General features: G+C 44.9%; 1 protein-coding gene across 2 annotated transcripts; it reads left to right on the top strand.

Annotated features, from left to right (window-relative positions):
• Positions 1-69,939: 69,939 nt before the first annotated feature.
• On the top strand, positions 69,940-142,032 carry GOLM1 (golgi membrane protein 1). Of its 2 annotated transcripts, none has more exons than XM_030919294.1 (10): positions 69,940-70,116; positions 91,104-91,253; positions 92,817-92,996; positions 116,696-116,750; positions 122,517-122,619; positions 127,628-127,757; positions 131,846-132,005; positions 132,709-132,975; positions 134,915-135,028; positions 140,309-142,032. In XM_030919294.1, the coding sequence occupies exons 2-10, from the start codon at positions 91,125-91,127 to the stop codon at positions 140,383-140,385; spliced, it is 1,215 nt and encodes a 404-aa protein (XP_030775154.1). In that variant the 5' UTR covers positions 69,940-70,116; positions 91,104-91,124; the 3' UTR covers positions 140,386-142,032. The 2 variants fall into 2 exon arrangements, with proteins under 2 accessions (XP_030775154.1, XP_030775155.1); XM_030919295.1 differs by lacking the exon at positions 69,940-70,116 and adding an exon at positions 70,594-70,736.
• The last annotated feature ends 2,147 nt before the right edge of the window (positions 142,033-144,179 follow it).

Below are 144,179 nucleotides of genomic sequence, written 5' to 3'. Positions count from 1 at the left end.
GAATGAATGCTTGGTCTTCAGTAGCTTCCCAGTTACTCAGTCTACACTTTTTCTGGTTACGGCCCTGCTTTCCAGCTCTATGAGACACACCTATGTACGGGCCAAGGGTGAGCTGATGAATCAACTCACAAAAGGCAGATTAATTAGAGAAAAGGAATACAAATTTATTTAACATGTATTCCTTGGGAGCCTTCAGAATGAAGACCCAAACATACAGGGGAGGTCCGTGCACAGTGGCTCATGCCTGTAATCCCAGCACTTTGGGAGGCCGAGGTGGGTGGATCACCTGAGGTCAGTAGTTCGAGACCAGCCTGGCCAACATGGTGAAACCCTGTCTCTACTAAAAATGCAAAATATCAGCCAGGCATGGTGGCAGGAGCCTGTAATCCCAGCTACTCGGGGAGCTGAGGCAGGAGAATCACTTGAACCTGGGAGGCGAAGGCTGCAGCAAGCCGAGATCACGCCATTGTACTCCAGCCTGGCTAACAAGGCAACAAGAGCGAAACTCGGTCTCAAAAAAAGAAAAGAAAAAAAAGATACAGGAGAAATTGTCCATTTTTATGCTTGGGTTCAACAAAGTACGGACAGCTGTGTAGAAATGTGGTTGGACAAAATATGATCATATGCTAATAGCCAGAGGCAGGTAACCCTGCAAGGCCTGTCTGCCTGGATTCTTCTTGGCCTTTCTGAGCAGCATTCCTTCCTTCAGGGTGTGGGGCAGGGCCCTCTCTGGAATGGGGGTCTTATGACTTACAGTCAAACAAGGTTGGTCAGACAATTTCCTCACGGCTAGTTTTTGCACAGAAAGGCAGTGGGAAGGTTAGAGTAATATTTTTAGGTTTATGACTGGCTTTGGGAAAAAGGGATTCTGGTTTCTCTGACCCACCCTGGGGAAGGGGGATCCTAGTTTCTGTGGCTAGCATGGGGGAAAATGGGACCCAGAGACAGCAGGGCAGGAGGTTGGAGAAACACTTTTGCTTCTGAGGTCTTCATTTTGGGGTGCTGTTTTCTGAGCCTCAACACGTGAAATATTATCATAAACTCCCCTATTCTGATTTAAGCTGGATTGAGTTGGTAGCTGTTATTTGCCACCCAAAGAGTCTTAATTAAGATAATATCAAATAGGAGAAAAAAACCAAAGAGACTGAGGACAGTAGAGATGTTAGGAGAAATAAAATGCTTTGAAGGGTTCTGGAATAAAGGCATTGTTTACACTCTGTTTTTCCATAAAATAAATTCGGGTATTTGAAATAGACACATTTTACTTGTTCTTTTATTTGCTTTATAGTAATACAGAAATATGGAAATGAATCCCAACAAATCAAAGAGTAGTGATCACAACCATAATAGAATGCATGCTATTAATCTAATAAGAATTTTAACACTATTATTTTGTACATTTTTATATATCCCTAACAAGTGGTAAGTAAATGCAGTTTTGTAAAAAAAAAAAAAAAAAAAAAAAAAAAAAAGAATCTTTGTCTAACATACTCAAGTTTGCTTTTTAAATGAATCCATGATGCTGTGAACATCTCTGCCCCAAATAGAAGTTGATCTAACTTTAACATTTGAAGATTTTGAAGCTTACACATCTATAAAGGTAATCATATTAAGGTTCAAAGTTGAATAGCGTCCTCAGCATGCTATTGCCCCCTAGTGGTTAATAATAAGAACATGGATTTCAGTCAGGTGTTGGCCCCAGTATGCGGCTCAACTAGCTGTCCAGAACTACCCACGTCAGCTTAGCCATCTCACCCTGTGCTAATGAGATAAACTCGACCAACTGACTGTTGTTGGCTTCCATCCCCTAACCCCATCAGTAGTTTCTGAAGGGATTCCATCTTTCCCTAGAAAAATCTTGTTCCCAAAATTCTGACCTCTCAGTTTTCCACTGTGTCCGCCTCCCAGGATTGGGAGCTCTAAGTTGTGAGCAAGCCAGGGAAGCTTGGGAAATCTCTCAGAGAAAGCACCCCAGCAATAGCTTATCTGGCTGCCATGCCATGGGACACATCTTGAAAACAGAAAAAGCGAAACTAAATGCTTTCCACTCCACCTTGCAAAATGCTGCATGGAGTGAAAACTACTGAGATTCATGGATTCATGAATAAGGCCACAGGCAAGCTCTCACCTTGTTAAAAAGAGAGACTGTCCTGTGTGTGCAAAAATACCTGGTGTCCACACTTCTTGATGAGTTACCTTGGGAGGGTCCCTCAGTTTCTCTGGGTCGGGTATCACTTGTGAAATCCTACCCTGACAAAGTTGCCCCACCTGCCAAGGCACTTACCCTCTGTGCACCCAGAGCTCTCTGAGCCTTTTCTTTCTTTCCCTTTCTTTTTCTTTCTTTCTTTCTCTTTTTCTTTCTTTCTTTCTTTCTCTTTCTCTTTCTTTCTTTCTTTCTTTCTCTTTCTTTCTTTCTTTCCTTTCTTTCTTTCTCTTTCCTCTCTTTCTCTTTCTTTCTTCTTTCTTTCTTTCATCTTTCTTTTTTTTTCTTGCTCTGTCACCCAGGCTGGAGTGCAATGGCGCAGTCTCAGTTCACTGCAACCTCCGCCTCCCAGGTTCAAGTGATCCTCCTGCGTCAGCCTCCCGAATACCTGGGATTGCAGGCGCCTGCCACCACACCCGGCTAATTTTTGTATTTTTAGTAGAGATGAGGTTTGACCTGCCTTGGCCTCCCAAACTGTTGGGATTACAAGCGTGAGCCACCGCACCTGGTCTAAGCCATTTCTATTTGAGTTCTTGCACATTGTATGAATTCTGTTTCCTCCATCAGGCTGTAAGCTTTTGAGGGAAAAATATTGTGTCTCAACCACTTTGGTCACTTTGTGGGCAGTCCTTGTGCTTTATAAAAACTAAGGCTGTCATCCTTGTCTGAAATCTTTGGGCAGTTCCTTATCTATTTGCCCTCAAAAGAAAAGTGCCTAGGCAATGAGACTGTGTCCTATAGCCAGTGCAAAAGCAGCTGCTCTCAGAGCAAGTCTTTACTTTGCTGCTAACTAGCTCGAAGACCCTCAATAGCCCCTATTGAATCACAGTTTTCTCACCAGTTAAATAAACAAGTTGGGTGACGATGTGTGACAGGTTCTCCAAGATTACTTTCAGTTCTGTAATAAGGGAATATATTTTCCTGTAATTCTATATGACCTAATTCTGCACTGATCATTTCCTTTTCTCACTCTATCACTTCCGATCTTTCATTTCTGAAGAATCACGCTCATGAAGGCTAGAATGAATTAAGTGATATTGGAGTAGAGTCAGAGACATCATTATGAACTCACACACACACACACATATATATATAATACACACAAATAATTACAGATAAGGTGGGTTAGCATGCATACGTATGTTTCCTAGCTCTGTCCACTGAAAGGTTCTAGAAGCAATGACACCCCAGTAGCAACAACACACCCAGTGCACAAATCTTGATTTTTAATAAAATTCTCCAATCAAAAGAATCAGGTCTCCTTGAGAAGCTGATTATAGGGTTAGAGCAGTGTTTTAGTCCATTTTCTGCTGCTATAACATAATATCACAGACTGGGTTATTTATAAAGAACAAAAGCTCACAGTTCTGGGACATGGTGGCTCATGCCTATGATCCCAGCTACTTGGGAAGCTGAGACAGGAAGATCCTTTGAGTCATGAGTTCAAGACCAACCTGGGCAACATAGCAAGATTCTGTGTCAAAAGGAATAATAATCTCTCTTTTTTGTCATAAAAATAAATTTATTTTGTAGTAAAAATAAATAAATAAAGAAGATTTTGAAATGGCACAAGAAAAAAAACTCTCCAACATAATTTCATATTATATTCAGATATAAAATGAAACGTACAAGTATGTAGATGTACTAATATAGTCATAGAATATTAGTGCAGGTACATTGAAAAACTATATAGAATCTTGAGCTCCCCAAACCAAGTTCCAGAAAGGGCCCCTCACACTCCTCCTGTACCAGATCTCTTTTGTCAGTGGTAACACGTCTGAGCTGAAGAATGGCTGAGCAAGTGACAGGGAGAAAGAACCAATGGATGGAGAAAACCAGAGTCAAGCCTAGAAGACAACAGAGTTGTGTGTACCTCTACCAGGCAACTGGAGGGGCATCACCTTCTATCCCTAGGAAGGAGAATCCATATGAAGCTCTCAATCCTTGCCTCTTCTGAGCCTCCCTAGGCTAGTCAGTTCCATGACATTGAAGGAGACTCTAATCACTCCTCATTTAGGGAGCACCCTCTCATAGGTAGTCTCTCTTTGCTAGCCAGAGCAATTCATCCCCAAAAGCCCCGATAGCACTTAGCCTCCTAAGTGAAAAATAGAATTACTATTCATTGTAATGAAAAAAAAAAAAAAAAACAACATCCATTCATGCTAAAACAACATCAAATGCCATCAAAACGAATAATGTATCAATAGTGAACATCAGGTTATCACACAACAGAAAAGGCAGGTGTCCTGTTATCTACAACAAGCCTACAGGCTTGCTCAAAGTGCTTTCCAGTCGGTGGCATCATATAAAGAAAGACTATGGGCCCCAACACCACCAGGTATACATACAGTTATGCAACTAAACCCTCATGCCGGTTAGAAATGAACAAAAAAGAGAAGACTAAATAAATTGATGACAGACTGCAAGTGATGGGCAGCTGGATTGTCACTGCTAGACACTACTAATCTGGGGTGACCACTTGGGGAATCATCAAGTATGAAGCTGCCTCTGGGAGAAAGGTTTTATGTTTAAGGTTATTGGATTGGGGTAACAGAGGGACCAGCTTCTACAGGGAGTTAGCAAAATATTCTGAAATACTTGTCTAAGAATTAAGGGGTATTTGTTGTTGTTATTTAGACAGAGTTTTGCTCTTGTTGCCCAGGCTAGAGTGCAATGGCACGGTCTTGGCTTACTGCAACCTCCACCTCCCGGGTTTAAGTGATTCCCCTGCCTCAGCCGGCTCAGTAGCTGGGATTACAGGCGCCCACCACCATGCCCGGCTAATTTTCATATTTTTAGTAAAGATGGGGTTTCACCATCTTGGCCAGGCTGGTCTCGAACTCCTGACCTTAGGTGATCCACCTGCCTCGGCCTCCCAAAGTGCTGGAATTACAGGCATGAGCCACTGCACCTGGCTAGAATTAACTTTTTCAAGAGATTTACATAACCAAAGCAATAGAAAATTCTCCTTGATTACTTTACCAAAAAACAACAGTGAAATAAAAAGAGGATCTTCGTACATTCCAATTGGCCTGGGACAATCCCTGTTTATGCCTGTTGTCTAGACTTATTAATAATGTTTCCTTTTCTCTCCAAAGTGACCTGGTTTGCTAAGTTACATTATTAGTCTACCTAAAAAAATGATTCCTAGAGTTGTTTGAAGAATAATACAAAGCTTTCATTGTTTCTGTTTTGATCTTTTTTTGTTTGTTTTAGTATTATGGAACTTGGCATATGTAGGTTTGTGTTAGTCCATTTTGTGTTGCTATAAAGGAATACCTGAGCCTGGGTAATTTACAAAGAAAAGAGGTTGATTTGGGTCACTGTTCTGCGGCTGTACAGGAAGCACGGCACCAGCATCTCCTTCTGGTGATGCCTCAGGAAGCTTCCACTCATGGCAAAAGGTGAAGGGGGAGCAGGTGTGTCACATGGCAAGAGGCAGAGCAAGAGAGAGAGAAGGAAGTGCTAGATTCCTTTAAACAACCAGCTCTCTTGTGAACTAACAGAGTTAAGACTCACTTATCACCAAGGGGATGGCACTTAGCCATTTACAAGGGATCTGCCTCCAGGATCCAAACACCTCCCTCCAAGCCTCACCTCCAACTTTTGAGATCACATTTCAACATGAGATTTGGAGGAGACAAACATCCAAATCATATCAAGGTCCACTTCCTATCACGACCTCTCTCCAGCCTGTCCCGTCCTGGTAGTCTCCCTTGTCTTCCTGTGCCCCTGACTCCATCATTCATGCTTGGAGACCTGGATTCAGCTGTCATGCTCCCCTGTTACACAATTCCCCTTCCTACAGCCTTTAAACATGCCCAAATCCTGCCCCTCCATATTCTAGAGCCTATGTCTTCCCCTATCATCTAACCATCTTAAAACATTTTTTCCTTTTGTATCATCTTATCTTTTGCAAGTTCATCTTACCTATAGCTCTCCAAAGGGTAGTCCTCATTCACAGGCTCCAGGCCCTCTGCTCCCATTCACTTGTAACCCACTGAAATCTTCTCTGTCTGGCTGTTCTTTGGGCACTGCTGTCGCAGATATCCTCAGGGGGAAAAGATCCACACTTTTCACTCTGCACACTCACCTGGGTGATCACATCCCTCCTCATGGTTCCAGACATCACCAGTATTCTGCTGACTCTCAAATCCATGTCTGCAGCTGCTTCTGCTCACCTGCATTTCAGGCATGCAGACTCGGCTGCCTACTGAACATCTGCCACAGGCACTTCAGACTACACTCACGGCCTTCTCCTCTCCACCTGCAGTTCCTGCTCCATTCCCTAGCTCAGTTAATAGTCCCATCATCCAAAAAGAGAACCAGTAGGTGTGTGTGTGTGTGTGTGTGTGTGTAAAGTGGGCACGTTAAAAAGAATTGGCTCACATAACTATGGAGTCTGAGAAGCCGCAAGATCTGTAGTTGGCAAGCTGGAGACACAGGAGAGTAGATGAGTAGATGGTGTAGTTCCAGTCTGACGGCAAGAAATGACTGCTTGAACTAGCTCGATTAGTACCAGTCAGGCTAGAGGAGCTCCCCTCTTTTTGTCCTATTCCGGTCTTCAACTGATTGATTGGACAAGACCCACCCACACTAGAGAAGGCAATATGCCTTCCTCAGTTTACCAGTTGAAACTTTAATCTCATCCAGAAATACCCTCAGGGACACCCCCAGAATAATGTTTGGCCGAAAGTCTGCACCTCATGGCCCAGTGAAGTTAACACATAAAAGTAACCATCACATAAACCTAGACTACTGCTCTCCTACACCATCCACATCTATGTGACACAAAATCCAGTTGGTTTCATCTTCTAAATATTTCTCTTGTCTGTCATGTGTGCATGATCAATAACTGTGCCCAATTTAACCTCTCCCATAGTTCTTACATCCTTCCTAGTACTGCCTCCAAAGGACAGCCTTCCTGCCTCCAGTCTTGTCCACTTCAAATCCATACTACACAGGGTAAATAGGGAGTAGACTATCTAAAAGACAAACTTGGCTGGGTGTGGTGACACATACCTGTAATCTTAGCTACTCAGGAGGCTGAGGCATGAGAATTGCTTGAACCTGACAAGCAGAGGTTGCAGTGAGCCAAGATGGTACCACTGCACTCTGGCCTGGGCAACGCAGCGAGACTCTGTCTCAAAAAAAAAAAAAAAAAGAGGCAAACTTAATTGCCTCACTCAATACTAAAACCTACACCTACAGGAGAAAATACTAGTTCTTCACAGTAGAGCTTAAGGCCTCCCCTCCCTCCTATCTGCCATCCTGCCTCACACATTACCCCCTGCCATACTGGACCACTGGGAGCCTCCATCAGCTATATCTACCTTGGCCTGTGTTCACTGTCTGGAAGCTTCATTATGCGAACACTTAGCCTAGCTAATCCTACTCGTTAAATTCCTCCAGAAAACCTTTTCTCATCACTCTCCCACTCGCCTCCTGGGTTCAGACTGGGTTAGGACTCCCTCTTCCCTGCTTTCAGAATTCCCTAGCCATGTCTCCATCATGACAATTCACTCATTTATTTACTCACCCGACAAATACTTCATCTACAAGGTACAAGAGCGAAAACAGAAGCCAGACAGCAGAGTGAAGGTTGGGAGGCCCAGTGAAGAGAGTTGATGCCAACAGAGGCCATATGAAATGTGGACTCCATGAGTACCCGGCATATATCCAAAAGGAGGCCTTCTCTGTTTCCTGTCTGCTTCACCACTGGGCTGTGAGCCTTAAAGGTCAAAGTGTTCTTCTGACAATCTACCTTCCCAGCTTAGCACGGGATGTGGAGAAACGAACAAAGCAGGTACCTGGGGGACAACTAGACATAAAGACGTGTAGTCCAGTGTAAATGTAATCTTTGAGTTGGGGTTGGTGTAAATGCAGTCACTGAGGGAGGGGCCTGTATAAATACAATCATTGAGGTAGGAGCCCGTGCAAATGCAATCATTGAAGTTCTCTAGGTTTGGGTGGATCGAGAGAGGCTTTAAAAGGTGAACATGTTTAAGCTTCATCTCCAAAAACGAATGGGGGTTGTCTAAGTATTTGAGATCCCAGGAAAGAGGGTGTTCTTATCTGAAGTACAGTAGGTATGAGATAGGAACAGTCGATACTTTAGTCCTTACGTTGATGTTTGCTATGCTCTTTAGACTTAAAAAAAAAATCTATTTCTAACTGTGTTATTCCATTCTTGAATTGCTGTAAAGAAATACCTGGGGCTGAGTAATCTATAAAGAAAACAGACTTAATTGGCTAATGGTTCTGCAGGCTGTACAGGAAGCATGGCGCTAGCATCTGCTTGGCTTCTTGTGAGGCCTCAGGAAGCTTACAATCATGGCAGAAGGCAAAGCAAGAGACAACGTATCACACGGTGAGAGCAGCAGCAAGGAGAGAGGGAAACTTTTAAACTTTTTTTAAACTTTTAAACAACCAGATCTTATATGAACTCAGATGGTGACGGGGATTGTGCTAAGCCATTTATGAGGGATCTGCTCCCATGATCCAAATATCTCCTACCAGGCCCCACACCTCCAACACTGGGGATGACATTTCTACATGAGATTTGGAAGGGACAAATATCCAAACCATATAATTCTGTCCCCTGGTCCCCCAAATCTCATGTCTTTCTCATACTGCAAAACAGTTATCCCTTCCCAACAGTCTCCCTACATCTTAACTCATTTCAACTCGTTAATCAAGTCCAAAGTCCTAAGTCATCTGAGACTCATCTCCTTCCACCTATGAGCCTGTAAAATCAAAACAGTTATTTATTTCCAAGATACAATGGTAGAATAGGCATTATTTAAACATTACCATTCCAAAAGAAATAAATTGAACAAAAGAAAATGGCTACAGGCCCCATGCAAGCGTGAAACCCAGCAGGGTAAATATTAAATCTTTAACCTCTAAAATAATCCTTGATCCATGTCCTTCATCCTGGGCGCACTGAAGTAAAGGTTGAGCTCTTTGGGCAGTCATGCCCCTGTGGCTTTGCAGGGAGCTGCTCTCACAGGTTAGAGTTCAGTGCTTGCAACTTTTTCAGGTGCAGGATTCAAGCTACTGTGGATCTACCATTCTGGGATCTGGAAGGCAGTTGCCCCATTCCACAGCTCCACTAGGCTGTACCCTGGTGGGGACTCTGTATGGGGGCTTCAACCCTGCATTTCACCTTAGCACTGGCCTAGTAGAGGCTCTCTGCATGGGATCCACCCCTGTGTCAGGGTTCTGCCTGAGCACCCTGGCTTTCTTATACATCATCTAAAATCTAGATGGAAGTTGCCAAGCCTCCTTTACTCTTGCATTGTGAGCACCTGCAGGCTTAACATCACATGGAAGCCACCAAGGCTTATGGCTTGCACCCTCTGGAGCTGTGGTCTGGGCTGTATCTGGGCCGTTTGGAGCCAGTGTTGGAGCTAGAGTAGCCAGGATGCAGGGAACAACTTCCCAGGGTGGTGCAGGGCATTGGCACCCTGGACCTGGTTGATAAAACCATTCTTTCCTCCTAGGCCTCTGAGCCTGTGATAAGAAGGGCTACCTCAGAGATATCTGAAATGCCTTTGAGGCCTTTCTCCCAATATCTTGGATATTGGCACTTGGCTCCCTTATAGTCATGCTAATCTCTCCAGCAAGGGTTGTTCTGCAGCCTGCTTGGATTCTTCCCCTGAAAATGGGCTTTTCTTTTCTATCACATGGCTAGACTGCAAATTTTCCAAATTTTTATGCTCTGATTCCCTTTTAAATATAAGCTCCAACTTTAAGTCATTTATTTACTTCCAAATTTAAGAATAGGCTCTTAGAAGCAGCCAGGCCACATCTTGAATGCTTTGTTGCTTAGAAATTTCTTATGCCATGTACCATAAGTCATCACTGCTAAATTCAAACTTCTACATATCACTAGGGTACAATGCAGCCAAGTTCTTTGCTAAACAATAACCAAGGTGACCTTTGCTCCAGTTTCCAATAAGTTCCTCATTTCCCTTTGAGATCTCATCAGCCTCGACTTCACTGTCCACATCACTATCAGCATTTTTGTTACAGCCATTAACCAGTCTCTAAGAAGTTCCAAACTTTCCCTCATCTTCCAGCTTTCTTCTGCAGTCTCCAAATTCTGCCCATTACCCAATTCCAAGTGGCTTCCACATCTTCAGGTATCTTTGTAGCAATGCCCCACTCCCAGTACCAATTTTCTGTGTTAGGACATTCTTGCTTCACTATAGAGGAATATCTGAGGCTGGGTACGTTTTTTTGGTTGGAGGGGAGATGGAGTCTCACACTGTCACCGAGGCTGGAGTGCAGTGGCACAATCTCAGCTCATTGCAACCTCCACCTCCCAGGTTCAAGCAATTATCCTGCCTCAGCCTCCCAAGTAGCTGGGACTACAGGTGCACACCACTATGCCCGGCTATTTTTTGTATTTTTAGTAGAGAAGGGGTTTCACCATGTTGGCCAGGATGGTCTCAATCTCTTGACCTTATGATCCACCCACCTCAGCCTCCCAAAGTGTTGGGATTACAGACATGAGCCACCGTGGCTGAATAAAGAAAAAGAGGTTTAATTGACTCACAGTTCTGCAGACTTTACAGGATGCATCAGGCTGATATAGGCTTAGCTTCTGTTGAGGCCTCAGGAAGCTATCAATAACGGTGGAAGGTAAAGGGGGAGCCAGAGTATCACATGATGAGAATGGGAGCAAAGGAGGAGAGGCCACACACTTTTCAACAGCCAGATTTCAGATGAATTCATAGTGAGAACTCACTCATTACCAAGAGGGTGAAGCTAAGCCATTCATGAGAGATCCACTTCCACAATCCAAACATCTCTCACAAGGCCCCACCCCCAACACTGGGGATGACATTTCAACATGAGATTTAGAGGGGACACACATCCAACCCATATCGCTAACTTACTCCGTTCATCAGTTCTTACCCCACATATCATATTCTGCTAACTGCTTATGCTTTTATCAATCTGCTTTCAAGAAAAGATAATCAATTTCACTCCTCCAATATTGAATCTACACTATGGTACAAATGAGCTACAAGATTTTAAATCGTACATGCCATGGTCACCTGCATACCATCTCATTCCACAGATCTGTATATAATTTCCTCTTTTTTCTTTTTTTGATAGGGAGTCTTGCTCTGTCGCCCAGTCTGGAGTGCAGTGACGTGATCTCGGCTCACTGCAACCTCCACCCCCCCAGGTTCAAGCAATTCTTCTGCCTCAGCCTCCTGACAGCTGGGGGATTACAGGAACGCACCACCACACCTGGCTAACTTTTTTGTATTTTTAGTAGAGATAGGGTTTCAAAATGTTGGCCAGGCTGGTCTTGAACTCCTGACCTCAAGTGATCTGCCCACGTTGGCCTCCCAAAGTGCTGGGATTACAGGCATGAGCCACCGTGCCCAGCTACACAGATCTGTATTGACTACCATGTGCCAAGCACTGAGGTAGATGCTGATACAGAATCCAAGATAAAGACAAGCGTGCAGAGAATGCACGGGGAGGGGACTGACCTGGTGAAGATGTGATATCATCACTTACTCCCAACAAAAGCCCCTAAGAAGACTAATTATCACCAAGTCCTGCTCATTTGACTCCATACATGTTTTTCAAATCTTTCCATCTCTCTTTATCTTTATCATTATCTCCATATTACAAGCCTCCATCATCTCTGCTGGATTGCTGCAATTGGCCTCCTCGCATCATTTCTAATCCTTCTCCAATCCCCTCTCATCCCTTCTCTGCATGTCAGCCAGAGTAATCTTTGCAAAATGCAAGCCTAATCATATTCAGCCATTACCCATGGTTAAAATCATTCAGTGCCTTCCAACTGTTCCTGATACAAGGCTCATGACTCCTCCAGTAGGAGCAGAGGCACTGAAACAAGGCTTTTATAACCCTGGTCTTCATTCTTAGCAGTATGGTGAAGGAAGAGAGCCTAATATATCATCTGATGCCTCAAACGATTAGTCTTCTACAAATACTTCACATATCATTCATTTAGCATCTGGAGACCTTCCATATTGATGAATAGAGAGCTATTTCTTTCTTCTTAATGTTTGCTTGCTATTTCCTTGTGAGGATGTTTAATCATTTATTTAATCAGCTTCAATCCCACTTACGATTTTTCTAATGTTATCAGTAGTACACAGTCTTATACATATACCTTAGGTTACCTGTAATCCCAGCCTGTAATCCCAGCACTTTGGGAGGCCAAGATCACGCCAATGCACTCCAGCCTGGCAACAGAGCGAGACCCTGCCTGGAAAAAAAAAAAATCAGCAGAAAAATGCAGCAGACCCTGGGTGAAGGAGAAATGACCACGCAGGTGGCCCATGTGAGTGGAGCCGCTGAACCATGCCACGGGTTCTCCAGCTCCATTCCTGTATGGCCAGCGCTGCTGGGTTTCCCTCTTGGATGTCTGAGCGACTGCACGGTGCATTCTCTCCATGAATCCCTTCTGACCCGAGCTAGTTCCAAAGGGTTTCTGTTGCTAACCCCCTAACAATTCCTAATACACGCATCGTTTCTGTCCTTGATTCTGCCTGGCCACCTGCAGTTCACGTTGCCCTTCATGCCAGGGGAGGTCAAGGCTCTTGGATTCAGGTTTTAGCCTAGTAGAGAAACAGCCAAGTGTCCTCGCCATCCCAGACCTAGAGTGGATTTGTTCTCAAGGTTCACGTTTACGATCAACATATTCATGCAGGAGAGACATGGCTGAGTCTGAAAGGATATTGTTAAATCTTTCCTGAAGATCAACAGCTTTCAAAAAGACCAATGTTCACTTGACCACTTTCCTACATCCACTGGGTAAAGACGATTTGGTGCTAAAGGTCCCTGATAAGTTTTGCCTTGAAATCCATGTCTTCCCCTTTTGGTATTAGGTCCTACCTGTATATTATTTGATTAATGTTCCTCTGATTTCCTGCTGCACAGCAAGACCCACTTGAATACGAATCTGTAATATTGTTGCACAACATTCTTTAAAACTAATTTAAAATGTTGGGCTTTCAGAAGTAACCTTCACCGTCAGTCAGACAAATCATGAAAAATTCCCCATTTCCTGGAGACCCTTTTGTTGAACTCATTTAATTCAGCACGTCTTTTGTGCTTGGGAGAAAATTGGTTTTCTGTTAAGAACAAATCATTCTGTACATTTTGCCTTGATTGTAGGAGACAGTGCCTAGCTCCTCTTGGACTTATTTTATTCAAACATCTGCAATTTAATAAAAATATAAATTCATAGCATCAGGAAAAAAAACCTGTAGCTTCTTTTGCTTTTATTTTTCTTTTATGTGAGGAACTAATTGTTCCAAATCTTACTAATTTGAATATGTGTTGTGTGAAACAAAAATAAAACCCTAAGCCCCCTGACTGACGGAATCAACCTTTCCCAGAAAAACCTTAGCGCTAAGCTTCCTAGCCATGATGAGACAGGAGGTCGGTCACGTTTCAGTCCCCCTCTACCGCACTGACCACCACTAGACACTTTCCTAAGAGAGAAACAGAGGCTGGGTGCGGTGGCTCACACCTGTAATCCCAGGACTTTGGGAGGCTGAGGTGTGTGGATCACCTGAGGTCGGGAATTCGAGACCAGCCTGGCCAACATGGTGAAACTCTGTCTCTCCTGAAAACACAAAAAGCTGGGTGTGGTGGTGCGTGCCTGTAATCTCAGCCACTTGGGAGGCTGAGGCAGGAAAATTGCTTGAACCCCGGAGTCGGAGGTTGCATTGAGCTGAGACTGTACCATTGCACTCCAACCTGGGCAACAGAGCAAGACTCTCTCTCAAAAAAAAATAAAATAAAATAAACAATAATAATAATAAATTTAAAAAAAGAGAGAGAAACAGAAACCAGCCCTCTAAAACAAAGAACAGAAGACTCCCCCGCTGACCAGCCTGTTGCCATGGCCAGACGCCCCTCCCTGTTCATGGTCTCAACATGACTGCTCACCTGCTTGCAGGGCGTTCCTTCCTGATGAATGCCCATCGAACAGGGGACTCGTCCTGGCTAGGGTATGGGGGCCATGCACAAGGCACCTTTGTGTCTTTGGTCTCACCTTTTGACACACAGATCCTAATTTTACTGCATTTTAATGTTAAATCTCCACCCCAAAGTGAACACGGGACATATGTAACAGGTATGCTTGCTTGTCATGCACGCTTGAGAACCTCTTTCTTTTTTTTCCCTGAGACGGAATTTTGCTCTGTCACCCAGGCTGGAGTGCAGTGGCATGATCTCGGCTCACTGCAACCTCCACTTCCCAGGTTCAAGCAATCCTCCTGCCTCAGCCTCCCAAGTAGCTGGGATTACAGGCGCCCGCCACTGCACCCGGCTAATTTTTGTATTTTTAGTAGAGACGGGGTTTCACCATGTTGGTCAGGCTGGGATAGCCTCTTTCATAAATATTCACAGGGTCTCCTGTAACCTGTTATGTTAGCCAACCTGTCTATCATAAAACGCTTGTCCCAACCTTCCTCTCTGAAAGTGCCTGCTTTTGATCTCAGCCAGAGGCTCCCTTTCCCAGCTTGCAGGTTGCAACCCTTCTCAGAAATAATGTTCTCTTTTTCAACTTTATAGATTTTGTGATTTTTAGCTGACAGTTGCCACAGAGGATATTTCTGAGTTCCTGGTAGGGACTGTTCTTCTCAATCCCTTCTCAATGGAAGGCCAGTGTTTATTTCTTCAGCCTGCCTGCACCTCTACCAATGTCCCTCTGCCTCCCTACGCTGTCCCCCCTTGTCCACTACCTACAGCATTCATCTCACGTCCTCTTAGACATCCCTGCTCCCCAGACTGAGTCAGATAATTCTGAAATCCCATACTAAAGCCTATGCAAATATCTCTTGGGTACTTATCATATTGTATCATAAATAATGCGAATGTGAACTCCCTGAGGGCAAACATTATCCCTTTCTCTTCTCTGTGCTCCTAATAATGGACATGGTTCCTAACACAGAGTAAGCATTCCATTCATGATTGGCCAATGAATAAATAAATGAATGACTGTAAAGATTTTCTTCTGCCACACCCCAAAAGACTTTCATTATAAACCTTCCAGACAATCTGTTTTCTGCCACTTACTATGTGCCCCACATGTTTGATGAAAATAGATAATATAGTCAGATGCAATGGCTCGCACCTATAATCTCAGTGCTTTGGGAGGCCAAGGCAGGAGGATCACTTGAGGTCAGGAGTTCAAGACCAGCCTAGGCAACGTAGTGAGGCCTTGTCTCTACAAAAAATTTAAAAGGTAGTTGGGTATGGTAGCACATGCCTATAGTCCCAGCTACTCAGGAGGCTGAGATGGCAGATCATGTAAGCCCAGGAGTTCAAAGCTGCAGTGAGCTGTGATCATACCACTGCATTCCAGCCTGGGTGTCAGAGTCCCCAAAGGCACCTTTTTGGTGCCTTGTCCCCAAAAAGAAAAAGAAAAAGAAAGCAAATATGTCCTTCATGATGAAGAGCACCGACTCCAAAAGAAAAATGCAGGTTCTAAAGCTGGTTTACAATAGATCATTTACCAGCCAGCTACACGATGAGAAAAGTTAGGACCTGTGTTGAGTTTTCATGGAGCTTGTTAAGTAGGAGGCCATTGTTCTGGACTGAGCTTGGACTGAGCTATTGCACTAGGCCCCAGTAGACCAAAACAAAATGGAGTCACTCTTGTTCAGTGCCACATAATCAAACTGAAACTTGAAGGAAGCAGGAAAATCCCAAAATAGACCATTTTTGCCTAAAAACAGGAGATTCACAGCAACCAATCAGAAAGGGCCCAGTTAACCTGAGCTGGCATGATGAGGAAGTCCCCTCTGCTTTAACTCTTACCAGGAAAGTAACCTAAGATAACCTGAGGTTACCAATCTACTTTTTTGTATTTTTCTGTTTTCTCATTCCTGCTCAAGCTGTTCCAGGACATCTGGAAGGTGTCCAGGTTCTTGGCATCTTGAATGAACAATTGGACAAAACACACAAATAGAGTAAGGAAAGAATGGAAAGAATGAAGCAACAAAAGCAGAAATTTATTGAAAATGAAAGCACTCTCCACAGGGTGGGAGCGGGCCTGAGCATAGGGTCTCAAGAGCCCCGTTACAGAATTTTCTGGGGATTAAATACTCTCTAAGGTTTCCATCAGTTACTTGGTACACACCCTATGTAAATGAAGAGGATGAAGTAAAGTTACAGTCATTTACTCGGTGTATGCCCTATGTAAATGAAGAGTATATTTCCTGTTATAGCTGAAGTGTTTCCATTTGATTTAATTCTAGGAAATCAGCATGAATCGGCCTTATGTTCCCTGCCTCCAGACTCTATTCTCCTGCCTCAAAGCCTTCTTGCATTGCTGTAAGTAGCTGAGACTGGGTACTTTATACGGAAAAGAGATTTAATTGGCTCACAGTTCTGCAGGCTGTACAGAAAGCAGGATGCTGGCATCTTGTTAGCATCTGGGGTGGCCTCAGGGAGCTTTTATTTATGGTGGAAGGTGAAGCGGGAACAGGTGCATCATATGGCAAAAACAGAAACAAGGGCAGGGAGGTGCTCTGCACTTTTAAATGACCAGATCTCATGAGAACCCATGTGTAGCCAGACATGGTGGCTCATGCCTGTAATCCCAGCACTTTGGGAGGCCAAGGCAGGTGGATCACAAAGTCAGGAGATTGAGACCATCCTGGCCAACATGGTGAAACCCCGTTTCTACTAAAATACAAAAAAATTAGCAGGTGTGCTGGTGTGCACCTGTCTCAGCTACTTGGGAGACTGAGGCAGGGGAATCACTTGAACCTGGGAGGCGGAGGTTGCAGTGAGCCGAGATCATGCCACCGCACTCCAGCCTGGGCAACAGAGCAAGACTCCGTCTTAAAAAAAAAAAGGGAGAACCCATTCGTTATGGTGAGGAAGGCACCAAGCCATGAGGGATCTGCCCCCATGGCCCAGACACCTCACTGCCAACATGGGCAATTACAATTCAATATGAGATTTGAGCAGGGACAAATATCCTAACTATATCACTACAGTATACAAACCAACTGTTCTTTCTCACCCAACTGAACTCCTTTTATTAGTAGAGAGGATGCTGCAATTCATGAATTATTAACGAAAATCAGTTTAATCTTTAAATTTGTCGAAATTTTTAACAGGCTAAATTGCCACTTTTGCTTCTGAGATAATTCCTTTCCTACTTTTTTGGAGGAAATTGAAATGGCTTTATTTAAATGCTTCTCTTTCAGGAACTGGTGATGTAACCAGAAGGTAAGGCACACACACATGTGCAATATAGGTAAGATGGATATATAACAGTACAGGGCATTGATATCTCTGCCATATATTAATATGTAATATAAATATGTACACTGATACTGATATACTGTATTGTTCAGAGTAATGGCCAACTGCTTTTTCAGCCAAGAGGTCCCCAGATTCAATGTCTTAAGAAAAGAAGGTTATTCCTCTCTTACATAATTATTCCACAAAGAGTAGACCAGGTTGGTGGGACAGCTCTTCTTCAAGCAGTTATTCAGGAACCCTGACTCCTTCCATCTTGTCTCATCCCCTCAAGCGAGATTGTCAGAGGCATTTGAACCAGAGCAACTCCAACTTGAATAGAGGCTGGGTAGAATGAGGCTGAGATGTACTTGGCTGCGTTCCCAGATGGTTAAAGCATTCTAAGTCACAGGATGAGATAGGAAGTCAGCATAAGATACAAGTTGTAGCGACTTTGCTGATCAAACAGGTTGTGGTAGGCCGGGTGAGGTGACTCACACCTGTAATCCCAGCACTTTGGGAAACTGAGGCAGGTGGATCACCTGAGGTCAGGGATTTGGGACCTGACCAGCCTGGCCAAGATGATGAAACTCTGTCTCTACTAAATGTACAAAAATTATCCAGGCACAGTGGCAGGCACCTGTAGTCCCAGCTACTTGGGAGGCTGAGACAGGAGAATCACTTGAACCCAGGAGGCAGGGGTTGCAGTGAGCTGAGATGGAGCCACGGCACTCCAGCCTGGGTGACAGAGCAATACTCTATCTCAAAAAATTAAAAAATTAAAACTTAAAAATACATAAAACAGGTTGCAGTAAAGAAGCTGCTAAAACCCACCAAAACCAAGATGGTGACAAGAGTGACCTCTGGTTGTCCTCACTGCTACACTCCCACTGGCGCCATGACAGTTTACCAACGCCATGGCAACATCAGAAGTCACCCTATATGGTCTAAAATGGGGAGGCAGGAATCATCCACCCCTTGTTTAGCATATGATCTAGAAATAACCATAAAAATATGCAACCAGCAGCCCTCAGGCTGCTCTGTCTATGGAGTAGCCATTCTTTATTCCTCTACTTTCTTAATAAACTTGCTTTCACTTTACGGACTCGCCCTGAATTCTTTCTTGTGCGAGATTCAAGAACCCTCTCTTGGGATCTGGATCAGGACCCTTTTCCATTAATAGGATGTCCTTGTCTGCACGGTCAAACCTGGGTCACAGACGCATGTGTTCATACATCCATGGGCAAGTCTACATGTGTGTTCGTGGGAAGGAGAAAAGAGAGAGCTCCAGGGAGTGAGTCTGTCCTTTGGGTTGGGGATGACGTAGAAGTGACACACTTATTTCTGCCCATGGTCCATCAGCCCGACCTTAGTAACAGAACCACATCCAGCTGCACAAGAGGCTGGAAAACGTGTTCCCTTACTCAGCAATTTTGCAACCAGCTTAAACAGAAAACAGATCATGGCTGACAATTTAGCAGTTTCCACTTGAAGGGTAAAGAGAAATCTAAAAAAATACGAATTTTCTCTGGTGCCAAAAAAGAAAGAAAAAAGGCTGAGCTCAGTGGCTCACACCTATAATCCCAGAATTTTGGGAGGTCGAGGCAGGAGGATTGTTTGAGCCCAGGAGTTCAAGACTAGCCTGAGCAACAAAGCAAGACCCAGTCTCTATTTTTAAATAAAATTTAAAAATTCACTGGGTGTGGTGGTCCATGCCTGTAGTCCCAGCTACTCAGGGGGCTGAGGTGGGAGGATTGCTTGAGCCCAAGAGTTCAAGGCTTCAGTGAACTATGATTGTACCACTGCACTCCAGCCTGGGCAACAGAGCAAGACCCTGTCTCTGTTTTAAAAAGAGAAAGACAAATAATGCACACACACATACTTTTTCTTAGAGGATTTTCCTCAGGAAAGTCTTAATTGTTGATAATTTCTTTGTTTTTTTGAGATGTACATACATCTTTTTTTTTTTTTTTTTTTTTTTTTTTTTGACAGAGTTTTGCTCTTGTTGCCCAGGCTGTAGTGCAATAGCGTGATCTCGGCTCACTGCAACTTCTGCCTCCTGGGTTCAAGCGATTCTTCCAGCCTCCTGAGTAGCTGGGATTACAGGCATGCGCCACCATGCCCAGCTAATTTTGTATTTTTAGTAGAGACGGGGTTTCTCCATGTTGGTGAGGCTGGTCTCGAACTCCCAACATCAGGTGATCTGCCCTCCTTGTACTCCCAAAGTGCTGGGATTATAGGCATGAGCCACCGCACCTGGTCCAAAAATCTTTTTAAAAGTGAAATAAGCCTCATGTCAGGTCTTGCATCCCACGAATGTTTTTCCTGGGGGTTTTGAAACCTCTTTGAAATGTAAATATCAAAAAGAAAGGAGCCTTGCCTCCTTGTCTCTGGGGGAGTTTAGCCTTGGTGCCTACCTTCAACTCCTAACTTCCTGCTTTGTTATAAGGATGTGAGAAGTTTTCTTTTTCCCTTCAGTTGCTTTAGGCCATCTGGATGTATAAGTGCAGGCTTGGGTTCAGAGGCCTGACATTCCTGTCTTCTTAAATTAATAAGAAAAACAAAACAAAATAGTGGTGAAGTGTTGGGGCGGTGAAAATTTTGGGGAATGGTATGGAGAGATAATGGATGATGTTTCTCAGGACTGCTTTGAGAGGGATTAGGGGTGGCGTGGGAACCTGTAGTGGGAGAGATTAAACTGAAGAAAGATTTTGGGGTAAGGGGTGATATTGTGGGATTTTTAGAAGGAGCATTTGTCATACAGAATAATTGGTGATGGCCTGGATGTGGTTTTGTATGAATTGAGAAACTGAACAGAAGACACAAGGTCCGAATAAGAGGAGAAAAACAGGTATTAAAGAAGTAAGAATTGGGAGGACCCAATTAGAGAGTGCCCAAGGGGGTTCAGTGAAATTATTTGCTTGGTTGGTGAGTTTTTGGGCTCTATCCTTGAGTTTTTTTATGTTGTCATACACCGGGCCAGATTGATTTAGGTAAAAACAACACTCTTCATTTAAAAATATACAGAGTCCTCCTTTTTCAGCAGCGAGTAAGTCAAGGCCTTGGCGGTTTTGGCGGACAACTGCAGCTAAAGAGTCAACCTGGGCCTGAAGAACTGATCGAGTTTGGGATATGCCTGTGATGCTAGCAGAGACGTCATTAGAGAGGCTACAGAAGGTTGTGACAGAGGTTGAAATGCCTGCTATTCCAGTTCTGAGATCAATAGTGGAGGCAGAAAGTCCTAAACCGACAAGCAAGGAATTAGTGGAATAACCCTTTTTTGTTGTGTCATTGTCATGAGGGGAACAGGAAGCTGTTCAGTCCCATTTGCAAACTGAATTTTTGGAGTAAGGAAAACTAATGTGCATGTGCCTGTCCAATTAGCAGGTAGACACATGTAGGTAGAGGATCCACAAAGGAAGAAGAGATCTTGTGCAAGGCAAAACTGGAAATGCAAAGCGAAAAGGTGAGAAGATGTACTAAAAGAGGTGTCTTGTACCCAGACTTTTAGGGATCTAGCGAGGGCAGCAGCCATTAGAGGTTGTAATGGGGATTGACGGGGCAACTGGGTAGAGAGGGAGGTTCAATTTTTATGGTGTATGAGAAAGCACACAGTGTCTACAAGCAACCTTTCATTGCTATTCATGGGGTTGGGTATAAGTAAACAAGAAGGGGGGCTGAGAGGAAAATCTGAATAACAAGGGGAAGGTAGCCAAGAATAGAGTGAAATGCAGGGCAAATGTCTTAAAGCATATGAGAGGTTCTAAGAGGTGGGCTAGTGGCTTGTAACCCCAATGGAAGAGTTATGAAAGGATGATAGAATGGAATGAACCTGTGAAGCTGGAAGGAGGAATTTTCCTTGGTCCAAGAACCATTTGTCTTGTGTGGGACGAGATTGGTAGGTGGAAGTTTCAGTGGGAGAGTAGGTGGGAGTGACCAATGAGAAGAAGAAAAACTGGCCATGAGGGACAGAAGTTGGAACACTGGCTGCTTCTTTAATTGTCTTATCAGCATAATTGTTGCCTTGAGCAATGGGGTCTGAGGCCCTTTGATCGCCTTTGCAGTGAATGACTCCAGCTTCCTTTGGAAGTAAAGCCGCCTTGAGAAGAGTTTTTATTAAAGAGGCATTAATGATGGAGGACCCTTTCATAGTGAGGAAACCTCTTTCAGCCCATATAACAGCATGGTGGTGCATGGAAGGCATTTTTAGACTCAGGGTAAATATTGACAAATAGTCCTTTTGCAAGAGTGAGGGCTCCAGTTAAATCCCTGCTGAGAGGCAGTATAGGGGAGCAGAGCGGTAGCCTCGAGGATAGATGTGGAAGATACTATAGCATAGCCTGCCTTTGCTGATGAGCGGCAATTAGGCCTGGTGGAACTGCCATCAATAAACCAAGTGTGATCAGGGTGAGGAACAGGAAAGAAGGAAATATGGGGAAATGGAGTGAATGCCAGGTGGATCAGAGACATACAGTCATGGGGGTCAGGTGTGGGATCAGGAATAATGTGAGAGGCCGGAATGAAGTCCGGGCCAGGAACAATGGTAATTGTCAGTGACTCAACAAAGAGTGAGTACAGCTGAAGGAGCCGGGGTGCGGAGGGTGAGGAGGGCAGGAAGTGTGTGCATCGGATGTGAGGAAGAGAATAGATTTTGGAAGTTATGAGAATTGTAGAGAGTGAGTTGAGCATAGTTTGTGATTTTGAGAGCCTTTAAAAGTATTAGAGCAGCGGCAGCCGCCGCACACAGACAAGAGGGCCAGCCTAAAAGAGTAAAGTCAAGTTGTTTGGACAAAAAGGCTAAGGGCGCAGTCCTGGTCCTTGTGTAAGAATTGCAACCGCACAGCCCTGTACTTTGGCCGTGTGTAATGAAAAGGGTTGGGATGAGTTAGGGAGAGCTAGTGTGGAAGCAGCTACTAGAGCTGTTTTTAAGGACTGGAAAGAGGAGTGGGAAAAGGATCTAGGATCCATGGGGTCAGCTAGGTTTCCTTTTGTGAGTTTATATAACAGTTTAGTCAGGATGGCAAAACCGGGTATTTAAAGGTGAAAGTACCTAACCATGCCTAGGAAGGAAAAGAGTTGTTGCTTTGTAGAAGGGATTGGGGTTTGGGAGATTAACCAGACACAATCAGCAGGGAGAGCACGTGTGTTTTTATGAAGAATCATGAGGAGATAGGTAATGGATGAGGAAGAAATTTGGGCTTTGGAGGATGATACACAATGTCATTTTGAGAATAGATGTTGGAGGAGCAGGAAGGTATCCTGCTGGAAAGATTTGTTGGGGGGTGGGTGGCTACAAAGTAGAAGATCATTAAAATATTGAATAAGGTGAGAAACAGATGGACGGAAAGAAAGTAAATCATGAGAAAGGGCTTGATTGAAGTAGTGGGGGCCGTCCCTGAAGCCTTGCAGCAGTACAGCCTAGGTAAGTTGCTGAGACTGATGGGTGTCTGGGTCAGTCCAAGTGAAAGTGAAGAGAGGCTGAGATAAAGGGTGCAAAGGAATAGTAAGGAAAGCATGTTTGAGATCTAGAACAGAATAATGGGTTGTGGAGGGAGGTATTGAGGATAGGAGAGTATAAGGGTTTGGCACCACAGGGTGGATAGGCAAGACAATTTGGTTGATAAGGCAATGATCCTGGACCAGCCTGTAAGACTTGTCTGGTTTTTGAACAGGTAGGATAGGAGAGTTTTCAGGCTTTAAGAGGCCATGTTGTAACAGGTGGGTGATAACAAGCTTTAACCTTTTTAAAGGCTGCTGTGGGATGGGATATTGGCGTTGAGTGCGGTAAGGGTGATTAGGTTTTAATGGGATGATAAGGGGTACACGATTGGTCACAAGGAGGGAGTAGAGGTATCCCATACTTGTGGATCAAGGCAGGGAGACACATGGGGAGGATACAAAGGAGGCTTTGAACTGGGGAAAATGGCAGCAATGAGGTGTGGCTGTAGCCCAGGAATAGTAAGGGAAGCAGATAATTTAGTTAAAATATCTAGACCTAATAAGGGAGCTGGGCAGGTGGGGATAACTAAAAAAGATTGCATAAAAGAATGTTGTCCAAGTTGGCACCAAAGTTAGGGAGTTTTAAGAGGTTTAGAAGCCTGGCTGTCAATACCCACAACAGTTATGGAGGCAAGGGAAACAGGTCCTTGAAAAGAAGGTAATGTGGAGTGAGTAGCCTCCATATTGATTAAGAAGGGGATGGACTTACCCTCCACTGTGAGAGCTACCTAAAACATCTGTGACGGTCCACAAGGCTTCTGCGGCGATCAGGCAGCATCAGTGTTCAGCCGCTAAGCCGAGAAGATCTGGGAAGGAGTCAGTCAGAGAGCCTTGGGCCAGAGTTCCAGGGATTCTGGGAGTGGCTGCCGGGTGAGCTGGACAGTCTGATTTCCAGTGGGGTCCTGCACAGATGGGACACGGCTTGGGAGGAATCCCGGGCTGGAGGAATTCCTTGGTCCAGTGGCCAGATTTCTGGTACTTGAAGCAAGATCCAGGGGGAGGACGTCCTGGAGGACTGCTGAGGTTTAGGCATTTTGAAGTTCTTGTGTGCTGGATATGTGGCTTGGGTTTCTCTCACAGTGCAGGCAAGTAATTGCAACTCAGAAATACACTGCCACTTGGCTGCCTCCTCTCTATTACTGTACACCTTGAAGGTGAGGTTAATTAAGTCCTGTTGTGGAGTTCGAGGGCCAGAATCTAATTTTTGGAGCTTTTTCTAATGTTGGGAGTGGATTGGGTAATAAAATGCATATCGAGAATAAGACGGCCTCCCAGCCCTTCTGGGTGTAGGGCGGTAAAGCGTCTCAGGGTTGCTGCCAAATGGGCCATGGACTGGGCTGGGTTTTCATATTTGATGAAAAAGAGCCTAAACGCTAACTGACTGGGGAGAGGTCAGATAAAGAAAAAGGAGCATTAACCTTGACTATGCCTTTAGCTCCAGCTACCTCTTTAAGAGGAAATTGTTGGGCAGGTAGGGGAGGGCTTGTCACAGAACGAAGCTGTAAGCCAGACCAGACTGGGTGTGAGGAGGGGAGGTGATAGAAGGATTATAGGGTAGGGGACCGGAGGCTGAGGAAGAATTGGGACCTGGCTTGGCCTGACTTGGGGAGGAGGGGAGAGGTCAGATGGGTCCTAGAAAAGGAGGATTCAAAGGACTCAGAGCTTGGGGTGGAGACTGAAGGAACAGACAGGAGAGAAAGAAGAAAGATTTGGGACAATTCGCATTGGGAGCAGAGGTTAGGGAGGGACCGATGTGTAAAAGAATGCCTGGACATCAGGCACCTCAGACCATTTGCCCATTTTCAACAAAAATTATCCAGGTATTGTAAGATGGAGACATCAAAAGTGCCATTTTTGGGCCATTTGGAACCATTGTCAAGTTTGTATTGGGGCCAAGTGGTTTCGCAGAAGAAAATAAGGCATTTAGGTTTTAAATCAGGTGTGAGTTGAAGAGGTTGTTAAGTTCTTGAGAACACATGCTAAGGGAGAAGAAGGGGGAATGGAGGGTGGAAGTTTGACCATAGTGAAGGAGGTAAGTTTAAGGAGAAAGGTAGAGACATGGAGAAGGGGGTGATGAGCAGCCCTGGGCTGTAATGTGAGTGAGCAGCCAAAGCAGGCATCACCGCAATTGATTTGCCACCAAGGGAATGTGGGTGAATGACCAAGGCAGGCGTCCTCGTGGTGATCAGACACCAATGGAATGTGGGTGAATCATCAGGCAGGCGTCCCCGCAGTGACTAAACACCAAGGAAAGACTGTCTTCTCGAGTCCGTGACCAGTGCTGGAGTTTTGGGTCCATGGATAAAATGTGTCTCCTTTGTCTCTGCTAGAGAGGAAAAAGAACTGGAATTGGAAGGACAGGGAGATTGAAGGGTAGCGAGAGAGGCTGGAGAAGAGAGTGAAAAGACTGCTTACCTGATTTGAAATTGGTGAGATGTTCCTTGGGCTGGTTGGTCTGAGGACCTGAAGTCGTAGGTGGATCTCCTCATGGAGTAAGGGCAAGGACAGGGGACCAGTCTCCCGAAGGAGTCCCGCTGTCCCGGGTCTTCGGCACCAAATGTCATTCGCGTCCATGTGAAGAGACCACCAAACAGGCTTTGTGTGAGCAATAAAGCTTTTTAATAACATGGATGCAGCTGGGCTGAGTCCGAAAAAGGAGTCAGCAAAAGGAGATGGGGGTGGGGCAGTTTTATAGGATTTGGGTGGGTAGTGGAAAATTACAGCCAAAGGGGGCTTTCTCTTGTAGGCAGGGGCGGTGGTTACAAGGTGCTCAGTGGGAAGCTTCTGATACTCATTGCCCAGGAGAAGGAATTTCATAAGGTCAGTTGATCAGTTAGGGTGGGGCAGGCACAAATCACAATGGTGGAATGTCATCAGTTAAGGCAGGAACTGACTATTTTCACTTCTTTTGTGGTTCTTCAGTTGCTTCAGGCCATCTGGATGTCTACGTGCAGGCTTGGGCTCAGGGGCCCTACAGTTTCACCATCTTGGCCAGGCTGGTCTTGAACTCCTGGCCTTATGATCCACCCTCCTTGGCCTCCCAAAGTGCTGGGATTGCAGGAGTGAGCCACCATGCCCAGCCCTTTCTATTCTTCAGCAGCTCCCACAGTCCCAGCTCTGGTCTCCGGGTCAATCCCTTAGTGTCTGTTCCATTTCTAGCTTCCATTCCTCCTGTTACTGAACTGAACCTGTGTCTGTTCATACATCACGGCAAAGCCACACACTGGTACTGAGGTTTGCAGTGAAAGAAAGAAATAAGTTTATTGCAGAGCACCAGGCAAGGAGAACAGGCAGCTAATGCTCAAGATCCGACCTCCCCTATGGCTTACAAGCAAGGGTTTATAAAGGCAGTGAAAATGCCTTTCCAAAACCATGACTGGGACAGTGAAAGAGATCCATCTTGCTTCTAATCTCCAAGCTGTCCTTGTTCATTCCTGGGCATAGGCTTGTTATGGGAAAGGGGCTTCAATCCAGACCCCAGGAGAGCATTCTTGGATCTCGTGCCAGAAAGAATTCAGGGTGAGTCCACAGCACAAACTGTAAGCAAGTTTATTAAGAAAGTAAAGGAATAGAAGAGGCCGGGTGCAGCGGCACATGCCTGTAATCCCAGCACTTTGGGAAGCCAAGGCAGGCAGATCACCTGATGTCGGGAGTTCGAGACCAGCCTGACCGACATGGAGAAACCCTGTCTCTACTAAAAATACAAAATTAGCTGGGCATGGGGGCACATGCCAGTAATTCCAGCTACTCAGGAGGCTGAGGCAGGAGAATCACTTGAATCTGGGAGGCGGAACTTGCAGTGAGCTGAGATCGAGCCATTGCACTCCAGCCTGGGCAACAAGAGCAAGACTCCGTCAAAAAAAAGAAAAAAGTAAAGGAATGAAACAATTACTACTCTATAGACAGAGCAGCCCCAAGGGCTGCTGGTTGCCCATTTTTATGGTCATTTCTTGATAATATACTAAACAAGGGGTGGTTTATCATACCTCCCTTCTTAGACCATAAACTCCTGACCGTAAATTCCTGATGTTGCCATGGCATTTGTAAACTATCCTGGCGCTGGTGGGAGTGTAGCAGTGAGGACGGCCAGAGGTCGCTCTTGATGCCATCATGGTTTTGGTGGGTTTGGCCGGGTCCTTTACTGCAACCTGTGAGTGAGGTACAGAAAACAGAAGTGAGGTACAGAAACAACTGGATTGGTTACAGCTCAGCGTTTGCCTTATTTGAACATGGTTTGAATGGTTGGCTACGTTTGATTGACCAAAACTCAGTGATTGGCACAGGTGTGGGCTGTGGTTGGTTTACACCTCCACTTGTTATAGTTCACAATGTACAGAAAACCTTTAGGCCGAGCTTAAATATGTAAGGAGGCAGCTTTAGGCTAAACTTGATTTAACACAGGCAAAATCATAAATCAATAAACGCAGGGCATCTCGAAGCAGGGGCTCACAGGTCATAGGAGGATTCAGAGATTTTTTGATTTGCAGTTGGTTAAGGGAGCAAGGCTTTGTCTAAAAACTTTAGGCCTGCAGGAAAGGAATGTAAAGGTTTGGCTTTAGCATGTTCGTTAGGATAAGAATCATCGTGCGTTGCTCTGCCATAGTCAGTGTATGAGAGCAAGCCATGGCATACTGTGTCAGAGTGACCAGTTAGCAAGATTGATGGTCTGCAGGCATGCTGTCTCCAGGCCCCATCGTAAAATTTTAAACAAAGAACAACAGTCAGAGTTCAGCCCTCGGTTTCCCCTTACCTGAAGTCTGCGTGACAGCGGTTGGCATTTTCCATCTGGTGGGGGTTCTGGTTTCTGAAAAACAACTTAAGATGTTACCTTTTGGCTGGGCGTGGTGGCTCACATCTGTAATTCCAGCACTTTGGGAGGCTGAGGTGGGTGGATCACCTGAGGTCAAGAGTTCAAGACCAGTCTGGCCAAAGTGATGAAACCTTGTCTTTACTAAAAATACAAAAATTAGCCGGGCATGGTGGCGCGTGCCTGTAGTTCCAGCTACTCAGGAGGCTGAGGCAGGAGAATCGCTCAAACACAGGAGGCGGAGGTTGCAGAGAGCCAAGATTGCGGCACTGCACTCCAGCCTGGGTGACAGAGCGAGACTCTGTCTCAAAAAAAAAGATGTAATCTTTTAGTTTAGAGAGCCAAACACTTTGTGACTCTGACTTACTGGGTGGCTATTGTTTAAGCTATTATTATCTTCTTGCTTCAAACGCTATTCATTTACTTCTCTAATTGCTGGTTGCAGGGCCAGCTAGGTGACTAGAATTTCCTTGGAAGAACTCAAAATTTTTCTTCATTTCCATGCTTGTGGGACCCAGCAAGCCCCTAAGAGGAGTCCCTGCTCCATCTCACCACCACCCCAGGGCCTTAGCTTTTGTAGCCTCAGCCCCCGAAATGCCAGGAGCATATCTGGTGTTGGCCTGGCCTGCTGCACGCTGGCCCCCAACCTTCAGGCCTTGTATGCAAGAAATACATGCTCATGAAGGCGGCCAGAGTATGCTACCTTAAAACATGCCAGTTTGGCATATGGATTGTTTTGAGTCGAACGTTATTGGGAATCAACAGATAGAGAAAGAAAACCTTCTTGTAGCTTCCTTTATCTGACTAAAAGCAGAAACTTCCAAGAAATTAGGTTGCCATAAATCCCTTCTCTCCCCAGGGGCGTTTTATGTCCATGAAAAAGATGGAAAGTTGACATTGAGATGAATCTGCACAAAGAAGCCTTCCTAAAATAACCCTGTCTTCCATTAGTTTCACCACATACTTACCTTTTGACAATTTACTGCCCCTAGGGGCCCAAGCCCCACCCTTCTTTGCTAGTCACTTGTCCACAATTTATTGCCCTTATTAAAATGGTACATAAGCCCCTGAGCTTAACCACCTCTTTGAGGTTTAACTTCTTTTCTGTGTAGCCCCCATGCACATAAAATTAAAACATCACCTTAACTTGTATATCTTTTTCTCCTATTAATGTCTTTTGTTATTTAATTTATACTGAGAATAAGAGGGTAGAGAAAAAGTTTTTCCTTCCCAATACTTGCATATAATGATGAAAACTCGGCCAGGCATGGTAGCTCATGCCTATAATCCCAGCATTTTGGGAGGCCGAGACAGGCAGATCACCTGAGGTCAGGAGTTTGAGATCAGCCTGGCCAACATGGTGAAATCCCATCTCTACTAAAAATACAAAGATTAGCTGGGCATGGTGGTGCACACCTGTAATCCCAGCTACTCGGAAGGCTGAGGCAGGAGAATTGCTTGTGACCAGGAAGCAGAGGCTGCAGTGGACTGAGAGCTTGCCACTGCACTCCAGCCTGTGTGGCAGAGCAAGACTCCATCTCAAAAAAAAAAAAAAGATAACTCTTTATCATACTGGTTGCAGTATTTTAATTGTATAACCTATGACAGATTCTAAAATATGGCACTGATGGTACAGCTAGAATATGAACCCATAACTACACATTATAACTAGGTGACATAGCTCCCCTAAGGGAATATTTGCAGCCATATAAATTAATTGTGTTAAAATTTCAGTTTCCTGGTGGAACAAGAGGTTGAAACTGCCCTTGGTCTGGCATTTCCTATGATCTGGGGTACTCTTCCCCGGACTTCCTAACCACTTGCTGCTACCACCTTGAACCTATCTCCCATAAGGAAACCCTGAAAACTTCCCTTATCCAGTGCTCCCTCCTTGCTGAAATCTGTGTCTTTAGGCTTGATGCAGGCAAATGTAATTTGCACACTATCTCTGTGCCTGAGGTTTTATTCTCAGGTTTTGGATTATCAGAGTGGACCCTAAATGAAGTCACTTATAGCCCTATTAAAAGGAGGCAAGAGGCCAGGCGAGGTGGCTCACACTTGTAATCCCAGCACTTTGGGAGGCCAAGGCGGGCAGATCACAAGGTCAGGAGATCGAGACCATCCTGGCTAACATGGTGAAACCCCGTCTCTACTAAAAATACAAAAAATTGGCCGGGCGTGGTGGTAGGTACCTGTAGTCCCAGCTACTCGGGAGGCTGAGGCAGGAGAATGGTGTGAACCCGGGAGGCGGAGCTTGCAGTGAGTTGAGATCGTGCCACTGCACTCCAGCCTGGGCGACAGACAGAGCGAGACTCTGTCTCAAAAAGAAAAAAAGAAAAAGAAAAAAAAAGGGAGGCAAGAGAGTTTTCTTTGTTTGTTTTTGTTTTTGTTTTGGAGACAGTGTCTCACTCTGTCACCCAGGCTAGAGTTCAGTAGCACAATCTCAGCTCACTGCAACTTCCACCTCCTGGGTTCAAGAGATTCTCCTGCCTCAGCCTCCCCATCAGCCACGGCGCCCAGCCTATTCAGATCTTTACAAGGTGCTAGACTTTTAGAATCTCTTCAGGACTGGGAGGGCCTGGAAGAAAAAGATCTAGCTATGTTAATGGAGACACTTTACAGATCTAGATTTTCCCCCACAGAGGATGACTTTGCAGGGCCATTTCGAGATATGGCAGAGAAACATGTTTTGGGGTAAAATATTTTGATTTTCTTCCTTGTCTTATAGTGTTATGCCAGAGTCAGATTGGAAAGTAAATCACAATATATAGGGTTAAATAAAATCCATCTGATGGGAATTTATGATTTGTGGGAGGTGACTCTCAGACCCCTTAGATAGGAATCTGGGCAAGATAAAAAAAAATCAGAGCTTAGTACCCGTTTGTTACAGTGGCTCCAGAAAAATAAATCAGATTGTCTAAATGATTCTTATATCCACACAATAAAATACTATGAGCCCATTGCCAATGATCATGAAGAAGTATACTTAGTGATATGGAAGATATATTGAGAGGACAGTGCCTGCTGCAAAACGACAGAACTGATTTGTCACAGATACAGTTGATTCTCATTATTCACACATTCCATATTTTGTGACTTTGCCTACTCACTAACATGTATTTGTAACCCTAAAATAAATATCCATGGTGCTTTTGTGGTCATTTGTGGACACCTACAGAGTGGTGAACATTTTGAGTTGACTTACAAGCACATTCTCAGCTGAGGTCAAACAGGTGATGTTCTCCCCTCTTACTGCAGCTCTCACATTATATCCAAATGTCCTTTTTGCTATTTATTTATTTATTATTACTATTATTTGAAACGGATTCTTGCTCTGTCACCCAGGCTGGAGTGCAGTGGCGGGATCTCTGATCACTGCAACTTCCACCTCCTGGGTTCAAGCGATTCTCCCACCTCAGACTCCTGAGGGGCTGGGACTACAGGGCCATGCCACCACACCCAGCTAATTTTTGTACTTTTTTTTTTTTTTTTTTTTTTGAGACGGAGTCTCGCTCTGTCGCCCAGGCTGGAGTGCAGTGGCCGGATCTCAGCTCACTGCAAGCTCCGCCTCCCGGGTTTACGCCATTCTCCTGCCTCAGCCTCCCGAGTAGCTGGGACTACAGGTGCCCGCCACCTCGCCCGGCTAGTTTTTTGTATTTTTTAGTAGAGACGGGGTTTCACCATGTTAGCCAGGATGGTCTCGATCTCCTGACCTCGTGATCCGCCCGTCTCGGCCTCCCAAAGTGCTGGGATTACAGGCTTGAGCCACCGCGCCCGGCCATGTACTTTTAATAGAGACAGGATTTCACCATATTGGTCAGGCTTGTCTCGAACTCCTGACCTCTCACATGCTCCACCTGCCTCGGCTTCCCAAAATGCTGGGATTACAGGCATGAACCATCGTGCCCAGCCCCTTTTTGCTGTTTATTTAGTGCCATGCTTTTCACATTTTTGTGAAAAATGTGTAATGTTAGTGAATCCATTGTTTAAAATGTCACCCAGTGTAGTACTTAAATGTCCAGTGTTTCTAAGTCCAAGAAGACTCGGATGTGCCTTACAGAGAAATCATCATCATGTATGTTGGATAATCTTTGTTTAGAAATGAATTAAAGTGCTCTTCATCTTAAGTTCAGTGTTCATGGATGAAAAATATATATTAAATAAGGTGGCTTTCAACAGAAACATGCATAAACCAAGACTATGTATTGCTCAGTTGCTGAAAATGTTGTGACAGAGGCTCGAAGGCACCTAACCCTGTATTCCCCTAGGAGTAACGTTTTAGTATTCACGAATTCAGTGTCGGTGGTGACTTTATAGAATATGATTGCTGTAAATAATGAGAATCAACTGTACAAATGTTAAGTGAATTTTTCTGATACATATGTACAAACGCATGACAAATCTGAAAGAATATGCACAAATCTAGGATCAGTGATTGTCTCAAGGTAATGAGTAGAATTCTGGTCTTTTACATTTTCCTCTTTCTGCCAATTTTCATTTTCTAGTTTTTTTTTTTTTTTTTTTTTGAGACAGAGTCTCACTCTGTCACCTAGGCTAGAGTGCAGTGGCGTGATCGTGGATCACTGCAACCCCTGCCTCATGGGTTCAAGAGATTCTTCTGCCTCAGCCTCCTGAGTAGCTGAAATTACAGGCATGTGACACCGCACCTGGCTAATTTTTGTACTTTTAGTAGAGATGGGGTTTCACCATCTTAGCCAGGCTGGTCTCAAACTCCTGACTTCAAGTGATCTGCCTGCCTCAGCCTCCAAAAGTGCTAGGATTACAGGCATGAGCCACCGTGCCCGGCTGAGATTACTTTTTTTTCTCATTTCTCTTCCTTGCCTAATTTTTCTGGCTAGAGCCTCAATTACAAGGCTGAAAAGCAGTAGCAATTGCAGATATCCTTGTCTTCAATTCCATCCAGCTTGCTGTGAATGCCATTATTTCATTCCTTTTTATGGCTGAATAGTATTCCATGGCATACATATACCATGATATCCACTCACTGATTGACAGGCATTTGGACTGGTTGCATATTTTCATAATTAAAATAAACATGGGTAAATTCACTATCAAAATAAAATAGAATAAAGATTAATGTACAAACTCAAAACCCACAGAAGGAAACAGATAAATCAAAATTTTAATTTATTTTTATTTATTTATTTATTTTTGAGACGGAGTTTCGTTCTTGTTGCCTAGGCTGGGGTGAAATGGCCTGATTTCAGCTCACTGTAACCTCCACCTCCCAGGGTCAAGCAATTCTTCTGCCTCAGTCTCCCGAGTAGCAGGGATTACAGGCATGTGCCACCATGCCCAGCTAATTTTGTATTTTTAGTAGAGAGGGGGTTTCACCATGTTGGTCAGGCTGGTCTCGAACTCCAGACCTCAGGTGATCCTCCCACCTTGGCCTCCCAAAGTGTTGGGATTACAGGCATGAGCCACTGCACCCAGCAATCAAAATTTTTAAAATATACAACCTTTCAACTTATTAAGAATATATTTTGTCTTTATAGGGATCAAATTTTGCCCTGATAAAAAGAAAAGAAACATTAAAATGTTGCCAATTGAATAAAAACCAACACTGATATGGTTAGAAACATTAGTTTTAGATTTAAAATCCTGGATTTAAGTCTTAGCTTCATCACTACAACTGTATGATGTTGGCCAAGTTATTAAATTTCTCTGAGCTACACGTCAAGTATAAGAAAATTTAAATAGCAAGAGAAGTCTAAACAAAAATGCTTGCTTTGTCATTTGCCTTTGTATGTCCTTGGACAAGTTACTAAATTTCCCCATGCCTCAGTTTCCTCCTCTGCAAAAAAATGGGGGTTGACAACCTTCTAGGTTTTTGTTCAGGATTAAATGAGTTAACACATGTGAAGCATTTAGAGCAATTCCAATCCCATGGTAAGCCCTTCCATAAGTGCTATTGTTCCCTCTTTACTAGGTAACTACCAAATCTTAAATGAGTTTATAAATAGCAAGTGCTTCACACAGTACCTAGCACACCAACTCATGATACCTTTCATGATTACCCATCAATCCAGGATTCAGTGCTGTTGGTTTTGGTGGTGGTGGTGGTGGTGGTGTTTTTGTGGCAGAGTTTCAGTCTGTCGTCCAGGCTGGAGTACAGTGGCATGATCTCTGCTCAATGAAGCTTCCACCTCCCGGGTTCAAGTGATTCTCTTGCCTCAGCCTCCCGAGTAGCTGCAATTACAGGCACACACCACCATGCCCAGTTAATTTTTTGTATTTTTAGTAGAGACGGGGTTTTGCCATGTTGGCCAGGCTGTTTTCAAACTCTTGACCTCAGGTGATCCACCCGCCTCGGCCTCCCAAAGAGTTGGGATTACAGGCATGAGCCACCACACCTGGCCCAGGATTCAGTTTTGATGTTGACGTTGTTGAAAGCTGAGCAACTCCTTCAACAGGTTGAAGGACCACCAATCTGCTGATCAAGCAAGACCATGGTGGCTACCAGCACAGTCATAGCAGTGTCTCAAGGGTAAGGTTTCTGAGGTTTCGTATAAGGTAGGTCCTTCAATGCGGGTGTGGGACCTGACCAAGCGTAGGCGAGATTTGTACTTTAGTAGGTGCAGAGAGGGCGGGGCGTGGTGTCTCATGCCTGTAATTCTAGCACGTTGGGAGACTGAGGCCCGTGGATCACCTGAGGTCGGGAGTTCGAGACCAGCCTGGCCAACATGGCGAAAACTTGTCTCTACTAAAAATGCAAAAATTAGCTGGGTGTGGTGGCGGGTGCCTGTAATCCCAGCTACTCGGGAGGCTGAGGCAGGGGAATCACTTGAAGCTGGGAGGTGGAGGTTGCAGTGAGCTGATACCATGCCACTGCACTGCAGCTTAGGCAGCAGAGTGAGACTCCTTCTCAAAAAAAAAAAAAATTTTTCAGAGATTTTGGTTTTGAACTGAGCCTTAAGGAACAAAGAGTTGTTTGATAAGCCCAGTTGATCAAACTGCTTTTCTTAAAGGGAGCTATTAACCCTGATGATAAGAGATAGTTGAGTACATAGTTCAGATAAATGGGTTTCCAGGAAGTTTTTGGCATAAACCATAAAGTCATTTGCAATGTTATCTTCCTGGGCAAGAATTTCCTGGAAGAATAAAGTCATGTTAATATTGACAGTCTCAGCCTGGCCCGGTGGCTCACATCTGTAATTCCAGCACTTTGGGAGGCCGAGGCGGGCGGATCCCTTGAGATCAGGAGTTTGAGATCAGCCTGGCCAACATGGTGAATCCGTCTCTACTAAAAATACCAAAAAAAAAATTAGCCAGGCATGGTGGCTGTGATCCCAGCTGCTACTTGGAAGGCTGAGGCACTACAGTCGCTTGAACCGAGGAAGGGGAGGTTGCAGTGAACCGAGATTGCTCCACTGCACTCCAGCCCGAGCAATAGAGCGAGACTCCATAATAAATAAATAAATATATATATATGTGTGTGTGTGTGTGTGTGTGTGTGTGTGTGTGTGTAAACAGTCTCTGTTCTTAATTAAGCTGTGTGACTGTGAATGGTTTCGGATTAGTGTCCTTTAGTGCCATTGTTCTTAATCAAACAAGCCTTTCTAGAGCTTATGAAAGCAGGAAAACCAATGAAATTGAACTTGCATACAGGGACAGGCATTTGGAGCTGATCTTGCCTTCAGAGACCAGACCTAAACAAAAAGAAGACAGATGAAAGTCTTCATATATCTCAAAGAAAACCTGTTCTATTTGTCCAGAAATGTGTCTGTGAGATTTAATAAAGCTAGCAGTTGAAGTGATAAAACATTGATTGTAGTTTATGACAGTGCAGATGCCAAGCACCATTGAGATAGATGTCCCTGGGACCTCTAGTTGCAAGTGAGCTCACGTACCTGGGTGTGAGAGCTGGCCCAGGAACCACGTGGCCACAACATGGTTGAGGCTTCAACAGAAGCTGCAGTGATACGCCTTTCTCACAGCTGTCGCTGTTGCCTCTTCCTCTTCCCACTCTGCCTAATCTAAAATACATTTTCTCCTTGAACCATCCTTGCTGCAGGGAAGCGTCTTGTCAACACTGCAGTTTGCCTTCATTTGTGAAATTCTAGTTGGTTTCTTTTTTTCCCCACTGCTCCTTCCATAGTGAGCTAAGTCAGTTCCTGATCATGCATTTCTCTTTTTTTATATATAAGTAAACATTTATTAGACAAAGCCATTAGCAAGCAGTGGAGAAACAGTTTATATAATCTGTCTGGTACACTCAGTGCACTTAGTTCTGTATTCCTCTAGACGCTGCAACCATACCTTGCAAAAATGGTTCTCTTTAGGGAGATGCAACAACATCCTAAAAGCATAATTGCATAATTGCTTACTTTATAGTCAGCATCAGGCAATTAAAAAATCTTCAAAATCAGTTCCAGACTTGCTAACTCTAAGAGCCATTCTGAAAGGTAGGAGGATTAATACGGAGTTTACCAGATTTGTTTTTTCTTTTTTCGTGTGTGACAGAGTCTTGCTGTCTCCCAGGCTAGAGTGCAGTGGCATGATCTTGGCTCACAGCAACCTCCACCTCCCGATTCAAGTGATTCTCCTGCCTCAGCCTCCCGAGTAGCTGGGATTATAGGTGTGTGCCAATTTTTAGTAGAGACGAGGTTTCACCATGTTGGCCAGGCTGGTCTCAAACTCCTGACCTCAGGTGATTCACCCACCTCGGCCTCCCAGAGTGCTAGGATTACAGGCATGAGCCACTGCACCCAGAGAGTTTACCACATATTATGCCCTGTTTATAAGGGAGGGAATATCCTCAAAATATTTAAAACAGTTCACATATTATATTGAATGCCGCTAATTTCAATGACAAGAGTCCATTTCTAATAGTCCTCATGTAAAGCCTTTAGGGCTAACAGGGATAGCTTCTCAAATACTTACAGTAACTGCTGTGGGAGTGTGGCCTTTCTGATTAAATACTAGCTGATCACCTCTAGAATGCAAATTCTTCTTAAATAAAATTTCGATTTAAATAACAAATGAGATTGTAAGCTCCACGAAGGCCAGAATTTTTGTCTGTTTTGTTCATTGTAGCATCTAAAATAATGCCTGGTGAATAGTGAGGGCACAAATATTTGTTGAATGAGTAAATATCACCCTGATTTTGCTGAAGTATTTAAGCAAGTTATAGACATTATAAAAATAAATGTTTTGGGATGAACGCGGTGGCTCAAGCCTGTAATCCCAGCACTTTGGGAGGCCGAGGCGGGCAGATCACGAGGTCAGGAGATGGAGACCACCGTGGCTAATACGGTGAAACGCTGTCTCTATTAAAAATGCAAAAAATTAGCCGGGCGTGGTGGTGGGTGCCTATACTCCCAGCTGCTCGGGAAGCTGAGGCAGGAGAATGGTGTGAACCTGGGAGGCAGAGCTTGCAGTGAGCCAAGATCGCACCACTGCACTCTAGCCTGGGCAACAGAGTGAGACTCTGTCTCAAAAATAATAAATAAAACAAAACAAAATAAATGTTTTGGCCACAAGCATACTTACTGTAACAGTAATAAAAAAATAGGTTTGAACTACATAATCCTTAATTTTAGGAGGCTCAAGAGTTTAAAAGAAAGGGGGACATATCCAAGTAAGAGAGCATGCTAGCTTTCCAATAGCTGGATGTTATCTACTTTTCCTAAGACTATATCAACCTGTTGACCATGAGCTGTCTTTTCATAAGAGTCCCACTTAATCCAAAAATTAGACTGGAACTTAGAGCCAATAAATACATTATAGGCCTGCATTTCCTGTACATCTTTTGTATATAGCCTCCATGCCTTCTAAGAACACTTTGTTCCTTCTCTCAAAATCCTTCCCCACTTTTAAATAATTTACTTTTGAATTCATAAAAACCTCACCTTATTAATCATCATATTATTGCATCATATTAAACCCTGATCAGCCCTTAAAATGCTAAAGAAAAGGCCGGACGCGGTGGCTCAAGCCTGTAATCCCAGCACTTTGGGAGGCCGAGACGGGCGGATCATGAGGTCAGGAGATAGAGACCATCCTGGCTAATACGGTGAAACCCCGTCTCTACTAAAAAATACAAAACACTAGCCGGGCGAGGTGGCGGGCGCCTGTAGTCCCACCTACTCGGGAGGCTGGGGCAGGAGAATGGCATAAACCCGGGAGGCAGAGCTTGCAGTGCGCTGAGATCCAGCCACTGCACTCCAGCCTGGGTGACAGAGCGAGACTCCGTCTCAAAAAAAAAAAAAAAAAAAAAAAGCTAAAGAAAAGACATTACTATGTTTCTTAATGAATACACAAAATCTTTCAGTACAAATACTTTTATATTCAGCCCCTGTAAAACCATCAGATGTTGGAAAAGTTTTTAAATATAAACCAACCAAAGGGTCTAGTTTTAACAACTTAGCTCTGAGTGGGTGAAATCCTACCCATTTCATAGAGTTCTCCAAATTAGTAACAACGTATATTAGTCTATTCTTACGCTGCTATAAAGAATTGCCTGAGACTGGGTAATTCATAAAGAAAAGAGATTTAATTGACTCACAATTTCGCAGGGCTGGGTGAGGCCTCAGGAAACTTACAATCATGGTGGAAGGGGAAGCAAACATGTCCTTGTTCACGTGGCAGCAGGAAGGAGAAGAATGAGAGACAAGCAAAGGGGGAAGCCCCCTATAAAACCATCAGATCTCATGAAACTCATTCACTATCATGAGAACAATTACCTCCACCTGGTCCCACCCTTAACACATGGAGATTATTACAATTCAAAATGAGATTTTGGATGGGGACACAGCCACACCATATCACAATGTAAAATAAAAGGAGGGTCATTTGGAGCTTTGAAATTCTTCTCCTGACAGTCCTATCTTCTTTACTCAAGAAGTATGTAGTCATTTTCAGAATTTGCTCCAGGGCCAACTTCTTAATTTAGATGTCAGCAAATCAGTGATGGCAAAAGCTACGCAAAGAAAAAAAACCACATCAAAAAGGATGCGGAGCCAGATGCTGCGGAAAGTCAGGGACCCCGAATGGAGGGATCGGCTGAAGCCATGGCAGAAGAACATAAATTGTGAAGATTTCATGGACATTTATCACTTCCCCAATCAATACTCTTATAATTTCCTATGCCTGTCTTTACCTTAATCTCTTAATCCCGTCGTCTTCGTAAACTGACGATGTGTGTTGCCTCACGACCCTGTGATGATTGCATTAACTGCACAAGTTGTGTATAAAACATGTGTGTCTGAACAACATAAAATCCAGGCACCCTGAAAAAGAACAGAATAACAGTGATATTCAGGGAACAAGGGAGATAACCATAAGGTCTGACTGCCTGTGGGGCTGGGCAGAACAGAGTCACATTTTTCTTGTTGCAGAAAACGAGTAGGAGAAATATCACTGAATTCTTTTGCCAGTAAGGAATGACCCTGGGAAGGGAATGCATTCCCAGGGGAGGCTTATGCACGGTCACTCTGTGGGTGTCTGTCTTATGTAGTTGAAGATAAGGGATGAAATACACCCCTTATCTTAAACCTCAGGCTTGCTAGGATTAGGAAATTCCAGCCTAGAATTTCAAGACCGGTTCTCTGCTCTTGAACCCTCTTTCCTGTTAAGATGTTAATGTCAATGCATGCATGGCGGGACATAGAACATCATCAGTAATTCTAATTTCGCCCTGGCCTTGTGACCTTGCCCTGCCCTTCTGTCCTTGTGATCTTTTATTGCCCCTAAAGCATGTGATCTCTGTGATCCACTCCCTATTCGTACACCCCTCCCCTTTTGAAATCCCTAGTAAAAACTTGCTGGTTTTGCGGCTCAGGGGTCATCACAGAACCTGCTGACATGTAACGTCACCTCCGGAGGCCCAGCTGTAAAATTTCTCTCTTTTGTACTCTTTCTCTTTATTTCCCAGACCAGCGGACACTTAGGGAAAATAGAAAAGAACCTACATTGAAATATTGGGGGCTGGTTCCCCCAATAGCCAGAGATCCAATCAGCGGGGGTGTTTGGGAAGCCCATTTGCCCCAGACTGAGGCTGCACATTGAGGTTCTGCTGCTATCTCCCAGGTTTGCTCAAGCCTTGCCACTTCCAGGGACCATCTCAACAATCTGCAACCAGTGCGGCCACCTTCATCTCACTCCTGCAGCTTCGTTGCAACCTTAGTCTCTCTCTTATTTTGATGAATGTCAGCATTTGCTGTTTTCTTCTCCATCCAAATACAAAGCCGTTCACTTCTTCTCCTGGTCTCATTTTCCATGCTTGCTCAGCTTTCTCCTTTGTTGGATTTTCCCTACTGCCCTCAATAACCATAGATGTATATACAACGGACATCTATGTATCTGATGGCTGGAAACTGCAGAGTACTAATATTTGTAAACATTGATAAAAGCTCACTTTATTTTGAGGGGAAAGTTTCCATCAGTTCAAGGAGGAATCACATTGGTGAGCCCTTTTTATAATGTGGATTTAAGTGAAGTTCCTACACAAAAGTAGGCGCTTCCTACTGAGACATTAAGCATGCAGTGTAATTGGTATATTTTGAAAGGCCATCTTTGTTATGGACAGGCATGGCTCTGCAGAGATTACTGGGTTGTTTAGCAATTTGGAGGGTGGGCCAGAGAGCAGCAGAATGAGAGAGGGGGACTCCTAAGGAAGAAGGAGAGGTGCTGGCCCCAGCATTGCAGTAGCAGGAAAAGGGGAAGAAGGGATAAGTACCCCTGAAGAGACATGGCCCATGGACTTCAAGAGCTAGGATATCTGATATCCGTGTCAAACTTTTCTATTTTTAGTTTGTGAGTGGAGTTGGTTATAGCTAACAATGTTGTATTCTCGGTGCCTTAGGGGAAAAAGAGAAATAAAGGCCTGTGCCCCTACTTTCGAAGGAAGCAAACGCATTGTATCAGCGAGACAGCCACAGTATCGGTAAGGATTAGGTTTACTTCCAGGTGAAAGGTAACGGAATATGAGAACATTTAAATAATGTAAACAAGGTCCAAAGTCAAGCAGCCAAGGACTGGTGTGGGGGCTCCATGACCATCAGGAACCTAGGGTCCTTTTATTCTGTTGCTCCCCCATCTTCAACATGTCACATCCACCTGTGGTCCAAAATGACTGCCTGACTGACAGCTGCCAGGTCACATTCTCAGGAAGGAGGAAGCTATCCCCCCATGTTTGAGGGATAGCTCCTCAAGCACCATGGGATATCTCCATATCTAATTGACTAGAACATACTCCCATGACCTCACCTAGCTGCAACAGAGACTGGGAGATGTAATTTTTGTTTTGGATGCCCACATGTTCAATTAAAAACCAGAAAAACCAGAAGTTCTATTAGTAAAGAAGGGAAGACTGATGTCAGCACTGTGGTATACATAGTAATCTCCCTCCCCCAGGATGTTCATGCCCTAATCCCAGGACCTGTGAATATGTTATTTTATATGGCAAAAGGGATGTTGCAGGAGTGATTAAAATACGTATCTTGAGATAGGGAGATTTTCTCATATTTTCTGGAGGACCCAATATCATCACATGAATCCTTAAAAGCAGAGAATGCTTCCTGGCTGTAGTCAGAGGGAGACATGATGACGGAAGGAAGGAACAAAAAAATGCAACACTGCTGGCTTTAGCAAATGGAAGGGGCCCTGAGCCAAGGCATGCAGGTGCCCTCTAGAAGCTGGAGGAGGTGAAAAACCGGATTCTTTCCTAGAGGCTTCAGAAGGAATATAGCCTTGCTGACACCTTGATTTGAGCCCAATGAAACCCATGTCAGACTTCTGACCTACAGAATTGTAAGATAATAAATTTGTGTTGTTCTAATCCACTAAACATGTGGTAATTTATTATAGCAGCATAGGAAACTAGATCAGGCACATGACCTGCATTCAGAGTCTCTGCTATAGCTATGCAGGCATCAGCGTGATCCAGGGATGGCCAGAGGTGTCAGAAACCCAGAGCACGCATCTACAGCAAGAAGTGGAAAACAACAACAAATGAATGTATAGAAATTCACAGACTCACCAGGATCCTTAGAAGTGATCCCGGGCTTTCTGAAGAACGAGGCCTGCGTTGTTACTATTTAAGTATTAAAGGAAAGAATGATTCTCCCTTCTTGCATAATGCAAAGCTAGTTATATTACCTCCTCTCACCCTCAAAATCTATATTCTTAGGGAACTGTGGCAGGAAAGAGATGTTAACTATCTAAAGAACTTGGGTGGTGTCGTGGAAAGCTAAGGTTAAAGGACCAGATTTCATCCATTCATTCATTCATTCATTCATTCATTCAGTACCTACAGGGTATTTATAAAGTCTGGAAACAGATTTTACAAGTTGCAGATGTCCTTGATGACACTATGCACATTTGCCTATATGTTCAGACTTTGTGGACATCTTGCTGTATGCCCAAGAAAGCAGCAAAGCAGAGAGATGGGGGCCTGCCTGCAAGGAGCTTACAGTCTACGAGGAAGGCAAATAACTAAGTGATGGCTCTAGAGAGGGAGGAGCTTCACATGATGGATGCACGCTCACTAGTTCAGATCTTGGCTCAGCACTTACTATAGTCTGACCTTGAGCAATTTTTTTTTTTTTTATTATACTTTAAGTTCTAGGGTACATGTCCATAACATGCAGGTTTGTTACATATGTATATTTGTGCCATGTTGGTGTGCTGCACCCATCAACTCGTCAGCACCCATCAATTCATCATTTATATCATGTATAACTCCCCAATGCAATCCCTCCCCCCCCCCTTTTTTTTTTAAACAGAGTCTTGCTCTATCACCCAGGCTGGAGTGCAGTGATACGATCTCGGCTCACTGCAACCTCCGCCTCCCGGATTCAAGCAGTTCCCTGCCTCAGCCTCCTGGGTAGCTGGGATTACAGGCGCCCACCACCATGCCTGGCTAATTTTTGTATTTTTAGTAGAGATGGGGTTTCACCATCTTGGCCAGGCTAGTCTTGAACTCCTGACCTCACGATCCACCTGCCTCGGCCTCCCAAAGCGGTAGGATTACAGGCGTAAGCCACTGCGCCTGGCCGACCTTGAGCAAATTAATTCTCTTTGCCTTTATTATAGAAAACAATTTCTAGAATTGTTGCTAGGATTAAATGAGTTGACACATACATAGAACAGTTCCTAGCACATAATAAGCAGCTAAATACTTATCAGCTACTACTATAATTGGTGCCAGCCGTGTGATCTGGAGCCTAGGCTTCATTTCCTCATACTAGTAGCCTACAATACCTCACAGGATCTGCCAGGTCAGATGCAATAGGTGTAAAAGATATTTATGTACTGTTAAGGTACATTACAAAATGTACAGTGTCATCACCACGGATTTATTTACTTCTGATGTTGATTGTTTACTATCCCTACAGGTAAGCTTACAATGTAGGAATCTTTTTGTCTTTTGTCACTGATGCATCCTGATCTCCAAAAACAGTGCCTAGTACATAAAGCACTCAGTAGAGACTTGTTGAATTTCTTGAATGAATCAAGAAATTAATGAACAGATAAATAAGTGATCCTGGGAGTTTGAGGCAGCTCAGATGGCCATAACAAAATACCACAGATTAGGTGGCTTAAGAAACAGAAATTTATGTATCACTCTCCTGGAGGCTGAAGTCCAAAATCAAAGTGCTGGCCATTTTGGTTCCTGGTGAGGGCTCTCTTCCTGGCTTGCAGGTGGCTGCCTTCTTTGTGTGTGCTTACACGGCAGAAAGACAGACAGAAAGAGAGAGGGACAGGGAGAGATAGTGAGGGCTGGTGTCTCTTCTTACAGGGCATGGATCTCATCACCAGGGCTCCACTCTTACAACTTCATTTAACCTTAATTACTTCCTCAGAGGCCCTACCTCCAAATACTGTCACATTAGAGTTTAGGGTTTCATCATATGCATTTTTAGGGGACACAGTTCAGTCAATAACATGGCATGAGTGCACACATAAATTTCCGTAAACATAGAAACAAAATTCCACAAATTCATAAATTCATTGTGGCTTGTCATCTCTTGACATGAACTTCTTTGAGCTCTGGCCATCTCAGGATACCAGCACCACCACCATTAGCTCCCTGGCCTTTGTCTTCTTTGCAGGCCGAGTCTCTCCCAGGTTCCCCTGACTGCAGCTCTACCAAGCCAATTGTCCAGTGTGACCAAGGAAGAAGAGTCTTGCAGATTTTAACCAAGAAAGGGAAGGTCCAGTTGGTCTTATCAAAAGACAAAATTCCAACAAATATATTTATAGATCTAATTGGCTTTTATTTGCAATTCACGAATCAGGGCAGCTTCCATTCAAAATAGCATGAGGGTTCCTGCTGGTCAGCAGAAGAACAGTGGGTTTTATGAGGTGAGAACAAGGAAACAGGAAAAAAATAATTTTAAGGTGGATTGGCTACATCAGGTTACTTTTTGTGTAAAAATTAAAGCAGAGAGGACTTCCTTGTTGCACTGACTCAGGTAGACCGGAATCTTCTGTTCGCAAGAAAAACTAGTCTGTGTTGGATCTATCTGCTTTCTTAAAGCTTCTATTTGATGATGAGGCATTTAGCATGAATGACTCCATTTTGGTTTGGTCCGGTCTGCTGGGGCCTAGTACAGGAGTTCAGTCCAAAATAATGGGCTCCCATAATTTTGTTTAACAGCCTAAACTTAAATTCTTCAGTGATCTGAATCTTCAGCTAGACCAGAATCTTCTGCTAAGCTGCTCTCCTTTTGACTGTCTAGCTGAACTGTTGAAGGTCGCAAAATATTTAGCAGGTAAAAGTACTGTTCAGGAACTCTAATAATTTATTTTGTATTCACGGTGCTTTTCTGGCTTATAGAACATTGTTAATAAGTTGTTCTAATGTGCATTTATATTTCTGGATTTATACATATTATGAATAATGTGATGATTATTGAGAGGCATATTGCCAAATATGCATAAACTGATTATCAGTCTATCTTTGTATTTATCAATGTATATAAATATGTCAGTTTTGTTTTCAGGGAAAAAACTGTTCGCAATCTATAACTTTCAAGGCTCTTATCTCTTAATTGAACTTGCACCTAGTGGTATCAAACAGAGCAAGCCTCCAGATAGTAACTAAATAGTCCTTTTTCTTATGACAGCTACTTAATCTATAACAAAACAAGCAAACATAAAAACTAAATGATATCTAAAGTTTACCACCAAGAAAATAAGTCAACAACTGAACAAAGCACCTTGCTTCAGGCTAGGTCTTACATACACACACAGTACCGATTTCAAAACCACTTCAGAAGAGACTCAGAAAGCTGCTGCACCCGGCCTTGCCCTTAGGTTTGGTTTGTTAGCTTCAGGGTCACAGTCCCGGTAGGGAGCTGAAGCATGAGTCAGACCTGCTTCAGAGCCCCACCAGCACTCACAGGGCCCAGTGAAAAGCCACGGGCTTGTTGGTAGCCAGGCCAGGAGACTCAAGGGCCACGCCCTGTAGTTCGACAGAGTCATGTTAACCGTGGTTGTTATGGAGACAGCCAGTGTTCTTCATGAATGAGTAGCTGTTTTGTCCCTCTGCCTGGGTCCGGGGGCAGGCTGGCCCCTTACAAAGGCACCCACTACTGAAGACAGGCTCAGAGGTAGGAGTGGCCCAGCCCTGCCTTGTAGACACGGATTGAGCTCTGCTGCAGCAAATGCTTGACAAAAGACTGTGCCCACCCCCAGTCCAAACATGGATTCACTCTTACAACAGCCCTGTATAACCACAACTGGCTTATTGTCCTGCTGATGGCTGCACACATGGATTTTTCCACAACTTTCAAAACCCTTCCTGAAGGGTGCTGTGGAGCAAATCCCAGAAGATAAACACCGTGTGAATGAACCCAGACGCAGAGGGCTGTGATCACAGGCCCTAGAGCAGCCCTGGAAGTATGCAGGGTTCTTCCCTAAGGCACCACCTTCTCACTAACCAAAGAGGGACCGATTGGTGCTGAGTCCCTCTCGCTTATTCTGCTAGGTTGAAGCCTGCTGGATGCAAACTTTGTGCTGTGCTTTTTGTATTTGCTGTTTGCAGAGCAGAATATTACTTTTTGGTGGAAGATAAAGCTGTGGATATTTGAGTCCCCTGCCCTCAATTAACTCATAATCTCTTGGACTCACATATGAACAATAAGAGAGTGGAATAAAAAAGTGGCTCCTAACTGATACAGGGTTAAGCCTGTGTAATGACAAACTTCAGAGCTGAACAAGCAGAGGACAAATAACTTAAACGTATGGCTTCAGAGCACTGAGGTCAGAACTATGCAGCCGTTAAAAAGAATGAGGCAGAGCCTGTGTGCTAATATGGAATAAGCCTAAAACACACAAGAGACTGACAAAGTAAGGAGCAGAACAGCCTGTATGATGTGTTCCCATTTGTGGAGAGGAGGGGGGAGGAGGGAAGAAGGGGAGGGAGAAGGTGGGAAAATGCGGAGAATAAGCCCAGAGCATTCCTAGGAAACTGGCAACAGATTTTGTTTTGTTTTGTTTTGTTTTGAGACTGAGTCTCACTCTGTTGCCCAGGCTGGAGTGCAGTGGCTCGATCTCGGCTCACTGCAACCTTCACCTCCCGGGTTCAAGCAATTCTCCTGTCTCAGCCTCCCAAGTAGCTGGGACTACAGGCACACGCTCCTACACCCGGCTAATTTTTGTATTTTTAGTGGAGATAGGGTTTCACCATATTGGTCAGGTTGGTCTCTAACTCCTGACCTCAGGTAATCCACCTGCCTCAGCCTCCCAGAGTGCTGGGATTACAGGCCTGAGCCACCGCGTCCTGCCCCACCTTTAAAAAAAAAAAAAAAAAAAAAAAAAACTTTGTTGGGGGTGTAACTGACAGACAATAAGCTGCACATATTTAAAGTATATAGTGTGATATATGTACATACCAGCGAAACTATCATCTCAAAGGGTACACATCTTCATCCTCCTCAAAATTTCCTTGGGCCCCTTGGCAACGCCTCCCTCATGATCCTCCCCACCCATTCCTCATTCCCAAGCCAACACTCCAACATTGATGTGCTTTCTGTCAATACAGATTAGTTGGTATTTTCAAGATTTTTTTTTTCTTTTTTTTTTGAGATGGAATCTCACTCTGTCGCCCAGGCAGGAGTACAGTGGTGCAATCTCGGCTCACTGCAACTTTCGCCTCCCAGATTCAAGTGATTCTCCTGCCTCAGCCTCCCTAGTAGCTGGGATTACAAGCACATGGTACCACACCCGGCTAATTTTTGTATTTTTAGTAGAGACAGGGTTTCACTATGTTGGCCAGGCTGGTCTTAAACTCTCAATCTTAGGTGATCCACCTACTTAGGCCCCCCCAAAGTACTGGGATTACAGGCATGAGCCACCGCACCCAGCCTAGAATTTTATATAAATGGAATTATATGATATTTACTTTTTTTTTCTGGCTTACCACACAATAATTATTTTGAGATTCATCCATGTTGTGTGTATCAGTAGTTCCTTTCTTTTTAATGTTGAGTAATATTTTATTATATGAATATATCACAACTTTGTAATATACATTTGCCACTGATGAGTATTTGGGTGGTTTTCTGTTTTGGGCTATCAGGAATAAAGCTGCTATGGACATCTGTATACACATTTTTGTATGGATTTATTTTTCTTTTCTTTTGGTTAAATATCTAGGCTTAGCATGGCTGGGAATTCCTGTAGGTACATGTTTAATGTTTTAAGAAAATGCCAAATTCCTGGTTCTAGTAATTCCTTTGCAGAGTCAATCAGGTTTTCTGATGCAATTTCTAACGGAAAATCCAATCTGATTTGCTGATAGAAGGATCTGACAAATGCTCGTGTGTGTGAAGAAAGATCGTTTTACTTGTTCTTTTCCAGTCTAGATGTCTTTTACTTATTTTTCTTGCCTGATTGTCCTGGAAAGAAGTTCCCACACAATGTTAAATAAAAGTGGTGGGAGCAAAACCTCCCTGTCTTCTTCCTCCTATTAGTGGGAAGTATTCACAGTCTTTTGACAGTAAATATGATCTTAAACATAGGATTTTTGCAGATGCCCTTTATCAAGTTGAAGAAATTCCCTATTAGTAGTAGTTTGCTGAGAGTTTTTATCAGGGATGAATGTTGTATTTTGTTAACTATTTCCATTTATTGAGATTATCATATAAGTTTTTCTTTTTTTTGAGACAGGATCTCACTTTGCCACCCAGACTGGAGTGTAGTGGTGCAATCACAGCTCACTGCAGCCTGGACTCCCCCAAGCTCAAGCAATCCTCCCATCTCATCCTCCCAAGCACCTGGTACTACAGGTACGCACCCCCACACCTAACTAATTTTTTATTTTTATTTTTTTTGTAGGGACAAGGGCTTACTATGTTGCTCAGGCTGATCTTGAACTCCTGGGCCAAGCAATCTTCCTGCCTCGGCCTCCCAAAGTGCTAGGGTTAAAGGCGTGAGCCACTGCTCCCAGCCTGATGTGGCTTTTGTTATCATTGTCATTTTTGTTAGTTAACATGGTTAGTCAATTAATAACAATAATTGACATTATTAATATTATGTTATGTGTAATATGCATAATAATATAATACGCAATATAAAATTGATATAATATATCTCAGGATTCCTAAGATAAACCTTATTTGGTCATGCTTTATTATATTTTAAATGTATTTTTGAATTAAATTTGCTGACATTTTATTAGAATTTTTGTGTCGATGTTCATGAAGGATATTGTTCTGTAGGTTTTCTTTTTTCTTGTTATCCCAAGGTGCTGGGATTACAGGCCTGAGCCACCGCACTCAGCCAGCATTTTTAAAATCCAGATTTATGGGCATCCCTCTGCCCATGGAATCAGTATTCCTAAAGACTGGCCCCAACACTGGCAGTTTAAACAGGTGCCCCAGGCAACAGCTCCTTAGAGCTCTCTTTAAGGTTCTGCAAGGTAGGCAACTTTACCATGAGATGTGAATTCAAGTCAACTTGTCTAAAAGCTGCCTCTCTACATAAGGGCTACCTTGAAATCCCACTGTCAAGACCTCAGTCATTCAGCTAAAGGGAAGGATTAAAAAGCAGAATGTCTGTTACAAAGCAAGTGCCTCTGCAGTTGAGCCAGATGCTTTTGATCTCTTCTCAGAGAAGAGCAATTTATCCAGATTCTTACATCTTTATCTCAAAGTGCTTAATGCAAGTATATGTTGACAGGTACTCTACTCCAAGAGGTAAATGGCAGGACTTTCCTTGGACGCACGTCCGTTTTGGGATTTACCAGATGAGAATGTCTCAGTGCAAGCTACCATCAGTCACTAAAACCTTAGTCTGAAAGAGCAGCTGTGGAGAGACGGAAAGTCTGCTGTGTGGATCACTTGCTGTGTGAGCAGGAGGCTGCCACTTACACCATCTAAACCAGTTTTTCCTTCTGAGAAATGAGGACTCCTGCCCCTCCTACCTGTCATGACCACCGCAGGGCTTGAGGGAGTAAGAGGCTAGTCCTCATGCACAGGAACCCTCTGGCAGTCCCGAGGGAGGAAAGACCACCTGTTTTGCTGCTTGCCTGGAGTCTAAACTGTCTGGTGGTCTTTCGAAAACTGCTGTTAATTAACTGTGGCTGACTTTGTTGACTGTTCTTTTTAATTATTTGCTTGGGGGTGACTCTTTTGTTCTGTGTAAAATTTGTTTAATACTCAGAATAATCAGCCTCTATAGAGTGGAAAAAAAAAAAAAAAAGAAAGAAAAGGACTTTAAAATGCAAATTTCTCTCCCTTGATCCCAAGCATCCACAGCGCTTTGAAGGAGTTTGATAGTGATATAATGAGTGACTTAAAGGTTCCTGGAGAACTTAACCTAAATGCAAATCAATCTGTAAAATTTAAAACCAACCCACCTGAAAACAATCAGAACTATGGTTGCTTTTCTGGGAAAGGTGGGGATTGACTGTAAACGTTGCAGGAGGCAATTTTCTAGGTTGATGGTAATATTCTGTGTCTTGGTAGGGTTTTGTGGTTACAAGGCAAATGCATTTGTCAAAATCTAATAAATGATTGTGCATTTCATTGTATGCAAGTTTTACATTCAAGGTAAGAGATGGATCTAGCAAAACGTTTCTTTCCTACCTCATGAAAACACCACCACCTTTTGGCCTACATGAAAAGAATACTGTCACTGGACAGAAATGGGTTCATTCACCCATGCAACAGAAAGCCAAACACGAAAGCACCAGATTTTTGTAGGGAGAAAGGACTGTTGCCAGGCAGCCAAGCAAGGAGATGGGAGTCAGGCTCAAAACTGTCTCCCCATATAAGACCTACATTTGTAGATTTAAGGAAAAGATCTTGGAGGTGGAATTTTGGAGCTGGACAATGATTGGCTGAAAGGAAGAGGTTTGGAAAGTCTCTGGGTATGTGCCGTTGCCTCTTCAAGCTTCTTCAAGGGTTGCAAGTGCAAATTTGTAGGGAACTGGTTGTGACATTAGAAGGTCATTCATCGGCCGGGCGTGGTGGCTCAATGCCTGTAATCCCAGCACTCTGGGAGGTCGAGGTGGGGGGATCACTTGAGGTCAGGAGTTTGAGGCCAGCCTGGCCAACATAGTGAAACCCCATCTCTACTTAAAAAAAAAACACAAAAATCAGCCAGGCATGGTGGCACATGCCTGTAATCCCAGCTACGCGGGAGGCTGAGGCAAAAGAATCACTCAAACTTGGGAGGCAGAAGTTGCAGTGAGCTGAGATCATGCCACTGCATTCCAGCCTGGGTGACACAGCAAGATCCTGTCTCCAAAAAAAAAAAAAAAAAAAAAAAAAATCACTCATCCGGCCTACCAAGTCTATGCTGTGCAGACTCCAGTCAGTCATATTGGTTCCAGACTGCTTCAGCCAGCTTTGTAAGCAGATGGGATTATAGCAAACTTTTTCTTTATCTGCCCTCCTGCAAGACAAGCTTAAGCTTTCTGTAGGTTACCAGTTTCTTTAACCCTGTGGGGCACTGTGTCAATGCCATACTACTGAATGGTGACTCTGCCTTGCATTAAAAAGCATAGCCTGAACTGCATCCCTGTTTTCTAGCCACCAGGAGGCTTCAATACAAAAGGTTCCTGCTGGTGTCCATAAATTTCTAGCCCCATCAGAATACGAACAATGTCCAGTGTAGCATAACAGTCGCTAGTCTGGGTTCCGGATATGAACAATGTCCAGTGTAGCATAACAGTCACTAGTCTGGGTTCTGGAGCCTCACGCCTGGTTTTCAACACCACCTCTACCACTTCTTATGATTTGGAGCAAGTCACTTAACTTCCAAGCCTTTCCTCATTCACAGAACAAGAATAATAATTGTATCTATATCATAGAGTTATTATAACAGGGATTAAATAAGAATTTAGCACAATGTATAATGCGTAGTAATCACTAGAAATCATTGGCTATTGTCAAAGGTTGTTGTATTAGTATTTATTAGACTTCAACGTCTCAAAGTCTGTGTTGGTTTGGAAACTTTGCTTTTTTTTTTTTTTCTTTTAATAGGAACAGAGGTAGTAACTCCGTGTAGTGAAGATATTATGTCTATTTAATTCTGTGCTGTCATAACCACTTTTAGAAAGGTACTTGCAAGTAACAAAACACCCGATATTATTATTATTTTTGAGACAGAGTTTCACTCTTGCTGCCCAGGCTGGAGTGGTTCCTGAGGAGCTAGGATTACAGGTGTCTGCCACCACACCTGGATAATTTTTTGTATTTTTAGTAGAGATGGGATTTCACCATGTTGGCCAGGTTGGTCTCAAACTCCAGACCTCAGGTGATCCACCTGCCTCGGCCTCCCAAAGTGTTAGATTATAGGCGTGAGCCACCGTGCCCAGCCCAACACTCTATATTTTATATAAATATTATACTATGGACCAACTTGTGTCTCTTCAAAATTTATATGTTGAAGTCCTTACCCCCTGTACCTCAGAATGTGACTGTATTTGAAGGGGGATTTTAAAGAGGTGGTCATGGTAAAATGAGGTCATATGAGTGGGCCCTTATCAAATATAATATAAGCTGGGGAAATTTGGACACAAACATGCACAGAGAGAAAACATGTGGACACACAGGGAGAAGACAGCCATCTCCACGCCAGGGAGAGGCCTCAGGAGAAGCCAACCCTGCTGACACCTTGATCATAGACTTCCAGCCTCCAGAACTCTGGGAAAATAAATTTCTGTTGTTTTAGCCACCCAGTCTGTAGTACTTTGCTATGACAGTTCTAGCTAACTAATGGAAGTGCATATTAATAAATGATTTATTAAAAGATAAAGTATGGGCTGGGCACGGTGGCTCATACCTGTAATCTCAGCACTTTGGGAGGATGAGGTCGGCAGATTACCTGAGATCAGGAGTTCAAGACCAGCCTGGTCAACATGGCAAAATGCCATCTCTACTAAAAACACAAAAAATTAGCCAGGCATGGTGGTGTGCGCCTATAATCCCAGCTACTTGGGAGGCTGAGGTAGGAGAATCGCTTGAACCCGGGAGGCAGAGGTTGCAGTGAACCGAGATCACACTACTGCACTCCAGCCTGGGTGACAGAGTGACTCTGTCTCAAAAAAATAAAAAAATAAAAAATGAAGCATGATTAAGTGACCTTTTAATTCTAAGAGCATGACCTGTCATTTTTTAAAATGCAACATTGCACCGAAAATGAAAACTCTTCTTGGTTGTGTTTTAGAAAGAAAAAGAGTAAGTCACAAAGCAAGCTTTAGTTCCCAGGCTAGACATCACATTATATGATTTAAATTTCAATCAATAGAATTTTTTGGTTTCCAGAGCGTTGTTTCAAATTTCCCACTGAAGACATGTTGTTCTTAAATTGGATGACTACACACCTAATTTTAGCTCAAAATCTACAAGCGGTATAGGCACTATTGAAATTGTTGAAGGAAATGAGCTCAGAGATTTCAACAGCATGTGCTTAGGAGGTACACAGGACAACACAGAGCACACCATGACTGCTGGTGTGTTTATTAACCATCACTTCTCATTCTCTGTATTCTTTTATTTTCTTTGTTTTCTTTTTTTTTGTTTGTTTTTGAGACAGGGTCTCACTCTGTCGCCCAAGTTGGAGTCTAGTGAGACGATCACAGCTCACTGTGGCCTCAACTTCCCTGGGCTCAAGCGATCCTCCCACCTCAGCCTCCTGAGTAGCTGGGCCTACAGGCACATTTTAGTACTTTTTGTACAGATGGGGTTTTGCCATGTTGCCCAGGCTAGTCTCCAACTCCTGGTTTCAAGCATTCCTCCTGCCTTGGCCTCCCAAAATGCTGGGATTACAGGCGTGTGCCACTGCATCCAGCCTTATTTTCTGTACCTGTGATGTTCTGGCATTTGGGGCCTCACTGACTAGGTCGATAGAGTTTAACCCTCCCAGGGTTGGCTAATTGCTAGAGATAGCACATGACTTGCCTTTGATTTGAGTGTGGCTTTCATCTGAGTGTGCCTTTCTTTTTCTTCTTCTTCTTTTTTTTCTTTTTATTTGAGACAGAATCTTGCTCTGTCACCCAGGCTGGAGTGCAGTGGCGCGATCTCGGCTCACTGCAACCTCAGCCTTCTGGATTCAAGTGATTCTCCTGCCTCAGCCTCCCAAGTAGCTGGGACTACAGGTGCGTGCCACCACGCCCAGCTAATTTTTTTGTATTTTTAGTAGAGATGGGGTTTCATCATGTTAGCCAGGATGGTCTCGATCTCCTGACCTCGTGATCTGCCCACCTTGACCTCCCAAAGTGCTAGGATTACAGGCATGAGCCACCACACATGAAAGTGTGTATTGCGTATTTAAAATGTATATTGCATATGTGTACTGCATATTGAAAGTGTGTATTGCGTATTAATGCGTGTATTGCATATGAAAGTATGCCTTGAACCAACCAATCCAAAGCCAGTTCACCTACCAACCCCCCACAACTTTCTCTATCTGACTCTCACACTCTAGGTCACTATCCACCTGCCCTAATCACCCCAGAGCCAGGTACCAGGCAACCAGAGACAGCCCCTGTGCCCCAGAGCTCACTGTACTCAAACTAGACAATCCTAAATCTGCTTACCGTGCCTTGCATTGACTTTTCTGTGGAAACCACACTAAAGACTATCGCCCAGGTTTTCCCCTTGCTCCCACTGTCTCCTGACCAATCCTGCTGTTTCCCATGAGGACCTGCAGGGCCTGGCCTGCCCCCTTCTGCTGAGAACCAAGAGTCACAAACAGTCTTTCAATAGCAGTCATCTCCTGAACTCTTGGTCTCACTGTACCTGAATATAAAGAAAATCTTGGGTACATTGTAAAACAGGAAGCGCACTCAGAGGGGTCTACACAGGAGGCCTGTGGTCCCCCCTTAATCTGGATGGAACCACCTAGTCTGTAGGTTTCTATTCATCACTAGGCTCTTACCTCCACACTTCTTCCCCCAGGATGCCCCAAATTCCAAGTTAGATCTTCATTCCTTCAGTTTAAGCCTTTAGTTCTTTATTACATGCAGTCCCCCTGGATGTAGACATGGCTTATGCTTTCATCATTTATCCAACCCTTCCAGGATGTGAGAGCAAACTACACAGGCACTGGGCTGAGAACGGGAGAGGGATGGAAGAGATGCCGCTGCTGCTGTTGGTAAACATCCTTGTCTAATTTTTTCACTTATTTTGTCATTGAAGAAAGGGATTATGGGGACATGAACCTTGATTTTGACCTTATTTTTCCTTTCTTCCTTGTCTGTTTCTTTCTTACCTTTTAGTTTTTGGCTTCACTGGTTATCACTATAGCTAATCCAGATAAAGAATTACAAGATTTTCGTAACTAGATGGAAAACAATATTTCAATGATTAATCATCTTTAAATGATAATAATGCAAATTGTAAAAATGGTAAGGCTGGTTAAAACCAAACTCTTGGAATAAACAAGGAACCTGTGGAATAGGCTTCTAACTCCCACTTTTCTAAATGATTTCTACAAATACGTTTATCTGTTTCTTTTCTTTCTTTCTTTTTTCTTTTTTTCTTTTTTTTTTCTGAGACAGAGTCTTGCTCTGTTGCCCAGGCTGGAGTGCAGTGGTACAATCTCGTCTCACAGCAACCTCTGCCTCCCGGTGGTTCAAGCGATTCTCCTGCCTCAGCCTCTTGAGTAGCTGGGATTACAGGTGCATGCTGCCATGTCCAGCTAATTTTTTTGTTTTTGTTTTTGTTTTGGTTTTAGACAGAGTCTTGCTCTATCACCCAGGCTGGAGTGCAGTGGCGCGGTCTCAGCTCACTGCAAGCTCCGCCTCCTGGGTTCACGCCATTCTCCTGCCTCAGCCTCCCGAGTAGCTGGGACTACAGGCGCCCGTCACCATGCCTGGCTAATTTTTTGTATTTTTAGTAGAGACGGGGTTTCACCATGTTAGCCAGGATGGTCTCGATCTCCTGACCTCATGATCTGCCCGCCTCGGCCTCCAAAAGTGCTTGGATTACAGGCGTGAGCCACTGCACCCGGCCTAATTTTTTGTATTTTAGTAGAGATGGGGTTTTACTGTGTTGCCCAGGCTGGTCTTGACCTCCTGAGTTCAGGCAATCCACCCACCTCAGCCTCCCAAAGTGCTAGGATTACAGGCGTGAGCCACCACACCCGGCCTGCAATTGCTATTTTTACATATTATCTCAGTGCTCTAAAATTAACCTAGCCTATGTGCAAGAATGGGTAAAGGCCCCTTAAACAAAAATGGAGTGAGTTCTGTTAGTTCTTTTGCTGTTTCACTGCTACAATGGCCTCTTAGAATTACAGTCACCTCATTTAACTGGGGCTCGATTTCATTATTTGAGGTCTTGGTGGATAGGAATCTTCAAGAGAAATACCTAATTCGAGCTGTATTGATGTCTTCAAGCATAAGGACAGGCTTGAAGGAAAACAGGCTGTTCCTAACCTGTATGAGAAATGAATCATGTTAACCTGGGGCCTTGGAAATGCTCATTTCAGGAGCTGTCCTTCAGGAGCTCTCAATCACTGAAGGTCTTGCTTTTTGAGTTTTCTCATCCGAGAATGGCCTCAAAGGGGCAGAGACGGTCTTGGGACTCTGCCTGGCAGCCCCTTCCCACCTCCCCTCATCCCTCCCTCCTCTTCCTTCTTTACCCCACATAATTCCCTTGGCCCCTTGCCAGTCGTGCTGTCCATATGTGAACAATGCTCTACTTTGGTGGAGGAAAGAAAGGAAGGGTCTTTAATTTTTTTTTTTTTTAATTATCAAAAGTATTGGTACTTTGTGGCTCATGCCTGTAATCCCAGCACTTTGGGAGGCTGAGGCAGGTGGATCAGTTGAGGCCAGCAGTTTGAGACCAGCTTGGCCAACATGGTGAATCCCATCTCTACTAAAAATATAAAAATTAGCTGGGCGTGGTGGCGTGCGCCTGTGATCCTAGCTACTCAGGAGCCTGAGGCAGGAGAATTGCTCGAACCCAGCAGGCGGAGGTGGCAGTGAGCAAAGATCGCACCACTGCACTTCACCCTAGGCGACAGAACAAGACTCCATCTTCAAAAAAAAAAAAAAGTATTAGTACCTTGATATTTTTTTCTATCTCTAGAGGTTTGCTTACAAACACACATACCTATATCAGGGAGAGGATTACATAAACATTCAAAGAGATAAAACATTGATGATGCAACATCAGACATTCTTCAGGAAGGCAGTGAGGGTAGGATCCACCAGGCCCGGCCTCCCAAAGCTGTCCCCTCTTCTCCCCCTAGCTCCTCCATGGGTTAGGCTGGCTCCACTCTTGTGTTCTTTCCATCCTTAATTCAAACTCCATGTCCCTCTTCTCCGACTGTTTCCAAATTTCAAACTGCAGCCGTGATGGATTCTTTCTTGTAAGAAGGCTGCTCTTCCTGGCTAGCCTGAAAATCTTCCCCGGCTCATTACCATAGCAACGGGAGCACGCCACTGAAATCTGCGGCACGAAGGGGCTGGCAGCGCAGCCCCCACACACCACGACTCAGATGGCAGCCGCCTCAGGCCACTAAAGGAGCAACCCTTCCTGAGCTCATAGATATTAAAAATAGAGAATGGTATCCCTTGATCAAATTACTGCATGCCTCCAGACCACTTTCCTCTCCTATGTGTGACAGGAGTGAGTTTTTCTTTCATTGCAGAGGAAAATCTAGATGGTTCTGTCTAATCCCACCCAAAATAGCAGTGACTCAGTAGACAGGTCGGGAGGACCCTCTATTCGGCAATCACCACCCCTCTACGGGCTCAGAGCCATCTGCACCTCAGGACACTCACATCTGGGGCTGGGGAAAGGGGGGAGAAGTGAGCTGTTTGGAGCCAAACACAATTTGGTGGCTGATACTGGCATGATCCTCCCTCGCAGTGCATGGGGCCTTCTGGATGCGGAGGGAACTGACCCATACGGAGAGGGAAAACAGAGGTTCTGTGGTTTAGGCAAGCACAGGGGCCACTCAGATGGTGAGCAGGTGGGCTGCAGGCCCTGAAGAGGCATTGACAAGGCCTGTGTCCAGTCCTCTCCCCAACCCAGGGAATCCTTTCTAGAGTCACTGCAGCCTCCAACTCCAGGCTCAAGAGATCCTCCCTCCCCAGTCTCCTGAGCGGCTGAGACTACAGGTGTGTGCCACCAAGCCCAGCTCATTTTTTGCAGGGGAGTGGGAGTGGTCTTGATTTTCCGGCTGGTTGGTCTTGAATAGACTTCTTTCAAGGCATTTCTTCCAAATCTTTTTCTAACTGCATGCATCCCTCCATTTCCCCCTCACGCCCCTGGCACTGAGGCTTTTAAAATTCAAAGACCAATAATTGAACCTGTTTCTCTTCCTGTTTTTCCCCTGTGCTATCCATACCCTTATGCAATGCATACAGACTGCCTAGATCAGGGGCTTATTTGAAGCTACTTTGTACAGGCTGGTGTAGTCTATAGGCCCCTTCATTGCATAAAAGAAGAAGGAAACCAATCATATTAAAAGACAAATTGTCAATGCATTAAAAACCAAATGTGTGATATAATATGTGTGCTTCTTTATTAACACATTATTAATAAGATAAAGTTTTATTTCAAATTGTTGATGTGCATGAGTGTTGTTTTGAAACGTGCCACAAATCTAAAGTGCTATGAAAACACCTGTGTTTTCTATTGGTTGCAAAGTTATGAGTACTATGGAAAAGGTCAGCTGCCTATGTTAAAATGGCAGGAAATGTTAAATTTCAGTTAGGTGTTATACCAAGAACTGTGAAGCATCTGAGATTTTACCCTACTAGAAAGGGTAACAAATTTGCATGAGACAGTTTTGGGGATGCTGATAGAAGACACGAGACTCCTGGGTCAGACATAAAAGACTGCTACAACAACAGCAGTATCCAGAATATCAGCATTTGTGCTCAGTTCTCTGAGCCCCATTTCTGGCAGGGTAATGCAGAGAGGGCTAGATGATCCCTGCACACCCTGTGGGTTGAATTACATTGTTTATGTTAACATGTAATGCATGTAATGGATGTATCGCTTTTAAATAAATTAATATTTTAAGTTTTTCTCATTTTTTTTTTTTTTTTTTTTTGAGATGGAGTCTTGCTCTGTCACCCAGGCTGGAGTGCAGTGGTGCAATCTCGGCTCACTGTAATCTCTGCCTCCTGGGTTCAAGTGATTCTCCTGTCCCAGCCTCCCAAGCAGCTGGGATTACAGGCGTGCGCCACCACGCCCAGCTAATTTTTGTATTTTTAGTAAAGATGGGGTTTTAACATGTTGGCCAGGCTGGTCTTGAACTCTTAACTGGAGGTGATCCACCCACCTCGGCCTCCCAAAGTGCTAGGATTACAGGCATGAGCCACCACACCTGGCCTCAGTTTTAATTCCTAAAATATTGATAGATTCACATGATCAAAAACTCTGGGCTCATCAATAATTTGTAAATATGTTTACTTTAAAATGTTGGTCCTGAGACTAAAAGCTTGAGATCATCTGGTTTAGATTATTACATTGCATGGTTGGGAAGGTAGGCCTGAGGCAAAAACAAAAAACAGAAAACAAAACCAAAACCAAAAACCAAAATGCTGGCTGGCAATAAAGCATATTTGATAATAATAATAGAAAAACCGTTTTAGAGAAAGTGTTGAGTGAGGTGATACCTAGGGTGGCAACATTGGGATTCTGTGACATGGGAGGGTAAAACTCTTTTCAAGACTGAAGTCAAAGACACTTTGTTGGAAGGAAGCAACATGTTAGGAAGGAATGAATCCTTCCAGCAGCCTGGTGAATCCAAGGTTGAATTCTTCCCTCCAATACGGTATCACTTTAGTCCCCACTAGACTCTCCTAGAAAGAGTAGAGGAACAAGGAAGAAATCAGAAAAACTGAGCATTTGTCTAAAAGAGACTGAAGTCAGCATTAACTAGCTACTTTATGGTTCTCTTCCCAACTCCGCACCATTTCTCCATGGAAACTCAAGAGGAAGATGAGCTCTATTCAATAAATGAAAGCAGCAGCATTCTCTGTATACATGCAAGTCACTGTTTCTCATCCTGCACCACTGTAAACACCCAGGGTCTGGGTGTCTAAATAACCGAAGTCAGGGCTTTGCATCTTCCGGTTTACAGATCAGTGCTGCATAATCATTAGCTAACAAACCCATGGTGGTGGTGGTGGTGGTGATGGTGGTGTCTATGCCTCCAAAGGCAGAAACTGAGTCTCTGGAAGGCTGAGGTGGTAGACGGGGAAAACCACAAGTAGAGGCACCCAAATGTAAAGACCAGAGTTTCCTCCTTTATGATTTTACCTAGAATGAAAATGGAAGACAGGAGTGCATGTAATTTAGACTTTTGGATGCTTGCCTTTCTCTACTTCCAGTAATAAACCCTTGACACATCGAACACAACTTTTTTTTTAGATGAAGTTTCACTCTTATTGCCCAGGCTGGAGTGCAATGGCGTGGTCTTGGCTCACCACAACCTCTGCCTCCTGGTTTCTAGCAATTCTCCTCTCTCAGACTCCCAACTAGCTGGGATTACAGGCATGCACCACCAAGCCTGGCTAATTTTGTATTTTTAGTAGAGACAGAGTTTCTCCATGTTGGTCAGGCTGGTCTTGAACTCCTGACCTCAGGTGATCTGCCTGCCTCGGCCTCCCAAAGTGCTGGGATTACAGGCGTGAGCCACTGCGCCTGGCCTAACACAAGTTTTTTTTTTCCCCTCTTTGCTTTGGTTCCCTGATTCCCCACTTTTTTTTGTTGTTGTTGTTCTCATCGTGTTTCTTTTAGAAGTTTCTTTTAGAAGTTTCTTTTAGAAGTTTCTTTTAGAAGTTCAATGTGAAAAACAAGGTGGGTGTTGGAAGATGCCCTTGGCAAAGAAAATAGCTGCGTCTTTTTTCATGCAACCTCCTCCTTCCCCCTACAATCTCCATCCTCCCCCTTGGCCCCTGATTCACTGTGTCCCTGAATCTCTCCTTCTGATTGATTTCCACTCACTGCCCTCAGGAATGTGCTCAAAAACTAATCATTACCAAAGTATCAATGCCCTGCTGGCTGCTCTGGTTATCCATTGCTGCATAACAAAGCATCACAAAATCCAGTGGCTTCAGACAACAATCATTTTCTTATTCTCTCTCTGGTTCTGGGTGCTGACTAGTGCAGTGGATCCTTCGCTCAGGGTATCTCCTGCAGTTGCAGTCAGATGGAAAACTCGGCGGCAGGGGAGGATGACTTCAGAGCTGACAGGTCTCCGTGTCTGGCAGGTGATGCTAGCTGTTGGCTGAGACCACAGTTGGGGCTGGTGGACAGACACCTACACATGGCCTCTGCATGTGGCCTGGGCTCCCTCACGGCATGGTGTCTCCTCACAGCAACAGGAGCCCCCCAGGATATAGCCAGGAGGAAGCTGTGCTACCTTTTATGACCCAGCCTCGGCCTCAAATCTGCTGTAGTCCATCTGTTGGAGTAGTCGTAAGCCCCCACCCAGATTCATGGGGAAGAGACACAGACTCCACTCTCAATGGTAGGAGTGTCCAAGAGTTTTGGGACCAAAGCAAGTCACAACTTTTCCTTTGCCCTCCTTAGTTAAGTCTGGACCACTGAAACTCCAGCTTTACTAAGACACTAGGGGCCAAGTGTGGTGGCTCACGCCTGTAATCCCAGCACCTTGGGAGGCTGGGGCGGGTGAATCACCTGAGGTCAGAAGTTCAAGACCAGCCTGGCCAACATGGTGAGACCCCATCTCTACTAAAAACACAAAAAAATTAGCCGGGCATGGTGGTGGGCACCTGTAATCCCAACTACTTGTGAGGCTGAGGCAGGAGAATCACTTGAACCTGGGAGGCAAAGGTTGCAGCAAGCCAAGATTGTGCCATTGCACTCTAGCCTGGGCAACAAGAGCTAAACTCTGTTTCAAAAAAAAAAGATACTAGGGCTTCACTTGCCATTAACCTGCCTCACTAGGAATGGCAGAGACTGGCAGCTGTCACAAAACATCTCTTCTGCCTTTCTTATTTAGGAAAAACACCCAGTTTTTATCTGGGCACATTGCTTCCCACAATATGAGACTATTTCCCAGATGCCTTGCAGCTAGATGTGGACATGTGACTAAGCTCTGGAGAAGCAAAGTAATCAGAAATCTCATACGCGACTTCTGAGAGGTGGCCTTAAAGGAAGGGAAGAAGCTCTTTTTCCTTTCTGCTGAATGGAATATGGAAGTGACAGCTTCGGCCGTCTGGGATTACAAGGATCCCAGGGTATTTGGAGCCATGGAGCGGTAGAACCTGAGTCCCTGTTGACTTTCAGACGTGCCCTTTCAGCCCAAGACTGCCCACTAAAGACTTACTCTGTGAGAAGCTAAAACTTTGCGGGCTTAAGTCACTGTCACTTTTGGCTTCCTGTAGTGATGAGACAGCTGAGCCTAATCCTAAAATGGTATAAAAACCAAAGCTCTCTGTCTTGGCTTTATGTCCCGAAGAGCAGAACCCTAAAAAGAAAAAAGATCTTCCCCAGATCCAGTTGAATATCCTTTTACTATTCACTAAAACATTAGATTCTCTCTTGAATCTGGTGTTTCTCAATAGGCGTGCTACTCATATGGAGAGACAAAAGCATTTTTGTTGTTGTTGTGCTGGACACTTAACTAAATCAATAGCAGGCCCGGTGCGGTGGCTCATGCCTGAATCCCAACAACTTTGAGAGGCCAAGGTGGGTGGATCACCTGAGGTCAGGAGTTCAAGACCAACCTGGCCAACACTGTGAAAACAACCCCCTCTCTCCTAAAAATACAAAAATTAGCCAGGTGTGGTGGCACATGCCAGCTACTAAGGAGGCTGTAATCCCAGCTACTAGGGAGGCTGAGGCAGGAGAATCACTTGAACCCGGGAGGCGGAGGTTGCAGTGAGCCGAAATCGCACCATTGCACCACTGCACTCCCGCCTAGGCGACAGAGTGAGACTTGTCTCAAAAAAATAAATAAATAAAAATAAATATGAAAATATTTTTTAAAACATTAGCCAGGCATGGTGGTGTGCGCCTATAGTCTCAGCTACTCGGAAGGCTGAAGCAGGAGAATTGTTTGAACCTAGGAGGTGGAAGTTGTAGTGAATTGAGATCACACCACTGCACTCCAGCCTGGACAATGGAGCAAGACTCTGTCTCATAAAAAGAAAAAAAAAAAAATGAAAAAAGGTCAATAGCAGACATTCCCTCACCCTCATGCCCACAAATCACTGTTAAAACACAAAAGTCAGCAGGGCGTGGTGGCTCACACCTGTAATCCCAGCACTTTGGGAGGTCAAGGAAGGTGGGTCACCTGAGGTCGGAAGTTTGAGACTAGCCTGGTCAACATGGTGAAACTCTGTCTCTACTAAAAATACAAAAAGTAGCCAGGCATGGTGGCGGGTGCCTGTGATTCCAGCTACTCGGGAGGCTGAGGCAGGAAAATCGCTTGAACCTGGGAGGCAGAGGTTGCCGTGAGCCAAGATCATGCCACCGCACTCCAGCCTGGGTGACAAGAGCAAAACTCTGTCTCAAAAAAAAAAAAAAAAAACAAAGCTCCCCAAATTTCCAAATGCTCCCTAGGTATACAATATCACCCTCAGTTGGAAACCACTGCTTTGTGTGTGTGTGTGTGTGTGTGTGTGTGTGTGTGTGTATTGTACAATACTGGTCTGTTTTTAATTTTTTTGATACATAATAAATGTACATTTTTCAGGGTACATGTGATAATTTAATACATTCATATATTTGTAAAGATCAAATCAGTGTGATTGGAATATCTATCACCTTAAATCTTTGTCTTTACTTTGTGCTAGGAACACATTCAAATTATTCTCTTCTAGCTATTTGAAATATACAATAAACTATTGTAAACTATAGTCACCCTACTGGTCTATCAAAAACTGGTTCTTAGTTCTTCTATCAAACTGTATATTTGAACCGTATTAGTCAGCCTCTCTTCATCCTCCCCTCCGCCCTTCCCAGCCTCTGGTAATCACCAATCTACCCTCTACCTTCATAAGATCCACTTTTTTTTAGCCCCCACATTTAAGTGAGAACATGTGATATTTGTCTTTCTGTGCTTGTCTTTTAACACCTAACATAATGACACAACCACTGCTGCAGACCAAGAAAGCAGGACTGGCCCTCTCTCCCACCTACCTTAGATGTTCTATGTTCTTTCTTTCTGATGACTAATGCTGGGCATGACTCATTTCAAAACCCACATAGATGTGACCTCACCATGTCACCCTTGGTGGATACCTTGGTTCACTTTTTTTTGTTGTTTTTTTTGAGACGGAGTCTCACTCTGTCACCCAGACTGGAGTGCAGTGGCGTGATCTCAGCTCACTGCAACCTCTGCTTCCTGGGTTCAAGTGATTCTCTTGTCTCAGCTTCCCGAGTAGCTGGGATTACAGGCGTGCACCATGATGCCTGGCTAATTTTTTTGTAGCTTTAGTAGAGACAGGGTTTTACCATGTTGGCCAGACTGGTCTCAAACTTCTGACCTCGAGTGATCCACCTGCCTTGGCCTCCCAAAGGGTTGGGATTACAAGCATGAGCCATAACACCCGGCTGGTGCCTTGATTCTTAACTCTGGTTATGAGAAAATCTTTCTGGGTGCAGAGAACTCACCAAGTTTCCTAAGATGAGAGGTCTCTGGGCACACAAATCAAGGTAGGATGAGAAGAATTGGGTGCAAGTGCTCTATTCCACAGCCCATAAGCACATACTTGTGTGAAAAAAGAATACTATCAAAACAAAGGACAGAAACTACTGAAATACAATTGATGTTGATATTTAAAACTTTTTTAAAAAATTTTTGAGACAGGGTCTCACTTTGTCACCCTGGCTGGAGTGCAGTGGCACAATCTAGGCTCACAGCAGCCTCGAACTCCTCCTGGGCTCAAGCAATCCTCCTGCCTCAGCCCCCCAAGTAGCTGGGAGTACAGGTGTGTGCCACCATGCCTAGCTAATTTTTCATATTTTTTGTAGAGATGGGTTTTCTCCATGTTGCCCAGGCTGGTCTCGAACTCCTGAGCTCAAGTAATCCACCCACCTTGGCCTCCCAAAGTGTTAGGATTACAGGCGTGAGCCACCACACCACACCAGCCCCAAACTATTTTAAATAAGTATCCTCCTTTCTCAAAAGTCATTGAAAAACAAGCTATAGTAGAAGAATCATTGAGCCAGGCAACTTCTTAAGTTTGTAGGTTTACAAGTTTTCTTAATATTGCTGCACAGGTAAAATAAACCATGGAACCTCTCATTCCACAGTTATAAGCCTCAAGGTCAAAAAAACTAACATACTTCAGTAGCCTTTTGAAGGAGCTGAGGGAATATTCTGAGAACAAAAAGCATGCAAGCATTAGTAAAGTAGAAGAACCACTTTTCGTACAACTTCATCTTGATGCAAAAACACACACCTTTCCCACCTACACTGGACCAGGGTGCTACCTTATATTAGGTTGGTGCAAAAGTAATGGCAAAAGCCACAATTACTTTTGCATCAACCTAAAACAAGTAACTAACTGTGGCTTTTGCCATTACTTTTGCACCAATCTAATATATACCAGACCTCACATCTTCAAACTGTGACATGATACCCTCCAGCATGGTCCTTTTCCTTCTCACTTGCTCAAGGAAACTGACAGGCATTGCACACAGCCCCGCCCTGCCCCTCTGGCTGGTTCCTCCACAGTCCTTGGCATTTGGACCTGTCTCTAACGTGTACCCCACAACAAGAAGAGCAAAGGTGAAGGCAGCTCTGTAAGAGCATCAGTCAAAAGATGTTACAGGTCTCACAACACACTACGGCACCTCTTTACTCGGTGATGGGAGACTTTTACAAACTAATATGTCCTTCTCAATTCCAAATCGCATCCAGGTTCATGACACCATGGAGGTATAATCGCACTGTTTTACAACACCAATCAATACAGAAGACTGAAGGCAGTTACTTGAATGTTTAAAATTACAAGAGCCATCTACTCTAGAATGAGGATGGATCAACGTCCAGGAATTTCTACTTTCCTTTGGAGTATAACCACCTGACCTTTCAAAGGTTTGGAATAATCAATAAAAAACCTTCTTTCAACACAGGATTTCCAGAGAACAAAAACAAAACAATGGCAAAACCCAAACAGGATACCCAGTTAAATCTGAATTTCAGAAAAACAACACATAATTTTTTTAGTATCTGTCCCATGGTATATTTGGGAAACACTTGTACTAAAACAATTATTTGTTGTTAATCTGAAGTTCATATTTAACTGGCAAACCTACCAGGTAACAAAAAGATTCTAAAACTCTATTAGTCAGGATTCTTTTGCCTGCTTGTGACAGAAACCCATTTCATACTGGCCTAAGTAAAATGAGAAGTTAAATGGCTGATAAAACTGCTAAGTCAAGGGATAGATCTAGCTTCAGATACTGCTTGATCCAGAAGTTCAAATGACATCATCGACACTAGGTATTTGTCTCTATCTTTCTCCACATATAAGGCCCAGGTCTCTACGTGATGGCCATAAACAGCTTGAGGTCTATATTCTCCCAATATGGGCTGCCTTCGTGGGAAAAGAGAACTTTTCTGTCTCAGTAGTTTCAGAGATTGTCCTATAATGGAGTCTTAACTGGACTAATTGGGTCATGTGCCTCTCCCTGAACCAATTACTAGAGCCTATAGAATTGGACGTTGTATCAGTTTCTTATGGCTGCTATAACGAATTACCCAACCTGGATGGCATAAAACAATTGAAATTTTATTCCCTCATAGTTCTGGAGGTGGGGCTGTGTTCCTCCAAAGGCTACAGCAGGGAAACTGTTCCAGCTTCCCGTGGCCAAAGACATCCTTGGCTTGTGGCCCCATACTCCAGTCTCTGCCCTCTGTAGTCACATTGCCTCCTATTTTCTGTCTCAAAACTCCCATTTCCTTTCGATTATAAGGACACTTACAGTTTATTCATAGCCTACCCAGATAAACCAGGATAGGCGCCCCCTCTCATGATCCTTAACTTAATTACATACTTTGCCATATAAGATAATATTTAAAGGTTCTGGGGATTAGAGCATGGATATATCTTTGGTGGGGGACAACTGTTCAGCTTACGACAGATACTTAGGATTGAAAAGTCAGGGAGAAATAGTTCTCCAAAAAAATGATGATGTTGGTACCTGAAAAAGGAAATAAGGGATGCTGGGAAGCAAACACAGCAAGATATTTACAGCAAATACTTTTTAATCTGTTCAATTCAATTTATTTCATGCAGTTTACCCTTGAACAATCTAAGGGTTAGGTACACCCTCATCTCTGCACAGTTGGAAATCTGCATTTGATTCCCCCAAAACTTAACTACTGATAGCCTACTGTTGACTGGGAGCCTTACTGATAACATAGACAGTTGATTAACACATATTTTGCATGTTATATGTATTTTATGCTGTATTCTTACAAAAAGGTAAGCTAGAGAAAAGAAGGCAGCATTTAAGAGCAATGAACTAGGATATCTAGCAGAAGAAATCTCTAAGCAGTAAAGCATTCAAGGTGTTGCATGGATTATTTTGGCTGCTTACAGTAAAATTAGAGAAGAGATAAATGATTAAAAAATGAAATTTATAATTAAAAAGGAAGCAGAAAGTAAAAATTGTGAAAATGTTTAGCCTGGCCAAGAGTGCAAAGGGATGTCTGGGAGAGTCTCATAAGGATGTAAGTCCTTGTAGGGATGTGGTCCAGTGAACCCTTGCTAAAGAGATTACCATGGATAGAAGGGAGTCAGGTATATTCATCAAGACAAGAAAGACCCCAGTGGCATTTCAGAGATTTTTTCAGGTTGCCCCTTCCAACGTAGGTCTAGAGCAGGACCTTGAAAGCAAGGTTTCCAGAGAGGTGGCCATAAGACCTCAATATTTGCTACCTGGCACTGCCTCAGTATCTTTTCCCCGCATTCCAGCACAGCACTCCACAGCTGCTGCAGTTGTGTGGCTCAAGTGGGCCCAGGTGTTGCTTGGGCTACTGTTCTAGAGGGTGCAAGTGGTGGGACTTGGCAGCATCCATGTGGTGCTAATTCTGAAGGTGCACAGAGTTCACGAGCTGTGGGGCTATGGCAGCCTCCACCTGGATTCCAAAGAATGTACTGGACAGCCTGGGGATCCAGGCAGAAACTTGCCATAGAGGTAGAATTGCCACAGAGATTCCCCACCAGGGAAATGCCTAGTGGAGCCATGGGAGCAAAGCCATAGCAGGGAACCACCACTAGACCAATGGAACTGTGGGGTTGGGGCTGTCCCAGAGCCCCCAGAACTTTAGAGCTACCAGTGTGCAACACAGCTTGGAAGAGCTTCAGGCATGATACTACAAACCATGAGGTCTGTGACATGACTGTGCCCAGCAAAGTTATACAGATGGGGCAGCCCAAGACCTTTAGGGTCCAACCCTCACCCTAGTATGCCTAGAAGATGAGACACAGTCAAGAAAGACTATTCTGAGGCTTTGGGATTTAATGTTGTTTTCCCTGTTGGGTTTTGGACTTACTTGGGACCAGTTACCCCTCCTTTCTTACCTATTTCTCCCTTTTGGAATGTGAATACCTATACCGTGCCTGTGCCACCATTGTATTTTGGGAGTAAATAATTTGTTTTAATTTCACAGGCTCACTGCTGGAGGAAATCTGTCTTAGGATGAATTGTGCCTTGTGTCTTGCTCATATCTGATTCAGATGAGACTCTGGACTTTCTAGTTGGTGCTAGAGTGAAGGCCTTAGGGCTGCCAGGTGCAGTGGCTCATGACTGTAGTCCCACCACTCTCGAAAGCTGAGGCAGGTGGATCACTTGAGCCCAGGAGTTTGAGACCAGCCTGGGCCACATGTCGAAACCTCATCTCTACAAAAAAATACCAAAAAAAAAAAAAAAAAAAAAAAAATTGGCTGAGCTTGATGGCATGCACCTGTAGTCCCAGTTACTCGGGAGGCTGAGGTGGGAGAATCACCTGAGCCCAGGAGGTCGAGGTTGTAGTGAGCCATGATCACGCCACTGCATTCCTACCTGGGGGACAGAGTGAAACCCTGTCTCTAAATAAATAAATAAATAAATAAATAAATAAATAAATAAATGCCTTTAGGGCTATTGGGATGGAATAAATGTATTTTGTATGTGAGAAGGATATGAACTGGGGGTGGGGGAGGCATAGAAGCAGAATGCTATGGTTTGAATGTGTGCTCCACAAAGCATGTGTTGAAAACTGAATCTCAAGTGCAACAGTGTTGGGAGGTGGGGCCCAAAAGGAGGTGTTTAGGTCATAAAGGCTCCACACTTATAAATAAATTAGTGCCAATTATAGAGGGCTTGAGGCTGCAAGTTCAATCTCACATGCACTCTCTTGCCCTACTGCCTTCCACCATAGGATAATGCAGCAAGAAGGCCCTTACAAGATGCCAGCACCTTGATATTAGACTCCCCAGCCTTCAGAACTATGAGAAATAAATTTCTTTTCTTTATAAATTACTCAGTCTGTGGAATTGTGTTATATCAACACAAAATGGACTAAGACATTAAGGAAAGGATGCTTAACAGGCAAACATGGATGCTTCCTTCAACTAACCACTGTAGCCCCTTGCACATTGTTTAATCAAAACCCATCCAGTTGAAGTTTAGGGCCGGCAACTAATTAGGTTATTTATAAGGAATGTAAGTTATGTATATACACCTATATAAAACTGCATCTTAAAATTTTCAACTTTTGTCATAAAGAATCTAACGAAAAGGACAAATTCATCTTCAATTAAAATACAGCTCATTCAGCTAGCTGCCTTAGCACCTAGACATATGGACCTGCTCCATAAAGTGTTTCAAGAATCACTGAGTGAGTCACTGACTAATTAGTTGCTGATAAATGAGAGATTAGGGGAGACCCTCCTTAGAGGCAAATGATATAGAAGTTACGGTCCACCAGTCTAAGAATGCAAACTATACTAGGAGAGCTAAAATGGGCAGGAAAGGGAATTTCCTGTACCTGTCCCCAATTATGGTTATTTAAGCTCACTAGAAGATCAGAGCACAGTGATGCAAGTCTGCAAAACCAGGGCTGACATCCGACATAGCCTCAGTTTCTGAATGCTTTGGTCTGACCCTGCAGATATAACAGTTGCAGATAACAAAAATATCATTTTGGAATATAGTAGAACATTCCTCTAAAGGGGTCACCTATTGTCAGTTTCTAATTCAGCTAAGAGGTTTTGGCTCATGAAGATGTTTCCTGCAGTTGAGAAGCTCCATGCTCAGGTGGCAGTAGGGTATCTTGATCACCTTTTTCAAAGTGACGCTTTGTTCTGGTTAAAATCAATTTCAGCTGTGGGCATTCCTTTATGCGTTCATGTATTTGTTTTTTTTATTGACGGGATTTGGGAGAGGCGCAGAGGAAGGAGCTTCCTTTCTCAGACACCAGAGCTAAGAAGACACGAAGAGACATGACTCTAGGAAAACTGATCTCAATCTTGGCCGTATACTGTATTACGATTATCTGGGAAGCTCAAAACAAACAAAAAATATCAAGTTCAGTTTGAACTCTGGAAGTGGGACCCTGGTATCTAAATGCTCTAAAAGCTCCCCAAATAATTCTAATGGATGGCAGGTGCTGCCAGAATTAGGAACCATTGCTTTAGACTTTTCTAGCACGGTTTCCTTGTAGGTCATTAGTTTTGTGGCATTCTCTCCAGGAGGTACCGCCTCACAGGGCTTCTCAAACATCAGTGCGCCTGAGCGTCACCTGAGGCGCTGTTTTAAATGCAGCTGCCCAGGCTAGAAGATCACACCCGAAGGCGTCCGGAAATCTTCACTTTTTCGGTTGCTAGTAGTGGAAGGGTCACAGACCAAACACTAAGGCCTGAGCGGTGACAACCGAAGCGAGATGATGGTCAACAGGGAATACCTAGTGGGAGAAGAAAGACAATTTTGTGAGTATAAATCCCCTAAAAACCTGTTTTTCGTTCGCTTCCTTTTCTGGGCAGTTTTGACCCAGACGACTTTATAAAGAAGGTAACGTGAGTGTGGCGCTGGGTGTGGTTAGCTGTTCGGGAACATTCCCTCTGGGTGGAACGTGGGATGGGGTTTCCCCCAGGTACCCTTTCCCCACCGCCGCTTCCCCGCTCCGCGCCGCTGCTCAGGAGCCGTCTCCCGCGTCGGAAGGGGCTCTAGGGTGGCCCAGGGGAGGGGCAACGCCCAGCGGCGAGCAGGGGGCTCACGCTGGCGTTCCTGCTCCTGCCGAGTGGGGGCCGCTGGCCGGGGCGCGTGCACCGTGAAGCCGGGAGTCCGCGCGGCCCCGGCGGTCCCGGCGGCCCCGGCCTCGCCTCTCTGCGCTCGCGGCGCCGCCTCCTCCCTTCGAGCCACCGGCGCTGCCCGGGGGCGGGGCCTCGCAGCTGCGGAGGCCGGGGACGCGGCGGCTCTGGACGCTGAGGCGCCGGGCGCACCGCGCGGAGCCGGCCGGAGCGCGAGGCCAGCAGCGGTGGGAGAGCGGCCCGGGTGGCCTCGTAGCGGAGCCCCGCATCGCCGAGTGGCGGCCGGAGCCGCGGAAGAGGTGAGTGGGCGGCGCACAGCCCCAGGCCGCCCGAACCGGGGTTCCTCGTTTTCTCCCTCCTTTGCCCCGGCCCCGTGCCCCGCGCCCCGAGACCTCGCGTCGGTCCCCGGACCCTCGCTGCGGCTTGCGCCGGGGCTCCAGCCTTCGCTGGCTGCTCTCGGGGCTGGCCCCGCACCTTCCTTCACCGAGCAGCCCGTGGCCGCCCGGGCCCCTCGGCTCGCTCCCCAAGGCCAGGCGCGCGGCCCCCTGGCCCTGCGATGAGGGGCCTCGCGAGGATTCCCTGCCCTGCAGTTTCAGGCGATGCGGGGCCTTTCTTTTTGTTCTGAGCTTTGTCACGCGCGTCGGCATCCAAAGTCAAAAGCGTGCACCCCCAAAGTCGTACTAGTTCCAGTTCTGCGGCGTGATTTGCACGAGGCGCGGAGGGCTGGCCGAGCCGCGAGCCTCTCGGCTCCCGCCTCCTCTTCCTCCCCTCCAACCCCAGGCGCGCTTCCGCCGCCCTGGGGTCCATGTTGTCGCGGAGCCTCCTGGCTAGTGACCCCGGAGCTTGGCGCCGGGTCCTCCCGCTGCGCGGCCAGAGCGCAGCTGCAGCCGGTTCTGGCGGATGCTCGAGGTTTTCCCGCATACCTGTTTCCACCTTTGCCAGCGTGGAGGATCCACACAACTTTGCCCTGCTTTAAAAATCATATCCTGTTTAATATTTTTAATGACTTGCTTTTAAGAAGCAAAATGTGAATAACAATTTTGATGAATTTTTTAAGCAAAATTTCAGAATTATTATATTTGAAATGGACAATTTCAGATGTCCCATAGCCAGATTTGCAAAACTAAACTTGTGTGACTTTCACGGTTTTGAGGTTTCCTTTGTCTGATTTGGGGTCCCTAGGCCCTACATTATGCAAATTATTGAACATTTCTAGGACTGAGTTAGTGAGATATGCAGTAACCTGATGAAGTGTTTAGCGGCGCTTGAGTGGCTTTGTTTAGCTCATGGCCATCAGATTGGCTCAAATCTCAGTTTTAGTATTTCTGAATTTTGGTGGGCATGGGACAATCTCTTGTCAGTTTTTGTGGTTCTCCAAAGGCATCCTAGCTTCTTCCAGTTGTGTTATAAAAGATGAAGCTAAGCTCATGCTATTGGAAAGAATACTTTTACTTTCTTTCTAAATAGAAACTAGTAACTTGCTAAGACTTACTGTTTTTAGGCCACTCAATTCTTAAGGTGTCAGTGAACAAAAATAAATTGAATTATTAGGATGTTTATAGAAAAGAGATTAGCTTTAAAGATACATTTTGTTCTCCTATGGAGAGGTTATCCAGTTTTCACATTTTTTTTAAGTTGGTTTTACAGGAAAATGAAAGAAATGAGAGGAAAGGAGTGCTGAGGGTGGGGCCAGGAAATTGTGGTGACTTGGATATTAGGGGCCAAAGATCCCATTTGCTTCCTAATTCCTGGTTTAGGTTCAGTTATTGATGGGAAATGAAAATATTTTGCATTTACATTCCACCCGCTGCTGCTGTTGTTGAGGGCTGGGCAGAAACAACAGTTAGGACAGCTGACCATAGCAGGCCTGGGGCTACTTGGGTTTGTATATATGGCCACCTTCCCCAGAAGGAGGGAACTGCTACCCTTATCCTGTGAAAGTGCTAGCTAGCTTTCTGCATTGGAAGTACGGAGGGCAGAACCTGGGGAAAATGCGTCTGTGTGATCAGCAGGAAGGGTGGAGCATCGCTTTAGGCAGGTGTGCTGAGAGGAGACAGGTGTCAGTTGATGGGTACTATTGCTGCAAGGGAACTTGAAGGCAGCGTGGTCCCTGAGGTCCAGCCCCATTTCTCAAAGGACCTGGGGTGGCCACTGGGGGCGGGGGAGCGGTGTTCCCTGCCTCTGGTTTAAATTCTGCAGCATTATTGTTATTACTTGTTTTTTCTTAAAAGAAAAAAAAAATAAGTTGCCCAGTGAAAAACTTATTTCAGTGGTCTAATGTGAGAAACAACATTCGTAATTGGGATTTTTTAAAAGCAGTTCTGTTTTTGTAAAACAAAATTTTTAAAACATTTGTAAAAAAGTGGAACAGAAGGAATGGTCCTACTATGCTTTTGCTCTCACCTTAGAAAAGGGCGAATGATATTTCACTTGCTCCCCAAAAACTGTTCTTAAAGATCATGGTGTTTTTCTGGACTTTTCAAGTTATTGATGAAGTTACATTAAAAGAGAGACTTGTCTCCAAACTTATGAAGTGTTTCTTAAATCTCGAGGGAGTCTTTCTTTCACACGGATATTTCTCACACTTTCAGGAAAAAGAAAAGTCCATGCCTTTTCAGATTTTTACATTTTGATCTTATTTTCCTTTAAAACCCTTAAGCGCTTTATTAATAGGACTTCCCCTTGCTAAGATTTTGAAGATTAGTGCCTGACAGAAAAAAGTACATATATGAATACTATATAATATGATTATAGTTGTTTATATTGTAATTTGCTATCGTTTCCCAACTTTTTTGATGTTTCTCAGTAATAAAAAAAAGTTCTTAACACCCTCCTTTAAGTGCATTTGTTGCTTAGGAAAAACTACATGTATTTGCTGTTACAGTTATATTGTATCTCAAGGCCCAATATACACATAGGGCTGGATTTGTTGTTAATGACATTAGAGGTAGAAACCCTATTTAAAATACTTTCTCTGAATTTAAGTATTTTGGCCTGTGTCTTGTCAGATCTGATTACATCAGCATGGTTTCTACTTCATGAGGTAACTCATGCAAGGCTGGCTCAATGCAGAGCTTTGCTCAAGGTCTTCTGCTCTCCTGTGTTTGCATTTATTAGTAAAATAAACAGACCTCTGATTTGGTAGGTCTGGGGTGGGCCACAAAATGTGCAGTTCTAACAAATTCCAAGGTAATGCTGATGCTGCTAATATGGGGACCACCCTTTAAGAACCATTGAACTACAGCAGGAGCTAGCAACCTGTTTCTGAAAAGGACCAGATAACTATTTTAGGTGTTGCAGACACTATGGTCCCTGTCACAACTTCTCAGCTCTGCTCTTATAGCCCAATAGCCACAGGCAATATGTAAATGAATGGCATGGTCTGTCCAATAAAAATGGATACGAAGTTTAATTCATGTGAAATGTGAAGGGGCAGTGGTTCTGTTCCAATACAAAAACTTTATGGTTTCACCATATGGTCGATCTGAAGTTTAATTTACCAGTATTCATTAATTTCATGTGTCAGGGAGAGAGCCTTTTGGGTCCAACCAAAAAAAAAAAAAAAAAAAAAAATCTGTTGAGCTATTATCATGTGGTGTGTACTTTATTGCCACTGTAATTTTTAATCCTAACAACAAAAGGTTTTACAGATTTAAAGTCTCATATCACTGTATCCTAGAACATGGGGACAGGAGTAAGCCTACTTCAGTGGACTTTTACAAGGATTGAATAAGATACAGAGAGGCAGATTATACAACTCACCAAAATTTGTGCAAATAATAAGCTAGGATTAAAACTCCCTTTGACCTGACCCCCATCAGTGCTCTTTTCCTAAGCCATACTGCCTCAACAGTTCCGCTAAGGAAGCACTCAAAATAACGGGTAGCTAAACTGACATCTGATACCACTTCATGGTGTCCAGATTCTCCAAGGAGCAGTGAACCAGGAGTCACCTGCTGGGTCAATCTCCATCCCTCTAACAGTAGGTCTGTGTGGGGGTTGGGAAACACTGCAAATTTCAGCTGGTTCTCAGTTCTTCTTGGTTTTCAGCCCTGCTGGGCTCTTTTGGGTCTTCCCCATGCTCACATAATCTTCCAGTCAGCCAGGAATATGTGGAGAATTTCTTAGCCCTTTGAAGCACTCTCTCATGAAATAGTAATATTTTAACTTTCTTCAACCATTGAAAATGTAAAAACTGGCTGGGTGCGGTGGCTCACGCCTGTAATCCCAGCACTTTGGGAGGCTGAGGTGGGCACATCACTTGAAGTTAGGAGTTCGAGACCAGCCTTGCCAACATGGTGAAACCCCATCTCTACTTAAAAAAAAAAAAGGAAAATACAAAAATTAGCTGGGCATGGTGGCATGTGCCTATAATCCCAGCTACCTGGGAGGTTAAGGCATTTGAATCCCAGCTACCTGGGAGGTTGAGGCATTCGAATCCCAGCCACCTGGGAGGTTGAGGCATTTGAACCCAGGAGGGGAAGGTTACAGTAAGCTGAAATTGTGCCACTGCACTCCAGCCTGGGTGACAGAGCTTGCCTTCGTCTCAATAAAAGAAAAAAAAAAGTAAAAACTATTTTTAATTGTGGGCAGTGTACAAAAATAGATGCCTGGCAGGATTGGGCCCTTGGGCTGCAGTTTGTGACTCCTGAACTCAAGGAAAAATTGAGCTCCTACGAAGATGTATTCTTTTTTTTTTTTTTTTTTTTTTGAGACAGTTTTGGTTTTGTTGCCCGGGCTGGAGTGCAATGGTGCAATCTAAGCTCACCGAAACCTCGGCCTCCCAGGTTCAAGTGATTCTCCTGCCTCAGCCTCCCAACTAGCTGGGATTACAGGCATGCACCACCACCCCTGGCTAATTTTGTATTTTTAGTAGAGACAGGGTTTCTCCATGTTGGTCAGGCTTGTCTCGAACTCTCGACCTCAGGTGATCTGCCTGCCTTGGCCTCCCAAAGTGCTGGGATTACAGGCGTGAGCCACCATGCCTGTTATTCTTTTCTAAATATTTTTTTGTAGAGACAGAGTCTCCCCGCATAACATTGACCAATCTGGTCTCGAATTCCTGGGCTCAAGTGATCCTCATGCCTCAGCCTCCCAAAGTGCTAAATGCAGACATGAGCCACCATGCTGGCTCCAGGATATATTCTTGACGGTGGGTGGCCTTTCTTCAGAAAATTTCAAAACAGGAAGAATTTGGTTCTCTAGTTCATTTTCATTCATCTACCTCGCTTTTTGGTGTTTCTACCACCTACCACTATACATTGATTTTAAAAGTTTTCATCTTTAGACACTGTCAGCTTCCAGCATTGGGGAAAAGATAGTGTTCATTTTGGGGAAGTGAGAGGAAGAGATTCTGTGTATTTCCTAGTAAGTTTTTAAAGCAATTTAAGCAGAACACAGTGACCTTGGTCATTTAATCCCAATGGGTTAGAGGCAGAGTTGACAAACTTTGTCTAAATGGTCAGATGGTAAATGTTTAATCCTCATAATACCCTATGGGCAGAGTTGGTCTGTGGGTAGGTCTCTGTCTCAACTATTTCAGTTCTACTTTGTAGCCAGAAAGCAACCATAGGCAGTATTTATGGCTGTGTACAGTACAACTTCAGGAAAAAAACAGGCCCGGATATGGCCTGTGGGCCATAGTTTGCTCACCCTTGGTTTAGAGACATTCTTGGGACAGGGTGGAATATTTCCAAGCCATCAGAAAACTTGGTGACTGATTCTTTCCCGGACTCCAGGCTGCGCCTGGGTGTGCTCAGGTCTGTTTGCTCATTGCAGTGACTTCTGAACCTCTGCTGAGCCACTGGGGCCGTTCCTCTGAGAAGGAATAGAGGTGTGGCTCCACCAGTGTTAGAAGAAGCCCAGTTTCTGCACTGGTTGACGTTGGTCAAACATGCTAATCTGACCTGATTGCTCCTATATATTTGCTCTTCTGATTAGAAGTCCTATATGAAAATAAGGAAATGTTAAACATATTTAACTAGGAGGGTCGGGGGCTTGTGTATTTGGCATGTTGTACATTTTCATATGCCTTTTTTTTCTTTTTAAAAAGTGGTTAGAAGTCTTTGTTAAATTACAAACATTTTGTCTTACAAGCAAATAATAATTTTAACCAGTAGGTTGAAATTTTAAATTAATTAAACCAGTAGGTAAGAATATGCAGTTTTTTCTTTTCTGATTTATTCAGTGATTTTTTTTTTTTTTGGAGACAGAAATCTCTCTGTGTCGTCCAGGCTGGAGTGCAGTGACGTGATCTCCGTCTCCTGGGTTCGAGCAATTCTCATGCCTTAGCCTCCCAAGTAGCTGGGATTACAGGTGTGTGCCACCACACCCAGATAATTTGGGGGGAGGGGTGTTTATTTTTGTTTTTTTGGAGCAGAGTCTTGCTGTGTCACCCAGGCGGGAGCGCATTGGCACAATCTCGGCTCACAGGAACCTCTGCCTCCCAAGTTCAAGCGATTCTCCTGCCTCAGCCTCCAAGTAGCTGGGATTACAGGCACATACCACCATGCCTGGCTAATTGTATTTTTAGTAGAGACAGGGTTTTGATATGCTGGCCAGGCTGGCCTCAAATTCCTGACCTCAGGTGATCTGCTTGCCTTGGCCTCCCAAAGTGCTGGGATTACAGGCGTGAGCCACTGCACACACCCAGCCTATCAAGTGATTTTTAATGCAAAAACACACCACTTGTTTTCATTTTGGGAAAGCCTGGTGCCTCACAGAGTTTAGATGATTTAAGTTAATCATTTTCAGTATGTTGGAAGCTTATAATCAAGTATGAGACAAACATTCTGAAGCTTAAATGAAAATGAATATTAAATTAATACATCTGTTTGACACAGTATATCACTCACCCACTTCCGTCTCATCCCCAATCCAGATAAATTCTAACGTGGGAGAAGGGAGAGTGTCTGATGTGTTTGACCACCGTAAACTCTGCGTCTGAGTTCTGCCCTCGGCCTTCATCAATCTTGATCATTTCTCGCCAGTATCTGTCCCTCATCCTTCAGCAGCAAGAGTTTCTACACTTCTGGAAGCCTGTGAGGAAGCCCCTTGCAGGCCTGAAGGCTGATTGTGTTACCTCCCTTCCTCGTGTCACTGCTTACCTGGGCAGCCCTGCTCCCATTGGGAGCCCAGGGCTCTCCTAAGAGTGCTGTCTAGACAGCTGGCACGAGACAGTGCCAGCCAAGCACTGGGTGATCGTGAGGGGCTTCCAGGATGGTACAACTTCCAGGACTGTTTGAGGTTTGGCTTCCTCAAACCTTTTTCATAATATGGTCCTGATCTGGGACGTCCACTGCTGGAGTGGCATCAGTAGGTCAGCCCCAGGTAATGGCAGGCACTGCTGTTTAGTTGGTGGCAGAGTCAGGAGAAGGAGAGAGGAGGGCTGGTTGCTATAAAGTAGAATGGTTACGGAAGGAAAACATGCATCACTGTTGCCTCATAAAGTGGAAGAAAGATTGACTCTAGAAATGATTTGTTATTCTACTTTCCATCCCTAATAATTGTCAACATTTGTTGAGCAATTACTATGTGCCAAATGTAGCTCTAAGCGCTTCTCACTTAACTCACTGAATCCTCATAAAAACCTTGTGAGCAGGACAGCAAGGCACAGGCAGGTCCTGTGTCCCCTGAGTGGTAGAGCCAGGGTCAGACATGGCTGTGGGATTCCAGTCTGTGCTCTTAACACCACCCTGAGCTGCCTGATGTGAATACAGCACCTGACTCATGGTAGCTGCTCAATAAATTTTTTATTGGCTGTCTAAAGGAAAGAGAATATTAAATGATTATCTGTACACTTCCCTTGAAGTGAGAATCGAGTTTATTTTCTGCTTTCAAACTTATGCCCCACCCACTGACTTACATCTACTAGAATAACAAAAGGCCTTGCAAGGGTCATATCTGAAAGTATTTTGTTAAGCCATGTGCGGCGGTGTGTGCGTATGGTCCCATCTACTCGGAGACTGAGGTGTGAGGATTGCTTGGGTCCGGGAGTTCGAGGCTGCAGTGAGCCATGATCGTACCACTGCACTCCAGCCTGGGCGACAAAGCAAGACTCCATCTCTTAAAAAAAAAAAAAAAAAAAAGTCTATTATTAGAAAATTTAGTATATAACAGATAGTTGTTCAAAGCAGTAGGTGAAAATAGATTATTCAGTAAAGGTCGCTGGCAGAACTGGCTTGTCACTACAGGAAGAAAAAAGCTGCATTTTTTGTATTTCTTTACGTCTGCAATATTTATATTTCCTTACTCATATCAAAAAGGAATTTTAAATGGACGAACAATTTAAACGTGAATAGGAAACTACATTGGAAAAAAAATGTGGGTAAGTGTGTTTATAGACTTAGAGTAGGAAATGCCCTTCTAAATATAACAACAATCGAGAAGTAATAAAAGATTGACAAGATTAGGTTATTTAAAACAACAGAGTGACTGGCGAGATGGCCAAATAGGAAGAGTTCTGGTCTGCAGCTCCCAGCGAGATCAACACAGAAGACAGGTGATTTCTGCATTTCCAACTGAGGTACCTGGCTCATCTCACTGGAACTGGTTAGATGATGGGCGCAGCCCACGGAGGGTGAGCCGAAGCAGTGTGGAGCATCGCCTTATCTGGTAAGTGCAAGGGTTTGGGGAACTCCTCCCCTAGCCAAGGGAAGCTGTGAGGGACTGTGCCGTGAGGGACAGTGCACTCTGGCCCAGATACTGTGCTTTTCCCACGATCTTCGCAACCTGCAGACCAGGAGATTCCCCAGGTGCCTACACCACCAGGGCCCTGGATTTCGAGCACAAAAGTGGGCGGCCGTTTGGGCAAACACTGAGCTAGCTGCAGGAGTTTTTTTTTTTTTTTCTCCATACCCCAGTGGCATCTGGAATGCCAGTGAGACGGAACCATCCACTTCCCTGGAAAGGGGCCTGAAGCCAGGGAGCCAAGTGGTCTAACTCATTGGATCCCACCCCCACAGAGCCCAGCAAGCTAAGATCCACTGGCTTGAAAGTCTTGCTGCCACCAAAGCAGTCTGAAGTTGCCTGGGATGCTTGAGCTTGGTTGGCGGGGGCGGGGGCATCTGTCGTTACTGAGGCTGGAGTAGGTGATTTTCTCCTCACAGTGTAAAGAAAGCTGCCAGTTCGAACTGGGTGGAGCCCACCACAGCTCGGCAAAGCCACTGTGGCCAGACTGCCTCTCTAGATTCCTCCTCTCTGGGCAAGGCATCACTGAAAGAAAGGCAACAGCCCCAGTGTTATAGATAAAACTCCCATCTCCCTGAGACAGAGCACCTGGGGGAAGCGGTAGCTCTGGGCACAGCTTCAGCAGACTTAAATGTTCCTGCCTGCCAGCTCTGAAGAGAGCGGTAGATCTCTCAGCACAGGGCTCGAGGTCTGCTAAGGGACAGACTGCCTCTTCAAGTGGGTCCCTGACGCCTCTGCCTCCTGACTGGGAGATACCTCCTAGCAGGGGTTGACAGCTCACCTCATACAGAAGAGCTCTGGCTGTCATCTAGTGAGTGGGTGCCCCTCTGCGACAAAGCTTCCAGAGGAAGGAACAGGCAGCAATCTTTGCTGTTCTGATGCCTCCGCTGGTGATACCCTGGCAAACAGGGTCTGGAGTAGACCTGCAGCAGAGGGGCCTGACTGTTAGAAGGAAAACTAACAGAAAGGAAAAGCATCAACAAAAAGGATGTCCACACAGAAACCCCATCCGAAGGTCACCAATATCAAAGACCAAAGGTAGATACATCCATGAAGATTTGGAAAAACCTGCATAAAAAGGTTGAAAATTCCAAAAACCAGAATGCCTCTTCTCCTCCAAAGGATCACAGCACCTCACCAGCAAGGGAACAAAACTGGATGGCGAATGAGTTTGATGAACTGACAGAAGCAGGCTTCAGAAGGTGGGTAATAACAAACTCCTCTGAGTGAAACGGGCATGTTCTAACCCAATGCAAAGAAGCTAAGAACCTTGAAAAAAGTTTAGAGGAATTGCTAACTAGAATAACCAGTTTAGAGAAGAACATAAATGACCTGATGGAACTGAAAAACACAGCATGAGAACTCGGTGAAACATACACAAATATCAATAGCCAAATCGATCAAGTGGAAGAAACAATATCAGAGATTGACATCAACTTAATGGAATAAAGTGTAAAGACAAGATTAGAGAAAAAAGAATGAAAAGGAATGAACAAAGCCTCCAACAAATATGGGACTATGTGAAAAGACCAAACCTACATTTGACCTGGTGTACCTGAAAGTGACGGGGAGAATGGAACCAAGGTGGAAAACACTCTTCAGGATATTATCCAGGAGAAATTCCTCTACCTAGCAAGACAGGCCAACATTCAAATTCAGGAAGTGCAGAGGACACCATAAAGATACTCCTCAAGAAGAGCAATCTGAAGACACATACATAATTGTCAGATTCACCAAGGTTGAAATGAAGGAAAAAATGTTAAGGGCAGCCAGAGAAAAAGGTTAGGTTACCCACAAAGGGAAGCCCATCAGACTAACAGCACATCTCTCTGCAGAAACCCTATAAGCCAGAAGAGAGTGGGGGCCAATATTCAACATTCTTAAAGAATTTTCAACCCAGAATTTCAGTGCAGCCAAACTAAGCTTCATAAGCGAAGGAAAAGTAAAATCCTTTACAGACAAGCAAATGCTGAGAGATTTTGTCACTACCAGGCCTGCCTTACAAGAGCTCTTAAAGGAAGCACTAAATATGGAAAGGAAAAACCAGTACCAGCCACTGGAAAAGCATACCAAATTGTAAAGACCATCGACGCTATGAAGACATTGCATCAACTAACAGACAAAATAACTGGCTAGCATCATAATGACAGGATCAAATTCACATATGACAATATTAACCTTAAATGTAAATGGGCTAAATGCCCCAATTAAAAGACTGGCAAATTGGATGAAGAGTCAGGACCCATTGGTATGCTGTATTCAGGAGACACATCTCACATGCAGAGACACACATAGGCTCAACATAAAGGGTTGGAAGAATATTTACGAAGCAAACAGAAAGTAAAATAAAACCAGGGGTTGCAATCCTAGTCTCTGAAAAAACAGACTTTAAACCAACAAAGATTTAAAAAAAAAAGGGGGGGGCATTACATAATGGTAAAGGGATCAACACAACAAGAAGAGCTAGCACCCAATACAGGAGCACCCAGATTCATAAAGCAAGTTTTTTTTTTTTTTTTTTTTTTTTTTTGGTCCTTTGAGATGGAGTCTCACTCTGAGTGTCACCCAGGCTGGAGTGCAGTGGCACGATCTCAGCTCACTGCAAGCTCCGCCTCCCGGGTTTATGCCATTCTCCTGCCTCAGTCTCCCAAGTAGCTGGGACTACAGGTGCCCGCCACCACGCCTGGCTAATTTTTTGTAATTTTAGTAGAGATGGGGTTTCACCATGTTAGACAGGATGGTCTCTATCTCCTGACCTCGTGATCTGCCTGCCTCAGCCTCCCAAAGTGCTGGGATTACAGGCGTGAGCCACTGCACCCGGCCCCATTAAGCAAGTTCTTAGAGACCTACAGAGAGAGAGAGACTTAGACTTTTTCGCAATAATGGTGGGGGAAGTTAACACCCCACTGTCAATATTAGATCAATGAGACAGAAAATTAACAAGGATATTCAGGACTTGAACTCAGCTCTGGACCAAGCGGACCTAATAGACATCTACAAAACTCTCCACCCCAAATCAACAGAGTATACATTCTTCTCAGCACCACATCTTACTTATTCTAAAATTGACCACGTAATTGGAAGTAAAACAATCCCCAGCAAATGCAAAAGAATGGAAATCATAGCAAACACTCTCTCAGACCACAGTGCAATCAAATTAGAACTCAGGATTAAGAAACTCGCTCAAAACCACACAACTACATGGAAACTGAACAACCTGCTCCTGAATGACTGATGGGTGAATGACTGATGGGTAAATAACGAAACGAAGGCAGAAATAAATAAGTTCTTTGAAACCAATGAGAACAAAGACACAACGTACTAGAATCTTGGGGACACAGTGAAAGCAGTGTTTAGAGGGAAATTTGTAGCACTAAATGCCCACAGGAGAAAGTGGGAAAGATCTAAAATTGACACCCTAACATCACAATTAAAAGAACTAGAGAAGCAAGAACAAACAAATTCAAAACAGCAGAAAACAAGAAATAACTAAGAGCAGAACTGAAGGAGATAGAGACACGAAAAACCCTTCAAAAAAAAAAACAAAAAAAAACAAAAAAAACAAAAACAAAAACAAAACAGTGAATCCAGGAGCTGGCTTTTTGAAAAGATTAACAAAATAGACTGCTAGCCAAACTAATGAAGAAAAAAGAGAAGACTGAAATAGACACTAAAAAATGATAAAGGGGAGATCACCACTGATTCCACAGAAATACAAACTAAGAGAATACTATAAACACCCTTACGCAAATAAACTAGAAAATCTTGAAGAAATGGATAAATTCCTGGACACATCCACCCTCCCAAGACTAAACCAGGAAGAAGTCAAATCCCTGAATAGACCAATATCAAGTTCTGAAATTGAGGCAATAATTAATAGCCTACCAACCAAAAAAAACCCAGGACCAGACACAATCAGAGCTGAATTCTACCAGAGATACAAAGAGGAGCTACCATTCCTTCTGAAACTATTCCAAACAATAGAAAAAGGAGGACTCTTCCCTAACTCATTTTATGAGGCCAGCATCATCCTGATACCAAAACCTGGCCTAGAAACAAAGAAAATTTTAGAACAATATCCCTGATGAACATCGATGCAGAAATAATAAAATACTGGCAAACTGAATCCAGCAGCACATCAAAAAGCTTATCCACCACAATCAAGTCGGCTTCATCCCTGGGATGCAAGACTGGTTGAACATATGCAAATCAATAAACATAATCCATCACATAAACAGAACCAATGACAAAAACCACATGGTTCTCTCAATAGATGCAGAAAAGGCCTTTGACAAAATTCTACACCCCTTCATGCTAAAAACTCTGAATAAACTAGGTATTGATGAAATGTATCTCAAAATAATAAGAGCTATTTATGACAGACCTACAGCCAATATCATACTGAATGGGCAAAAGCTGGAAGCATTCCCTTTGAAAACTGTCACAAGACAAGGATGTCCTCTCTCACCAGTCCTATTCAACATGGTATTTGAAGTTCTGGCCAGGGCAATCAGGCAAGAGAAAGAAATAAAGGTATTCAAATAGGAAGAGAGGAAGTCATATTGTCTCTGTTTGCAGATGACATGATTGTATATTTAGAAAACCCCATCATCTCAGCCTAAAATCTCCTTAAGCTGATAAGCAACTTCAGCAAAGTCTTAGGATACAAAATCAATGTGCAAAAATCACAAGCATTCCTATACAGTGAAATAGACCAACAGAGAGCCAAATCATGAGTGAGCTCCCATTCACATATTGCTACAAGGAGAATAAAATACCTAGGAATCCAACTTACAAGGGATGTGAAGGACCTATTCAAGGAGAACTACAAACCACTGCTCAAGGAAGTAAGAGAGGACACAAACAAATGGAGAAACATCCCATGCTCACGGATAGGAAGAATCAATATCGTGAAAATGGCCATATTGCCCAAAGTAATTTATAGATTCATTGCTATCACCATCAAGCTACCATTGACTTTCTTCACAGAATTAAAAAAAAAAAACTACTTTAAATTTCCCATGGAACCAAAAAAGAGCTCATGTAGTCAAGACAATCCTAAGCAAAAAGACAAGCTGGAGGCATCGTGCTGCCTGACTTCAAACTATGCTACAAGGCTACAGTAATGAAAACAGCATGGTACTGGTACCAAAACAGATACATAGGCCAATGGAACAAAACAGAGGCCTCAGAAAGAATGCTACACATCTACAACCATCTGATCTTTGACAAACCTGACAAAAACAAGCAATGGGGAAGGATTCCCTATTTAATAAATGGTGGTGGGAAAACTGGCAAGCCATATGCAGAAAACTGAAACTGGACTTCTTCCTTACACCTTACACAAAAATTAACTTAAGATGGATTAAAGACTTAAACATAAGACTTAAAACCATAAATACCCTAGAAGAAAACCTAGGCAGTACATGGGTATGGTCAAAGACTTCATGACTGAAACACTAAAAGCAATGGCGACAAAAGCCAGAATAGACAAATGGGATCTAATTAAGCTAAGGAGCTTCTGCACAGCTAAAGAAACTATCATCAGAGTGAACAGGCAACCTACAGAATGGGAGAAAATTTTTGTCATCTGTCCAACTGACAAAGGGCTAATATCCAGAATCTACAAAGAACTTAAAGTTACAAGAAAAAAAAAAATCAAAAAGTGGGTGAAGGATATGAACAGAGACTTCTCAAAAGAAGACATTTATGCAGCCAGTTCATCATCACTGGTCATTAGAGAAATGCAAATCAAAACCACAATGAGATACCTTCTCATGCCAGTTAGAATGGTGATTATTAAAAAGTCAGGAAACCACAGATGCTGGAGAGGATGTGGAGAAATAGGAACACTTTTACACTGTTGGTGGGAGTGTAAGTTAGTTCAACCATTGTGGAAAACAGTGTGGTGATTCCTCAAGCATCTAGAACCAGAAATACCATTTGACCCAGCAATCCCATTACTGGGTATATACCCAAAGGAGTATAAGTCATTCTACTATGAAGACAAATACACACATATGTTTATTGTGGCACTGTTCACAATAGCAAAGATTCAGAACCTACCCAAATGCCCATCAGTGATAGACTAGATAAAGCAAATGTGGCACATATACACCGTGGAATACTGTGCAGCCATAAAAAAGGTTGAGTTCATGTCCTTTGCCGGGGACATGGATGAAGCTGGAAACCATCATTCTCAGCAAACTAACACAGGAACAGAAAACCAAACACCACATGTTCTCACTCATAAGTGGGAGCTGAACAATGAGAACACATGGACACAGGGAGGGGAACATACACCAGGGCCTTTTGGGGGAGGTGGTGGGAGGCTAGGGGAGGGGTTAGCATTAGGAGAAATAACTAATGTAGATGACTGGTTGATGGGTGCAGCAAACCACCATGGCACATGTATACCTGTGTAACAAACCTGCATGTTCTGCACATGTATCCCAGAACTTAAAGTATAAATTAAAAAAAACTTTCAAAAAAAAAGCAACAAAAACTTTGGGCAAACATTCTAGAAAGTAAAAGAATAGATGAAAAGTTGAAAAAAAATTATTCACATGAAGGACCAAAGATTGGTTTACCTTTAACAGACAAAGAGCTTTAGCAAATCAATAAGATGAACACCCCAGTTTAAAATTGGGCAAAGAATATGAAAAGGCATTTCACCAAAATGAACGTGCAGATGGCCAAGAAATGAAAAGACACTCATTTGTGCTCACAATATGTTTGAAAATATCACTAATGACATTGTCGGCCATTAAAAAGTTTGTTTGCTATGTTATGTCAGAAAATAGACATTCTCCTGCTGCAGGAGATTGTGATTAAAACCCCTATATGAAAAGAAGGAAATTTTTTTTTTTTTTTTTTTTTTTTGTGATGGAGTCTTGCTCTGTCTTCCCCAGCCTGGAGTGCAGTGGTGCAATCTTGGCCCACTACAACCTCTGCCTCCCGGGTTCAAGTGATTCTTCTGCCTCAGCCTCCCGAGTAGCTGGGACTATAGGCGCCTGTCACCCCCTAGCTAATTTTTGTATTTTTAGTAGAGATGGGGTTTCATCACATTGGTGAGGATGGTCTCGAACTCCTGACCTCGTGATTCGCCTGCCTTGGCCTCCTAAAGTGCTGGGATTACAGGCGTAAGCCGCTGCGCCCAGCAAAAAAAAAGGGAATTTAAAAAATGTTAATATTTAACTAGAAGGTTCAAGGGACTCATGCATTTGACAGGTTGGACCTGTTTCAGATATGGTAAGATCTATCAAATAATTATTTATATAGTTTAGACTTAATGGAAGAGTTGGAAAAATAGTACCCATAGTTCCTATATACCCTTTACCCTGTTTCCCCTTAACCATAGAATTTATCAAAATTAAGAGATGAACCTTTTGGCCCTATCTTTTTAACCATGCTGGCCAAGCGTGTTATAGAATGTCCGACGAGTTGACTTCCTCTGAATTTTCTCCTGATAAGATTGAGGTTATGCCTTGCTGGCAGGAGGCCGTAGAGGTGCCGTGCCCTCCTAGTGCCCCATATTGGGGGGTATGTGATGTCGATGTGCCTCGTTATCAGTGCTACCAAGCTTGAAGTGGCTAAGGTGGCATCTGCCAGGATTCTTCATGTAATATAACTGTTTTCCCCTTTGTAATTTGCCAACTATTTTGGAAGAGAGACGATCTATCAATATTAAAAACATACATTTTTGACCCAGAAATATATCCACAGAGATGTGATTTATTTCATCTCCTGCAAAAGGGGGTGATACTGCCCCCAAAGCTGATACGAGCGCCTGTATTGAGCAGTGCCTCACAACAGTAAGCTTGCTGTTGGTTCATCTCAAGCTCCTTGAGGCCTGCTGGTTTGATATTCAGGACTTTTTTCAGAATTCAGATAACACTGGGTATTTATTATATATTATGTGACAGCCCCAGGAGGATCTAGGACAGCACCGCATACTCAAACACTCATCTTTCTGCAGTGAAATGTATGAGTATTCACATGAAGGGAGGAAGATAAAGACTATAAGTAGCTTCAGATAAGTTCTGATGAGACCTTGATCTCAGTTCAGGTTTTGTTGCTGGAAAAGTTTTTAAAAATCTGAGTTTTTAGAGACCGTTTTGGATTTCAAAGTTGTGAATAAGGGACTGTACACATAGGTAAGAGTTCGTAAGCACAGAGATGGGTATACAGCTGCACATCTGCAGTTTTAACTAGCTGTTCAAAATGTAGTCAAGCCTGGCCGGACGTGGTGGCTCCTGTAATCCCAGCACTTTGGGAGGCTGAGGCAGGCAGATCACTTGAGGCCGAGAATTCAAGACCAGCCTGGCCAACATGGTGAAACCTCGTCTCTACTAAAAGTACAAAAAACAAAACAAAGACTAGCTGGGTGTGGTGGCGGGCACCTCTAATCCCAGCTACTCAGGAGGCTGAGATGAGAGAATCCCTTGAATCTGGGAGGCAGAGGTTTCAGTGAGCCCAGTTCATGCCACTGCACTCCAGTGTGGGTGACAGAACAAGACTATGTCTCAGAAAAACAAAAAGATAGTTAGACCTACAGTGGTTGCATCTGTACTGAACGTGTATAGACTTTTTTGTCATTAGTTCCTAAACATATGGCTTAACAGCTAGTTACATAGCATTTACATTGTACTAAGTATTATAAGTAATCTAGACATGGTTTAAAGCTTAGAGGAGGATGTGCCTGGGTTGGATGCAAATATGCCATTTTATATAAAGGACTTGAACATCCTTGGCTTTTGGTGTCCTCAGGGGGTCTTGGAACCAATCCCTAGTGAATACTGAGGGACAGCTGTGTAAGGCTGTTTATGGTAGCATTGTTGGAAGTAAGCCTGGAAAGCCTTGAATATTTCTCTGTAGGAGATCAGTTAAGCAAATCTTGGCACACAGTGGTGCCCTATTCAGCCCTTTGAAAAGAATGGAGCAAACCGTAATGTGCTACTAAAAAAGGGAGGCAAGATGTGTTACTAAGAAATACACAGCATTTGCTGAATAGTGTGAATGGTGTGATCTTGTTTGGATTAAAGTAAATATATTGATGCTTATATATGCATCTAGAAACATCTAGAATAGTGGCTATACATATGAATCACCTGGGGAGGTTAAAAAATACTGATATCTGGGCCTTGCCCTAAACCCCATTGAATTAGAAATGCAGGGATGGGGGCCAGGTGTGATGGCCCATGCCTGTACTCCCAGCACTTTAGGAGGCTGAGGCGGAAGGATCACTGAGTCCAGGAGTTTGAGACCAGCTTGAACAACGTAGTGCAACCCCGTCTCTTTAAAGATAGAAAAAATTAGCTGGCATGGTGGTGCACACCTGTAATCCCAGCTACTTGGGAAGCCGAGGTGGAAGAATCGCTTGGGCCCAGGAAGTTGAGGCTGCGGTGAGCTGGGATCACACCACTGGGCAGCTATGTCAGCCTGGGCAACAGAGTGAGACCCTGTCTCAAAAAAAATAAATAAATAAGAAAAGCAGTGGTGGAGCCCAGGTATTGATATTTTAAGAAGTTTCAGGCTGGGCGCAGTGGCTCATGCCTGTAATCCCAGCACTTGGGGAGGCCAAGGCGGCCAGATCATGAGGTCAGGAGATCGAGACCATCCTGGCTAACACGGTGAAACCTCATCTCTACTAAAAATACAAAAAACTAGCTGGGCTTGGTGGCATGCACCTGTAGTCCCAGCTACTCGGGAGGCTGAGGCAGGAGAATGGCATGAACCTGGGGGGCAGAGCTTGCAGTGTGCTGAGATGGTGCCACTGCACTCCAGCCTGGGTGACAAAGTGAGACTCCATCTCAAAAAAAAGTGTCCCAGGTGATGCTGGTGCCCCTTGAGTGTTGAGGACCATTGGAATAGAAGGACCCAGATGTTAGAAAATGTTACCCCTTACCTTTGGAGTAGGATGAGGGAGATGCAATTTATACTTTTTTGTTTTTTGAATCAGAGTCTCGCTCTATCGCCCAGGCTAGAGTGCAGTGGTGTGACCTTGGCTCACTGCAAGCTCTGCCTCCTGGGTTCAAGCTTTTCTCCTGCCTCAGCCTCCTGAGTAGCTGGTACAGGCATGCGCCACCATGCCTGGCTGATTTTTGTATTTTTAGTAGAGATGGAGTTTCACCATGTTGGCCAGGCTGGTCTCAAATTCCTGACTTCAGGCCATCTACCTGCCTTGGCATTCCAGAGTGCTGGGATTACAGGCGTGAGCCATCGTGCCCGGCCAATTTATACTTTACTGTGTGTAGTTTCCCATTTTTTCCTTAGCAGAAGCCATTTGGAAAAGACTCCGCTCTGGGTGACAGAGACCCCGTCTCTAAAATAAATACATAAACATTTTAAAACATTTAAGAGTCAAAAAAGAGACTCGTGATCAAAATGAGATACGATAGGACAATGGAGACACCTTTGCAGCAGGTCTGTAGAATCTTCTAGAAGTTTCTTGTTTCTGCACTTATGCTCCTTGAGTATATTCAGTGCTTGCTGATATCAGCTGATAACTGAAAGAAGAATGTTGTTTCCCCATTCATCCTAAGAGGCCAGAAGCTGGTAAGACATGAGCGCAGGTCAGAATTTCCACCCATGGTAATTTTGGGGGTGCTTTATTTTAGATGATTTGGCTAGATTGCTGCTTTATCTCCAGGCAGGCCCCCATACTAGTAGTTATCTGTTAAGAAAGAGGAAGTCTTTTGGTGACCCACCTGGAAAGACCATTGGGTGAGGATCAGCTCTCCCGTGTTCTCACTGGTAAGAATTGTGTTTTGCAGGTGAATCCTCGGTGGTCTCCTCTTCCCTCCCCATCCCTTGTCTTTTTCCCTCCTCTTCTCCTTCCCTTCCCTCCTCTGTTGCTAGACACCCCTGGCGTAAAAGGCGTTCTGTGCTCAAAGGCTGTTTGTTGCAGTGCAACCGCTCTCACTCTGATAAGGTTCTGTTTTATCTGGCTCAGCAAAAGCTGTTCCAAAAAGTCTACTTTCCTTGTTCCTGGAGACCAGTGCTTGCAGCCGGCCAGACCTGGCTTTGAATTGAAGCCCATTAACAAAATTTATGGCATCTTTCTTCTATATTTTTGTGCACTGTGTAGCTCTCACACAGAGTCACTGTTTTTCCTAACATGAGGTGTACGATGCAGCAGTTGCACAGATACGGTCCCTAAAGTGAGAAATGAATGTTGGAAAGACAAGGTGCTCTCATTTGGCATGGAGTGAACACCTTGTTTCCATCTCAGATCCTAAGATGGAACACATTTTTCCCAGTGACTTCAGGCAGATGGCACACCTCCCACTTCTGTTGCGTGTCATGAAGGAGAAGACACTTCTACAGCCAGGGCTGTGCCTGAATAATGATGTACATGGGTGGAGGGGGGGAGGTTCACATTCACCTCTAGAATGGGTTTTCTGCTTTGCTTGAGAAATGCTTTAATTGGCTGTCATTAGTAATCCCGTCAAGGGTGAAAAAACCTCCCTTGTTAGGAATCAAAGCAAAAAGCTGTCTCTGAGGGGTAATGAGCAATATACTCTTTCTAATATGATGCGGAAGCACTTAATATTTGTTATTGGTGTTTACAGAAATGATTGCTTCTCAAACATTGCTGCTTACAGAAATGATTAATTCTCAAACTGTGTCGGGAAGGTGAGTATGGTAATGATTTTACAGGGGAGGAATCTGAAGTGTAAGAGAAATCATGTCTTGCCCCAGGTCTCGAGCTAATCTATGACAGGTTTCGGGGCAGTGCCTGCTCCTCTGAGCCTGTCCTGGGAGCTGGCCACACTGCCCTGGGTGCACAGCACTGTGGGCTTTGTGCGTGCCATCTGCATATTCTTCTCCCTCGACAGCTTTGCACATCAAGAAGGGGCTACCAGCCCATGCTTCCTGGCAAGACCCGTTTCCTCTCTGTTGTAAGGATGACACGGTCTGCTTCGGAGATGATAAATACTAGTATTGATGCGTATTTATTTGCTTTTACTTGGCAGATTCTCAGTGCTGATTTTGAGATGATGGGCTTGGGAAACGGGCGTCGCAGCATGAAGTCGCCGCCCCTCGTGCTGGCCGCCCTGGTGGCCTGCATCATCGTCTTGGGCTTCAATTATTGGATTGCGAGCTCCCGGAGCGTGGATCTCCAGGTGTTTTGTTTATTATGTTTATTTTATGTTTATGTTTTGTTTATTTTGTTATGGGGTCCGAGGGGTTTGTTTATTGCTAGCCAGGGCATTTTGCACAGGGCACGTGCTGTAAGGTAAGTTTAGGGCTCTGTACACCCCCACAGCCCTGGGTCAGACCCCAAGCAGCTCCGCTTTGGGTGGGAGAGGCCCCTTCTGTGGTTGTGTAGGATTGCGGTTGTGGTATCCCTCCCTGCCTTTCCTGTGAGTTAACAGCTTTCATTTGAGCTACTGAGGTGGTTCTGGGAAGACAGCTTGCTTACATATACTGGCCACAGTCTGTTGTTTGCGGTCCTCCAGTGCACAAGATATCAAAGAGCAGTATTGGAAGTGTACTTGGATGATGGATGTAAGAAATATGTTTTTAAAGGTACCAATCTTTATCTTCATCATTTAATAATGATAATTTTAACGTTCTCATTTACTGTTGCAGTCATGGGTCAGGTACAGTGCTGAGCAGTGACGGAGATGCTCCTCTTGATCAAACTTGAGTCGGGCCCTTCTGAGCCGTTGTCTTGACTAGGCCTTGATCTTGGCCCCTCCCGACTCCCACTCCCTGTCTTTGGCGTGCCCAGCCCAGTCATAGCAAAGGATCCCGCTAAGCCGTCCTTCTACCCCTGATGCTTGACCAAGTTCCTCATCCCTACCCTTGCTGTCTAAGTCCTTGGCCTGCGTTTAGCAAGAATCCCCCTACTCTGAAGGCGATTTCCATCCACTGGCTCCCCGCACTGTGCTTGCTCGTTGACTATAAATCCCCAGCTGTGTTTGATGTGCTCAGCGTTGAGCAGTTTCCCTCTCTTATCACAATCGTTTTGAGTAGTCTTTCTTACCGTTTTAATAAATGTCAGAATAATTTCTCTTCCACAGTACTTTACACAAATTACTCCTTTTGTGCACAAACCCTGCAAGGTTGGGACTTGACTTTCCTCATTTCACAGGGTGTCAGACTGAGGCACAGAGAGGTTGAGGTGGAGCAGGGATTCCAACCTGCGTGGGCTTAACTGTGGCACCGCAGCCCGTCTGCGCTTTGTCCTGTTCTCACACTTACCCTCCTGGGCTTGTACTCCCTGTGTCTCAGCTTCCACGGGAGCTCCTGTTCTCTGGGCAGATGAAGTCTGCTTGTCTGGGTTGGAAAACTGAATCTGTTTTCAGAGATTGTGTCTGCTAAAGATTTGTTAAGCGCTTTGTTAGCAGAGAAGGAGAACTGAATATTTGAGCATCATCTCATGCCAGGTAAAGCATGAGGCATTCTATGCACTTAGCGTATTTAAGCCTCACGAAAACCCAGTGGGAAGTGTGGTGTGAGTACATGGAGCCTTCCTTTACTTACACTGACAGAGACCATTTTTCCAGAAGAACCTGTGCCAGCTTCTTTACAGTTGACTTAAAACACAGAGCCTTGGGCACTCATGTATATGAGGCTGGTGCTGGCCCTGGGCCCCAGGGTGGTCTTTGTGGAGGGCGCTCAGGTGGTCCAGGCTCCGTGGGTAACTTGGCATCAGCCCTAACGCTGTGGTCTCCTTGTAGACACGGATCATGGAGCTGGAAGGCAGGGTCCGCAGGGCGGCTGCGGAGAGAGGCGCCGTGGAGCTGAAGAAGAACGAGTTCCAGGGAGAGCTGGAGAAGCAGCGGGAGCAGCTCGACAAAATCCAGTCCAGTCACAGCTTCCAGCTGGAGAGTGTCAATAAGCTGTACCAGGACGAAAAGGCAAGGCCTGCTTTGTTTCCTCTCAGTTCTCTTCTAAGGGATGGTGTCTACATTGTCTGTTTCTTCTTGGCAGGAGGATGGGCAAGCGGCTGGGTTTAGGTTTATGTAATTATATGGAAAGAGCCTATTGATCAAGCTTTGGGCATTCTCCCCCTTTCCCTCCAAGTCCCTGGCTGGGCTTGCGGTGAAGCCTTTTGCAATTGGAAATAAACAGGAGAAATGCAGAAGAACAATTTCAGATTCGTCCTATTGGCTTTTTTTTTTTTCTCTCTCTCCTATTGGTTTTTTTTTCTCTCACTTTCTACAAACATGTATTAAATACCCACTCTGTGCCAGGCTTATGCCAGGTGCTTATATGTCAGAGAGGAATGATATTTGTGCCCTCCAAGTATCTAATGGAGGAGAGGAGAGGCAGACTCTACCAAATACTAACATAGAAAGTAGGGTACTGTGCACTGGCTTTTAAGCTAAGAAAAAAACCAGCAAATCCTGCGTAGATTAAAAGGGGACTTCCTTCCAGTTAAAATATCTAAGCTTTATGTGTCAGTTTTTCCGGTTTTCTTTTTTTTGAGATGGAGTTGTTCTGTCACCCAGGCTGAAGTGCAGTGGTGTGATCTTGGCTCACTGCAACTTCTAACTCCTGGCTTCAAGAGATTCTTCTGCTTCAGCCTCCTGAGTAGCTGCGACTACAGGTGCCCGCCACCATGCCCAGCTCCTTTTTGTATTTTTAGTAGAGACAGGGTTTTCACCATTTTGACCAGGATGGTTTCGATCTCTTGACCTTGTGATTTGCCTGCCTTGGCCTCCCAGAGTGCTAGGATTACAGGTGTGAGCCACTGTGCCCGGCCTGGTTTTCTTATGTAGGAATATATGGCTATATTTTGTTTATTAAATTGTGTAACTGTGTGAGTTACTAATATCTCCTGTCCCAAAGTGCATCAAACTCATGGCCACTTATTAGCTAGAAAAATTTGGCTTTTTCTTTTTTTTTTTGTGATGGAGTTTCCCTCTTGTTGCCCAGGCAGGAGTGCAATGGCGCCCTCTTGGCTCACTGTAACCTCTGCCTCCTAGGTTCGTGTAATTCTCCTGCTTCAGCCTCCCAAGTAGCTGGGACTACAGGTATGTGCCATCACGCACAGCTAATTTTTGTATTTTTAGTAGAGATGAGATTTCACCATGTTGGTCAGATTGGTCTCAAATTCCTGACCTCAGGTGATCTGCCCATCTCGGCCTCCCAAAGTGCTGTGATTACAAGTGTGAGCCACCATGCCCAGCCTGAAAAATTTGGCGTTTATAATGCATGTACCTCTCTCTCCGGAGTGGCTAATTTATTGGAAGAAGGTTGTAGCTCAACTTCCATTATCTTGAATTGTCTCAAAAAATGAATTATTTCCAGGAAGGGACTCAGACTTTTCTCACATAACTGATTTAAAATGCAAGAAGTACTTTTTTTTTTTAAATTTGCAGAGTACTTTCCTGTATTTGCAAGCTCATATTTCTTCCCTGGGAATTGTTCATAATGTTGTAGTAATAAAGTGCTGCTTTACGTTTCTTTCCTTTTCTCACTGGTGAGATACGCTTTTTGTGCTCGTCAAATCCCCTTTAACCTCATCTCTCAAAAAGAAAAAAAAAAAAGAGCATCAAGTAGCTATTTGAAAAAAGAGTCTGTTTTCACAGTTTTTCTCTTATAGAATATGCGATATAAATGTCTTCATTTTGGTGAGCAAGGGTGGGTTCTCACATCGAACCTTACCTGCAGGAGGATTTTAGCTGTGGTTTGGTGGTGGGAGGCATGGAACTTCTGAGTCAGGCAGAACTGGGTTTAAAGTTTCCTCAGCTGTGTGATTTTAGGGAAGTCACTTAAATTCTCTGGATCTATTTTCTCAACTGTCAAGTGGAAATGAGAAAGGAATCTCACAGGGTGCCAGTGAGGACTGAATGAGATAATGTTTATAAAGCGTTTAACACGGTGCTCAACATAGAATGGAAGCTCAGCAGCTGGTGGTCGGTATTATTCTGCCTCATTGTGCCTATGGCAGTGGAGGCCGCGATCACAGCAGCAGTGGTGGGCGCAGTCGTAAGCCACCACAGTAGCGGTGATAATATTCTCTCTTTCTGTATGGACATTTAATAGAACAGATAATTAGTCTGTTTAAGGCTGCTATAACAAAATATCATAAACTGGGCAACGTATAAACAAATGTTTATTCTCACTTGTCTGGAGGCTGGGAAGTCAAAGATTAAGACAAGGGCAGATTCATCGGGTGAGGGCCCACTTCCGGGTTCATGGCTGCCGCCTTCTTGTGGTGTCCTCGCCTGGTGGGAGGGGCGAGGCAGCTCTCTGGGGCCTCTTTTATGGCACTAATCCCGTGTATGAGGGCTTGACCCTCCCAGAGGCCTCACCTTCTAACATTATCACCTCCATTTGATATTTGGTGATTTGGTTTCAGCATATGGATTTTGAAGGACACCCACACTCAGACCATAGCACATTTTTTGTTTTCCTCCCAAATTGAAGCCTTGAAACCAAATTGTGCTAGCTTTCAAAAGAGTTAGGAAGACACCGAGTGAGGTGGAACCAAGAGCAGGCAGTGTGGCGGGGCTGTGGAAGGAGAACGATGACAGGCACCACACCAGTCACTGGAGTGGATGTTTCCTGAGCCTGTCCTTGGCCAGACGTGAGGCTGAGCATTTCACAGGGACCATTTCATGAATTCCTCCCGGCAGTGTGATGAGATTGGTGCTCATTTTATTAGTGAACGGAGGCTCAGAGAGTTAGCTGCTGTCACCCAGGATGACACCTTGACCCTAGAGAGCCCCTAGGCCAGCCTCCACCCCTGCACACTGGCCTTCCTCTTCCTTCAGTGTGGACACAGCTTCTTGGCTGCCCCTATCTGAAGGGCACCAAGGTGGAGGGGAGGCGGCATAGAGGAAACCAGGTGGGCTTGAATTGGTCAGTGCTGAAGCTGGTGATGGGTACGTGGGAGTTCAGCATACTAGCTTGTTTACCTTCGTCTGCATTAAAGACTTCACAGTAGAAACTTTAAAAACATCCTCTTTATATCTCCTTGCTTCCAAAGACCACTGTGTTCTAACTAGCTCTGTTTTGGCTACATGAATGAGCTGATCCTTCACCTAAATACTTTTCTCTACATTGTCTCTTTTTTTTTTTTTTTAAATCTTAGAAGGTTGGCATTTGTGGTTAGAACTGGAACAAGACTCCTTAAAAAAATTTTTAAGAACCATGGTGATTTTCAGCCATAGGAGAAGGTGGGGTGTGGGGACCTGTGGCTGGGGGTGGTTTGCAAATTACATCTGACCTAGAGATTTCCCTGCCTGTCTCTGCCAGCATTCCTCACCTCAAGCAGTCACTGTCACTCTGGGTGGGTGTTGTATCCCTCAAGTGGGGGGCTGGACAAAAGCTTGAAAAACAAACCTATCATCAGAGAAAATGTGAACAAACACCTGTTCATAATGAAATTACTGCTTTGGGTCGGCCCTGTCTGATAGAATTTTCTGTGACTACAGAAATGTTTGTGTGCTGGTGCAGTACAGTAGCCACTGGCCACATGAGCCTAATGAATAGCTGAAACGTGGCTAGTGGGACTGAAGAATTGAATTTTATCTAATTTAAATGTAAATAGCTAAAGAATGGCCTCATTGAACAGCACAGGTTTGAGTGGTTGGCAGAATGCTGGGGAAAACCTTGTTTGGGCTTCTGAGTCATAGGGAGCCATGTTCCTTGGTGGAGCAGAGGGCAGAGTCTGAGTCTCCTGCGGTTCCTTGGTGCCTTTCCCCCTTCTCTGTAAGGTTTGGGAGCGGTGTGGGGAATTGGGCAATGGAAGATGAAATCACCTTCGGCCTGGGGAGTTGTGCCCCCCCCGAAAGTAAGTCTCTGCCGCTTGTTGGTGTTCTGATGCAGAATGATCCATTCAGCTTATCAAATCAGCTTTTGTTTACACCCCAGCTTAGATTTTGATCTTACTTGTTATGAAAGTTGTTTCAGAGCAATCCTTCCTCGCCTGGATGCTCATGATAACCACCTGCGAGCTTATGAACAAAATACAGGTTAAAAATTACACTGGATCGGACTCTCTGGATGTTTGGACTCAGAATATAGATTTTTTTTTAAAGATCTCACACATACACAGACGTATTCATACATGTACATTTTTTTTTTTCTCTAAATTTCCAGACCACTGTGATGCAGCTAGCTGATGCAGAAACTGGTGATTGAGATCAGGTGTTTTGCAGAATTACACTTTTAGAAATAAAAATGCATTGTCAAGGTCATCTTTTTTTTTTTTTTCCCAGTTTCCTTCTTCAGTGAAGTGATTTAAAAATTAAAGGGCATTATAATTAAGAGATACGCAGTCACACGCCACATACAATGTTTTGGTCAGTGGTGGACCCATAAAATTCTAATACCATAGGTTTACCGTATCTTTTCTATGCTTAGATACACAAATACTTACCACTGTGTTACAAGGCCTGCAGTATTCAGTACAGTCCTGTGCTGTACAGGTTTGTAGCCTGGGAACAGTAGGCTGTACCATACAGCCTAGGTGTGTAGTAGGCTATAATATCTAGGTTTGTATAAGTGCAGTGTATGATGGTTGCACAAAGACAAAATCTCATAATGATGCATTTCCCAGAGCCTGTCCCCATCATTAAGCAACGCCTGACTGTAATTCATCTAAATGTAATTTGATAAAGCTGTTACAAAGTAATTGAGTTAATACTTGTTTTTCTAAGGTATTTCTTTCATCTTCACCCACATTTACTGGAATCCTTGAATGTTTTTAGAAGCTGTACCCGATTGGAAACTTACTGATCGCTACTTTTTTCCCCAAAATGGCCAGCTCACCCAGGATTTGAGTCTATGTGGATCTTGAGGTCCTCAGCACTGGGACAGGCTTGCTCAGACACCTCTTAGAATGTCACCCAGAGGGGGTGGGCAAGTGCAAGACATCACGTGAGCTTCTCAACAGCTGTGTGATGGTGACATCATGAGACATAAAGTGGTTTTCTTATGAAATAGCTGGACATGCAGAGAGGTCAGATGAATAATAAGCTTACACCTGCATGCCCCTCACCCAGATATTATTTAAAGCAAAAAACATCATAAATATAGTCAAGGTTCTCTGGGTTCCCCTTCTCTGTCTCTTCCCTCCTTTCCCTCCTGCCTGTATAACCACTGTTGTGAATGTTAATGATTGTCTTTGTAGCTTATATTTCTTTTTCCTTTTTTTGAGACGGAGTCTCGCTCTGTCGCCCAGGCTGGAGTGCAGTGGCCGAATCTCAGCTCACTGCAAGCTCCGCCTCCCGGGTTTATGCCATTCTCCTGCCTCAGCCTCGCGAGTAGCTGGGACTACAGGCGCCCGCCATTTCACCCGGCTAGTTTTTTTGTATTTTTTAGTAGAGACCAGGTTTCACCGTGTTAGGCAGTATGGTCTTGATCTCCTGACCTCGTGATCCGCTCGTCTTGGCCTCCCAAAGTGCTGGGATTACAGGCTTGAGCCACCGCGCCCGGCCTGTAGCTTATATTTCTGAACTATTACTATACATGTTCAAAAACAACATGTTTATTTTTTCTGTGGTTTTAATGTATATGTTTGGTTACTCTATCATTCTGTAACTTGCTTTTTGTTGTCACTATTGTTTTTGAGGTCTTCATTGATTTTATAGATTTAGTTCATTCTTTCTAACTGCCGTACCCTCTTTCTTTGTATAAATATACCCCAGTTTATTTACCCACTCCTTATTGGTGAGCCTTTAAGTTGTTTCTAGTTTTCTACTCCTTGAGAAGAAGGTACAGTGAGTATACTCATATAGTGCTCTTCAGGCACCTGGGGTTTTTCCAAGCTTGCAGTGTTTGCCATCTACAGTTTGGGACCTTATAGTGAGCTATGCTTAATAATTTAGTGGATAATGACCCACGTTTTAAAAAACTAAGAATTTATTAGAGTGTTATTGTATGTTAACTATTGTGTTATGAAACCGTTATTGCTTCCCCCCCTCCCCCCCCCCTTTTTGAGACAGAGTCTCACTCTGCTGCCCAGGCTAGAGTGCAATGGCATGATCTCGGCTCACTGCAACCTGCACCTCCACCTCCACCTCACAGCGATTCTCACGGCCTCCCGAATAGCTGGGATTACAGACCTGCACCACCACACCTGGCTAATTTTTGTATTTTTAGTAGAGACGGGGTTTCTCCATTTTGGCCAGGCTGGTCTCGAACTCCTGGCCTCAAGTGATCCACCTGTCTTGGCCTCCCAAAGTGCTGGGATTACAGGCATGAGCTGCCATGCCTGACCACCATTGTTGCATTTTATATAAAAAATATGTGCTTTGGAAGGCTAAGGCAGGAGGATTGCTTAAGGCCAGGAGTTCAAGACCAGCCTGGGCAACATACTGAGACCCTGTCTCTACAGAAAATTTAGAAGTAGCTGGGAATGGTTGTTGTATGCCTGTCGTCCTAGCTACTCAGGAAGCTGAGGTGGGAGGATCACTTGAGCCCAGGAGTTTGAGGTTCAGTAAACTATAATTGCACCACTGTATTCCAGCCTAGGTGACAGAGCGAGACCCTGTTTCTAAATATACATGTGTACATATATATATGTATGTGTATATATATGTATATATGTGTGTAAATGTACTGAATCACAAGATAAATTTATCATTGTGAGTCATGGTTGAAAGAGTCTGAATGGAAAGATCTGGAGATACACCTGGACATTAAGTAGCTGGATGGTTGTACATGCTCTCATTTTTATTAGCTGTTGCCACAGAACGTTGTTCCTGCTGTTATATTTCACTTTGTACAGTTTCCTGGCCTGCAGATCAGATCCTTTGGCCCTACATTTCTGTGTGTAATATTTCACTCTTTTCTTATTTCTTCCAATCTAAGTTATACACCTGATCAATTTGCTTATCTCTTGGGTTTGAGACCGGTGCTTAGTAAAAGTTTGAGTTCGTGGTAAATGAATGAATGGAAATCTCAGTCCGTGTGCCAGTACTTACTGGATGTCTAGGATGTGCCTGGGGCTCTGTGTCCTTAACAGCTTGAATGGTGTTTTGGAGAAAGATGAGATTCCCTCACATATCTAGAGAATAATCTTTTTTTTTTTTTTTGAGGCAGAGTCTCGCTCTGTTGCCCAGGCTGGAATGCAGTGGCACGATCTCAGCTCACTGCAACCTCCACTTCCCGGGTTCAAGCAGTTCTCTGCCTCAGCCTCCCAAATAGCTGGGATTACAGACATGTGCCACCATGCCTGGCTAATTTTTGTGTTTTTAGTGGAGACAGGGTTTCACCATCTTGGCCAGGCTGGTCTTGAACTCCTGCCCTCATGATCTGCCCACCTTAGCCTCCCAAAGTACTGGGATTACAGGCGTCACCCACTGTGCCCGGTGAGAATAATCAGTTTTTAACAGCAGCTGGAGTTATGTGAAAGGAGAGATGGGTACTGGCTAAAATAGTTACAGTTTTTTTTTGTTTTTTTTTCTTTTCTAAAAAGATTGGCTTTAGTTCGGGCACAGTGACTCACGCCTGTAATCCCAGCACTTTGGGAGGCCGAGGCAGGCGGATCACGAGGTCAGGAGCTCGAGACCAGCCTCGCCAACATGGTGAAACCCCTGTCTCTACCAAAAATGCAAAAAAATAGCTGGGCGTGGTGGCGTGCACCTGTAATCCCAGCTACTTGGTAGGCTGAGCAGGAGAATCGCTTGAACCCGGGAGGTGGAGGTTGTAGTGAGCCGGGACCGCACCACTGCACTCCAGCCTGGGTGACAGAGCAAGACTCTGTCTCAGGAAAAAAAAAAAAAAAAAAAAAAAAAAAAAAAAAAAAAAGTTGGCTTTGAGCTTTGGAGACTAAAATGGAATTTAGAGAAGGATAGAAGGGCGGCATTTCAGCATGTAGAGTAGTGCAATCACAGTATTAGAAAAGGAATGTGGAGGTGTGACAGGTCCCACCTAAGTTGGGAAGAGTGTTGGGAGATAAAGATGTAAAATGGCATGTGTCATTGCTGACCTCAGCTAACACCCTGCCCATGTGGGAGGCTAGGTGGCCACGTGTGTTCCATTTTAACGACCCCACACCCACAGCCCATTGGGTGAGAGGAGGAACCTCACACAGAAGGAATCCATCCACTGGCCAGAGTATTAACAGGTTAATTAGATTGTGTCTTGTTAATCTGAACCAAATCCTGCAGACTGTGCTCATTGGAGAGTAAATGCTTCAGATGAGTGAGATTCGGTTGAATCTTGGGGACTGAGCTGCCATTTCCATTTCCTTTCTTTTTCACCTTCCTGTCTGTTGCAGCAGTAGGTCTGGTGAAGATGGTTTGACTGCATCACTGCAGTTGTGCAAGTTCATGAGAATTTATATAACTTAGTGGAAGCAGCACGCTTCCTTTTCTGTGTATAAGAAAGGATATTAAGCCTTCTTTTGCAATGATTGCATATGTTAAGTAACTTTCAAAAAAAGTTGGCTTTTCCTTAATTAAAATAATGTTATTATGGGCAAATTTGAAAACAAAAAAGAAAAATTCACCTGTAGTTCTCACCCAGAAATTAGCTACTGAGAACTCTCCACTCCCTTTCTTAAAAAAAAAAAAAAAAAAAAAAAATACAGATTACACATAAGCTTTTATCAGTTACTACTTATACTTACGCTTTTATAAATGTAGATATGCCATGAAAATTGTAGAATATAAGTGGGGTTCTTTAAATGATAAAATGTTTAACTGTTTCTGGATTTTGTGTATTGTTAAAAAAAAAAAAACCCAGACATCGTTGGCTTATCGTGCGTTACTATCTTAGTTGAGGCAACTACTTTGTAAGTAGACAGTCGGAGGTATGATTCCAGATAAGAGGACTCTGCATACCTGTTTGCAGAAGGGAGATTCTGTAGACTGCCTTGATATGCAGTTGGGACTGGTAACTATGTTTTGAACTAAAACATACATTTGGTTCTGGTGAATTTAGACATACATGTGTTGTTTTTGTTATCTGTTACTGCATATCAGGTTATCCCCAAACCCATGACAAACATGTGTTTTGCTCTCACATCTGCAGTTTGGGAAAGCTCGGTGGGAACGGGTTGTCTGTACTCTGTGCTCCATGTCTGGGGTGCCTTGAAGGCTGAGGTTAGAATGATCCAGAGAGTCCCTTACTCAGGGGCCTGGCGGTAAGTGCAGCTGTCACCTGAGACCTGGGCAGGGGCAGGGGCCAGGACCAAGACACCTACACTCCTTTTTCCACGTGGCGGCGTGGCTTCTTTTCAGCATAGGGCTGGGTTCTGAGAGTTAGCATCCTCGCTCATAGCGGACGCGACCAGCAGGAGGAAGCTGTGTCATTTTTTTGTATTTGTGTCCTAGGGCTGCGTACAAATTAATACAGACTAGATGACTTAAAACAACAAAAATGTGTCCTTTTACAGTTTTAGGGGCTAGAAACCCGAAATCCAGATGCCAGTAGGGCTATGGGAGGACCCTTCCTCGCCTCTCTGGCTTCTAGCATTTGCTGACACCTTTGACATTCCTCAGCTTGTAGGTACAATTTCGTGCAGTTTCCACCTCTCATGGCCTGCTTGCTTGCCTCTCAGTCTTTCTTTTCGCCTGTTCTCCTCCTCTTCTAAGAACACCAGTCATGTTGGATAGGGCCCACCTAGAGACCTCATTTTCATTCAAGTACATCTGCGTAGACCTTGTTTCTTTTTTTTTAATTAATTAATTAATTAATTAATTTTTGAGACAGAGTCTCACTCTGTTGCCCCAGGCTGGAGTCCAGTGGTGCGATCTTTTTTCAGTGCAACCTCCACCTCCCGGGTTCAAGTGATTCTCCTGCCTCAGCCTCCTAAGTAGTTGGGAGTACAGGCACCCACCAAAACACCCAGCTAATTTTGTTGTATTTTTAGTAGAGATGGAGTTTCGCCATGTTGGCTAGGCTGGTCTTGAACTCCTGACCTCAGGTGATCCACCCGCCTCGGCCTCCCAAAGTGCTGGGATTACAGGCGTGAGCCACCGTGCCCGGCCTACCCGGTTTCTAAATGAGATCATTCATGGGCTCCCTCACAGGTTCCAGGTGGACACGAATTTCAGGCGTACGCTGTTCAACCCGCAGCCCCTTTTGTTGACCTTGCCTTGGAAGTGAGCGTGGTCACTTCTACATTCACTAGAAGCAAGTCACTAAGGCTGCCCTGAATTTCAGGGGAATTGGACTCCCCCTTTGGGAGTAGTGTCAATGAATTTGTGGTCATGTTTTTAAACTACCTCATTTGTGTGCATAGAAATAATCTTCACGCAACCACTAGTGAAATGCTGTTTTCTTGTTTTACAGATTCGTACATGTGTACATATAAAACAGGTTTTTAAGGGGCCTAAATAAAAACAGATACTTGGGTTTTAGTTTTTGGCAAAAGTCAGTGGAGATTCACTTGTAAAGGTGTGCATTATCTCCTAAGGAGGGAATAGAGTGGTTTAATTCATACTTTTATGTTGTTAACAGAGGCTGATTAATAATTTGGATCTGGGCCAGGCATAGTGGCTGATACCTGTAACCCCAGCACTTTGGGAGGCCAAGGCTGGTGGATCACTTGAGGTCAGGAGTTTGGTCAGCGTGGAGAAATGCCGTATCTACTAAAAATACAAAAATTAGCTGGGTGTGGTGGTGCAAGCCTGTAGCCCCAGCTGCTCGTGAGGCTGAGACTTGAACCTGGGAGGCAGAGGTTGCAGTGAACCAAGACCACGCCATGCGCTCCAGCCTGGATAACAGCGAGACTCCATCTAAAAAATCATCATCATCATCATCATCATCATCATTTGGGTCTGAAGACTTCAAAAGATCCTGGGTCCCCTCTTGGAGTGGCCACAAAGGCTTGGGGGTGGCATCACCTGCTCTCTGAAATGCTTGGGGAAGAATCTGGGAGACCCTGAATTACTTACTAGCACTTCGTGAAGGGAAAGGCACATCTTCCTGCTAATGTGTTCGTTTTTGCTTGCCAAAAGTTCGAATCACAAATGGCTTCATTTTCGGCATTTGCACTTGTAACGTTCTCATTCGGGTGGTTTCTTGCAGCTGCACATCCACTTCGACATTTATGCGTTTTACTTATTTGTTAAAATATGTGCATTAACATTGCAGTAGTGCAGAGATAATGTTTTAGCAACAGTTCCTTTGTCATGAAAATAGAGTTCCTGTATCTTTCCTGAAGAGGAGCAACTGAGTAAAGAAAGATTGCTGAGTGGAAGAACAGAGGTGTTGGTGACTTGCTTATCGTTTTGTGTCCAGAAGAAGAAAAGCTTAAAGAGGGAGGGGGGAAAGTGCAGGGGGCACTCAGCCTCACTGTTGCCATGCTTGCCTGTGTGACCTGCACCCACGTCCAGGTGGTTTCAGGGAGCTGCCCGCTTTCTCCTCTTGCACGGTAACTTGGGGTACGAGCAGGCTCTGAGGCATTTACAGTGCTTTCCTCTTGTAAAGAGTTGGTTCATGGAATGCGTTCTTGAGTGTCCTCTGGGCCTGAGATGGGGTCGCTTCTCTCAAGTGCAATGGCATTTGTTTATGAGTGACTTTTGCTGGAAGATTTTGCCTCTTCAAAAGGAAATAATTAACAAGTCTGGTCATTGGTCCTGCTTTAGAGTTTCAGAGTGCTTTTGTAGCATGAACATATTTATTTTTTGGAGACAGAATCTCAACTGTGTCACCCAGGCTGGAGTACGGTGGCGTAACCTTGGCTCACTGCAACCTCCGCTTCCCTGGTTCATGTGATTTTCCTGCCTCAGCCTCCCGAGTAGCTGGGATTACAGGCACGCGCCACCACGCCTGGCTAATTTTTGTATTTTTAGTAGAGATGGGGTTTCACCATGTTGGCCAGGCTGGTCTTGAACTTCTGACCTTGTGATTTACCTTCCTCGGCCTCCCAAAGTGCTGGGATTACAGGTGTATGCCACTGCACCCGGCCCGACATGAACGTACTTAATTTCTCACTTAATTTCTTTAGGAGACAGTCATTCTTGTCGCTTGAGACAGAGGGGAAGAGAATGAGAGCCAGAGAGGTCATGGAAGGCTCCCGGGACCTGAGAGTGGCCGGCTTGGGGTTGCTGGGGGCTGCCAGGTCTGCTCGTCACACTGGCCCCACCAGACTCTATTCACCTGTGGCCAGATGCAGTTCTCAGAGGGTTCCAGTGTCTTCTTTCTGGGCCAGCTTTGCTTGTGCACCTGAGAATGTGACGATTGTCTTCTGGAGGGTTGGTTTTCTTGGGGAAACAGAACAGTCTTGTGCAGATAAACGTGATGTCTTTGATTTTTATCACCTTTAATCCCTGTGATTGAGAAATCCAGAGTTCTAGAGCAGCTTTTCTGTTTTTATTCTCACCGATTTTCCGGGTCCAGTTCTGTCAGTCCATTCAGTATTTGTTCTGTTCGGCCCTAGCCTGTGCCCAGTGGTGGGCAGGCTGTGTTCATGTACCATTGAGTGCTGGACAAAGATGAGGAAGTGAGTGTACTGGGGTCAGTGTAGACAGAGAAACCACCCCGCTCTTTTAAGCAGGAAGGATTTGATACAGGGAAATAGGTGCCTGTAAGTTGTGGGAAGGGCCTGCATTGAGGTGGGATGGCTCTCAGGCACTATCTCAGCCCACCACAGGAGTGGGCTGCCACTGAAGGAGGCAGTGTGGCAGGTTCTCAGAGGCAAGGGTAGCCTCCCGTTTGTTCTCCTCCTTTCCTTCCTCCCGCCTCTCCTCCCTCCATCCTTTCTCTTCCTTTCTATCCCTCTACCCTTCTCCCTTCCTTTGTCCTTCTTTTCCTCCCTCCATCCTCCTCTTGCCCTCCTCCCCTCCAGACTCTCTCTCCTCTTCCTTCCATCCCTTTCCTCCATCCTCCTCTCTGTCCTCTTTTCTTCCCTCCTCCCCTCCCTCCATTCTCCCTCCTCCCCTCCCTCCATTCTCCCTCCTCCCCTCCCTCCATTCTCCCTCCTCCCCTCCCTCTGTCCTCCTTTCTCTCCCTCTCCTCTCCTTTCTCTCCCTCTCCTCGCCATCCTTTCCTCTCTTCTTCCTCCGCTCTCCCTCCTGCCCGTCCTCTCTCCTCCTTCCCCGAAGCACCTGCAGTGTGCCTTGTCCAGGAAATGCTGGGGGAGGGTGTGAGCCAGTCTTGGGTTCAGGCCCCCTCGCCATCAACCCTGTGCTTATCTCTGTAATGGTCACCACACCTCATGAACCTTGTTCTGCCGAGCTGGGCACCCGGGTGATCCCACGACGGGTCCTGCGCCCTCCCAGCGAGGTGCTTTCCCACACCTGCCAAGCTGCGAGGTGGACGGGGTGGGAGGATGTTACCCTCTGTGTAACAACACAGGCATGTGTTGGCAGGAGCTATTCTGGGTGTGTAGCAACAGTGTCTGTATGTACTAGGTGTTTTCCTGGATAGATGGTGTTTTCTGAAGCTTCGTAGAGAGTTACACTTAATCTCCCCATGCCCTTCCATTTAAACTTGGTGACTTGTGCACACACTCCCACAGCTGCAGGTCCAGACTCGCCCTTCGGCCCGTCTGTGTCCCCTGCCCTGGAGTCTCCTCAGCTGCTCTCTGACCAGGATCCTACCATTTACACTGACATTTGACTCTGTGCCATAAACAGCCACTCCTCTCCTGTTGGTATTCTCACACTCAGTTCAACTCACTCACATACATACACTCATTCACACTCTGATCCATGCCCACGTTTTTGGGGTTCCCACTTGAGGTGCCTGTAAGGTACCCCTTTTAAATAAAACTCAGCAGGCTACCCTGCATACGTTCCATTTGGGGAAACAGAGGCACAGAGAAATTAAGTGATGCGTCCAAAGTCAAGGAGCAAATTAGCAGCAGACCCCAAACCAGACGGCACAGTCTCAGGTCTTCATGAAAATCTCTCCCATCCCAGTCTTCCCTGTGCTGCCTTCTCTCTCTGTCACTCGTTTCTCTTTTTCCTCCCTTTATCCTCATTAGTGAGCTTCAGAACCATTTGTCATAGCAGATCATTGTTGATGGAGCTATACTGTGAAAAGAAAATTGCTTAATTTTAGGAGTGAAATTACAAATGAGAAATAGCGCAGCAAAGACTTGCCCTTCTAAAAGTTCCTGAATCTACCTCAAATTTCTCCAGACAACACGTTTATCTCAGCATCTTCTGATTCACCTTTCTTTTCCTCTAAAGCCAGCCTTGAAGATTTTTAAAAATTGTATTGCAGATGTAATTATCCATGTGACAAACTTATGTGTGCCTATCTGTGTGTGTAGGCTGATTGTGGAAAACTGGAAACACGAAAAGGTGGAGTGACCCAGGGAGCCCCCACACATCCAGTGCCAAGCTTTGGGGATTATAACTCACGCTGTTTTAGCCATGAGTATTTTAGCACACATCCTTAAAAGGTGGGATCGTCTCTCTCATAGCCACAATACCATGATCGTACCAAAACATCTAGTTATTCCTTCTTGTCAAGTATTCAGTCAGTCACAACAACATTTCTGTGTTGTGTAACTTCTTAACCCACAAAACATAATCATGTCATCTCTAGAGGCTTGTGGACTGGACTAGTTTCCTCATCACTTTGTGCCCTTTTCCCTATGGGAACATACATCCAGTGACCCACCATTTGGCTCAGTGGTGGCTGTAGGCATGAAGCATTTGGGAGTCACTGCTTGTCTTGTTTGTGTGTGTGTGAGTGTGTAATCGTAGCAGGATGCCATAAATGACTCGTTTGCAAGTCTCTGCCTCCTTCTCCTTCCCTCTCCCTGCTTTCCGTGTCTCCCTCCCCTTCTCTGTCTCCCTCTTTCCCCCGACCTTCTTATTCCTCTGGAACTTGCTGTCCCTAGCTGCAGGTGGCAGTTGAGCACTTAGCATGTCCCAGCTGAGATGTGCTACAAGTGTAAGATATGCTGGAGTACAGAGATTGAGTATGAACAAGCCAAATTTCTCAATAATATTTATGTGGGATACATCTCGCAGTGATAATTGGGATATGTTAGGGTAAACAAAATATTAATTTCATCTGTTTCTTGTTTTTAAAGTTGGGATAAAATTCACATAACATACAATTCATTATTTTAGCCATTTTTTAATGTATCATACATCTCAGTAGTTTGGGTATGTTCACGATGCCATGCAACTCTAACCACTAATTCCAAAACTTTTTTTTTTTTTTTTTTTTTTTTTTGAGATAGAGTCACACTCTCACCTGGGCCGGAGTGCGGTGGCACCATCTTGGCTCACTGCAACTCTGCCTCCTGGGTTCAAGCGATTCTCCTAGCTGGGATTACAGGTGCCACCACGCCCGGCTAATTTTTGTATTTTTAGTAGAGGGGGGTTTCAGTATGTTGGCTAGGCTGGTCTCGAATTCCTGACCTCAAGTGATCGCTCCCCTCGGCCTCCCAAAGTGCTGGGATTACAGGCATGAGCCACCACACCCGGCCAGAACATTTTTTATCACCCCAGAAAGAAATGTGTACCCATTAAGCAATCACTCCCCATTTCACTCTTCCCTCAGCCCCTGGCAACCACTAATCTGTTTTCTGTCTCTAGAGATCTGCCTATTCTGGGCATGTCATGTAGCATAGAATCATGCAGGACATGGCCTTTGTTGTGTGTCTGGCATCTTTCACTTAGTGTAATGTTTCCAAGCCCCATCCGTGTTGTAGCAGGTGTCAGTAATCCTTCTTTCCTATGGCTGAATGCTGGTCCCTTATGTGGATATAGCTGTTTGCTTTATCCGTTCACATGTTGACGGACATTTGGATTGTTACCACTTTTTGGCCTTCATAAATCTGCTGTGAACATTTATGGACAGGTTTTCGAGTGGAGATACGTCTTCATTTCTCTTGGGTGTATACCCACAAATGGGGTTGTTGGGTCGTATGGTAGCTCTGTGCTGAACTTTTGGAGAAACTGACAGACTTTCTCATAGGGATTGCATTTTACATTTTACATTCTTAGCCGCTGTGTATGGGGGTTCTAATTTCTCTCCAGCTTTTCCACGTTCTTGTCAACACTTGTTGTTTTCCTTTTTTATTTTAATTTTATTTTTATGTATTTATTTTTTTTCGAGACAGAGTCTCACTCTGTCCCCCAGGCTGGAAGGCAATGGCTCGGTCTTGGCTCACTGCAACTTCTGCCTCCTGGGTTCGAGTGATTCTCCCTACCTCAGCCTCCTGAGTAGCTGGGATTACAAGTGCCCGCCACCACACCCAGCTAATTTTTGTATTTTTAGTAGAGGTGGGGTTTTGCCGTGTTGGCCAGACTGGTCTTGAACTCCTGACCTCAGGTGATCTGCCCACCTCGGACTCTCAAAGTGTTGGGATTACAGGCGTGAGCCACCTTGCCCAGGCTATTTTTTTTTTTGAGATGGAGTCTTGCTCTGTTGCCCAGTCTGGAGTGCAGTGGCATGATTTCAGCTCACTGCAACCTCTGCCTCCTAGGTTCAAATGATTCCCCGCCTCACCCTCCCAAGTAGCTGGGACTACAGGCGCACACCACCATGCCTGGCTAATTTTTGTATTTTTAGTAGAGGCAGAGTTTTGCTGTGTTGGCCAGGTCTGACCTCAAGTGACCCGCCCACCTCGGCCTCCCAGAGTGCTGGGATTACAGGCGTGAGCTACCGCGCCTGGCCCCTCTTTTAAAATTACAGCCATACTGATAGATGTGAAGTGGCATCTTCTCATTTTGATTTGCATTTAACTAGTAACTAATGAGGTTGAGCGTCTTTCATATACATATTGGCCATTTATATGTCTACTTTAGGGAGATATCTATTCAAATCTTTTGCCCAACCTGTTTCTTTTTACTTAATTGAATGTGGCTATTAGAAAATTTTTAATTTCCGGATACGACTGACATTTTATTTCTATTGAATAGCACTGCTTTGGATAGCACCATTTTGAAATTGGTAAGAGGTAAAAAGATTCCAATGAATACTTGATATTCTTCCCTTCATTCTTATGTCATTCCTAGGTCACTAACTTTTTCATTATAAGGCAGTAACAGGAGTAACTCTGAAGCAATAACAGGAATTTCAGTACAAAGAAGTTTTCCAGGCATCTGATTGCAGGGGATTGACTTGGATTAGATAAAGGTCCTTTTTAAGAAACCCTGAAAGTTAAGGTGGACCCATGCCCTCAAAGCAGGTTGGTTATTTTAATGAGCCGAACAAATACAGTAGTTAAAAGTCACCTTCTACTTTTTACAATGTGATCAGCATCCTGCTTCCAAGTGAGCTTTTCAAATATTAGTATTTTAAAAATTAGTCATTACATCTTATTGAGCTTTCAGAATGTGATACTTTATTATAGATTTGTTGCCTTGAAAACTCATTATGAGGCCGGGCGCGGTGGCTCACGCCTGTAATCCCAGCACTTTGGGAGGCCGAGGCGAGCAGATCATGAGGTCAGGAGATGGAGACCATCCTGGCTAACACCGTGAAACCCCGTCTCTACTAAAAATGCAAAAAAATTATCCAGGCGTGGTGCACGCCTGTAGTCCCAGCTACTCAGGAGGCTGAGGCAGGAGAATGGCGTGAACCCGGGAGGCAGAGCTTGCAGTGAGCCGAGATCGCGCCACTGCACTCCAGCCTGGGCAACAGAGGGAGACTCCGTCTGAAAAAAAAAAAAAGAAAAGAAAACTTATTATGAAATATTGAGCTTATTTTTCTAGGAATCTAATACAGAAAAAGTTTGATCAAAATATACATGTTTCCCAGGATGGAATGGTCGTATTAAATTTGTACATGGGTGATTCACCCAGATTCTTTGAGGTTTACTTTCCAGTTAATTACTGGTGGCGCTTATTGCCTCCTTGTCTATGACTGTGTTTTCAGGGAACAGCTCGTGAACACCAGTAAGTACAGCTACCCCTAAAATCCCTCTGCACCAATATGTGAAAAACAACCCGGCTGTTTAGAGTAGAATATACAATTCATTTAAGAACTATTTTGTTGAATTATGGCCCGGCACCGTGGCTCACTCCTATAATCCCAGTGCTGCAGGAGGCTGAGGCAGGAGGATCACTTGAGGACAGGAGCTGGGGGCTGCATTGAGCTGTGATAGCGCTACTGCACTGCAGCCTGGGCAGCAGAGTGAGAGTGTCTCAAATTTTTTTGGCCGGGCGTGGTGGCTCACTCCTATAATCCCAGCACTTTGGGAGGCTGAGGTGGGTGGATCACAAGGTCAGGAGATGGAGACCATCCTGGCCAACATGGTGAAACCTTGTCTCTACTAAAATACAAAAAATTAACCCGACGTGGTGGCGCACACCTGTAGTCCCAACTACTTGGGAGGCTGAGGCAGGGGAATAGCTTGAACCCAGGAGGCAGAGGTTGCTTTGAGCCGAGATCATGCCACTGCACTCCAGCCTGGGCGACAGAGCGAGACTTCGTCACAAAAAATATATATATATATATTAAATCAAAAATAAATAAAAATGATTTTGTTGAACTCAGAGTTTTTTTTTCTTCTTTATAATATGTTGAATCCCAAAAGAAGCTAAGAAGCATTTTCATAGTTTCCCTGAAAATGATTCAACAAAATTTCTATAAATATAAAATTGTATGTAAAAGATCTTGATGGCATTTTATGATCTTTCTTTTATTTTCCCAAGTGGAGGCTGTATTTTTCCATGCATAAGTAAGTAGATGGGGGAAGATAAAAATATATATTTTTTGGAAGAATAAAGTCACTTGGAGACAGAAATATCTTCAGATATTTCAAATTGCAGCAGTATCTGAACCCTCAGATAGTTGCAAGCACTAATGTGATTTTGGTGGGGAGGGGAGCTAAGGGAAATGGATGGAAAATCATGCATCAAATTGCCATAATTTTTATGGAAATTATTTACCTGGGAGTTATGGAAGATATTATTTACCCAGGAGATCAACTCTGGGGGTAAACACTGTATAATTATTTAAGTGTTTTTTTTTTTTTTTTTTTTTTTTTTTTTTTACTGTTCGGTTTTCACTGATTTGCAGAGGAAACATGGTTTTCATACCGATGCAAGGTGGAAATTTAAGTGTACAGATCAGTGATGTGAAGGATATTCACGTTGTTGTGCGACAGATCTCTAGAAATTAATTCGGTAACACGGCCTTGATGCTCACTAAACGCCAATTTCCCTCCCCCCTCTCCTGTCCCTGGACAGCCACCTTTCTATTTTGTTTCTGTGATTTTGATGACTTTAGGTACTTCATATGAATGGAATCATACAGCATTTGTCCTTCTATGACTGGCTTATGTTTTCACTTAGTGTAATGTTGTCTGCATTCATCCATGTTGTAGTATGTGTCGGTATTTCCTTCTTTGTAAAGGTGGCATAATATTTCATTGTATGTGTATGCCGCATTGTGCTTAAAATTCATTCATCTGTGACCCTTTGGGTTGCATTCGCCTCTTGGTAATTGTGAGTGATGTTGCAGCTAACATGAGAGTGCAGATGTCTCTTGGGGATCCTGCTTTAAATGCTTCTGGGTTCTTACCCACAAGTAGGTTGTTGGATCATATGGTAATCTTTTCTCTTTTCATGCAGAGCGAGCTTTTTCCAAGAGTAGCAGGTGCTGCGTGAATCTGATTCCTACTGTGTGGGTCCTCCTTTCATTTCCTATTCTCTCTCCCCTCAAAACCCCTGAAGTATAGCATACCTATACACACCCATTCGGCTTATCTTTCCCTGAGGGGTGACTTTACAGGTATTATCACTATAACGTCTCTGCTGTTGCCCCAGGAAATGTTCCGTGTCCTCAGAGCTCCCAAACACCAGATTTGTTTGATGTGATTTCACTTGGGGGCATGCATCCCTATGTTCACAAACACCTTACTCCAAAAGGCTGTTGTTTGCCTAAGCCTTGTTTCTGTCCAGGCCTGAGAAAACAAAGTTCCCAGAGGAGGAAGAGGTGCTGTGCTTGTCATCGTCCACCACTAAGCAGGAATGGGACACAAATGTGTCTCCACGTTATGGGCAGCATGTCAAGTAGTGGAGTATTTGCAAACTTTGTTGATGATGACACTAAGAAATGTTCGCGATGTGGCCCAGCACACATATATGCTGTATGTGTTTGTCTGTAAGATGGCATTTACCTGTGCAGTGCACTCTGATACTTAATATTCTGTTCCCCGCTTTTTTCAGGCTTTTGTTTGTTTTTAGCATTAGCTGCAGCCCACTACGTTGGTGTCCTGCTTGGGTTTGTAGCAATTTGGCAAGTAGCTGTGAAGAACTTGCTTTCTGGAGCATGTCTGTTGGAGCTGGAGTTTGGCTTTGCCTCTTAGTAGGCGGGTGACTGTGAGCCATTTAAGCAGCCTGGGCCTCAGTTTCCCTTTTCCAAAAATGGGATAGTATACTACTACCTCACATAACTGTCAAGAAGAATAAATGAGGCTGGACGCAGTGGCTCACGCCTGTAATCCCAGCACTTTGGGACGCCAAGGCGGCCGAATCACTTGAGGTCAGAAGTTCAAGACCAGCCTGGCCAACATGGTGACCCCATCTCTACTCCCAGCTACTTGGGAGACTGAGGCAGGAGAATTGCTTGAACCCGGGAGGTGGAGGCTGCAGTGAGCCGGAGATTGCGCCATTGCTCCCCAGCCTGGCGACACAGCAAAACTCTGTCTCAAAAAAAAAAAAAAGTAAGTGAGCAAGTAGATGTGGAGGGCTTAGAAGAGCTTCTGGCATTAAGTGACTTGTCACGGCATATTGGCCAGTTGTTACACTGACCTTGACACTCACTCTTCCTCCTTTGCACTTTGTTGTTGTCATCTGGATTCTGTGTGGCTTCTTCCCTCCTCTGCTGTTGACTTTCCCAGCATGGTGAGACTGTGTGTGAAACCCTCCAGTGCCTAAGCTTATAGACTCTGTGGACAGGAGGAGGCCAGAAGTTCAAGTGCATCGAGAAGTCTTGTTAGTGGAGTGGCCACTGCATTCCCTTTTCTGTTTTAGCCAACCTGGAATTCGGAGTTTGAGCTCTGAACGAGGGAGACCTGGGCTGGTGTGGGGTGGGGTGGAGTGGAGTGGTGCGGTGCGGAGCTGTGCAGTGTGAGCTGGTGTGGGGTGGAGTGGTGTGGAGCTGTGCATGTGAGCTGGTGTGGAGTGGAGCAGTGCAGAGCTGTGCAGTGTGAGAGCTGGTGTGGAGTGGAGTGGTGCGGAGCTGTGCAGTGTGAGCTGGTGTGGGGTGGAGTGGTGTGGAGCTGTGCATGTGAGCTGGTGTGGAGTGGAGCGGTGCGGAGCTGTGCAGTGTGAGCTGGTGTGGGGTAGAGTGGTGTGGAGCTGTGCATGTGAGCTGGTGTGGAGTGGAGCGGTGCAGAGCTGTGCAGTGTGAGAGCTGGTGTGGAGTGGAGCGGTGCAGAGCTGTGCAGTGTGAGCTGGTGTGGGGTGGAGTGGTGTGGAGCTGTGCATGTGAGCTGGTGTGGAGTGGAGCGGTGCGGAGCTGTGCAGTGTGAGAGCTGGTGTGGAGTGGTGCTGTGGATGTGAGCTGGTGTGGAGTGGTGCGGAGCTGTGCAGTGTGTGAGCTGGTGTGGGGTGGAGTGGTGCAGAGTTGTGCATTGTAAGCTGGTGTGGTGTAGAGTGCTTTGGTGTAGAGTGGTGTGGTGTGGCGTGGTTTGGTTTGGTGTGGTATGGTATATGATGTGTGGTGTAGAGCAGTGTGTGGTGTATGGTGTTGTGTGGAGCAGTATGTGATGTGTATGGTTTGGTGTGTTTGGAGTAGTGTGTGTGGAGTGGAGCAGTCTGATGTGGTATGTGGTGTGTTGTGTGGGGTGTGGTGTGTGGTGTGGTTTGGTGTGGAATGGTGTGGCGTGTTGCGTGGAGTGGTGTGGCATGGTGTGTGTGTGGAGTGTTGTGGAGTGTGGTGTGTGTATGTGGAGTGGAGTGGTGTGTGGTGGTTTGGTGTGGTGTGTGTGGTGTGTGGTCTGTTGTGGTTTTGTGTGGAGTGTTGGGCATGGTGTGTGTGGTTTGGTGTGGAGTGGCATGGTGTAGTGTTGTGTGGAGCAGTGTATGGTGTGGTATGTGATGTGTGTGTTGTGTGGTGTGATGTGGTTTGGTGTGGAGTGGTGTGTGTGGTGTGTGTGGTTTGGTGTGTGTGATGTGGAGTGGTATGTGCTGTGGTCTTGTGTGTGGTATGGAGTCATGTGGTGTGGAGTGTGTGGTGTGTGTGTGGTGTGGGTGGTGTGTGTCGTGGTGTGGTTTGAAGTGAAGTGGTGTGGCTAGGTGTGGAGTGGTGTGTGTGGTGTGGAGTTGTGGCATGGTGTGGTTTGGTGTGGAGTGGTGTGTGGTGTGGTCTGGTGGTGTGATGTGGTGTGGAGTCGTGTGTGTGTGTGGTGTGTGTGGTGTGTGGAGTGGTGTGTGTGGTGTGGAGTTGTGGCGTGGTGTGGAGTGGTGTGTGGTCTGGTGGTGTGGTGTGGTCATGTGTTTAGTGTGTGTGGTGTGGAGTGGTGTGTGTGTGGTGTGGAGTGGTGTGTGTGTGGTGTGGGATGTGTGGAATGGTGTGGGTGGTGTGGAGTGGTGTGTGTGGTGTGGAGTTGTGGCGTGGTGTGGTTCAGTGTGGTTCGGTGTGGTGTGCTCTGATGTGTGGTCTGGTGGTATGGAATCGTATGGTGTGGAGTGGTGTGGTATGGTGTGTGGAGCCGTGTATGGTGTGGTATGTGATGTGTGTGGTGTGGTGTGTGTGGTGTGGTTTGGTGTGTCGTGTTTGTGGAGTGGTGTGGTTTGGAGTGGTGTGTCATAGTGTGGTTTGGTGTGGAATGGTGTGTCGTGTGTGGTGTGTGTGTGTGGTGTGTGTCGTGTGCTTTGGTGTGTGGTGTGTGTCGTGGTGTGGTTTGGTGTGGAGTGGAATGGTTTGGGGTGGTGTGTGTGGGGTGTGGTTTGATGTGTGTCGTGGTGTGGTTTGGTGTGGAGTGGTGTGAGGTGTGTCATGTGTGGTGTGTGTGGTGTGGTTTGATGTGTGTCATGGTGTGGTTTGGTGTGTAGTAGTGTGTGTGGTGTGGTTTGATGTGTGTGTGGTGTGTGTCATGGTGTGGTTTGGTGTGGCGTGGTGTGTGTGGTGTGGTGTGGTTTGATGTGTGTCGTGGTGTGGTTTGGTGTGGTTTGGTGTGGAGTGGTGTGAGGTGTGTCGTGTGTGGTGTGTGTGTGGTGTGGTTTGATGTGTGTCGTGGTGTGGTTTGGTGTGGAGTGGTGTGTGTGGTGTGTGTGTGTGTGGTTCGATGTGTGTCGTGGTGTGTGTGTGGTGTGGTTTGATGTGTTTCGTGGTGTGGTTTGGTGTGGAGTGGTGTGTGTGTGTGTGTGGTGTGGTTTGATGTGGTGTGTGTGGTGTGTGTTATGGTGTGGTTTGGTGTGGAGTGGTGTGCGGTGTGCTGCGGTGTGAGGTTGCTGATTGGTCCTCTGGGTGCCCACAACCTCTGCTGTGTTGGGCAGGAAGAAGCAGAGCCTGGTTGGCCCTTTCCTGGAGGAGCTGCATTTCCTGGGCTGGAGTGGAGTCTGGACCTGCTGGCTTTTGCTCGGGTCCAGAGGCGGCGGTGGGGAGCTGATCTCTAGGTCGGACTGTTCCTTTTCAGCAGCAGACATGGGAGGGTCCAGGCCAAGCACTGAGCGCCAGCGGCACTGGGTTGGGGAGGGCGGCCCCATCTTTGGTTTCCATCGCATCTGGCTGTCAGGCTGAGGTGTTGGTTTGGGTGTTTCATGCGTGTTTACCTTCCTTGCAGGCGGTTTTGGTGAATAACATCACCACAGGCGAGAGGCTCATCCGAGTGCTGCAAGGTAAGTTCCGCTCGCTCCTCCACGCCAGGCACTGGCCTTGTAGGAGGAAGCTCTATTTCTCTCGTTCTTCTCTAGGCCCAGGTGGGTCTCCATGATAATCTCATGGCAGATAGTATCATGAGTCATTGAGCAATCTTTATTCTTTTTGCCTAACTGTATCTCATTAAGAGACTTTTCCTTTTAAAACAATATTGCCAAATACATTGCAAGCTGTTAGATACAGGAGAGTTCAGAATGTCACTCATGAATGTGTTGAGAAATAGAAATAGTACTTAACGATAGGCACATGCATAGGCACATGCTCTGTTATGTATACACATGGTATACATGTGACCCGTGAATTGGGTCATGCTGAATTTAGATTGCATGAAACTTAGAAAACCTGTCCAGCACACTTTAGTTCCCCCTCTTTGCTGCTGTGACTCAACTTGGCAGCTGGGGATTGGTTTTCCTTTGAGTCCTTCTGGAGCAGCCACGGGGTGGGAAATGGGGTGCTGTCCTTTGTCGGGGGGTGGGCTCCTCCTTCCTCTGTGACAGGAGGGTCAGCACGGTCCATGCTGTTGGGCTAAATCATCTGTTGGGTTGAGTAATTTTTACTCTAAAAGTGTGGTTACTGGGAAGTTAAAAATTCCCTATACAACTTGCATTATAGTTCTTTTGATCGTTGCTGGTTTAGAGTTCTAGTTCTAAGTCAGGTTCTAAGAATATTAGAAAGTCTTATGTGAAAAGGGGTCACTTTGTGAAATGTGTTTGGGGGAAACATAGGGTCACACAGAGTTGAAGAGGCTGCCTGGCTGCGGGGGTGAGGGTAGGGGGTATCACGTAAAGGTTCAGTTGGACAGCAGTTTTGATAGAGTATACATGTCGAGTAACTCCACCAAAGTCAACACAGGGAACATATTCATCACCCCCAAAAGTTTACTTGTGTGCCATGGTGATCCATTTTCCTCAGGCAGCCTCTGGTCTGCCATGTCTAGTTTGCATTTTAAATAATTGGGTGCATGCCCAAGATTCGTAAAGCAAGTCCTTAGAGACCTACAAAGAGACTTAGACTCCCACATGATAATAATGGGTTAACACCCCACTGTCAACATTAGACAGATCAACGAGACAAAGTTAACAAGGATATCCAGGAATTGAACTCAGCTCTGCACCAAGCGGACCTAATAGACATCTACAGAACTCTCCACCCCAAATCAGCAGAATATACATTCTTCTCAGCACCACGTCGCATTTATTCCAAAATTGACCACATAGTTGGAAGTAAAGCACTCCTCTGCAAATGTAAAAGAACAGAACTTATAACATACTGTCTCTCAGACCACAATGCAATCAAACTAGAACTCAGGACTAAGAAACTCAATCAAAACCGCTCAACTACATGGAAACTGAACAACCTGCTCCTGAATGACTACTGGGTAAATAACAAAATGAAGGTAGAAATAAAGATGTTATTTGAAACCAATGAGAATAAAGACATAACATACCAGAATCTCTGGGACACAATTAAAGCAGTGTTTAGAGGGAAATTTATAGCACTAAATGCCCACAGGGGAAAGCAGGAAAGATCTAAAATTGACACCCTAACATCACAGTTAAAAGAACTAGAGAAGCAAGAGCAAACACATTCAAAAGCTAGCAGAAGGCAAGAAATAGCTAAGATTAGAGCAGAACTGAAGGGGATAGAGACACAAAAAACCCTTCAAAAAATCAATGCATCCAGGAGCTGGTTTTTTGAAAAGATGAACAAAATTGATAGACTGCTAGCAAGACTAATAAGAAAAGAGAGAAGAATCAAATAGATGCAATAAAAAATGATAAAGGGGATATCACCACCGACCCCACAGAAATACAAACTACCATCAGAGAATACTATAAACACCTCTACCCAAATAAACTAGAAAATCTAGAAGAAATGGATAAATTCCTGAACAAAAACACTCTCCCAAGACTAAACCAGGAAGAAGCTGAATCTCTGAATAGACCAATAACACGTTCTGGAATTGAGACAATGATTAATAGCCTACCAACCAAAAAAAGTCCAGGACCAGACAGATTCACAGCCGAATTCTACCAGAGGTACAAGGAGGAGTTGGTACCATTCCTTCTGAAATTATTCCAATCAATTGAAAAAGAGGGAATCCTCCCTAACTCATTTTATGAGGCAAGCATCATCCTGATACCAAAGCCTGACAGATACAACAAAAGGAATTTTAGACCAATATCCCTGATGAACTTCGATGCAGAAATCCTCAATAAAGTACTGGCAAACCGAATCCAGCAGCACATCAAAAAGCTTATCCACCACGATCAAGTGGGCTTCATCCCTGGGATGCAAGGCTGGTTCAACATATGCAAATCAATAAACGTAATCCAGCGTATAAACAGAACCAAAGACAACCACATGATTATCTCAATAGATACAGAAAAGACCTTTGACAAAATTCCACCGCCTTTCATGCTAAAAACTCTCAATAAACTAGGTATTGATGGGACGTATCTCAAAATAAGAGCTATTTATGACACACCCACAGCCAATATCATAGTGAATGGGCAAAAACTGGAAACATTCCCTTTGAAAACTGGCACAAGACAGGGATGCCCTCTCTCACCACTCCTATTCAACGTAGTGTTGGAAGTTCTGGCCAGGGCAGTCAGGCAGAAGAAAGAAATAAAGGGTGTTCAGTTAGGAAAAGAGGAAGTCAAATTGTCCCTGTTTGCAGATGACATGATTGTATATTTAGAAAACCCCATCATCTCAGCCCAAAATCTGCTTAAGCTGATAAGCAACTTCAGCAAAGTCTCAGGATACAAAATCAATGTACAAAAACCACAAGCATTCCTATACACCAATAACAGACAGAGAGCCAAATCATGAGTGAGCTCCCATTCACAATTGCTTCAACGAGAATAAAATACCTAGGAATCTAACTTACAAGGAATGTGGAGGACCTCTTCAAGGAGAACTACAAACCACTGCTCAGCGAAAATAAAAGAGGACACAAACAAATGGAAGAACATTCCATGCTCATGGATAGGAAGAATCAGTATCGTGAAAATGGCCATACTGCCCAAGGTAATTTATAGATTCAATGCCATCCCCATCAATGACTTTCTTCACAGAATTGGAAAAATCTACTTTAAAGTTTATATGGAACCAAAAAGCCTGCATTGCCAAGTCAATCCTAAACCAAAAGAACAAAGCTGGAGGCATTAATGCTACCTGACTTCAAACTATACTACAAGGCAACAGTAACCAAAACAACATGGTTACTGGTACCAAAACAGAGGTATAGACCAATGGAACAGAATAGAGCCCTTGGAAATAATACCACATATCTACAGCCCTCTGATCTTTGACAAACCTGACAAAAACAGGAAATGGGGAAAGGATTCCCTATTTAATAAATGGTGCTGGAAAAACTGGCTAGCCATATGCAGAAAGCTGAAACTGGATCCCTTCCTTACATCTTATACAAAAATTAATTCAAGACGGATTAAAGACTTAAATGTTAGACCTAAAGCCATAAAAACCCTAGAAGAAAACCTAGGCAATACCATTCAGGACATAGGCATGGGCAAAGACTTCATGACTAAAACACCAAAAGCAACGGTAACAGAAGCCAGAATAGGCAAATGGGATCTAATTAAACTAAAGAGCTTCTGCACAGCAAAAGAAACTACCATCTGAGTGAACAGGCAACCTGCAGAATGGGAGAAAATCTTTGCAATCTACCCAACTGACAAACGGCTAATATCTAGAACTTACAAAGAACTTAAACAAATTTAGAAGACAAAAATCAAACAACCCCATCAAAAAGTGGGCAAAGGATTTGAAGTGTCTACTTCTCAAAAGAAGACATTTATGCAGCCAACAGACACGTGAAAAAATGCTCATCATCACTGGTCATCGGAAAAATGCAAATCAAAACCACAATGAGATACCATCTCACACCAGTTAGAATGTCGATCAGTACAAAGTCAGGAAACAACAGGGGCTGGAGAGGATGTGGAGAAATAGGAACGCTTTTACACTGTTGGTGGACTCTAAACTAGTTCAACCATTGTGGAAGACTGTGGTGATTCCTCAAGGATCTAGAACTAGAAATACCGTTTGACCCAGCGATCCCATTACTGGGTATATACCCAGAGGATTATAAATCATGCTACTGTAAAGACACATGCACACGTATGTTTATTGCGGCACCAGTCACAATAGCAAAGACTTGGAATCAACCCAAATTTCCATCAGTGATAGACTAGATTAAGAAAATGTGGCATATATGCACCATGGAATACTGTGCAACCATAAAAAAGAATGGGTTCATGTCCTTTGTAGGGACATGGATGAAGCTGGAAACCATCATTCTGAGCAAACTGTCACGAGGACGAACAACCAAATACTGCATGTTTTCACTCATAGGTGGGAATTGAACAACGAGAACACTTGGGCACAGGGTGGGGAACAGCACACACTGGGGTCTGTCGTGGGGTAGGGGGAGGGGGAGAGGGATGGCATTAAGAGAAATATCTATTGTAAATGATGAGTTAATGGGTGCAGCACACCAACATGGCACATGTATGCATATGTAACCTGCACGTTGTGCCCATGTACCCTAGAATTTAAAGTATAATTTAAAAAGAATAATAATAATTGGGTGCATGCATATAGATGGCATCAGTATATGTTAGGACTTACCCTAGTTGGGTAAGTCCTAACAGAGTCTCACAGATCACCACTGCAGTCAGCATGGCACCTGCCCGCCACTCCAGGACCCCTCACCCATGCCGAAGTCACCAGTCCCCTCTCTCTCCGGGCCCAGCTCCCACCCAGCTGTTCTCTTTGCCACAGCTTTGTCTCTTGCCGGTGTCACGTGCAGGCTCTTGGGATGAGTCCGTGTTGTGTGTGTCATAATTCACAGAATCCTGTTTTATTTCACTTCATTTTCCACCTGAGACTGTTGTAGGTCTAGTGTTGTGAGGGCATACCTCGGGGATGCCTACATCTGTCCTGGCCTGTGTGTCCCGGCTGTGTCCGGGCCTGGCTGCTGCTGCTGCTGTCCACTCTGGTATCCCCCTGGTGGCTGCCCTCCCCTCTGCCCCAATTTCGGCCCTTTGCCCACCGGGGCTCCTTTGTGAGCCGAGTCATCAGGGCAGCAGGGGTGGCGCTGATTAATTTCCTTAAAGCTGCTGTTTCCCTGATGAGAGTGTTGGGTGATTAAATGGGCACAGGGCCTTGGAGAGTGGCTTGGCTGTGAATAAATGACTGGGGGGAGGATGCTGGTGGGTAGCCTGGTGGCCGAGGGCGGGGTGTCAGCAGGAGTGGCTGCTTATCTGACCAAACGTCAAAAGTCAGTGTTTTACAGTTGGAAGGATGAGTCGACTGGGGATGAGGGCAGGGTGGTATGTGTGACCTTTGGGGACACCTTGGGGCTTACGATGTCTACGAAAGAGACAGGCACATAGAAACTTCCGATAATATGTTAAAGGCTAGCGGCCAAAAAGGAGATTTAAGAGAGACATTTGGAAAAGGATCCAGACGCAGGTTCTTTCGGGTTGCTGCTCTTCCAGAGCTCTCTCCACAGCTGGGGTGTAGTGACTCTGAGGAGGGGCTGTGTTTTCAGCGTTTTGTCTGTCTCCTCCTTTGTCCTGCTCTGTCCTTGCCCGTTATGGTCTGATGTGTGAGTCTGCCTCTGTTATATTTTGAATGAATGCATGACATTATTGTGCCAGTAACCTGTGCAATTCCTTGTCCCCTTGGTGTAGACCAGTTAAAGACCCTGCAGAGGAATTACGGCAGGCTGCAGCAGGATGTCCTCCAGTTTCAGAAGAACCAGACCAACCTGGAGAGGAAGTTCTCCTACGACCTGTGAGTGCACCTCAGAGCGCGTGCCACAGTGCAGGGTGCATGCCACCGGAGGGCGGGGGGTTAAGCTGAGGGTGGCAGATGGAGACATAACCTCTGATAGAGCATGCACCTTCTGCTCCATACAGGACTCTGAGAAAGGCACGGGCCCGCGGGCCCCTCTCGGATTCATGTGCTACACAAACGCACAAGGAGGCCAGCTCTCAGCAGGAACCAAATTTCTCAGCACGCCTTAAAATGTAGCTTAAAACTCTGTCAGGCACAGGTGTACTGGTCAAGTCAACAACACAAAGCGTTAAAAATGTGTTTCACAGGTGCCCACGTGAGCTAAATCAGATTCGTTGACTAAAAGCCATTTTGGCAAAATATTGATATAGTAACAGTTTATTGCCTGGTGATCACGTTGTGGGCATTTTGTTTTTTTTTTTTAGACTTTTCAGTGATTTTCCGAATTTTTGCATTAAGTACAGTGAGAATGGAATACTTTTATAATCAAAGCCAAGCAATGTTAAACTATTGAAAAGGGAGCTAAGCCCCGTGGGAAGATAGTAAAAACCAGTTTACAGGTCACAGGATAAGGTTGTGTTTATTTTTTCCACTTTTTTTCCTCATAAAAACAATACAGCTAATGTGTAGGAATTTTGGGATTCAGAGAGAACCAGCCACCCACAGCCCAACCCTCATGCCTGCCCTTTTCCCTTTGACTTAACTCTATCCAGTCCATGCCCAAGTTCACACGAATGTTTACTTAATTGCAGTCATGAAAAAAATTTAATCATTCTTTTACTTACTTGTATTATGTATATATGTATATGTGTGTGTGTGTGTGTGTGTATATATATTCTTTTTTTTTTTGAGATGGAGTCTCGCTCTGTCCCCCAGGCTGGGTGGAGTGCAGTGGTGCGATCTCGGCTCACTGCAACCTCCACCTCCCAGGTTCAAGCAATTCTTCTGCCTCAGCCTGCTGAGTAGCTGGGATTACAGGTATCTGCCACAACACCCAGGGTTTCTACTAAAACCCTGTCATTGGTCAGGCTGGTCTCAAACTCCTGACCTCATGATCTGCCTGCCTCGACCTCCCAAAGTGCTGGGATTACAGGTGTGAGCCACTGCACCCGGCCACAAAAATTTTATTTTTAAAAGTAAAATTAGGTAGATATGCAATGATAAAAAGGGATTTTAAGGATAAAAATATCCATTGGCATACTTTTTCTCCTAAATAACGACAACACATTAGCTATAGGCTCTTTTTTTTTTTTTGGAGATGGAGTTTTGCTGCTCTGGTTGCCCAGGCTGGAGTGCAGTGGTGCGATCTCGCCTCACTGCAACCTCTGCCTCCTGGGTTCAAGTGATTCTCCTGCCTCAGTCTCCCGAGTAGCTAGGATTACAGGCATGCACCACCACACCTGGTTAATTTTTGTATTTTTAGTAGAGATGGGTTTCACCATGTTGGCCAGGCTGGTCTCAAACGCCTAACCTCAAGTGATCCATTCGCCTTGGCCTCTCGAAGTGCTAGGATTACAGGTGTGAGCTACTGCGCCCGGCCAGCCTCTTATTTTTTAATTTTTAAATTTAAAAAAGTATATTATTTGGATTATATTTAAAACATCCATATAGCTCCTGTCTTTTAAAAATTACTGTTTTGGATTATTTCCTTCTAAAAGGCTCATCTGTAGTTTAGCCTGTTGCTGGGTGTGAATTGTCAAATTGCATTCTGAAAGGATTTGAGCCGTCTGCATGGTCACCAGCAACCTGGGAGAATCAGTTGTCTCACCTTCATTGCGTTCTTGGGGATTTCCATGTTCCTCCAAAACATTGTCCACCTGCCATAATATCTTCCTACTAACTTTATAACCACGTACAACGGAAAACATGAAGCCCCAAGTATATGTCTCTGTAGAGGACATGAGCAGCCAGTCAATAGAAGGGAAATGTGATTGTCACTCACGTGTGGAACCTTGTTCAGCTATGCCAGTGGTTCTCATGTCGGGGCAGTCTTGTCCCAATAGGCCTTTGGCAATGTTTGGAGACATTTTTGTATGTCATGGCTTACAAGGAGGCTGCTGCTGGCTAGGCACACTGCTAAACATCCTATAATCCACAAGACAGCTTCCCACAGTCACGTTTTATCTGGCCTAAAACATATACAGTGCTAAGGTTGAGAAACCTTGAGTTAGGCTGATAATTAAAGAATTGCATTTAGACAGAAATGAAGTAGCTCAGTCTTATTATTCATCCTTAAAGACACCTTAATGCAAATATTTCCCTCATATAGATTGAAACACAAAAAGCCATAAATGGCCTCACTTGATAAATGTTGCCCCAGAAGGTTTTGACCTAGCTGGAAATCAGAGCCCAGTGACAGAGAAGGAATCTCTGCTCCCCATGTAGGAGAGCTTGGGCCCAGGCGATGGGTGGACACCTCTAAGCTGGGCTGGAGACACTTGTAGGATGTACTCCTTTTGCTCCTGGCAGGTTGATACCTAGATTGAAAGCTCTTTCTGGCTGTGTCTGTTTCACTACTTGTGCCCAAGGCCCTGTACCAGATATGCGATGCTTCCCAGGGATCATGTTCGTGGAGTGTTGGAAGCAAAAAAAGAGCTAGTTATTCTTAACTTTCTTTGGATTATAGGCCCTTTGAGAGAATCTGATAAAAAGTAGGAACACTTTGTCAGCAAACTTATAAATGGACACCTGCCTAAAGTGTGCAATTTGTGCGAATTCTTCGGGCCCTCCCTCAATTCTGCACGCCCTCCCTTAAAACATCCTGTCTGGTCTAATCCTTCTATAGAAGGCAGTGCCAAGAACACAAAAGCTGATGGAAAGGCCAGGTTTCTTGATGTACAAGGTAGTGTTCTTAGCATTCTTTCTGTTTGAATCAGCCAGCACACATCCCCCTTTTTATTCTCCTACACCTGTGGCAGGCATCACTAAGCAATCACTGCTCTCCACCTGAAAATAGCCGTGTGTTCTTTCTCCCTGAAGCACCTGGAGTCAGCACATGAGATGAACCACTCGCCATCTCATCTCCCTGCTATGAGGAGACAGTTTCCACTGTTGATACTGGAAAGTAAAGTAATACAGTGACGGTCGGTGCCCTCGGGGATGGAATCACCTGCCCTGATAGGTCCTCGTAGTGAACACATTCCATCAGTGGTACTCTGGCCATCAGTTGCCCCAGTTAGAATAATCACTGGTGGCCAAGTTCTGTATCTCTCTCCAATTTAGCTCCAGTTAGTGCTGGAATATTTGCCACTTACATGTAAGAAAAAGCCAACCTGAATCTTCAGGAAGAAACGCTGTCACAATCTGCATGACCTTTGCCTCAGAATTGAGGATGGAGGTAGTTCGGCTCCTGGCTCTCAAGCTGGAGCGTGGAAAGCTGCACTTCATCTGCAAGGCTGGGAGATAAAGGCTCTTTGTACTTGATTTTAGCAGGGCTGGGCGCAGGAGCGACCAGTACTTCCCTTTTGCAGGTTTAAAGGTCCAGGGATAGCAGATGACCTGCTCATTCAGTTATACAGTATACAGACAGCTTTTTGTTCGCGCTGTTTCGGCTCCTGTGCACTAGTCTACCACCTGTGGCTGGTATGTTTGTGAGCATTGTATTTAAATGAAATTTTCACCTGATCTCTCAGCTGTCCCAGGTTAGGAACTCTGCACTGCATTATTTCCGCAGCACCTGGTACTCTTCTCGGTGTGTGGTACACTGTGACCCCATGGTGCTTTGAACTGAAGGGTATATTCCAAGAGTCAGAGGTTGAATGTGGTACTCACATTTGGCTCTGAAATGCCTGCGACTCAGAAAAGGCGAGCTGTGTGGTGGAGAGAGCACAACAGGAAAGAGCCCTGGAGTCAGGCTTCAGTTTCTGCCCATCTCTGACCCTGGTCCATGCCAGACAACCATGTCAGCCCTTAGCATTCTTATTTGCAAAATGAGTGGGTAATTCTCTTAATTACTTCATAGCTCTGGCACTTGTCGAAATACTCTTAAAATAAATTCCAGGCAGAAAGCTGAAGCAGTGCAACAGCAATTCAGCGGAGTGTCCTCCAGTTCAAGTTTTCATACTACCCACTTAGCACAGACCCTGGGTTAAGGGGCTCCACCCCACACGCCTGCTCCCACTTCAGATGCCAGCCACAAGTCTGACATGTCCCCCAGCCACCCTCACTTCTGCCTGGCTGGCCACAGCTTTAGGATTACCCACTACCCCCTCAGGTTTGATAATTTGCCAGAATGACTGTCACGGAATTCAGGAAAGCTGTTTTGACTTTTATACAACAGCCCAGTGGTAGAGTCCTAAGGTGAGGGCTGGCGCCATGGGGGAGACAGGAGCGGCCACCCCGTGGAGTCAGCCATTCCCATCCAGTGCATTGTGATGTTCCCCAGCCTGAAAGCTCCCTAAGCCTTGTGGTCCAGAGTTTGAGTCTTTTATATAGCATGATTGATAAAACTGTCGGCCACGGGGTTGAACTCAGTCTCCAGTCCTTCTCTCCTCCCCTGAGGAGGTGGAGCTGAAAGTTCCAACTTTTCAGTCATGTGGCTGGTTTTTCTGGCAGTCAGCCTCTGTCCTGAAACTATCTGACGCCCATCCTTCCCCACTCCCAAGACCCCCTCATTAGTATAAACTCAAGTCTGGTCCAGAGGGGCTTCTTGTGACTAGCCAGATACCCCCTCAGGAACTTCCAAGGGTTTTAAGAGCTCTGTGGCAGTAGCCAGGGACGAAGACCAATACATGTATGTATTTTTTTATTCTACAGATTGTATGTTAAAAAAATTTTTTCCTAATCAGTAAAGTTTGCTGTTTTAGAACAATGGGTGATTATTTTTAGTGTGTTTCTTTGGTCATTTAATCGTTGGACACACACGTTGCCCTGTCTTAAGTGCCCTCTTCAGATGAAGCGCCTGAAGCCGGGAGAGGGTCTGTGTCTCTTATGGAAGTGGATGTCACCGCCCAGCAGAGACACAGCCACAGACATCAGGCCCTTCCTTTGCTTTCTCTCACCAAAGGAGCCAGTGCATCAATCAGATGAAGGAGGTGAAGGAACAGTGTGAGGAGCGAATAGAAGAGGTCACCAAAAAGGGGAACGAAGCTGTAGCTTCCAGAGACCTGAGTGAAAACAACGACCAGAGACAGCAGGTAACTGGGGAATTTTTGCCAAGAGTTTCTAGAAGGTACCCCTATCTTGAAGCATTTTGTTTCTTTTATGTGCCGCCTGGCTTTCTCTAGACTCTGCCCTCCCTTGTGGGCTTGGCTCCCTGAGATACAACAAAGCAGAACCTGGTCCTGGGATGACTGGAACCTAACCAAGGGAGCTGGCCTCCAGTCCCACTTCCCAAGCTCAGGGCTTTACGGGAATTATCGTATTTAAAGCCCACAGCCAGCCTGGGAGAGAGTTGCTGTTTTCCTGATTTGAGGACCCCAGGCCCATGGGAGGGGTTAAGTTTTGTGGCCAGTGTCACACCACCTGGTCAGTGGTAGAGCCTATCAAGACCTCAGGTCTGGCCGACTTCATGTCTCGTGCTCTCATTCCGCCTCCTGTGCAGAGCACAGCCCACGAAGCTGCTGCTTGAAGCCTTCTGGGTGATCTTTGGTTGGTTTTTTAAAAAATATAGCAGCTTTATTAAGATATAATTTGCATTCCCTGTGATTCATAGAAAATTTACAATTCATGGGTTCTGGGTGTATTCACAAAATTATGCAGCCATCACCACAGTCAATTTCAGAGCATTTTTATTGGCACAAAAGAAACCCTATATCCCTTAGTTCTCTCTTCATTTACCTTCAGTCCCCACAGCCCTAGACAGCCAACTGCTAATTTACTTTGTGTCTCTTGATTTGCCTCATCTGGACAATTTCCTGTCAATAGAATCATATATGTGCGGCCTTTTGTGTCTTGACTTTTTTTTGAGAGGGCATCTCGCTCTGTTGCCCAGGCTGGAGTGCAGTGGCGTAATCTCGGCTCACTGCAACCTCCGCCTCCCAGGTTCAAGCGATTCTCCAGCCTCAGCCTCCCGAGTACCTGGGGTTACAAGCACCCACCACCAGGCCTGGCTAATGTTTGTATTTTTAGTAGAGATGGGGTTTCGTCATGTTGGCTAGGCTGGTCTCAAATGCCTGACCTCAAGTGATCCGCCCACCTTGGCCTTCTAAAGTGGTGAGATTACAGGCGTGAGCCACTGCGCCTGGCCTGTCTGGCTGCTATGACTGAGTATAAGTGCTTCAGGGCTCATCGGGGTTGCAGCATGCATCAGTACGGCATTCCCTTCAGTGGCTGATTAATCCATCCTGTGGATGGACCACATGTGGTTTATTCGTCATCAGTTGATGGGCATTTGGAGTGTTTCCACGTTTTGGCTATTATGAATAATGTCGTATGAACATGAAGCTTTTGTATGGTCGTATGTTTTCATATCTCTTGGATGTTACCTAGGAGTAGAGCTGCTGTGTTATATGATAATCTATATTTAACCTATTGAGAAACTCCCAGACTTCTTCCAAAGTGGCCATACCATTTTCCACTCCCACCAGTAGTTTATGAGGCCTCCAGTTTCTTCACATCCTTGCCAATTCTTGATACTACCTTTTTCATGATACCCTTTCTAGCAGGTGTGGAGTGGTAGCTTATTGTCGTTTGGGTTTGCATTTCCCTAATAACTATGATATCCCTAATGATACTGAGCATCTTTTCACATGCTTCACTGGCCATTTGTATATCTTCTTTGGAGAAATGTCTATTCAGTTCCTTTGCTCATTTTTTAATTGAGTTATTTTTGAGTTGTAAGAGTTTTTAGAATCTATTTTACTAAAGATATAGTGGATATATGATTTGCAAGTTTTTTTTTTTTTTTCAATTCTGTGGGGTTTTTCACTTTCTTGCTGGTGTTTGGTTAAAGCACAAAAGTCCTTAATTTTGACAAAATCCATTTTATTTGTTTTTTCTTTTGTTGTGTGTTCTTGGTGTTGTATCTAGGAACACTTTGACCCGAGATCTTGAAGATTTCCTGTTGCATTTTCTTCTCAGAGTTTTATCATTCTTATTTCTTACATCTAGGCCTATGATTCATTTTCAGTTAATTTAATTCTTGCATATGGTGTGAGGTAGAGCTCCCGCTTCATTCTTGTGTGTGTGTGGATATCAAGTTGTCTCAGTATCACTTGTTGAAATAAAGACTGCTTTTCCCCCACTGAATTGTCTTGGCACCTTTGTCAAAAATCAGTGTGCTGTAAGTATGAGGGTTTTCAGTGAGCCTGAGTCCCTTGGCTGTGTATGCCCCCTATGCTGCTCAGTACCCACTCCCTACCCCAGTGGGACAGAGTGGCTAGAGTGGGCTGGAGTTGAGTAGCTTCCTTCTCCCATGTGGAAATCTAGAGCTCACTGGAGTTGGGTGTTTCATTCCCCCAGGTCAGTTAGGCTGGGATAATATCCCAGCAGGGGCTCTGGGTAATACACTCCTCCTGAGGGCCAGCCTGGTTAAGGAGAACAGAGCTCTGTGGCCTGTTGCAGAGTGGTTCCTTTCCCCGCCACACTGCTGGAAGCATAAGCCAATTTTTCTCTGATATTTACTGAGAGCCTGGTTGAGCTCCTAGGGGTAAAACTTATAAGTATGGGAGCCCCTTACGACTGGGGCAGGTTTTTTACTTTTTTTTCTTTCTTTCTTTTTGAGTTGGAGTTTTGCTCTTGTCACCCAGGCTGGAGTGCAGTGGCGCAATCTTGGCTCACTGCAACCTCTGCCTCCCGGGTTCAAGCGATTCTCCTGCCTCAGTCTCCTGAGTAGCTGGGACTACAGGCATGCACTGCCACACCTGACTAATTTTGTATTTTTAGTAGATCTTGGGTTTCTCCATGTTGGTCAGGCTGGTCTCGAACTCCCGACCTCAGGTGATCAGCCCGTCTCAGCCTCCCAAAGTACTGGAATTACAGGCATGAGCCACCACACCCAGCTGGGGCAGGTTTTTAACTCTCAGACTCATCCACACTGAGCCTTAAACAGTTCATACATGACTGGGCTCTCCTACCCCAACACTGGTTCCCTCGGTCTGCCCAAGCCTATCCTGGTGAGCCGGGACTCACTGTATTGGACTCTGTCTCCAGGCTTAAGGACAGTGATTTACACTCTGTCCTCACCTCTCCTATGGATCCAAGAAGAGCTGATAACTTTTCAGTCTGTTTAGCTTTTTACTTGTTGTTAGGACTAAGTGGTGACTTCTAAGCTTCTCACGTGAGGCACTGAAAACTGGAAGTCTTACGTTCCTCCTACGCACTGCTGGAGCTGCTTCCCGTAAGTTTTGGTATGCTGTGTTTTTGTTTTGTGTCAAAGCATTTTCTTTTTTTTTGAGACAGAGTCTTGCTCTGTCGCCCAGGCTGCAGTGCAAGTGCCATGATCTCTGCTCACTACAACCTCCGCCTCCCGGGTTCAAGCGATGTTCCTGCCTCAGCCTCCCAAGTAGCTGGAATCACAGGCGCCCGCCATGACTCCCAGCTAATTTTTGTATTTTTAGTAGAGATGGGGTTTCACCATGTTAGCCAGGCTGGTCTCAAACTTCTGACCTCTGGTGATCCGCCTGCCTCAGCCTCCCAGAGTGCTGGGATTGCAGGCGTGAGCCAGCGCGCCTGGCTGTCCAAGCATTTTCTAATTTGCCTTGTGGTTTATTGTCGAACTCACTGGTGATTTAGGAGTGTGTGGTTTAATTTCCAAATATTTGCAAATGTCACAAGTTTCATTCTGTTTTGATTTATAATCCATTCCATTGCTATTAGATAATTCACTTTGTGTGATTTTAGTTATTTAAGTGTATGGAGGCTTGCTTTGTGGCCTGCCATTTGTTCATCCCGGAAAATATTCCATGTGTACCTGAGAAGCAGGTGCATTTCCCCTTGCTGGGCTGAGGGTTCTGGAGATGTTTGTTCTGTTAAGGAGCATTTGTGGTGTTCATGTCTTCTTTTTCGTTGATCTTCCGCCTGGGTATTTTATGATTCTATAAATGCTTCCTCTCAGCAGAATCTCTGCCCAGTTTTATTCCGTATTGACAGTACTTTCTGGGAGACCTTGACTCAACCTCTTGTCTTCTGATGTACGCCACATGACCAGGGCGTGACCAGAGTAGACTGTGGCGTTTCTCAGGGTCTTGGTCGGAAGGATATGGTGGTGGGATTGGTGGGATTCTTGTACGGCTTCTGCTCACAGAGCCCTGCCCTGGCTTTCTGTCCTGTGCTTCTGTTTCAGCTTCAAGCCCTCAATGAGCCTCAGCCCAGGCTGCAGGTAGCAGGCCTGCCACGTGCAGAGGCGCCACAAGGGAAAGGAAACGTGCCCGGTAACAGCAAGTTCCAGACTCCAGCCCCCAGTTCCGAAGTGGTTTTGGATTCGAAGAGACAAGTTGAGAAAGGTAAGCAGAGCCCAGCAGTTGCCCTGTTCCCTGCTCTCCAGAGCCCCGTCGAGGAAGCAGTCCCAGCGAGCTGCTGAGGCAGTCAGTGAACCCAGCAGCGGGGCAGCCAGGAGCAGGGGTGTGTCTCTCTGGGCACCTGGAATTGGGGCACTGGGGCTTCCTGTCTGTCTGACTGATGTCTCCTCCTTGTAAACGAAGTGACTTGTCCTTGAGCAGCTGTGTAGAGAAAGGCCCAGGCTGCACCTTTATGCAGGACATGGGTGGGCTTGTGGGGGAGGAGGCTGAGCCGCAGACACTGAACCAGGAGGCTGCTGTCCATGAGCAAAGCCCCGGGCGGGCCTGCCTGCCCTGGCTCCCAAGTGCTTGTCTCTAGCAGACAAGACGATCGGGTCACTCCGCAGGACACCCTCTTTCCATTGTACCTTGTCAAGATAATTTAGTCCAGGTTTTTTTTTTTTTTTTTTTTTGTAAGCTACTTTTCCCTTCATCACGGTTCTGATGAGCTGCAGGCACAGAGAGGCCTGCAGTCGGTGGCTGAGATCACAAAAGGAGCTGCTACCTGGTTGTTCTCCTGTGTGCAGCCCACCCCACCCCCATTCCTTGGGAAGGTTCTGGGAATTGAGTGGAATGAGGTTTTTCTTCTTTTTTTTTTTTTTTAAATCACATACTGGCGAGGTCACAGCTAACTGTGTTCTGTGCACAGAGGAAATCAATGAGATCCGGGTGGCGAGTGAGGAGGAGCCTCAGAGGGACAGGCTGGGGCTGCCACAGGAGCCAGGCCAGGAGCAGGTGGTGGAAGACAGACCTGTGGACGGAAGAGGCTTCGGGGGAGCCAGAGAACTGGGCCACACCCCACAGGTGCCAGCTGCCCTGTCAGTGAGCCAGGAAAATCTGGAGATGGAGGGCCCCGAGCGAGACCAGCTTGTCATCCCCGACGGACAGGAGGAGGAGCAGGACGCTGCCAGGGAAGGTGGGTGTGAAGCTTCGGGGGCCGCGGTGGACTCCCTTCCACCAGACACCCAGTCACCTCCATCTCCTTCCCAGCACCCACGGAGCACCCTGAATTTGACCAAACACAGTCCACAGTTTGCCAGTTCCTTTTCGTTTGAAGGTTTCTTACTCGTTTTCAAGAGGGAGTCAGGAAGGAAGAGCAGCATATGCTCCAGAACTCGAGGTTTTAGATGCAGTATCGGCAGGGAGTCGAGGGGACTTTGCAGGTGGGCGGCCTGGAGATGGGTGTTTAGCATCAAGGGGACGCCTCGTCCTGGCCAGCAGGCCACATGGCCCATCTTTGTATCTCCACTGTCGTGCAGTGTCTGGTGCCATTTAGACAATCAGTGCCTAGTGAATGACTGAAGGAAGGAAGGAGTATTGGGTAGATGAAGGTTCATGCGTATGTGAACAATGAGGAAACTTGACATGGGAATCCTTCTTGGTTTGGTTGACTTTTTTCTTTTTAAAGAAATAAAGGGTAGGAATCAGAGATCAACCGACTATTCCGGGATGTATTTCAGTCCCTTCAGATGTGGAAAATGTCCTTCCCACCTGAGCCAGGAACACTTCTGGGGATATGACACCTGCGCTCTGGGGTGGACCAAGTCACAGAAGTTGGAGAGTACACTGATTGGCACAGGTTACCCTGATTCCATTTAAATCTAATTTTCACTTCATTGTCTTTCTGAAGAACGTGTCCTCCCAAGTTCCAGTTAAAGAAGTGCATTTTGTCAGCCTCCCCCTAAGTATCCCTGCTGGGTCCCTGTGTTCCGTGCCCACCCAGCAAGGAGACGCTCATGGTGTGTGAGGCAGGGAGATCCCACCGGCTGGCTCAGCCTGTGGCGCTCCAGCGTCAGACCCCTCAGCGGCTGGTCACGAAGTGTAACAAAAGGTGGGCCTGAGATGCCACAGTGCCTGTAGGATGCACCTGCTTCTAGACGCAGGTGTGGTGACCGCATTTGAAGAAACATGCAGGCCTGTGCAGTTTCCACCCAAGGCAGTGAGCCGGAGAAATAGACTAGAGCTGCTTTTCCAGGTGTGCACTTTTAAAAAAGATTTCGCATTTGGCCAGGCATGGTGGCTCATACCTGGAATCCCAGCACTTTGGGAGGCTGAGGTGGGCAGGTCACAAGGTCAGGAGATCGAGACCATCCTGGCCAACATGGTGAAACCCCATCTGTACTAAAACTAAAAAATTAGCCGGGCATGGCAGCACATGCCTGCAATCCCAGCCACTTGGGAGGCTGAGGCAGGAGAATCACTTGAACCCGGGAGGCAGAGCTTGCAGTGAGCCGAGATTGCGCCAGTGCGCTCCAGGCTGGGCAGCAGAGCCAGACTCCATCTCAAAAAAAAAAAAAAAAAAAAAAAAGATTTTGTTTACCGCCTGCATACACATTTAAAATATGTAAGTTAAACCCTTTGAGTAGGTCTCTTGAAAGCCTTTTGTCCTCATCTTCTCTGGCTGCTGCCCCTCCAGGGGTGAATAGAGTGATGGGTTCTCTCACGCTGTAAGTATGAGGGACGGTTTCTCCCGTGGCTCACGGCGGCGGCTCCATTTCCTCTCTCCATTCTAAGGAGATGCTGTCATTAACTACAGATACCCGTTCCTTCCTAAAACAGTGGCACCTTTCTTTTACCTTGAGATTTGAGTTGTTAGCTAGTTTCTCCGTGTTCAGCCTAGAATGCACCCTTTTATGTAGGGCCATGCTGTCTCTAGATTCAGAGTTCAAGTGGAGTACACATAATGCACGTGTTTGTCCTGGAAGCCAGCCCATGCGTCCCTACCATTTCCAGAGAGGCAGCCGACAGATCTGATTGTGAGCAAGTATGGCTAACCCCCAGCACCTGTGCTCTGATACTCCTGTGACATCAAGACAGAAACGATGTAGCTTATGTTTTATGTGCTAATTTTACAGGGAGAAACCAGCAGAAACTGAGAGGAGAAGATGACTACAACATGGATGAAAATGAGGCGGAATCTGAGACAGACAAGCAGGCAGCCCTGGCAGGGAATGACAGAAACATAGATGGTAAGAATGGGGCCGGGGGCGGTGGCGAGGTCACTTTCATTTCCCCTTTCTGGTCCTTCACTGTGATTATCCAGTGATTCCAACATTAGATTGTAATGAGTGGGTCATTGCAAAGAGACCGTCTCTTTAGGAGCCTTTGAAACCAGGGGCAGTGGAGGGAGGTGAGGGTTGAGAAGCCTAAGTTGATGAAAACCATTCGGAAAGCCTGCATTGTTTCTAGAAACATATTCAGTGTGGCTCAAGTCTTTAAGTAGGATGATTTTTCAGTGACTTTCAGGGATTTGCAAACAAAATGGCTAGGTCACTACTTAATCAGTCTGCCTCCCAGATGACAAGCCCCAGGATGTGCATAGAGCTTCCAGGCAATTATGAGAGCTGCCCTTTGTATTGTTATTTTGAATTTTTGAAGAGTCCAGGCCAGTATCTTGTAGAATGTATCAAACTCTAGCCTTGTCTGTTTGCTTGTGATGGATTCAGGCTGATGAATTCTTGCTTCTCCCCAGGAGGCATAACAGCAGGTGGTCCTGCTGGTGGTTGTTAATCTCTTGGCTAACGTGCCCACGAGGTCTCAGAAGGGCATTTTCCTTTTGCTATTAATACATCATCTAGAAAAGGAGGCTTTGAACTTGTGTGGCTTTACCATCCATTGATGAACACTGCCCAAGTGGTGACATTTTACATGCTGCCATCCCAGCACATTTAGTACTTGACATTTTGTAAGGAACCCCTCTCCCTCCTCCCACACACTTGCTTATTTTGGTATCACTATGGACTCATAGTATTCTTTCTTAAAATACATTTTTCTGGGTCAGGTGTGGTGGCTCACGCCTGTAATCCCAGCACTTTGGGAGGCCAAGGCAGGCAGATCATGGGGTCAGGAGATCGAGACCATCCTGGCTAACACAGTGAAACCCCATCTCTACTAAAAATACAAAAAATTAGCCGAGCGTGGTGGTGCGTGCCTGTCGTCCCAGCTACTAGGGAGGCTGAGGCAGGAGAATCACTTGAACCCAGGAGGTGGAGGTTGCAGTGAGCCGAGATCGTGCCACTGCACTCCAGCCTGGGCAGTAAGAGTGAAGCTCTGTCTCAACAACAAGAGAACCCAAGCCATGTGACTGGTTTCCCATAGCCTGGATACTGCTGATTGTAGAGTCACGGGGCAGTTGAGCGAGTTCTCCTGGCCTCTTTTTTGTAGAGTGGTAGCTAGACCCAGAGGCTTGATGAGACTCAGGTCCAGGCTCAAGCCTTCGGTAAGATAAGTGGTGGTATGTTCTTACATCGGGAGGCACATCATTTCTGGCTTCTTTTTTTTTTGAGTTGGAGTCTCGCTTCGTTGCCCAGGCTAAAGTGCAGTGGTGCAGTCTTGGCTAACTGCAACCTGGCGTCTTTCTTTTTGTGATACCAGTTGATGGTCAATGCCTGTATCAATTCATTTTTATGTCATTTGTTAACGGGAATGTTCTTAGAAATAGACACTTCGGCTGGGCGTAGTGGTACACGCCTGTAACCCAGCACTTTGGGAGGCCAAGGAGGGTGGATCACCTTGAGGTTAGGAGTTCGAGACCAACCTAACATGGTGAAACCCTGTCTCTACTAAATATAAGAAAATTAGCTGGGTGTGGTGGCGCATGCCTGTAATCCCAGCTACTTGGGAGGCTGAGGCAGGAGAATTGCTTGAACTTGGGAGGCAGAGGATGCAGTGAGCTGAGATTGTGCCATTGCACTCCAGCCTGGGCAACAAGAGTGAAACTCCGCCTCAAAAAGAAAAAAAAAAAAAGACATTTCAGTGGTATTGTTTGTATAAGGTAGATAGGATAAATGCTTGATTTTTTTCCTTTTTATTTAACAGTTTTCATGACTATGAATTATTTTCCCATCTTCCTCTGAGGGTGACTACTTTTAAAATATCATCATAAACTTCAGAATTCAGCAGAAATCCTCAGGGCAGCAGGAGTAGTTGTAACGACGACTTCCCTTCAGTTTTGGCCTTGCTGATCTTGCCAGTGCCTTCTTTTCTTTTCTTTTTCTCAGACTTGCTCTGTTGCCCAGGCTGGAGTGCAGTGGCATGATCTCGGCTCACTGCAGCCTCTGCCTCCTGGGTTCAAGCGATGCTCCTGCTTCAGCCTCCCGAGCAGCTGGGACTAGAGGCGCGTGCCACCATATTCAGCTACTTTTTGTATTTTTAGTAAAGACGGGGTTTCACCATATTGGCCAGAATGGTCTCGATCTCCTGACCTCGTGATCGCCTGCCTTGGCCTCCCAAAGTGCTGGGATTACAAGCGTGAGCCACCACGTCTGGCTAACAATGCCTTCTTTTATTACCATCTGGCCAATGCATTGTTCATTTAATGTTTTAATACTTACTTTTTTTACCTTTTCATTTTGAAATAATCTAGATTTTTTTAAAAAGCAAAAAATTTCTGTATACCCTTCACCCAGGTTCCCCAGTTGTTGACATTTTATATAACCATAGTAAAATTACCAAAATAAGGAAATTAATGTTGATACAATGCTATTATCTGTAGACTTCGTTCACATTTAGTGAGTGTCCAATTCATGTCCTGTTTCTGGTTCAGGATGATGCGCTGCATTTGTTGTCAGACCTCTGTAGTGGTCCTCACCGTGGGGCAGCTTCTGGCTTTATCATTTGTGGTGTGGGTCTGTTTTGCAGGATAGTGGCCCAGTTATTTGGTTGAAAGTCCCTCAATCTGTGCTTGTCTGATTCTTCATCAGTGTCCCCCTAAAAATTATCTTTTATATTTATCCAGGATGTCAGTCGTTTAAATTGGCAGAGTTTAGAATTTTTAGAATGCAAGTCCTAATTTGAATTTTCAGCTATCTTCATTTAGGCAATTTTTTAAAAAGGCAAATGGCGAAATACATTAGCAGCCAGACTTTGAAGCAAATACAAAGTCTCTTTCTGTTCTTTGTCATTGACTCCACTTGTGTGTTCTTGAGCATGTTTCACGGTCTGGTCACTTTCTTACCTCTATTCTAACAACATTTTTTTTTTTTTTTTTGAGACGGAGTCTTGCTCTTTTTGCCCAGGCTGGGGTGCAGTGGCATGATCTTGGCTCACTGCAGCCTCCGCCTCCCGGGTTTAAATGATTTTCCTGCCTTGGCCTCCCGAGTAGCTGGGAGCTGGGATTACAGGCTCGTGCCCAGCTAATGTTGTATTTTTAGTATTTTTAGTAGAGACAGGGTTTCACCATGTTGGCCAGGCTGGTCTCGAACTCCTGACCTGAGGTGATCTGCCTGCCTCAGCCTCCCAAAGTGCTGGAATTGCAGGTATGAGCCACTGTGGCTGGCTCTGAAACCTTTTAAATTGGGCCTAGTGTCCTACTAAATGCTTGACTTTGTGGTGAAGCCTTTTTGGATCTCTCATTTCCTACACTCACATGGTCCTAAGAACTTGAGCTTGTGCGAGGTTTGAAACAAAGTAGGTAAGGTAAAGAAGATGAGTGCCTTGGTAGCTCTTTGAAGAAGTTGAAGAAATGTCAACATCAGCTTCAACATCATTTTAAGATTGTCATTGAAATAGTGAGACCTTACTTGCTCCAGGGAAATTGGAAGAAAAAAGCATTAGCTCCAACTTTATTAGAGCCTTTAACAGATACCATTAATTTAATAAGGCAATTATTTAAATGAATAGTCATTAAACTACCATTTAATGTGCCATAGTTATAAATCAAGACCGTGGTTTTAGGTTTTATTTGTGATGTTCCTTTTTATGTTTTCTGTGTGTTAAAGGATAGAGTAAGACCAGATGGTAGAAACTACACAGACATCAGCTCTGTAAAGGGAGAGCTTTGGAGTCCCAAGAGCTGTCTGAAGCTGCGGACGGCTCTCAAGGAGGCAGGGTGTGCCTTTAGAAGTGCAGTAGCAAGGGAGTCACACTGCACAGGAGCGTGGTGATTGTATTTAAAATGTCACGATTGCACTTGATACTGTCCATTTCCTATGGCATATGGGGCATTATGTCAGTTACAAACAAGTATGGAATCTTTAGGTGCTTCAGCTTTGTTTCATGGCACATTGTTGGCCATCTATTTGGACCCTTGAAAGGGCGTTCCAGCTGGGCGTGGTGGCTCACGCTTGTAATCCCAGCACTTTGGGAAGCCGAGGCGGGCGGATCACGAGGTCAGGGGATGGAGACCATCCTGGGTAACACGGTGAAAACCAGTCTCTACTGAAAACACGACGACAACAAATAATTAGCCGGGCGTGGTGGCGGGCGCCTGTAGTCCGAGCTACGCGGGAGGCTGAGGCAGGAGAATGGCGTGAACCCGGGAGGCGGAGCTTGCAGTGAGCCGAGATCGTACCACTGCACTCCAGCCTGGGTGACAGAGCGAGACTCTGTCTCAAAAAAGAAACAAAAGGGGAGGAGTTCCCTCATCCCTCTCACAGGGCATGCAGTGGGGGTGTGACTCGCTTCTTCAGTGTCCGCGGCTCAAACCCCTAGGGGGAGCATGCGGACGGGCAGGTCGTGGGGAGGATGGATTCGCACCCCACAGCAGCATCTAGGGTTGTGTGTTTAGAGCTCCTGGAGCCCCAGTGGGTGTGTGTTGCAGTGCGCTCTTTCAGCTTAGCTCAAGTAGACCCTCTGTCTTACCGCAAGGAGAGGGCTTTCTGTATCCTGGGTTCTTGCCCTAGTGTACTGAAAAAATCAGATCATGTGGGCTTGGAGAATGAATGCAAGATTTATTGAGTGGTAGCAGTAGCTCTCAGCAGATGGATGGGGAGCCAGAGGGGGATGGTGTGGGAAAGTGGTCTTCCCCTCCTCCCACTGTCCTTGGCCAGATTTCCCTTGGCGTCTGAATCATTCTGCCGTCAATGGCCTGCCAGCATCTTTTGGTGTGTTCTGCCAGTGTGTTCTTCTCGATGTCCAGTTGCCTGTGTGTGTGTGTGCCCGCTGGGGTCTCAGGGTTTGTATGGGCACAGAATGAGGGGGCATGGCAGGCCGGAGTGGTCTTGGAAAATGCAACGTTTGGGCATGAAGACAGGAGTGCTTGTTCTCATGTAGGTCCATGGACACAGGCCTGAGGGTGAAGCCCTTGCCAGACACCCTGCCCTTCTCTACCCAGCACTTCCCTGCCCTCCTCCCGTATCACCTTTGCCATCTTGTCCTTGACGAGGAATGCACCTCCCAATTAGTGTTGTTGTGGGAGATACAGTCCTCTTTATGACAGTTTCTAGAAATTGATAAAATGGGACCTGCCTAGGGCTGGTATCTCAAATGTTTAATACTAGAATATTATGTGTATTTTTTTTCCTTTTTAGTTTTTAATGTTGAAGATCAGAAAAGAGACACCATAAATTTACTTGATCAGCATGAAAAGCGGAATCATACACTCTGAATTGAACTGGAATCACATTTCACATCAGGACTGAAGAGATGAGTATAAATGTTCATGAGGGACTGAATACTGAAAACTGTGAAATGTACTGAATAAAATGTACATCTAAAGATGATTGTCAAATTTTAGTATGTACTGTGTGTAGGAAAAAATTGAATGGTCTTTTAAAACAGTTTTTTGGGGGTACTTTTGAAGTGTCTAGTAAGATGTCACAATTTTTGATAATAGGTATTTCATGAGAAGTTCAACACCAAAAATGGAACATAGTTCTCCTTCAGGTGTTGGCGACAGTGGGGCTTCCTGATTCTGGACTATGACTTTGTGTAAATTAACAGCCACCTATAGGAAGAGTCCATCTGCTGTGAAGGAGACAAGAGAACTCTGGGTTCCCTCTGATGTCCTCCTTTCCACGTGCTGTGCCAAGCGCTGGTGCCAGCCTGTTATCTGTTCTCACTGACTGGCTGGCTTATGCTCTTGTGCAGTCACTTCTGATTCTGACAATCAATGGCCTAGAACACTGACTGTTAACACAAATGTCACTAGCAAACTAGCAACAGCTTTAAGTCTAAATACAAAGCTGTTTTGTGTGAGAATTTTTAAAAAGGCTACTTGTATAATAACCCTTGTCATTTTTAATGTGCAAAACGCTATTAAGTGGCTTACAATTTGAACATTTGTGGTCTGTATTTACTTTGCTTCCTGTGTGTGGGCAAAGCAACACCTTCCCTAAATATATATTACCAAGAAAAGCAAGGAGATGAGGCTTTTGACAAAACAGGCCAAAAGGGGGCTGACCTGGAGCAGAGCAGTGAGAGGCGAGGCATGAGAGGCAAGTTTGTTGTGGACAGATCTGTGCCTACTTTATTACTGGAGTAAAAGAAAACAAAGTTCACTGATGTTGAAGGATATATACAGTGTTAGAAATTGGGACTGTTTAGAAAAACAGGAATACAATGGTTGTTTTTGTCATAGTGTACATTTAGCTTGTAGTAAATGACTCACAAAACTGATTTTAAAATCAAGTTACTTTTGAAAATTACTATTTAATCCTGATTCACAATAACAATGGCATTAAGAACCAACCTTGAGTTGGTTCTTAGTATTATTTATGGTAAATAGGCTCTTACCACTTGCAAATAACTGGCCACATCATTAATGACTGACTTCCCAGCAAGGCTCGCTAAGGGATGAGTGGGAGGATCCCCAGGATGTGAGATGCTGAGGCCCAAGATCTTTTGATCCAACCCTCTCAATTTCAGAGGGGCAAATGGGGCCTAGAAGTTACGGAGCATCTAGCTGGTGTGCTGGCACCCCTGGCCTCACAGACTTCCAGGTAGCTGGGACTACAGGCACACAGTCACTGAAGCAGGCCCTGTTTGCAATTCATGTTGCCACCTCCAACTTAAACATTCTTCATGTCTGATGTCCTTTTACCTAGTCGCTAAGGTTAAACTTTCCCACCCAGAAAAGGCAACTTAGATAAACTCGTAGAGTACTTTCATACTCTAAGTCCTCTTCCAACCTCACTTTGAGTCCTTCTTGGGGTTGATAGAAATTTTCTCTTACTTTCTCAATAAAGTCTCTATTCATCTCATGTTTAATTTGTCTGCATACAACTGCTGAGAAATAAAATATTCTGTTCAACTTTTAAAACGTGTCACAGCTGTTTTTTTGCTTTTCCCCTTCATCCTCTATTAGATCCTTAAAAACTGTGGACTAAGGACGTCGGTTTGCCTTAAACCTTCTGTGGAATGAGATCAACTGTCAGTACATCTTCAACCCACAGGGCCCCAAAAGCTGTGTGCTTGGCATGTGTGCAGTCTGCACGCTTTCTCTAGGCTGCCCTGGGGATCACGACGGATTCAGCCAACAATGGAGAGGGCTGTGGGCTGTTCCAACAAAATAGAACAGTCACCTGTGCTGACACGCATATGTAGTTCTAGCTTCCCAAGTGGCTGGAACTAGATGCATGTCACTACGCTGGCTAATTTTTTGTATTTTTAGTAGAAACGGCGTTTCACTGTTAGCCAGGCTGGTCTCAATCTCCTGACCTCGTGATCAGTTTAGAGACTCAACAGAGCTGTTGCATAATAACCTCATGTTGAGTCTCCAAAATTTGATACTAAAGGCTTGGGGGGGGTCTCAGGGAGGCAACGTGGCTGCAGCCTGAGGGGCCGAACGGAGAGGGCAGAAACGAAGTAGGAGAGGCAGAAGGGGTCCAACTGGCATTCTGGGTAAAGACTAGGTCATTCCAGGAGAATGGCGTGAACCCGGGAGGCGGAGCTTGCAGTGAGCTGAGAGCCGGCCACTGCACTCCAGCCTTGGTGGCAGAGCAAGACTCCGTCTCAAAAAAAAAAAAAAGACTAGGTCATTCATTAGAGAACAGTGGACTTTGAGTTGTCAAGTGACCATGCTTGCATTTTATGATCTTTTAAGATCATACCCGCCACTCCACGAATACAGTGGGGCAAGTATGAATATGGGGAAGTCAGTTCTTCAAGCCCAAGTTGAGTCACTCTTTCCACACCACATGGTCTACACCTCAACTGACTTTCCAGCTTCTGCCCCACCGCTTCAAGAAAGAGCTCGCCCCAGTCACCAGCAATCTTCTTTACTTGCCAAGTTCAGTGGGCTCTTTTCAGTCCTTCTCTTAATGGCCTTTGAGCAGCATGTGGCCCTGCATTCTACTTATTTTCCTGATAAGTCTCCTTTGCAAGCTTTTTCCAGTGCCCAGAGCACAGCCAAAGAGGAACAAGGGAAACAACCACCTCCCCTAAACTTTTCCAAACAGGATGCGCTTTGACTATTTAAGGCAATATACTGTCAGAGTCTTGTGCAAACAAAACGGTGGACCAGGCATGCTTGTCAAACAGTGGCCTGTCCCACCACCTCACTGGCCTCCCCATTCCCTGGCCCTCTGAAGTCTGTTCCTTGGGACCCATCTCAAGGCCCTTACTCTAGGAGCCCCTTGAGCAACGGCAACGCCCAGAAAATTACAGTGACTATAGTTACTTAGTCCTCAGTACATCTCCACCCCAGATGGCACCTCCCAGTTCGAGATCAAACTACCTGCCATCTTCAAGATGTCCCAAAGATATCTCAATGTCTAAAGCAATCTTTATCCCAAACCTGGTCTACCTTGCATAGATAACTAAGCAAGTGGCACCACCCCCATCCAGTTGCCAAAGCCAAAAAATTTCTGAAAAATCATCCTAGATTTTGGCAGAAACTCTCATTTACCATGTCCCGTTAGCTGTTAGCTCTGGAAACTTTTGATTTCATCCACTTTCTTCCACCTGCTCTGCCACTACCTTTGTTAAGACCAACATTTTCTCTCACATGACTGGATTCCCTGCCTCCCTTTTGAACCATTCTCAGGCAAGCAGATGTGATTTGATCCCATCATGTCCCTGCATAAAAGCCTTCAGTAGTATCTACCAATATCAGAATAAAGTCCAAAATCTTTAATCTTTTGGCCTGCCAGGTTTTTGGGTATTGGCTTCTCCTTATCTCTCAAGTTCATCTCTGCCATCCTTTTCCTGCTCTGTACTTCAGCCAGGCTGCCACCCTCTCCCCTCCAAGCCTGTGCACATTCTGTCTGAGACCCCTTTCCCAGCAACGCCTCCTGAATAATAAATGTGATGGGGATTTGTCGGCTAAAGTTTCATGTGGGGCAGTTCTCCTACCCAGCATACGGCATATTCCTCACTGCATTTTCAATACCTGTTGCTTTTCTGCATTCGTTGTAAGATTATAAAAGCTCTATGAGAGAAGACTGTCTTATTCTAGTTTTT

The sequence above is a fragment of the Rhinopithecus roxellana genome, chromosome 16, assembly GCF_007565055.1.
Source record: "Rhinopithecus roxellana isolate Shanxi Qingling chromosome 16, ASM756505v1, whole genome shotgun sequence".
NCBI lineage: Eukaryota > Metazoa > Chordata > Mammalia > Primates > Cercopithecidae > Rhinopithecus > Rhinopithecus roxellana.
The sequence above is the reverse complement of the archived record's forward strand: the minus strand, read 5'-3'. Positions and strand labels throughout refer to the sequence as shown.

Bases quoted from the DNA above. Each gene is read 5' to 3' on its own strand.
- GOLM1 (XM_030919294.1), top strand. From the start codon at position 91,125: ATGATGGGCTTGGGAAACGGGCGTCGCAGCATGAAGTCGCCGCCCCTC. The intron at 91,254-92,816 runs GTGTTTTGTTTA...GTCTCCTTGTAG, and splicing joins CCCGGAGCGTGGATCTCCAG to ACACGGATCATGGAGCTGGA. The intron at 92,997-116,695 runs GCAAGGCCTGCT...CCTTCCTTGCAG, and splicing joins AGCTGTACCAGGACGAAAAG to GCGGTTTTGGTGAATAACAT.